The sequence below is a fragment of the Chiloscyllium plagiosum genome, unplaced genomic scaffold (assembly GCF_037043375.1).
Source record: "Chiloscyllium plagiosum isolate Xiang-an unplaced genomic scaffold, Cpla_swu_hap1 HiC_scaffold_10, whole genome shotgun sequence".
NCBI lineage: Eukaryota > Metazoa > Chordata > Chondrichthyes > Orectolobiformes > Hemiscylliidae > Chiloscyllium > Chiloscyllium plagiosum.
In genome coordinates this window covers 93696119-93840297 of record NW_028270148.1, presented here as the reverse complement: position 1 = coordinate 93840297, position 144179 = coordinate 93696119, and the positions used below count along the sequence as shown (strand labels likewise).

At 43.0% G+C, this 144179-nt stretch overlaps 1 protein-coding gene and 1 pseudogene across 3 annotated transcripts; both read left to right on the top strand.

Annotated features, from left to right (window-relative positions):
• Positions 1 to 33412: 33412 nt before the first annotated feature.
• On the top strand, positions 33413 to 100594 carry LOC122553023 (synapse differentiation-inducing gene protein 1-like). 3 transcript variants are annotated; one of them, XM_043696446.2, is made up of 4 exons: positions 33413 to 33826; positions 56515 to 57094; positions 72611 to 72748; positions 94314 to 100594. In XM_043696446.2, the coding sequence occupies exons 2-4, from the start codon at positions 56612 to 56614 to the stop codon at positions 94470 to 94472; spliced, it is 780 nt and encodes a 259-aa protein (XP_043552381.1). In that variant the 5' UTR covers positions 33413 to 33826; positions 56515 to 56611; the 3' UTR covers positions 94473 to 100594. The 3 variants fall into 3 exon arrangements, with proteins under 3 accessions (XP_043552381.1, XP_087847692.1, XP_087847691.1); XM_087991566.1 differs by lacking the exon at positions 33413 to 33826 and adding an exon at positions 36384 to 36483; XM_087991565.1 differs by lacking the exon at positions 33413 to 33826 and adding an exon at positions 36543 to 36723.
• An 8436-nt stretch (positions 100595 to 109030) lies between these two features.
• On the top strand, positions 109031 to 142039 carry LOC148149016 (uncharacterized; annotated as a pseudogene).
• Positions 142040 to 144179: the final 2140 nt, after the last annotated feature.

Genomic DNA, 144179 nt, shown 5'->3' with positions numbered 1-144179 from the left:
AGTACATTCTTGGATGCATAACGCTGAATGGCACAGAGGTGCAGCAACACAGAGCTGGTGCATTTGTCAGCAGGACAGCATGACAATGGGAAAGGAAATGCATGGTTAGTGAAGTGAGAATGGCCTCCAGTCAGCCAGGGGGTACTGCACTGTCATTTGAAGGGCTTAAATCCAGGGACTGAGCCACTGTCAATCCTAGTGTCTTCAGTTAGTCAGTCCAGGTATGAACTGCATTGGTTGGAGTGAGGTTCACACATAATCCAGGGAGGTTTTAGCATCAGTCAAGACAGCAGGCAAATATAGTACAATAATACAATACAACACAGCACAGGAACAGGTCCTTCAGCCCAACAAGCCTGCACTGATTCCTAGTCCTTATTTAAACCTGCTACTTATTGCCTGTACTATCCCTCCTTTCGCCTCCCACCTTGACCTGATTGTATTAAGAAGTTGAAGGAGTGGTCAATAGTTTCAGGAAGCAACAATAGATGTTAGGGGGTAATCTTGGGGATGTGAGGTCTTGAAGGGCTGTTATGCAAGTCATGCTCATTCTGTCCTTGATATGGGGAGGGTGAAGGACCAGCAAAGACACTGTCACCTTGATAATCAGGGGCTCCAAGCTTAAAAAGGGGACATTAATAGTTTCATCAAGGGCTGCATCAAATGAGTTTTTCAGGAACATCAGGGTCTCTATATATTAGTATGTTTGAGTAGTGGGGATGTATTTGCAGGACCTGCAAAGTAAAATGTAAACCTCAGCATATGGATCCAAAAATTATTTCATGGGATAAGAGCATTACTAGCTGCACCAGCATTTATTGCCCATTTCTAGTTGTCCTCAAGAAGGTGGTGGTGAGCTGCCTTCTGGAACTGCTGCAGTCCTTGTGCTGTGAGTAGACCCACAATGCCCTTTGGGAAAGAAGTCCAGGATTTTGACCTAGTAACAGTGAAGTAACGATAATACACTACATCCAGAGTCAGGCGGGTGAGTGCCTTGGAGGGGCACTTGCAGGTGGTGGTGTTCCTATGTTCCTTCCACCATTCCTGATGGAAGTGGTTGTGGACTTGGAAGGTACTTTCCAAAGCCCCTCAGTGAATTTACGCAGTTCATCGTGCAGATGGTACACACTGCTATGAATGAGCATCGGAAGTGCAAAGAGTGGACTTTTGTGGATGTCGTGCCAATCAAGCAGGCTTCTTTGTCCTGAATGGCTCTAAACTTCAGAAGTGTTGTTGGTGCTGCGGTCATCCAGGTGGCTGTGCCTTTAAATGATGGACAGGTTTTGTGGAGTCAGGAGATATGTTACTTGCTGCAGGATTCCTAGACACTGACAAGCTCTGTAGCCATGGTAAGTTTGTGACGAGTCTAGTACAGTTTCTAGTCAATGGTACCCCCCAGGTTGTTGATAGTGGGAGATTTCTGTGATGGTCATCAAGTATCAAGTGGCTACAGTTAGATTCTTTTTGTTTAAGTTGGCCATTGCTTGACATTTTTGTGGCGTGAATGTTACTTTAGATTGGGCGGCCTAAATTTGAATATTGTCCAGGACTTGCTGTACTTGGACATGGACCGACTGTTTCTCTTGTTTAGTATTTCTGACATCCTGGATGATTTGAACCCTAAGTGCTCTGTGGTTGCTCTTCCTTCAGGGTGCAACCACTTCATTTCTGTACTTGCTTTGGATCATTCATGAATATCATGCGACTTTTATTCATTTTCTGGATGTGGGTGCTGTCAACAAGACCAGTGTTTATTGCCCGTTCTATTGACCCTTGGGAAGCTGGTGGTGAGCAATGGCTTGGATCTACCTTGTTTCTCATGGCTCCTTTAAGCAGTCATGTATCTCTTACAATCCTGGACCAGACAACAGATTTATGTCATATCCAGCTCAAGACTAGTTCACTTCTATTTCACTTCTCAAGGGCATTGTTTCTCAGATGTTTTTATCACTTCAGCCCCACACTCCTGATCTTTGGTCATCCAGGTTGGTTGCAGGAAGATGGCCAGATCAGAGGAGATCCTCATGAGGCTGCCCCTGGGCTAGGCCAAGGTGGCCCATAAAGAGGTCCAGGCAGCCATAGACGTTTACAGCATGGATACAGGCCCTTCAGCCCAACTAGTCCCAGTTTTCACAATTAATCTAATCCCATTTGCTTGCATTTAGACCATATCCCTCCACCACTTACCCCATCCACGTACCTGTCCAAATGTTTCTTAATTTCAAAGTTTGTGAGAAGATTTGTAGCTCGGGTGCTCGTTGCTGTGGTTCTGTTCGCCGAGCTGGAAGTTTTTGTTGCAAACGTTTCGTCCCCTGTTTAGGTGACATCCTCAGTGCTTGGGAGCCTCCTGTGAAGCGCTTCTGTGGTGTTTCCTCCGGCATTTATAGTGGCCTGTCCCTGCCGCTTCCGGTTGTCAGTTTCAGCTGTCCGCTGTAATGGCCGGTATATTGGGTCCAGGTCGATGTGTTTGTTGATGGAGTTTGTGGATGAGTGCCATGCTTCTAGGAATTCCCTGGCTGTTCTTTGTTTCACTTGCCCTATAATGGTAGTGTTGTCCCAGTCAAATTCATGTTGCTTGTCGTCTGCATGTGTGGCTACTAAGGATAGCTGGTCATGTCGTTTCGTGGCTAGTTGATGTTCGTGGATGCGGATTGTTAGCTGTCTTCCTGTTTGTCCTATATAGTGTTTTGTGCAGTCCTTGCATGGGATTTTGTACACTATATTAGTTTTGCTCATGCTGGGTATTGGGTCCTTCGTTTTGGTGAGTTGTTGTCTGAGAGTGGCTGTTGGTTTGTGTGCTGTTATAAGTCCTAGTGGTCGCAGTAGTCTGGCTGTCATTTCAGAGATGTTCTTGATGTATGGTAGTGTGGCTAGACCTTTGGGTTGCAGCATGTCCTCGTTCTGTTGTCTTTCCCTTAGGCATCTGTTGATGAAATTGCGCGGATATCCGTTTTTTGCGAATACCTTGTATAGGTGTTCCTCTTCCTCTTTTTGCAGTTCTGGTGTGCTGCAGTGTGTTGTGGCCCTTTTGAATAGTGTCTTGATGCAACTTCGTTTGTGTGTATTGGGGTGGTTGCTTTCATAGTTCAGGACTTGGTCTGTGTGTGTGGCTTTCCTGTGTACCTTAGTGGTGAATTCTCCATTTGGTGTTCTCTGTACCATCACGTCTAGGAATGGGAGTTGGTTGTCCTTTTCTTCCTCTCTCATGAATCGTATTCCTGTGAGTGTGGAGTTGATGATCCGGTGTGTATTCTCTATTTCCGTGTTTTTAATGATTACAAAGGTGTCATCCACGTATCTGACCCAGAGTTTGGGTTGAATTTGTGGTAAGACTGTTTGTTCTAACCTTTGCATTACTGCTTCTGCTATGAGTCCCGAGATCGGTGATCCCATGGGTGTTCCGTTGATTTGTTCGTATATCTGGTTGTTGAATGTGAAGTGTGTTGTGAGGCACAAGTCCAGTAGTTTAAGTATGCCGTCTTTGTTGATGGGTTCAACGTCCTGTTGTCTGTTATGTCTGTTCAGCAGGTTGGCTATTGTTTCTCTGGCTAGGGCTTTGTCAATAGATGTGAACAGTGCCGTTACGTCGAATGAGACCATGGTTTCTTCCTTGTCTATGTGTATATTTCTGATGATGTCCAAGAATTCCTGTGTTGATTGTATAGAGTGTCTGGATCCGCTGATCAAGTGTTTCAGTTTCTGCTGTAGTTCTTTCACCAGTTTGTGTGATGGTGTCCCTGGTAGTGATACTATGGGTCTGAGTGGGATGTCTGGTTTGTGCCGCTATAAATGCCGGAGGAAACACCACAGAAGCGCTTCACAGGAGGCTCCCAAGCACTGAGGATGTCACCTAGACAGGGGACGAAACGTTTGCAACAAAACTTCCAGCTCGGCGAACAGAACCACAGCAACAGCATGTTTCTTAAATGACAAAATTGTACTCGCTTCCACCACTACCTCCTTCCAGCCACTCACCCACTAAAAATTGGACCCTTTTGTATCTCTCGCCTCTCACCTTAAACCTAAGCCCTCTAGTTTTACACTCCCCCACCATAAGAAGAAGCTGTTACCTTATCTAAGCCTCGCATGATTTTATAGACCTCCATAAGATCATCCCTCAGTCTCCTACAAACTCCTAGGAGAAAAAAGGAGGGGAAAAAAGTCCCAGCCTATTCAGCCTCTCCTTATAACCCAATTCAGTCCAGGCAGCATCCTTGTAAATCTTTTCTGCACTCTTTTTAGTTTAATAATATCCTTTCTATAGTAGGCCAACCAGAACTACACACCATCCTCCAAATGTGGCCTCACCAACATCTTGTACAGCGGCAACAAGACATCCCAATTCCTAATATCAATGAATGGACCATTCAGCCTGACTGACTACCTGCCCCTCTTCCTCAGCTATGTCTCTGCTCGGATGTCCTTGGAGAAGGAGTGGGAGCTGTTTGTTGTTTTGCACAAGGCTTTCCATGGTGAGTGGACACTGCAGGGGCTGGAATACATCATTAATTTCCAAAATTATATTTTAAATTGAATTTTCATCTAAATTTTTAAATAAGTGATTGCTGTTACTATGCTTGTCCCATTAAGGAGTTGGCACTCCATCATACAATGTGGAGAAGCCAGTGTTGGACTCGAGTGGACAAAGTGAAAAATCACACAACACCAGCTAATCGTCCAACACATTTATTCGGAAGCACTAGCTTTCAGAGTTGTTCCTTCATCAGGCTTTCATTGGGTTACTTGATTTTAATTTGTGGCTTAGTGGTTAGTACTCTTGCCATTCAAGTAATAGGTTGTCAGCTTCCCCCCAACTCCATTTTGATTTAATCCCTTCCCTTTCTCCCTACACTCCCCCCTTCACTTTTGACATTGGAGCTTCCATGACGGGCCTTGCTTGCAAGTGTTCAGGCCATACAGGTGATATCCTGGTGATGGAGAAAAAATAAATAAACACTCCTCACAAAGTTCTCTTCATTTTCTGTATCATTGTAAAAACAAACAGAATTGACCACGGGTGCTTTTGGGAAAATAAAACAAAAAAAAAGCAAACCCACAGGCCCTGTTGTGGCACAGTGGTAGTGTCCCTACAAAAAAAAAGTACGTTACAGGTGTTGCAAGTAAATATCTAAGTGTGATGAATGATTTACTGGTGGCGGTTAATAGTTACGATTTGGTGATGTGGAGAAAAACCATTTGTGTGTGATAGCACTTCCAGATATATAAAGACATTTTTTTTCAAAAATTGACTTTCAGTTCAAGGCTTGCTTTGGAAATGGTTGTTCAGAATTTGGGCCTCTTGTGGCACAGTGGTAATGTCCCTACCTCTGAGCCGGAAGGTCTAAGCTCAAGTCCCACCTGCCTTAAAGGTGTATGCCAACATATCCAAATAAGTTGACTAAAAAAATGGCTTCCTTACGCTTTCTAATTCTAACCAGAAGGCCTGGTTGAGGGGACATTGAGCCCTGATTGATGTCTCGCCAACTGAGGTCAAAAAGAGTCAATAGGACAAGAAACATTCATTCAATAGCTTATCTTCTCCATTGGAAAGGCACACAGTCTCTCAGATTGAAAGCCATAAGACATAGGAGCAAAGGCAGGCCATTCAGTCCATCAGGTCTGCTCTGTCATTCAATGAGATCATGGCTGATCTGATGATTCTCAACTCCACTTTCCTGCCTCATCCTCAATGTTTTATTTTTCCTCAATGATTAGAAAGTTTTCTGTCTCAGCCTGAAGACAGGATAAGATGCTGCCTGCTCTTGAGTGCACATCATAAATTGGACACTGATACCCATAGGCTGTAGGACTTTGGGAGATGCCTGTACAGTGGCTGAGTTAGACTGAGTGATGCCCCAGTGAGTGTGAGATAGCAGAAAGAAGGTGGTGCCATCGATACTTGCAGAGTGCAGGAAGTCTTTGATTTGTTCCCTGCACTGTCTTCCAGTACTTTGGAAGACACTGGTTTGTTTGTGATCTCAGCCCAGGCAGAACAGGCTTGACAAGATGCCCCCTGGTGGATTCAGCCAGACAGAGGAGGTCCCTTCAGTCAATGACCCCATCCAGTAGCATCTGGAGGGCAGCATGGAGGAAACTGGCAGCCATCTTGGATTGCTCAGGAAACATCATGGTGGCTCGAGAAGTGGCCACCATGAATCATGGGAAGTTTCAAGGCTTTACAGTGAGCAAAATGAAGTACAAAGACCTCTAAATATGGCAGAGGACCCCTCAACCCCAAAACATCCAGCCTGTAGCAAGAACCTCCAACTCACTCACAAAGCCATTTGCCAATTAACTCACGCAACATCTGGTTTGTATAAATACTGAACTGGGAAGCCCGTGACCACATGAAATAACATCTTCCCTGCACATTAACAAAGATATCCATCCAACCCATTCAACGCCTCACTTCAATCTCATACAAAACACCTGACTGAAGGACCAGCCGTGATTCTCATCAATTTGTTTTGGGACATAAATTATCCACTGTGTACATGATCGATGTAGATGGTGAAATAAAATATGAACATTGGGAAATGACATGAAGATATCTGGCTTGTAAGCAATTGTACATTCTTGAGCAGCTGCAGTTCACATTGGCTTGTCTAACTCATTGAAGGAGAAAAGAACTTGCATTGACCACTTCACCACATCGCCATCGCCTTTACCACTTCAGGATGCCTCAAAACCTGTTGGAGCCAATGAAAGAGTAGATAATGTTGCAATGTGGAAATCTGAACAGACCATTTACATGGATTGAGGTCCAAACAAAATAGCAAGGGTCCAATTGAACTACAGAAATTGCTGGAAAAGCTCAGCAAGTCTGGCAGCACCTTTGGAGAGAAATCAGTGTTAATGCTTCGGGTCCAGTTCTGAGGAAGAGCCATTGGACCTGAAATGTTAACTCTGATGCCTCTCTACAGATGCTGACAGACCTGTTGAGCTTTTCCAGCCATTTCCATTTCTGTTTCTGATTTTTAACATCTGCAATTCTTTCGGTTTTATTTTGTTCAGTTGATTGAATTGAGTCATGATGTTTAAGGGATACATATTAGCCAGGATACTGGAAAACTCCTGCTCCTAGTCCAAACAGTTCCATTGATATCATATCTTACAGCAGAACAAGATCTTGTAAATTCTAAAATGAGAGACAGAACAAAGGCCAAGAAAAATTTGAGCTGCAATTATACAACTTAGGAGAAAACTGGTATAGAGGACAGAGTGTGGAATGTACGCCAAGCAAACTTATTGTACAATGATTTCTGAAGCAAAATGTCCTCAAGAGAATTAGAAAGTAAACAGCTTCAATCATCCAGTCATCCCACATTGGAAGGAGCTTCATTATTTGATTTACAACACTTCAGTTTCTAAGGGGAATGAATGGTTCTCCATCTGTCAGGATAGGAAGATTAGTTCTGTATTCGTAATTCACTTCAAAAGACTATGTCAAGGAAAAATCTTTCCTCTTCAATTGTGACTGTAATTTATACTCAGTAAGAAAACAGTGTCAACCTGGACTATCCCTACTTTGGACTTTAAGACTGAGCATATAAAAGTTCTCAGGCATGCTCTTTGTGTTACCTGGGACCTAATGTTTGATCTATCACACTGGAACAGGTCTGGAACAGGTCCAAGGAATTTATCATAAGGCCCAATTCTGGGACTCTTTCATTTGATCAATCATAGGAAAATAAGAACAGGAGAGGTCTATTCTTCACCCTCTCAACCCCATTGCTCATTCCAACATCAAAATGGATTGTGGCATGATAAAGTGCAAGGAAGGGCAAATAATTGTAGGGTCATTATCAGAAGATAGTCATCACCTTCCCACCACCATCTGGGCAAGAGTAGCCTTCTCTACCCATCGCCAATTATGGTCTTTAACTGGTCAATTACATCACATGGGATTCGGGGTGAACTTGTCAATTGGATACAAAATTGGCTTTATTTTAGGAGATAGACCATGGACATGGAGGGATGTTTTTTTCGACTGGAGGCCTGTGACTAGTGGTGTTGCACAGGGATCGGTATTGGGTCTACTTCTGTTTGTCGTCCATATGAATGGTTTGGATGAGAATATAGAAAGTATGGTTAGTAAGTTTGCAGATGGCACCAAAATTGGTGGCATAGCAGACAGTGAGGAAGGTTATCTAAGATTATAAAGAAATCTTCATCAGTTGGGTCAATAGGCTAAGAAGCGGCAGATGGAATTTAATTTAGACAAATGTGAGGAAGGACATGACTCATATAGTTAACAGCAGAGCCCTGGGTAATGTTATAGAAGAGAGACACCTAAGGGTTCATGTACATATTTATTTGAAATTTGCAACACAGGTAGACAGGACGGTTAAGAAAGTACTTAACATGCCAACCTTCATTGCTCAGACCATTGAGCATAGGAGTTGGGACGTCATGCTGATGTTGTACAGGATTTTTGTGATCCCTCGTCTGGAATACTGTGTGCAGTTCTGGTCGCCCTGTAATAAGAAGGATAATATTAAACTGGGGAGGGTTCAGAAAATATTTACCAGGATGTTGCCAGAATGGATTGCTCAGAATGGAGGGTTTGGAACATAAAAATGGACTGAATAGGCTGGTACGTTTTTTCACTGGAGTGTAGAAGGTTGAGGGATGAGGTTTATAAAATTATGAGGGGCATATATAAGGTTAGCAGTTGTCCTTTCCCTAGCGTGAGGGAATTCAAAATTCAGGGGGCATATTTTTCAGGTGAGAGGAGAAAGATTTGAAAAGGACATGACGGGTAACTTTTTTACAGAGTGGTTGATGTGCGCAATGAACTGCCAGAAAACGTGATGGATGCAGGTACAGTTACAATGTTTACAAGACATTTGGATAATTACATGAATAGGAAACATTTAGAGCCAAACGCAGGCAGTTTAGTTTGGGAACATGGTTGGTGTGGACTGGTTGGACCGAAAGTTTTATGCTGTTTGACTCCAAGACCAAAAATATAATAATGAAGAGTCTGCATGGATTTCAAAAGGAAAAGTATTGCACAACCAGCAACATTAAATGCTTTGAAGAAATAACAGAGTGCATTGACAAAAATAATGCTATTAGTGTAATTTATCTAAATTTACAGAAGTGGTATATAATAAGGTCAGAGTGCATGGATTCAGAAGTTAAGTGGTGGAAATGATAGCTCACAAACGACAGGACAGAAAACAAAGAGTCGGGGTAAGAGCTTTTCCAAGAGGCAGCAGGCGGATAAGTCCCTCAAATGTCTACCTCCTATTGTTCAGTATTTTGAGTAGCAACTTTAGACTTTGCAAGAGCACAATTTGTAACTTTGCAGAGGACATCAAAATAAGAAGAAAGTTTGTATGAAGAGGTCAGCAACAAAATACAATGAGCTGACATATCTGGTATATATTAACCGATAAAATTTCAACACGGATTAATGAGAGTTATTATACTTTGGTGACAAAAGTAAGGAGGTCACAAATTAGTTGAAAGGTAATAACCCTAATGAGGTAGAGGAGCAAAATGATCTGGGAGTACAAACAAACAAATCACCAAAATTTAATAAGGGCAACATGAAGGCCAAAGAGATAATATTGGAAAACACAGATAAATTTGTATAAAGCCTTTATTGGACTGCACAGAGAGTACTGTGTTCCTTCTTATTACCAAATTATAGAAAGGATATAGACTGACTGGAGGGGGTTCACAAATATGGCTGACACCAACAATGTGTGGAAACACAAACTAGGAACGAGTTGAACAGGCTGTATAAATATCGCTAGCAGCTTCTGGGAAGCTGAGACAGATGAGGACTGAATATAAGGCTCTTACATTTTCTTAACTACAGGTAGTTCTTCTTTAACATGACGGTTGCATGCTTGTGTAACCCCACATTATAGAAGAATTGTGCTTTAGAAACAGTATTTAAAGTGTTGACGAGGTAATCATGTTACAGCCAACACAAGTTTTAAAAGTGAATGCTTTAGAAACAATATCCCCAATTCATCAATCATGTTGCAGCGCATTTGCATTAACGAAACGCACATTATAGCAGGAAGACCTGTACAAACAGCAGCTTGGTAGAGTAAGACCTGCCTCGTGTTGCCTAAACATATAGCCATTAATCAAGAGGTTGCTCAAACAGGGTCTCCCTTCTGCTGTAAAGGTTGGTAGTGACCACATCAAACAGTGAGATATTTTTCTAGAATAAATCCAGAGGGAGTGGAGAGGAAAACTAAAGGCCCCCGATATAAGACAACAATTAAGAAACTCATTAGGGAATTCTGAACAAACATTATGATTCAGAGAACAATGAGAATGCCAAACTCAACTACTGGAAGAAGTGAGCAATATTGATGTATTTTACTTGGAGTGGGGTTTTTTTAAATGTTATCAAGCGCTCAACTGATACTTTTTAACATCGTTGTGATACTTCTGGTCACTCCTGATTATTTCAGGAATCATCAAACTGCTTAGAAGCCATCTTATACTATAAAGCACATCAGTCAATTAGCCACAACAATACACATGCTTCCATAACTAGTGCTTCCTTGAACAGGTCTCTGGCCTGTTAGCAGAATTTGACGGGTTTGATTTGATTTGATTTGATTTGATTTATTGGAGTCACATGTACCGAAGAACAGTGTTTTGGAAACAGTACAGCAAACAAGGACATGCAAAGCATACAAGGCACAGGAGGTGCACAAAGCAAGATCAACATTCACAAGGTCAATATTATTTGAAATTAGGGAGGTCTATTAAGCAGTCTAATAGTAGCAGGGAAGAAGCTGTTCTCGAACCTGTTAGTGTGTGTGTGTTCAAGCTTCTCTATCTTCTGCCTGACGGAAGAGATTGGAAGAGAGCATTACCGGCGTGGGAGGGGTTTGTGATGATGTTGGCAGCCTTTCCATAGCAGTGAGAAGCGTAAATGGAGTCCATGGATGGAAGGTTGGTTTCCATGATAGTCTAGGCCGTGCACACAACATTCTGTAGTTTTATACGATCCTGGACAGAGAAGTAACAGACAGTTATGCACCCAGATAAAATGTTTCCTATCATGCCTCTGTAGAGGTTGGTGAGGGTTTTTTTGGACATGCTGAATTTCCTAAGCCACCTAAGGAAGAAGAGGCACTGCTGTCCCTTCTTGACCATTGTGTCTCATGGGAGGTCCAGGTCAGACTGTTGGTTATCGTCACTCCTAGGAACTTGATGCTCTCAACCCTCTCCACCTCAGCTCTGCTGATGTAGATAGAGGTGTATCCTCCTCCTTTCTTTCTGAAGTCAATGATCAGTTCCTTTGTTTCATTGACAAAGAAAGAGATTCTTATCATCGCACCATGACACCAAGTCCTCTATCTCCTTCCTGGATTCTGACGTAACTTTATTAGATATCTGGCCTACCACAGTAGTGTCATCAGCAAAGTTGTATTCATATGGAATTTGCCCATCCAGTAGTGGGTGTACAGGGAGTACAGTAGGGGGCTGAGAATACATCCTTGCGGGGCGCCAGTGTTGAGGATTATCATGGAGGACATGCTGATGTCTGTCTTCACTGACTGAATTGAATTTTCCAAGGGTTTTCAGGGTAGGGTCACCCACTGCCCCCTCTGTATGTTAATGCTATACCAAACAACTTGTAACAAAAACCGAAAAGCAAGGAACATATATTTATAAATTAAGTCTATTTGTTTCCAGTGTATTTTTCTCTGAGTACTATAATTATAAGCTGCATGTCATTAGGAAAATGACTTTACACACTTGAAAGTGGTTGTATTAGATGGCTCAGTACCCACCCTACCTGAACTTTGAAAAGCAAATACCGAATGATGTGTTATGTCTCACAGTGTGTCAGTATACCTTTCCATATATCTGCTGCCCTTGTCCTTCCAGATGGTGATAGTCATGGGTTGGAAGGTTCTGTCTAAGGAACCTTGATTAATTTCTGCAGTGCATCTTGGATTTAGATGTGAGAATAGGAGGAATGGTTCATAAGTTTGCAGATGATGCTGAAATTGCTGTGTAGTGGACAATGAAGAAGGTTACCTCAGAGTACAATGGGACCTTGATCAGATGGGCCAAGGAGTGGCAGATGGAGTTTAATTTAGGTAAATGCTACATTTTGGAAAGGTAAATCAGGGCAGGACTTATAGACTTAATAGTAAGGTCCTGGGGAGTGTTGCTGAACAAAGTGACCTTCGGGTACAGGTTCATAGTTCCTTGAAGGTGAAGTCTCAGGCAGACAAGACATTTAGTATGCTTGCCTTTATTGAACAGTGTATTCAGTATAGGAGTTGAGGTATTATATTGCGGCTCTACAGGACATTGGTGAGGTCATTTTTGGAATACTGCATTCAGTTCTGGTCTCCTCACTACAGGAAAGATGTTGTTAAACTTGAAAGGGTGTAGAAAAGATTTACAAGGATTTTGCCAGTTTTGGAGGGTTTGAGCTGTGGCGGGAGCTGAGCTGAACAGGCTGGGGCTATTTTCCCAGAAGTGTCAGAGGCTGATGGGTAACCTTATGGAGGTTTATAAAATCATGAGTGGCATGGATAGCCAAGGTCTTTTTTCCCAGGGTAGGGGAGTCCAAAACCAGGGGGCATAGGTTTAGGGTGAGAGCTTAACATTTAAAAGGAACCTAAGGGGCAACTTTTTCATGCAGAGGGTGCTGAGTGTATTGAATGAAATGCCAAAGGAAGTGGTGGAGGCTGGTATAATTACAACATTTAAAAGGCATCTGGATGGGTATATGAATAGGAAGGGTTTTGAAGGATATGGCCAAATGAAGGTAAATGGGACTAGATTAAGTTAGGAGATGTGGTCAGGATGAACAAGTTGGACCAAAGGGTCTGTTTCCATGCAGTACATCTCTATAACCCTATGATTTTGTAGATAGTACACAGTGTTGCTACTGAGCGTCAGTGGTGGCGGGAGTGGATGCTTGTGAATGTGGTACCAATCAGGCTGCTTTATCCTGGATAGTGTCAAGCTTATGTTGTTGGAGTTGCATCCATCCAGGCAAATGGGGAGTATTCTATCACACTCCTGACTTGTGCTTTGTAGATGGTGGACAGGCTTTGGAGAGTCAGGAAATAAGTTGCTCACCACAGTATTCCAAGCTTCTGACCTGCTGTTGTAGCCATTGTGTTCTCATGGCTAGCCTAGTTCAGCTTCTAGACAACAGCGACCTAAGGATGTTGATAGTGGAGTATTCAGTGATGGTAATGCCATCAAATATCAAGGAATTCTGTTTAGATTCTCTCTTGTTGGAGAAGGTTATCATGTTACTTGCCATTTGTCAGCCCAAGTCTGGATACCATCCAGATTTTGCTGCATTTGGTCATGAACTGTTTCAGTATCTGAGGAGTCACAAATAGTGCAATCATCAGCGAACATCTCCCACCTTAGGAGGAAGCGAAGGTCATTGATGAAGCAGCTGAAGATGGTTGGGCCTAGGACACCACCCTGAGGAATTTGTGCAGAGATGTCCTGGAAACTGTGATGACTGACTTCCAACAACCACAACTATCTTCCTATGTGTCAGGTATGACTCCAACCACTGGAGAGTTTGTCCCCGATACCCATTGATTCCAGTTTTGATCGGGTTCCTTGATGCCACACTTGGTCAAATGCAGCCTTGATGTCAAGGTCTTTCATTCTCACCTCACCTCTGGAATTCAGCTCTTTTGTCCATGTTTGAACCAAGCCTGTATGAGGTCAGGAGCTGAGTGGCCCTGACAGAATCCAAACTGGGCATCACTGAGCAGGTTAATGCTGAGCAAGTGCTGCTTGATAGCACCTTTCTTCACTTTACTGATGATCAAGTGTAGACTAATGGGGTGATAATTGACAGGGTTGGATTTGTCTTGCTTTTTTGTGTACAGGACATACTTGGTCAATTTTCCACATGTTCAGCTGGATGCCGATATTATAGCTGTACTGGAATAGGTTGGATAGGAGCATGGCATGTTCTGGAATACAAGTCTTCAGCACTATTGTAGGAATGTTGTCAGGGTCCTTAGTCTCACAGTAAGTAGAATGGGTGTCGTCTTTGTACCCGTAATAATGCCTATAAAGCTTATGCTTAGATCTATGTTACACTCATGGAATTAAGAGGATCCTGAAAAGGAGAGATGTAAAACAACTTTGCCAGAGGTCAAGGTATCTTTTCATATCAGATGTGCAGGGGTCTAATTAGCATGGATGAGATAAGAGAAAGCTTCCAACATTGGAAAGGGGAGGAATTGTTTAAAATCACAGCTGCAGGAGAAAACGGGGTCATTTTTGCATTGAGCACTTTTGAACACAGATGATCACAAGTGAGTGAATATGACATTGGCTCATTTCCTAGGAGGTCTGAGATGAGGTCTGCAGATGCTGGAGATCAGGGTCGAGAGTGCGTGTTGCTGGAAAAGTACAGCAGGTCTGGCAGCATCCAAAGAGCAGGAAAATTGATGTTTCAAAGGGCTCCAGCCCAAAATGTCGATTTTCCTGCTCCTCGGATGCTGCCTGACCTACTGTGCTTTTCCAGCAACACACTCTCAACATTGGTTCATTTCCACTGAGTGCAAAATGATATCAAAATTTACTGTCAGAGAAAATTGGGAATGTGCTTGTTAAGACAAATGGGCTGTTTCTAGGCTGTATATCATTTGTAATTCTACAGAATACCAGTAGTGCTTTGACAGAAATGGATGGCTCAAGAGCCTGTTTTGAAAGACAAACATGGACTATACTCATGTTTAGTCCAGACTGAAGAGAAATGAACCGATTAGATCTTTGCAAGATTCCAACAGATCCTTAATAATTTTAACTGAGTCTAGGATTTTTTGACTTTTTTTTATACATGATCAAAACTTTCAAGTTGTCATGGTCCAATTTTTGTGTACTTTCTTTGGAATAACAGCCCAACAGCAGAGTAACTACACCACCATAAGCTTAACACATTTCTCTTTGCAACATCCTGCATTCAATGTCTACATACTGTAATCATGTTTCTTCCATTTCACCAACTCTGTAACATTCTAAGTATTGAGTACAAGCTACAGAAAATGATGGTTGAGCCTTTTCTGTGGTACAATGCGTTGCTACATTAGCTCTATTGACTTTCTGTAACACTGTCCTCTAGAAATGTCAATTGTTCAAAGTGCTGATTAATATTCCCCTTGTAACCTACAGTTTGTTACTTTCAGTCCAGATGCCCCAAGTATTTAGAAGCAGAAATTTACATTGACGTTTAACTTCTCATGGAGAAACATGTCCTAAGGTGCATCATGGGAGCTTGACTGAAAAAACAGTTAGAGGTGTCAAGAATTTAGACAAATACGTAAGCTTTAAAGAGTGTCTCAAAAGAGAGAGCTGTGAAGCAATAAAGGGGTTTTTAGGGCATAATTCCAGTTTTTGGGATGTAGGCCGCTGAAGGCACAGCTAACAGGAGCAAAAAAAAACAAGAGGGAAGCACATTAGGCCAGCAGAAATGATGCATCACAGGAAGTTCCAATGGTTGTTACCTGGAAGATGAGGATGGACAAGGCCATGGAGGGAAATGAACACACAGAATAGAATTTATTTTAGAAAGGGGTCTTCCCTTGACTGGGACTCAATGTCAGTCAGTGTGCAATGGATATAAATGTCTTTTCAAATAGTTTCGAGTGCAAAATCAATGAATCAACATTTTATTGGGGGCCCATGCACATATTCAGGTGAACAGATCCCATACAGAGTCCCTGGTCCCTAGCTGTTGCTAACCATGTCTCCGAGTTTACACGTTTCAAGCAGGATTAATTTGCTATCATTTTGCCAATGCTTAAGAAGATACACTTCCATCTCAAAGTGACAGCAGAGTTGAATCAATTGCCAGATAGCTGTTGGCATAGATCCTTGTGGAGACACTGAGCTGGTTAAGATTCCGGTCGAGTTCCAAATGGGTCTTGCTAGCACCCTGTCTTTGGCTGACATAGCATTCTCCATCACTGTGTCCAAGGCTTCAGCACTGTTCCTCTGTGCTGACATTTCTTTAATCAGCCCAACAGCATGCTTATCCCTTCTGTCCAACGCTTCCAGCCCTTTCAATTCTCATATTAAATGATCTGCTGTCCACCTCACAAGCTTAAAAAAACTGAAGCTTATCCTAACCTCTGCTATCCACGTCCTAACTCACACCGAAGTTCATTAATCATCCCCTGCGTTCACCAACTTAAATTGATTCCAGGTCTGGCAATACCTCAAATTTAAAATTTTCAATCTTGTGTTAAAATCCCTCTATGGGCTTAACATCTCCTATTTCCATAACCTCATCCAGCCCTGTCATCCTCTGGTAGCTTTGCTGTCCCACATGTCAGGCCTCTTGCACATCATTGTATTTCTTCACTCTGACTGAGCTTTTCGCCACCCATCCCAAAAATTTTTATGAGGTTCAGAGTCAGAGATATCTTGAAAATGCTCCTCTGAAATGTCCTGGGCCATCTAGTTATGCTGAGGGCATAACATAAATAAAAGCCTGGGTTCGAGTACCCTCACCTCTTACTGTGACACTAGCAGGAATTTCTGGGCTGGAGCCTTGAGAGGTGATACATTCTTGTTCTTCTGAGCTGTTTTCTCCTTTAAAAAGAAATTGATTGATTTATTGTCACGTGTACTGAGATACAGTGAAAAGTTTTGTTTACGAGCAGTACAAGAATATCATAGTAAGCAAGGATATACAAGTCAAAATGACTTAAACAGAGGCATACAAGTTACATTGCACAGGGTGTGCACTAGGCGAGATCAACGTTAGCAAGATCAGCATTATTTAAGGTGACAGAGTCCATTCGTCAGTCTTATAACAGCCGGGAAGAAGCTGTTCCTAAACCTGCTGGTGCGTGTGTTCAGGCTTCTGTATCTTTTGCCTCTTGGAAGAGGTTGTAGGAGAGCATTATTGGGGTACAATCGGTCTTTGATCAGAAATCCGGCATTGAATACACACTTGGTCTGACAGTCACAGTTTTGTAATAGGGTTGAGAATAGCTGCTGTCAAAGAGATAGTCATCTCATAATTCATTCACTGTTTTCCTACATATTCAGCTTTGAGTAAAGGAAGACATATTGGAGTTGGAAGATGATATCAAGGTTAATGTAGAACATTCTGCTTGGGTTGGTAAGATAGTACAGATGGTATTCAATGTAGGAACAGCAAGGTAGATGCTGAAAGTGGGAAAAATGCCAGTGATTACTATGGAGGATTTGGGAGCAGCATACTGTCAAAAGAACACAATATCAATTACAGTACTGGCCAAAATGAGCTGAGGGTCAAAGTTCCCGCAATTATTCTCTAGAATACTTATATACAAGCACTTAATGCATTCATCTGAGACACCTCTCTCCACTGGTGTGAAATACCTGGATTAACACCTCAAGTAAATAAACCAAGACAACATTTGCAAAAGAATGTGTTATTATTTCATTGTAATGCAAGACTTTCTCAATGTTTTTTTTGTTCAGCTGAGGTCTCTCACGTGGGCACATAAAAACCCACAGCATTGTACAGAAGAGCAGGGAGGTTCTGGTCAATACGTACACCCCACCCCCACCCCCACCCCCATAATATCATTCAGGTCAATTCAATGCTGAGTAACAAGTTGCTACTTGTGGGGATTTGCTGAATGTGATCTGGTTGCTGTGTTTGTTGCATTAGGACGACAACTGTACGGTTCAGAGTGTTCGATTAATTGCAAAGTGCAGATTTGGAGACAACTCCATTCATGCTAGATAAAAGCCAAAAGAACTGCAGACACTTGAAATCAGAAACAAAAACAGAAATTGCTGGAAAAGCTCAGCAGGTCTGGCAGCATCTGTGGAGAGAAATCAGAATTCACTTTTCGAGTCCAGTTCTGAGAAAGGCTCACTGGAACCGAAACATTAACTCAGATTTCTCTCCACAGATGCCGGACCTGCTGAGCTTTTCCAGCAATTTCTGTTTTTGTTTTCATTCATACTAGACCCGTCACTCCAATCCAACTGGACCCCAGATTAGAAGGTAGCTTCACAAAATGAAGCCTGTAATGTATTCAGGAATCGCCTCTGACTCAGTCAGAGCAAAAGCAAGACTGAATGCCTCAGTGCACTTTACAACGGACTGAGCACAAACGGAAGGATGAACGAAGGGAAGTAGGTGAACAACTTTGGAGGTCTGTCGTGGAAAGAGATAAACTTCCAGAGAAAGGGATCGATGACTGAAAGCCAAGCCTACAAAAGTCGAGCAGAGGGAGCAGGAAAGCAGTGATGGCAATGTAGCTGAAGCAGGTTACTTGGACTGGGATAGAACTAGCCCAAGGCAGTGCTGAAAGCAAAAGTAACATCATGAATTTAACTTGTCGGGCACAGTGAGACACATGACAGGAAAACAAATATGATGGAGGAGGCAGAGGTAGCTGATGAATTTCTACAACAAATGTTGAGTTCCAGCAACCTTTATGTAAAGAGCTCATTTGTCCCAAGGGGCTTCACTGAAGCATTACAAAATATGACAGCAAGTCACATTCTGTGCTGGCTGACCAGAAGCATGGTCAAAGATTTAGGTTTTAAACAATCTCTTAAAGGAGGAAAGTGAAGTAAAGAGGCAGGGATGTGCACAGAGGCTATTTGACAGTTTGGGGGTAAGGCAATTTAAGGCACAGCCCACAATAGTGGAGGGATTAAAACTGATGATATGCAAGAGATCAGAATTAGATCAGTATAGATATCCAGGAGGATTGTGGATCTGGAGCAGATTTCAGAGACAGGAGGGATTGGAAAGCAAGGATAAGAATTAGACCAAGTCAAATCATGTTGCAAAGTGAAGTAGGAATGTGTGTCATGAGGAAGATGTTAAAGGAAGACGTGGACAGGCTTAGTGAATGGGCAAGAGCATGGCAGATGGAATATATTGTGCAAAAATGTAGATTATCCCGGGAGGAGAACCAGATACGCAGAGCATTTCCTGAACGGGAAGAGGTTAGAGATTGCAAATGTATTAAAGGACTTAGGTATCCTTGCCAATAAGTCACTGAAGGCTAACATATAGATGTGGCGAGCTATTGGGAAGATTAATGCAATGTTGGCCTTTATTGTAAAAGGATGTGAGTACAGCGATAGTGAAGGTTTGTTTCAATTCTCTCAAAGCTTGATTAGACTACACTGGAGCGCTGTGTGCAATTTTGATTTCTTTACCTCAGGAAGGGTGTTATTGTCACAGAGGAAGTGCAGCAAGGATTCACCAGGTTTGTTCCCAGGTTGTCAGGGATGTCCTATGAGGAGAAACTGGGGAAAACTGAGCCAGTATACTATCGAGTTTCTAAGAATGAGAGGTGATGGCATTGAAACCTACAAAATACTGAAAGGGTTAGACAAGTTTGATGTAGGTAAAACGTTTCCTTTGATTGACAAGTGTCGAACTAGGGAATACAATTTAAAATTAAGGGCAATTTTGTGTCAGAATTTCCTCAACAACCTCTATCTGAGATGAGGACAGTTTTCTTTTGGAGTCATTGAATCCCTACAGTGTGGAAGTAGGCCATTCGGTCCATTGAGTCCACACTGACCTTCCAAAGAGCATCCCATCCAGACCTAACCATCCACCGACACCCTCAATTCCAACCCTCCCCCCCACCCCCCCACCTCCCCCCAATCTTATCCCTGTAATCCCGCATTTTCCCATGGCTAACCCATCTAGCCTGCATATCCCTGGACACTATGGGCTATTTAGCATGGCCAATCCACCTAATCTGTACATCTTTGAACTGTGGGAGGAAACTGGAGCACCTGGAGAAAACCCACGCAGACACGGGGTGAACATGCAGACTGCACACAGATGTTGCCTGAGGCTGGAATCAAGCCTGGGTCCCTGGCACTGTGAGGCAGCAGTGCTAACCACTGAGCCACCGTGCCACCCTTTTACTCAGCTCTGGCAGACAGGGCTGTGAAAGCTCAGTCCTTCAGTATGTTTCTGGTAGAGATTGCTAGATTTCTGATTACAGGGTGTCATACAGGGTTACGGGGATACGGTATTCCAAAGGCTTTGAAGTGCTCAATCAGCCATTATCATATTGAACGGTGCAACAGGATCGACAGGCTAAATGGTCTACTCCTGTTCTCATCTTCCGAAGACATTACTTGACTGGGAGCCAGAGGTAAATGGGACTCACTTTGAATTAAGACACGGGCAGCACAGTTTTGGATTACTTCAAGATTCTGGAAGGTGAAATGTATGAAAACAACCAGACGTATGTTAGAATTGTTGAGACCAGAGGTAACGGAGTAAGGAATGATGGCCTCGGAGGATGAATTGAGGCAGGGTTAAGGTTATAGTTACGGTTGAGCATTTGTCAAGCATTGTTACAGACCTGCAAATAGGCAGTCTGAGGTTTTAGATTTTAGATTAGATTTTAGATTACATTACAGTGTGGAAACAGGCCCTTCGGCCCAACAAGTCCACACCGACCCGCTGAAGCGAAACCCACCCATACCCCTACATTTACCCCTTACCTAACACTACGGGCAATTTAGTATGGCCAATTCACCTGGCCCTGCACATCTTTGGACTGTGGGAGGAAACCGGAGCACCCGGAGGAAACCCACGCAGACACAGGGAGAACGTGCAAACTCCACACAGTCAGTCGCCTGAGGCGGGAATTGAACCCGGGTCTCTGGCGCTGTGAGGCAGCAGTGCTAACCACTGTGCCACCGTGCCGCCCACAGGTGTGAATACGAAGGTGGAAACTCACCTGGGGATCAACTTTAACACACTGGCTTACTCTCAGATTGATACAGGGAGCAGGATGGAGTTGGTATCTAGAACAGTTGGAGTGGGGACTAAAAGCAATGCGCAAATCTTCTAATCTTTACTGGGATCCCTAATTCCAAACCAGATCAGAACAAGAGGTACCTTTCTTACCTTCATACGTCTTTCTGATACCAGCCTCCAAAGCAGATGCACATCAGGCAGACAGTGTCAGAGTGTACCTTCACTGAAGCCACAGAACAATAGCTGCTGTTTTGGAAACATAGAAAATAGGAGCAGGAATAGGCCATTCAGCCCTTCGATTCTGCTGTGCCACTCGATTCGATAATGGCTGATCACCCCCTGTTCCCACTTTCTCCCATTTCTTTTGATCCCTTTGGCCCTAAGAATTCTAGTTATCTCCTCTTGAAAGTGTTCAATGTTTTGACCTGAACACTCTCTGGGACAGAGATCCTCACAGGCTCGCCATTTTCATTTGTGGCAAAATTTCTCCTTATCTCAGTGCTAAATGGCCTACTCTGTATCCTTACACTGTGACCCTTGATACTGGACTCCCCACTCGTTGGGATTATCCTTCCTGCATTTACCCTGCCTAGTCCTGTTAGCATTTTAGAGGTTTCTATAAGACGGCCCCTCATTCTTCAAGTAAGCCTCTCTCACAAGCTAGTGAGGTTAGGTAAAGGTGTTAAGTGTGAAGATTAGCGTGTAAGGTTAATGTGAAGGTAATTGGCTGAAGGGATATGGTCAAGATTAGAGTGGTGATGGAAAAGCACAGCAGGTCAGGCAGCATCTGAGGAGCTGGAAAATCGACGTTTCAGGCAAAAGCCCTTCATCAGAAATGGTTTGACTCTTCCTGACTCGAATCTCCAGCATCTGCAGTACCTACTTCTGCCTGGGGGATATGGTGCCAGCTGGGTAATGGAGCAGGACATCATCAGGATGCATGTAAAAATGAACACTGTTTTCTCAAAGACTAGCAAGTGGATGGGAAATAAGAGGGAGCTAAGGATCAATCTTTGAAGGGCACCCGAGGTAAGTTTGCATAAGCAGCGTGAGAAACCATTGCAAGTGATTCTCTGGCTGTGATTGGATGAGAACGGGAGCATGTGAGAGCAGTAAAATCCAACTCGACAACAGGGGAGAGGCAAGGTTGAAGGATGGTATAGCCAACATTGTCAAAGCCCGCAAATAGGTCAGGAAGAACCAGGAGGGAAAGTTTCCTCTTGTCATAATAATTACTAAGGGTTGAATTTACCTCACAAGGTTTGTGGCAGTAGGTTTGTGATAGGGAAGGGAAGTATATGGTTTACCCTTGATCTCCAGGATGATCCATAAGTATAATAGGAACAGAGGAATTGTTTGATGTTAAAAGACCAAGTTATATCTAGTTATTCTGGTAGTCCCATGGTGGAATAACAGCAGGAGTTGCTGAATAGCCAGGGCAATCAGTCTCTATTAATTAGAACCCACCAGACATGGAAATGATGTGAAGGAACCTAGTGATGAAGAGTTTCTGAAGCCATAGGTCACAAGTAAGCTGTCCCTCTCAAGAATTACTTTGCACATGCCATAGCTCAGATTAAGCATGAATTTGATTGCAGAGAGGGAGCAGTGGGTCTCAGAGTCATACAGATGTACAGCGCAGAAACAGGTTCTTTGGTCCAACTTGTCCACCCTAACCAATCTTCCCAAACTAAAAGATTCCCACTTGCCTGTGTCTGACCCAATCCCCCTAAACCTTTCCTATTCATGTACCTGTCCAAAAGTATTTTAAACTTTGTAACTGTACCTGTGTTAACCACTGCCTCTGGCAATACATTGTACATACAAACCACCCTTTGTGTGAAAACGTTGCCCCTCAGGTCCCTTTTAAATCTTTCGCCTCTCAGCTTAAAATTATACCTTCTAGTTTTTAACTCCCCAACTCCAGGGAAAAGATCTTACCCATACCCCTTCAGATTTTATAAACCTCCATTTTATACCCCTCAACCTCCTGCATTCCAGTGAAAAAAAGTCCCAGCTTATCCAGCCTCTCCTTATATTTCAAACCCTCCGCTCCCAGTAACAGTCTTGTAAATCTCTTCTCAATCCTCTCCAGATGATATTATCCTCCCTAAAGCAGGGCAACCAGAACATAGAACATAGAACATTACAGTGCAGAACAGACCCTTCGGCCCTCGATGTTGCACCGACCTGTGGAACTAATCTGACGCCCATTAACCTATACTATTCCATTTTCATCCATATATCTATCCAATGACCATTTAAATGCCCTTAAAGTTGGTGAGTCTATTACTGTTGCAGGCAGTGTATTGCATGCCCCTACTACTGTGAGTAAAGAAACTACCTCTGACATCTGTCCTATATCTATCATCCCTCAATTTAAAGCTATGTCCCCTCATGCTCGCCATCACCATCCGAGTAAAAAGGCTCTCACTATCCACCATATCTAACCCTCTGATTATCTTACATGTTTCAATTAAGTCACCTCTCAACCTTCTTCGCTCTAATGAAAACAACCTCAAGTCCCTCAGCCTTTCCTCATTAGACCTTCCCTCCATACCAGGCAACATCCTGCGTAAATCTCTTCTGAACTCATTCCAAAGCTTCCACATCCTTCCTACGATGCTGTGACCAGAACTGTACACAATACTCCAAGTGCGGCCGCACCGGAGTTTTGTACAGCTGCAGCATGACCTCATGGCTCTGAAACCCAATCCCTCTATAAATAAAAGCTAACACACCATATACCTTTTTAACAACCTTATCAACCTAGGTGACAACTTTCAGGGATCTATGTACATGAACATTGAGATCTCTCTATTCATCTACACTGCCAAGAATCTTACCATTAGCCCAGTAGTCTTTATTCCTGTTGCTCCTTCCAAAACGAATGATCTCACACATTAAACTCCATTTGCCACCTCTCAGCCCAGCTCTGCAACTTATCTATGTCCCTCTGTAACCTCAACATCCTTTGGCACTGTTCACAACTCCACCGACCTTAGTGTCATCTGCAAATTTACTAATCCATCCTTCTACGTCCTCATCCAAGTTGTTTATAAAAATGACAAACAGCAGTGGGCCCTAAACAGATCATTGAGGTACACCGCTGAACTCCAGGATGAACATTTCCCATCAACCACCACCCTCTGTCTTCTTTCAGCGAGCCAATTTCTGATCTAAGCCATTAAATCACCCTCAATCCCATGCCTTGGTATTTTGTGCAATAGCCTACCATGGGGAGCCTTATCAAATACCTTACTGAAATCTGAGCTGAAAATGTGTTACTGGAAAAGCGCAGCAGGTCAGGCAGCATCCAAGGAACAGGAGAATTGACGTTTCAGGCATAAGCCCTTCTTCAGGAAATTTCCACCTTACTGAAATCCACATACACATCAATCGCTTTACCTTCATCCACCCGTTTGATCGCCTTCGCAAAGAACTCAATAAGGTTTGTGAGGCATGACTTACCCTCCACAAACCGTGTTGACTATCCCTAATCAACGTATTCCTCTCTGGATGATTATAAATCCTATCTCTTACAACCTTTTCCAACACTTTACCCACAACAAAAGTAAGGCTCACTGGTCTATAATTACCAGGACTGTCCCTACTCCCCTTCTTGAACAAGGGGACAACATTTGCTATCCTCCAGTCATATGACACTATTTCTGTAGACAATGATAACATAAATATCAAAGCTAAAGGCTCTGTAATCTCCTCCCTGGCTTCCCAGAGAATCCTAGGACAAATTCCATCCGGCCCAGGGGACTTACCTATTTTCATACTTTCCAGAATTGCTAACACCTCTCCCTTGTGAACCTCAATCTCGCCTAGTCTAGTAGCCTGTATCTCAGTATTCTCCTCAACAATATTGTCTTTTCTCCAGTGTGAATACTGACAAAAAATATTCATTTTGCGCTTCTCCTATCTCCTCGGAGTCCATGCTTAACTTCCCACTACTGTCCTTGATTGGCCCAAATCTTACTCTAGTCAATCTTTTATTCCTGATAAACCTATGGAAAGCCTTAGGGTTTTGCTTGATTATATCTGCCAACAACTTCTCATGTCCCCTCCTGGCTCTTCTTAGTTCTCTCTTTAGGTCTTTTCTGACTAGCTTGTAACTCTCAAGCACCCTAAATCAGCCTTCATGTCCCATCCTAACATAAGCTTCCTTCTTCCTCTTGAGAAGAAATTCAATTTTATTAGTAAACCACGGCTCTCTCACTCGACCACTTCCTCCCTGCCTGACAGGTACATACTTATCAAGGACATGCAGTAGCTATTCCTTGAATAAGCTCCACATTTCAATTGTGCCCACTCCCTGCAGTTTCCTTCTCCATTCTATGCATCCTAAATCTTGCCTAATCGCATCATAATTGCCTTTCCCCAGCAATAACTCTTGCCCTGCGAAATATACCTATCCCTTTCCATTGTTAAAGTAAACATAACCATATTGTGGTCACTATCACCAAAGTGCTCACCTACCTCCAAATCTAACACTAATTAGAGTCATAGAGTCATAGAGATGTACAGCATGGAAACAGACCCTTCGGACCAACCCGTCCATGCCAACCAGATATCCCAACCCAATCTAGTCCCACCTGCCAGCACCCAGCCCATATCCCTCCAAACCCTTCCTATTCATATACCCATCCAAATGCCTCTTAAATGTTGCAATTTTACCAGCCTCCACCACATCCTCTAGCAGCTCATTCCATACATGTACTATCCTCTGCGTGAAAAAGTTGCCCCTTAGGTCTCTTTTATATCTTTCCCCTCTCACCCTTAACCTATGCCCTCTGGTTCTGGACTCCCTGACCCTAGGGAAAAGACTTTGTCTATTTATCCTATCCATACCCCTCATAATTTTGTAAACCTCTATAAGGTCACCCCTCAGCCTCCAACACTCCAGGGAAAACAGCCCCAGCCTGTTCAGCCTCTCTCTATAGCTCAGATCCTCCAACCCTGGCAACATCCTTGTAAATCTTTTCTGAACCCTTTCAAGTTTCACAACATCTTTCTGATAGGAAGGAGACCAGAATTGCATGCAATATTCCAAAAGTGGCCTAACCAATGTCCTGCACAGCCTGCAACATGACCTCCCAACTCCTGTACTCAATACTCTGACCAATAAAGGAAAGCATACCAAACGCCTTCTTCACTATACTGCAACTCCACTTTCAAGGAGCTGTGAACCTGCACTCCAAGGTCTCTTTGTTCAGCAACACTCCCTAGGACCTTACCATTAAGTGTATAAGTCCTGCTATGATTTGCTTTCCCAAAATGCAGCACCTCACATTTATCTGAATTAAACTCCATCTGCCACTTCTCAGCCCATTGGCCCATCAGGTCCAGATCCTGTTGTAATCTGAGGTAACCCTCTTCACTGTCCACGACACCTCCAATTTTGGTGTCAACTGCAAACTTACTAACTGTACCTCTTATGCTCGAATCCAAATCATTTATGTAAATGACAAAAAGTAGAGGGCCCAGCACCGATCCTTGTGGCGCTCCACTGCTCACAGGCCTCCAGTCTGTAAAACAACCCTCCACCACCACCCTCTGTCTTCTACCTTTGAGCCAGTTCTGTATCCAAATGGCTAGTTCTCCCTGTATTCCATGAGATCTAACCTTGCTAATCGGTGTCCCATGGGGAACCTTGTTGAACACCTTACTGAAGTCCACATAGATCACATCTACTGTTCTGCCCTCATCAATCTTCTTTGTTACTTCTTCAAAAAACTCAATCAAGTTTGTGAGACATGATTTCCCACGCACAAAGCCATGTTGACTATCCCAAATCAGTCCTTGCCTTTCCAAATACATGTACATCCTGTCCCTCAGGATTCCCTCCAACAACTTGCCCACCACCGAGGTCAGGCTCACCGGTCTATACTTCTCTGGCTTGTCTTTACCACCCTTCTTAAACAGTGGCACCACGTTTGCCAACCTCCAGTCTTCTGGCACCTCACCTGTGACTATCGATGATACAAATATCTCAGCAAGAGGCCCAGCAATCACTTCTCTAGCTTCCCACAGAGTTCTCGGGTACACCTGATCAGTTCCCAGTACCAAATACAATGTGGCTTTGCCTCTTGTTGGCCTGTCTACATACTGTGTCAGGAAACCCTACTGCACACATTGGACAAAAACTGACCCGTCTCAAGTACTTGAACTGTAGTATTCCCAGTCAATATTTGGTAAGTTAAGGCCCCCATAATAACCGCCCAGTTACTCTCGCTCCTATCCAGAATCACCTTTGCAATCCTTTCCTCTACACGGCTGGACACTGTATATAGTACTCCAAATGAGGCCTCATCAATATCCTGTACAACTGCAACATGACATCCCAACTCCTATACTCAATACTCAATACTCTGGTCAATGAAGGCAAACATGCTAAACAGCTTCTTCACCAACCTGTCAACCTGTGATACAATTTTTAAAAAACAATGCACCTCTGTTCAACAACATTACCCAAAGCCCTACTACTGACTGTATAAGTCTCGTCCTGGTTTGTCTTAGACTGAGACTACGAGCACTGAAAGGCCAGAGGTGACATCAATGACAAGTTAAAGGAGTATTTCCTCCAAAACAGAGAAGGTAAATGATTGGGGGGGGGGCAGAAAGACTATTGTACAGAGGAAAAGGAGATGTAAATGATTAGGGATGGTCTTGTTGCAGAGGAAGACTTTTTTCAGTCCCATTGTTTTGATCAAAAGCAAAATCATCAAGGCCAAAGACTTTGGGCGAGACCAGACTGAGGCAGAATGGGTTCAGAAGGATGAGCCATCACGGTCAGCAAACTTTCTCAGGCTCAGAAAACACTAGCATTCCTCAGCAGATTGGACAGTAACTGTCAAAAGGAAACCAGAACGAAGGTTTCTAGTCAATTATTCTATTTTCTTCTCAACAGTCAGGAAGTGTCAGTTTGGCTGTTAATTAGATGCATTGTGGGATCTTGCTGTGCACACAAATGCTGCCACATACACGCGCTCTCTCTCTCTCTCACACACACACACACAATGAAAGGCTTAACATTTGAGGAACATTTGAGGACTCTGGGACTGTATTTGATGGTGTTTAGAAGGATGAGGGGGGATCTGATTGAAACTTACAGAATACTGAACAGCGTGGACAGAGTGGACATCGGGAAGACTTTTCCATTGGCAGGAGAGATGAGGACCTGAGGACACAGCCTTAGTGTAAAGGGAAGACTTTTTAGAATGGAGATGTGAAGAAACCTCTTCAGCCAGAGAGTGGTGAATCTGTGGAATTCATTGCCACAGAAGGCTGTGGAGCCAGGTCATTGAGCAGATTTAAAACAGAGAGAGATAGGTTCTTGATTGCCAAAGGTTATGAGGAGAAAGCAGAAAAATTGGTTTGAAAAACCTATCAGTCATGATTGAATGATGGAGCAGACTCGATGGGCTGAACGGCCTAATTTCTGCTCTTATATCTTATGGTCTTAAAGCAGAGTTAACATTTTGGGTCCAGTGACCATTCTTTAGAACACATATTCATATGCCAAGTGCTCTTGTCTATTCACATGTCAACAATTAAATATACACTGGGCAAGAATATATAGTCATGTAACTTGTCCTCAACATTGAAACGTATTTGTTCTTTTAGATACCAAGTATTCTTTGGGTCATCCCTAAATGTTTTTTCCACCAAATTAAATCAATTGTGTCATGAGTTAGTCACATTGGCAACGCATTTCTCCCATTTGTTATCTTTCCACATCAAGATGTTGCTGGACTATTAGCTCACTTTGCAAACAGTTGTCCACATCTGCTGATTATATATGAAAGTATGGAACATGTTTGTTTTGCCTCTAGGTGTGCTCATTGTTGAAAAAAAAAATTGTTTTAAATTGGGTGGTTTATTAGTTTGATTCACAGTTCCCTGCCTCTCATCCAATAACACCCACAGAAAGGTCTGCTGCTTTTACCAATCCAAATTACAGAGTCAAAGGGATACACAAGACTTCCCATCACATCATGTTGCAATCCCTTCATGAATGATATGTAATGTGGGATTAGAGTCAAGTGTAGGCCAAACCAACCACATCCACCGACTTCAGCCCTGAAGGCATAATAAAATCTGGAAAGAAAACAAAGTGCTGGAGAAACTCAGCAAGTGTTGCAGCATCTATGCAGAGAAATAATTACTATTTTGAATCCAATATGACTTATCCAGAACTGAAAGTAGTGGGAAAATAGTAGGTTTTATTCTGTAAGGAGGAGCTAGTGCCTAAATAACTTCAGAACATCACCTCTGTTTTACTTACACTTCCCCTTTCCCACAGCCAGGTCTTGTTTGACGTTTCTCTCTGCACAGCAGCCTAATATTCTCCTTTTCGTGTCTCTCATTTACACTCATTTTATAGCTGTATCTCTGATTCATTACCATTAGCAATTCCTATGTCTTTTGCTCTGGACATTCTCACAATCTGTTCCACTCTCTTCTCTTCCCCTCCATCTACAGAAGTCAAAAACACCACTTTCCAACCTTTCCAGTTCTGAAGAAGTCATTTCAGACTCAAAACGTTAACTCTGTTTCACTTTCTACACAGATGCTGCCAGACCTGCTGAGTTTCTCTCAGCATTTTCTGTTTGTAGGCAGATGTCCAGTAGTTACAGTACTATATTCCTGATTCATTAATTGAATCTCAAAGTTTGGGAGAAGATTTGTAGCTCGGGTACTCATTGCTGTGGTTCTGTTCACCGAGCTGGGAATTTGTGTTGCAGACGTTTCGTCCCCTGTCTAGGTGACATCCTCAGTGCTTGGGAGCCTCCTGTGTAGCGCTTCTGTGATGTTTCCTCCGGCATTTGTAGTGGTTTATACCTGCCACTTCTGGTCGTCAGTTCCAGCTGTCTACTGCAGTGGCCGGTATATTGGGTCCAGGTCGATGTGCTTATTGATTCAATCTGTGGATGAGTGCCACGCCTCTAGGAATTCCCTGGCTGTTCTCTGTTTGGCTTGTCCTATAATAGTAGTGTTGTCCCAGTCGAACTCATGTTGCTTGTCATCTGCGTGTGTGGCTACTAAGGATAGCTGGTCATGTCATTTCGTGGCTAGTTGATGTTCATGGATGCGGATCGTTAGCTGTCTTCCTGTTTGTCCTATGTAGTGTTTTGTGCAGTCCTTGCATGGGATTTTGTACACTACATTGGTTTTGCTCATGCTGGGTATCAGGCCCTTTGTCCTGGTGAGTTGTTGTCTGAGAGTGGCTGTTGGTTTGTGTGCTGTTATAAGTCCTCGTGGTTGCAGCAGTCTGGCTGTCAGTTCAGAAATGTTTTTGATGTATGGTAGTGTGGCTAGTCCTTTGGGTTGTGGCATATCCTCATTCCATTGTCTTTCCCTTAGGCAGCTGTTGATGAAATTGCGGGGGTATCCATTTTTGGCGAATACCTTGTATAGGTGTTCTTCTTCCTCTTTTTGCAGTTCTGGTGTACTGCAGTGTGTTGTGGCCCTTTTGAACAGTGTCTTGATGCAATTTCTTTTGTGTGTTGGGGTGGTTGCTTTCATAGTTTAGGACTTGGTCTGTGTGTGTGGTTTTCCTGTATACCTTTGTGGTGAAATCTCCGTTTGGTGTTCTCCGTTGGAGATTTCACCACAAAGGTATACAGGAAAGCCACACACACAGACTAAGTCCTAAACTACGAAAGCAACCACCCCAACACACACAAAAGAATTTGCATCAAGACACTGTTCAAAAGGGCCACAACACACTGCAGTATACCAGAACTGCAAAAAGAGGAAGAAGAACACCTATACAATATATTTGCCAAAAATGGATACTCCCGCAATTTCATCAACAGATGCCTAAGGGAAAGACAACGGAATGAGGATATGCCACAACCCAAAAGACTAGCCACACTACCATACATCAAAAACATTTCTGAACTGACAGCCAGACTACTGCAACCACGAGGACTTATAACAGCACACAGACCAACAGCCACCCTCAGACAACAACTCACCAGGACGAAGGACCCGATACCCAGCATGAGCAAAACCAATGTAGTGTACAAAATCCCATGCAAGGACTGCACAAAACACTACATAGGACAAACAGGAAGACAGCTAATGGTCCGCATCCATGAACAACAACTAGCCACGAAACGACATGACCAGCTAGCCACACACGCAGGTGACAAGCAACATGAGTTCAACTGGGACAACACTACTATTATAGGACAAGACAAACAGAGAACAGCCAGGGAATTCCTAGAGGCGTGGCACTCATCTACAGATTCAATCAATAAGCACATCGACCTGGACCCAATATACCGGCCACTGCAACGGACAGCTGGAACTGACAACCGGAAGCGGCAGGTACAAATCACTATAAATGCCGGAGGAAACATCACAGAAGAGCTACACAGGAGGCTCCCAAGCACTGAGGATGTCAACTAGACCGGGGACGAAACGTCTGTAATACAAATTCCCAGCTCGGCGAACAGAACCACAACATTAATTGAATCTAAATTCCACCAACTACCATGCAGGACTTGAACCTCTGTGTTGAAAGTTAAAACATTAGCCTGGGACCCTAATTACTGGTGTGGTGAAAGTATCCACTTCCTCCACCTCCATCGCTCAGTAGCCGCAGTATGTACAGCAGAAATTTGCCCAATATCCTTAGACAGTACAATCCAAACCATGACTGCTTCAATCCAGATGGACAAGGGCAGGAGACACATGGGAATACCATAACCTGCAAGTTCCCTTCCATGACAATCATCATTCTTACTTGGAAATGTGTCACTGTTCCGTTAGTGTCCTTGGGTGAAAATCATGGGACTTCCCCCCTCAGGGCATTCTGGGTCTGCCATACAGCACATGGACTGCAATGGTTCAAGAGGGCAGCTCATCACCACCTTCTCAAGGGCAATGAGAGATGGGCAATAAATGCTGGCCAGCCAGTGATGCTTGTGAGTGTTTTTCTTTAAAACTACCACTGCACCTACATCTCCAGGGAATCAAAATCAAAACTAATTATTCCAACCTTTCCAATTGATATGCTTCCATTCCTCAGGCCCAAACTATCTGACACAGAAGGAGTGAAGAAGAATCATAGAATGCATATAATGTGGAAGCTGGCCATTGAGTCCACATCTACCCAACAAAGAACATCCCACCCAGACCTTGCATTTCCCACAGTTAATCCACCGAACCTATATATCTTTGGATTCTAGGAGAAAGCCAGAAGACACCCATGCAGACACGCAAAACCCACACAAACAGTCACCCAAAAGTGGAATTGAACCCAGGCCCCTGCACGGTGAAGCAGCAGTGCTGATCACTTGTTGCCCCAGGAAATGCTGAGTTATGTCAGCATGGTGAACTATAGGAGGAAAGGAGAAAAGGCAAGAAGCCAGAACAGGACAAAAACCTAAAATGAATGAAGGGCAGTCAAATCTGAAGTGAACTCAAGCATTGGAGCCTGTCTGGATACCACTGTAAAGTAAATGTACAACCTTTAAAGTTATTTGGTAAACTCGTCCTCTGTCACTCTAAAATAAATTGAACTCTATTTGAGGAGTTTAGGAATTCTCAAGGCAATGGCGCGTAGCATCATTTCGTCTACGAACACATTCTACTGATGAATGCAATTAAACAAATTGATGAAAAGGAATGCAAAGTCAGTGTTTTGTAGATCATTCAGGGCTGTTCTAATTATTCCAACCCATCCAAAAAAAACGCATAAACAAGAAATTTTAATCAGCTGATTAAAAAGGATGGTTATTACTTATAAAAGGCAAGAGTGAGGAAGTCGTGAAGAATTCTGTTTCTAAAGAGCCAAATCTTACATTTATTAAAGGTCAGATTTCATGCAAGCAAAATTAATCAAAGAGAGGATTTGCAACAAGAATTTAAATTGTGCATTTCATATCCCAAAGAGCTTCACAGCCAATGATGTAGTACTTCCTTCTGAATCGTGGTTACTGTTTTAATTTAGAGATGCAATGGGCAATTTGTGCATAGCAAACTCCCAGAAACAACAACGATATAATGATCCTTTTCAGCAAAGCTGATTGAGAAATGAATATTAGTCAGAGCGAGCTCATTTGCTTTTCTTTGAGCATTGTCATGTGAGTATTTCATGCAATTCAATGAGGCATCTGAAAGTGGTTGCCTGTAGTAATGCGGCTCTCCTGTGTCTGCACGGTATCACACTAGCTCATTTGCTCAAGTCTCTGGGGTGACCAACATTCTGAGTCAGAATGTAATCTTAAAACTTCCCTTCAAGGAGCCTTCATTCTCTATTACATAAAGTGTGGTGGAAAATCCCTCGACTTGCGTGTGCATACGATCAGTTGGAGGTTTCAAGGCTGAGTTAGATAGATTTTGATCTTAGGTTAAGTGCTCCGAGTCATAAACTTAGAGGCAGGTTTGGTGGAGATTTAATTGAACAGCAGATGGGCGGTCTAAACCAAAGTCCTAACACCAAATGAAAGAGAGCAATATATTAAAAAAAAAACACAAAATCTGCCCGTGTCACCTTTTGTATCTGACTTTGGCCAACATCTCTGCTGACTTGTACTGCAGTAGTTTGGAAAGTCAGCTGAGTATCTGCAGATGCGTGAGCTTTCGTTGCAATGGGAGAACGTGTTTTCTTCCTCTGTCGCTGCCTGACGCAAACCCCTCATAGTAATTCTGTTAACCTTGACCAGAGCCCAAATTAATTTAAATGGGAAATTTCACAGCTACATAAGGAGTCGGTGTTCAGACCCATGGGCCACTGCTATCTGTACTGTGTGGGGGTGGGAGTAATTATTCTTGCTTACAGTACAATCTAACCCAAGTCATGCGGGACTCTTTTTTTGTGTGTGCGCACGGTGGCTTCGTGGAGATAGTTTTACCGGAGGGAAACGCTGCAGTAGCCAATGTGTTTTGAGAGCTGTGCTCTTTGCCCGGCTCGCCTGTGTTGCAGAGTGGTGAATGGAAAACGCCTTCACTGAGAAAGTAAGATTGCACGGAGGGTCCGGTTCGCACGGGGATTTACGCCGATGTTTCGCCAAGGGAATCACTCGCACCGTTGCAACTCGGATTGTGATTCCCCAAACCGAGGTAAGGTCTGTAATTCGCCTCTCTCTCAGGAGTGCTTTCCCTGTTTTAGCATTGAGATGGGCCAGAACGCGAGGAGAATTGGATTAGGTTAAACTTGTAGGTTTCTGTTTGGCGTTTTATGTGGTATCTCTGGACGAGCAGCTCGGCGAAGATTGTCCACTTGAGAATGACAAGTTTTCTGAATCCATTGAAAGGTGATATTTTCACTGCACCGCTTTTCAGGCTGCTTTCCTTATATTGAAAGCAGTCACTCGTTGCACTAATACCCGAGTTATACTGTGCCAGGCAGTTGTTACGCTGCTTATAGCATGTACACACAAGCGACATAAACCTAATGTTAGCGTTAACCTAATGGGGAAAATAATTGACTCCCACAGACACACACAGGCAGGCTTATACTCCCCTAGTACACGCAAGTACACTGTGTTCTGTCACATGCACACAATCACACACCACTCTCGCCCATATACTCTTATGTTCACTCGCAGTCTTCCACACACACGTTTTTTCCTACATTCCCTCACGTACGCTCTGTTATACGTTCTCCCACGAGTATTCATAAACTAACGACACACACACTCAAGCACTCTCTCATATGCAAACAATCTCTCACTCGTACGCAAGCCATCTGATACAACTGTCCCACAAATATTGTCTCTCCCACACACCTACTCTATACACATTCTCTTGCTCTCTGTCTCTCTCTCCACTTCTTTCCCCCCCCCCCCCCCCCCTACACACACACATTCCCATTCACAAATCATTTACATTCTCATAGGTTTACATTAACACACTGTCATGCGTGCTGTCTCGCAAACATACACTTTTTTACACACACACAATCACTCTCGAAATTGCTGCCTTAGGCAGACCCTGAGCCGTGAGGATGAGACATTTCTACTCCAGCTTAATGGGTTCTCCAGTGAATGGGCAGTCCAGCTGTAATTGGCGTCCTGTGTTATGTGCAGAGAGATGGTGTTGAGAAGGCTGGGTAGGTGAGCTATTTGCCAGCTTGTGCAGTTCCTCTGGTTCTTCGGCTTAGCTTCTGTGTGACCCTAATGTGTCTCAACGTGTTGAGTGCCTTCCTGAATAAACCTTATCCAGTTTGATCCATCACGGCCAGGGTCTCCAATAAATTGCCAAATGTTTCACTTCAGGGATTCTTTGAAACTATCCCTATAAGAGTATCTGCTATTCCCCTGAGAGAGTCTTGCCGTTAAACATGGGCTGTTAGCTCAGTTGGCTGGATAGCTAGTTTATGTAGCCAAATGCTAACAGCGGGAGTTCAATTCCCACACTGTTTGAGGTTACCATGAAGGAATCTCCTTCTCAGCCTGTCCCCTTGCCTGTGGTATGGTGACCTGTAAATCGTCTGTTTGTCCCTCTCATGTAGTCAATCCTGTGGTCTTCTGGAGCTATGGTGAATTTGCTATTACCTGCCCTGGTCCATAAAGCCTCAGGAGACTTATCAGGGATCCAGTCAAGTGGAGCTGGGGGGTTTTTTGTGATTAGTGCCTCTATGCTGGATTGAGAGCACTGTGCCATTGGACTGGGCTCCTTGCTACTGGATTTGGACAAACCTGTGAAACTCATGTACCTTCAATGCTTTGAGGTACTTTCTGTGGGTTGACCACACATGCACATTGTAACACACACTTTTACACACATGCAGATATTGATAGTTACCCACATGCACTACACATTCTTCAACACATACATCATACACACCTACACAATCATATTGTTCAAAAACACTCAGCTGAGAGTATAAATCTATTGATATGTAGACATATGTATCTGGACAAAAATGAAAAAAGCACACATATATGCATTGTAGGTATCTTGCCTTGTAGGTACTTAGTTCCTTGAAAGTGGAGTCACACGTAGACAGGGTGGTGAAGGTGGTGTTTAGTCCTCTTGCCTTCACTGGTCAGAACATTATGTAGTTGGGAGGTCATGTTGCGGTTGTACAGGACATTGGTTAGGCCACTTTTGGGAAAACTGCATACAGTTCTGGTCACCCTGCTATAGGAAGGATGTTGTTAAACTTGAGATGGTGTAGGAAAGATTTACAAGGATATTGCAAGGATTGAAGGGTTTGAGTTATGGGGGGAGACTGAATAGGCTGGGGCTTTTTTCTTTGGAGCATCAGAGGCTGAGGGATGACCTTATAGATGTCTGTAAAATCATGAGCATGGATAGGGTAAATAGCCCAAGGTCTTTTTTCCTAGGGTGGGGGAATCCAAAACTAGAGCACACAGGTTTTAAGGTGAGAGGGGAAAGATTTAAAAAATGACCTGAGGGGTAACGTTTTTTCACTGAGGGTGGTGTCAGAACTAGCTGCCAGAGGAAGTGGTGGAGGCTGGTACAGTTACAACATTTAAAAGGCATCTGGATGGGTTTATGAATAGAAGGGGTTTAGAGAGACATGGGCCAAATGCTGGTAAATGGGATGATGTCGGGTCGGCATGGAGGAGTTGGACTGAAGGGTCGTTTTCTGTGCAGCTTGATTCTATGACGGTGTGTATGGATATGCACACAGATATATGCACTCTCTCGCACATCCTCAGTTATTGGCACGGTGCTGATGGATAGGCTGTATCACTGGGAGATTTCTGCAGAATGGAGCAGCAGTGGATGTGAGGTACACAGGGCAGGTTGGTGTGGAAGGTGCTCGTTTTTTTTCCGGGCTGGGAGATTCGAGTTCTCTGAACAGGGCAGTCTGATGCAAAGATGTTCCTGATGGAAGGCAGAATGCTGCAGTCTGATTCTGCGGTCCCCACCTGCAGGGACCGCTCGGTGCCGGGAATTGCTCAGAGACTAGCCCCTCCAAGTGCTAATGGATGGCTTGAAGGGGTTTGGGCACGGGGCAGGCAATATAGAGGAAAGCTGATAAGGTAGGCGTTACAAAGTGCTGTCTTGCTGGGGGGGGGGGGGGGGGGGAAGTGATTATGTTGTAACCGACGATGTGAAACTGACCCATCTACACACACATCAAACATTCACATCACATTCAGACCTGTACATCATATGCGTACCCACGGTTATACACGCAGCACACACTGACAAACCTGCCCCAAACATTTCTGTCCATTTTTGCAAATTCCCCTACACATTTAAAGGGGACACGCGTCTTAGAGTGCACCGAGTTGAGCTTCGCCTCATGAATAAGATGTTCCGGTGAATTGTAACTAATCATTGCGGGAGATTTAAGAGGCACTAACTCCATTAGGACAATGATTTCTGCGGCTGAGTGGAGTATGGTGTGTCTCGGGTGGGTAGCACTCCGAATAAAGGTAGGGGGGAGGGCAAAAACTCAAAGTACTTCCAGATTAGAGTGGTGCTGGAAAATGTTACAGACATCCACCCCACAAAAAGCACAGCAGTTCAGGCAGCATCCTGAACTGTGCTTTTCCAGCACCACTAATCTAGACTCTGGTTTCCAGCATCTGCAGTCATTGTTTTTACCAATTTTCTTCTAGAGCCTTCTGAGCAAACTAAATATTAAACTACAGGTTTTTGTGGTTGTTAACTGCAGTCTCTGATCAACTCCGGGCGACAAGCCACTGATTCTGTGGTAATTCCATGTCTCCTCATGATTTTCTCCAATCTCTGGTTTTTAAATTTCCCCGATATATTGTGATACCGCTGGGAGGTTGACTATCGCTCTCTAACTGTATGTGATTAGTTTTGGTTTGAAAACAGTAAGGCTTTACTCGAAACGAGTTCAGAGTACCCTTGGGAATTGTTACTGATCGAGCTTTATTCTGGGGCTGGGGCGGGGTCCTCCAGTCCCACTCAATGGGCCAAAAGGGTGTTGCAAAATCTTTCTGATTTCCATTAATACGAGTTGGAGTGAATTTCTGCATCGCGCCAGCTCCGAGTGTCAGGTTGCAGAGGTAATCTTCAGGCAGGGAGAGTGCCTTTATCTATTTGCAAAGCCTTTTCTGATGTAATGCTCCGATGGGGAGATAACATCAGGAAATGAGGACCCCTGACACTAAACAACAGAGTGCCTGAGGTGTATGTTTTGACACATACAGTCACTAGACAGCTGTTTCATGACAGCCTGTTTGGACTTGGTTTTTTTTTAAAAGAATGTTTGGAACCCAAGTTGCAAAAATAGGCACAGCTCCCAATCAACTCATGACTTTTTGTAGGATGGGGGTGCTCAGAAAGCATGGAGCATTCCCCCCCATCTTTCTCCTCCTCCTTTGGCCCCCCATTCCCTCTTTTCAGACAATGGTAGGAATTTACAGCACAGACTAGCAGAACAAATGCAATTTGCAAATATGTGCTACATTGTATCTGTCAGCCAAAGTACTGACCGAGCCAGTGGGTTACTGCAGATGCAAGTCTCTCTATTTTGTGCAGGGTGCTGAGGGTTTAGTTCAACCATTAGGTTCTTTATCCACGTCATCATCTCTGGGCAAAAAAACATTCTCTTCCCTCTTTTGCGTACGGCTCTATAGAGACGGTGGAAAATGAGCAAGCAAGGTACTACTGCAGAAGACACTTTCTCTCTCTCCTCCTGATAGATTTAGAAGCTTTTGGGAGTAACAGAAGCTGAACAGGGCATCCACCTCAGAGGCTGAGGGGCTTTAAATCCACGTGAATGCAGACTCAACCTTGGCTCAACGCATCATTTGAAAGACAGCATCTCTGGCAGTGCAGCACTCCTTCAGTACTGCAATGGGAGTGTTGGCCCAGATCATATACTCCAGTGGGGCTTGAACACAGTACACAGAAGGAGATGGGGTGCACAGTCCCAGGCTGACACTAATGATAAACTCATCGTCTGATGCTGACTTGGAGGGAGACTGAGGATTTAATGAAAATTATCTCAGCTACATTTTCAGGATCTCTCCAGATTTGTCAATTGCACTAAATTCCACTCAGATGCAGCAGATGAGTGCAATCACATTTCACCAAGATGCACCAGGATATAGGAGCTTTACGAAATGGTGGCATTTAATAAAATGCAACTCTGAGTACTGAGTAAAGCACTGCACAGTTTAAAACGAGACTGCCCTCAAAGAAGAATGCTTGCCTTGGAAACCCACTTAGCTACTCCATGGTCAACATTCTGATGTCCAGAAAATACTTTCAGTTTGATATAAACTTGCAGCCTTGACTGCTGGTGATGTTGAACAAAAGGGCCATGATTCAAAATGCTACAAATAGCACAGAGTAACTGTGGATCTCAACCTCCATATAAAAGATGCAAGATAAATTGCAGAACAAAAAGTAAGCGTTGCTAACCTGAAATACGTGCTCGATATTTCAGTGAGCCTGTCTGAACTGAGTAATTGCCAGACTTTCATCCGATCCTGGCCCAGTTCCTGTGAACAACTGCTTCAGTATCAAAGGCAGGCGCACTAGCAAACTGCTCTCCATTGGGAGAAAGAAATCAGGAGGCCAGTCCCATGCTGGCGAAAGAGTGAAGAGAGAAACAAATTAAGAAAAATGCATCATCCACGACCATTCCTGCAACGAGGGAAAGGAGTCCAGTTCCAATCTCCTAATGCATTCAGAGTCAGTCACATTGTTTCCTAGTAAATTGTACAATCGAAGAATGTAATTTTTGAAAGAATGATGATACCATGTAAGGATTCTAAGGCATTCTGTCTTGTTTTCACCTGCCTAGCTATATTCTTATTAGTTTTCTAAAATCTTCTGAATGTGAATGTTCCTCCCCTAATGAGTGGCTAACTGGACTAAGTCAGGCTAAGAGTCAACCGTGTCAGTGTGTGACTGAAGTTGCAGACTAGGTAAGGATGGCCGGTTTCCTTCACTAAAGGGCATTCGTGGACCAGTTTGTTTTATGATCTGGCAACTTTGTAACCATTTTGACTGGTGGCTTTTTATTTCCAGATTTGGTTTTAGACTAATTGATTGTCAAAACTAAGCTAATGTGAGGACTGCAGATGCTGGAGATCAGGGTCAAGATTAGAGTGGTGCTGGAAAAGCACAGCAGGTCAGGCAGCTTCTGAGGACGTTTCAGGCAAAAGTCCTTCATCTGATTGTCAAACCTACCCTTGTGATATTTTGATGCAGATTCTGTGGCTTATTAATTCAGGCCTCTGGATACCTACTCTAGTAACATAAACACTATACTGCCTTACTCCTATCTTGTATATGCTTTTTCTAGACCATGTTTAGAGGGTGAGATGACCACAACAATGTCCACAAGGTGAAAACAACTCGAACTGTAAACTTTCATGTGTTTGTGTCCCATCCTCCTGTCACCATTCTGGAGGAATCTCCGAGAACTGCCCAAGAGACTAAAAATGATGTCTCTCAATGGCTTCTGAGCTTGGTGTGTGGTCAGTTGTTATCCACAGGCATTGTCTCCAGTTTTTCAACTGTTCAACTCCTGGATCGGAATCCCAATTATGTCTTCCTTTTTCGATCCCTTTACAAAGTCTCTTACAATGGTTGAAAAGGGAGGAGATCTGTAGCAATGTAAGACCCACACTCTATTGTGAGTGAACAGCAACAAATTTTGAACAAAGGATGGTAAGAGAGGGCATCTTGGAACTCTAAAGACCAGGCTTCAGCTCCATCAGAACCTCTGACGCTGAGTTCCTTTACACAAGCTCAGTATCATCCTTGATGTGCTTGTATATTTCCCTTTTTAATCTGCAGGGATTTGCCCATGTCTGTACCAGTTGTTTTGTATAAACAAGAACCGTGGTTTCTGGAGATCTGAAACAAAAACAGAAATTGCTGGAGAAACTCTGTTCTGGCAGCATCTGTAGAGAGAAAACAAGTTGGATAGTGAAGAAGGTATTTGGTCTGCTTTCCTTTATTTGTCAGAGTATTGAGTACAGGAGTTGGGAGGTCATGTTGTGGCTGTACAGGACATTGGTTAGGCCACTGTTGGAATATTGTGTGTAATTCTGGTCTCTTTCTATCGGAAAGATGTTGTGAAACTTGAAAGGGTTCAGAAATGATTTACAAGGAGGTTGCCAGGGTTGGAGAAATTGAGCTATAGGAAGAGGCTGAACAGGTTGGGGCTGATTTCCCTGGACTGTTGGAGGCTGAGGGGTGACCTTATAAAGGTTTACAACATAATGAGGGGCATGGATAGGTTAAATAGACAATCTTTTCCCTGGAGTTGGGGACCCAAGAACTAGAGGGCGTAAGTTTAGGGTGAGAGGGGAAAGATATAAAAGAGACCTAAGGGGCAACTTTTTCATGCAGAGGGTGGTACGTGTATGGAATGAGCTGTCGGAGGAAGTGGTGTGGAGGCTGGTACAATTACAACATTTAAAAGGCATCTGGATGGGTATGTGAACAGGAAGGGTTTGGAGGGATATGGGGTGAGTGCTGGCAGGTGGGACTAGATTGGGTTGGGGTATTTGGTTGGCATGGACGGGTTGGACCAAAGGGTCTGTTTCCATGCTGTATATCTCTAGGACTCTATATGCCTTTTTGAGTCCAGTGACCCTTCTTGTTTTGTGTCCTGGAGGGACTGTGAATCTCACAGCAGCCAGTGATCTTTGTCCTCTCTTTTTAAGTCCATAAGACATAGGAGTGGAAGTAAGGCCATTCGGCCCATCGAGTCCACTCCGCCATTCAATCATGGTTGATGGGCATTTCTACTCCACTTACCTGCATTCTCCCCGTAGCCCTTAATTTCCTTGTAACATCAAGAATTTATCAATCTCTGCCTTGAAGACATTTAGCATCCCAGCCTCCACTGCACTCCGCGGCAATGAATTCCACAGGCTCACCACTCTGGCTGAAGAAATGTCTCTGCATTTTTGTTCTGAATTTACCCCCTCTAATTCTAAGGCTGTGTCCACGGGTTCTAGTCTCCTCGCCTAACGGAAACAATTTCCTAGCATCCACCCTTTCCAAGCCATGTATTATCTTGTAAGTTTCTATTAGATCTCCCCTTAACCTTCTAAACTCCAATGAATACAATCCCAAGATCCTCAGCTGTTCCTCGTATGTTAGACCTACCATTCCAGGGATCATCCATGTGAATCTCTGCTGGACACGCTCCAGTGCCAGTATGTCCTTCCTGAGGTGTGGGGACCAAAACTGGACACAGTACTCCAAATGGGGCCTAACCAGAACTTTATAAAGTCTCAGTAGCACAACGGTGCTTTTATATTCCAACCCTCTTGAGATAAATGACAACATTTGCATTCGCTTTCTTAATCACAGACTCAACCTGCATGTTTACCTTTACAGAATCCTCGACTAGCACTCCCAGATCCCTTTGTACTTTGGCTTTATGAATTTTCTCACCGTTTAGAAAGTAGTCCATGCTTGTATTCTTTTTTCCAAAGTGCAAGACCTCACATTTGCTCAAATTGAATTCCATCAGCCATTTCCTGGACCACTCTCCCAAACTGTCTAGATCCTTCTGCAGCCTCCCCACTTCCTCAGTACTACCTGCCTGTCCACCTAACTTTGTATCATCGGCAAACTTCACTAGAATGCCCCCAGTCCCTTCATCCCGATCATTAATATATAACATGAACAGCTGTGGCCCCAACACTGAACCCTGCGGGATACTGCTTGTACCGGCTGCCATTCCAAAAAAGAACCTTTTATCCCAACTTTCTGCCTTCTGTCAGACAGCCAATCCTTAATCCATACCACTAGCTCACCTCGAACACCATGGGCCCTCACCTTGCTCAGCAGCCTCCCGTGTGGCACCTTATCAAAGGCCTTTTGATAGTCTAGTTAGACCACATCCACTGGGTTTCCCCGGTCTAACCTACTTGTCACCTCTTCATAGAATTCCAACAGGTTTGTCAGGCACGACCTCCCCTTACTAAATCCATGTCGACTTGTTCTAATCCGATTCTGTTCTTCCAAGAATTTAGAAACCTCATCCTTAATGATGGATTCTAGAATTTTACCAACAACCGAGGTTAGGCTAATTGGCCTATAATTTTCCATCTTTTGTCTTGATCCTTTCTTGAACAAGGGAGTTGCAACAGCAATCTTCCAATCATCCGGGACTTTCCCTGACTCCAGTGACTTTTGAAAGATGTCAACCAATACCTCTGCTATTTCCTCAGTCACCTCCCTCAGAACTCTAGGATGTGTCCCACCGGGGTCAGGAGATTTGTCAATTTTAAGACCTTTTTAGCTTTTCTAGCACTATCTCTTTTGTAATGGCAACCATACTCAACTCAGCCCCCTGACTGCCTTTAATTGTTGGGATATTACTAATGTCTTCCACTGTGAAGACTGATGCACAGTACTTATTAAGTTCTCCTGCTATTTCCTTATCTCCCATCACTATGCTTCCAGCATCAGTTTGAAGTGGCCCATTGTTTTACTTTTGCCTGTCGTTTGTTTCTTATGTATTGAAAGAAACTTTTACTATCATTTCTAATATTACTGGCTAGCCTACCTTCATATTTGATCCTCTCCTTCCTTATTTCTCTCTTTGTTATCCTCTGTTTGCTTTTGTAGCCTTTCTAATCTTCTGATTTCCCAGTGCTCTTGGCCACTTTATAGGATCTCTCTTTTTCTTTGATAGATTTCCTGACTTCCTTTGTCAGCCATGGATGTCTAATCCCTCCCCGCATAATCTTTCTTTTCTTGGGGATGAGCCTCTGTACAGTGTCCTCCATTATAACCCACAAACTCCTACCATTTTTGCTCTACTGTCTTCCCTGCCAGGCTCTGCCTCCAGTCTATTTTCGTCAGTTCCTCTCTCATGCCCTCATAATTACCTTTATTTAACTGTAACACCATTACATCCGATTTTGCCTTCTCTCTTTCAAACTGCAGACTGAACTATATTATGATCGCTGCTTCCTAAATGTTCCCTTACTTTAAGATTTTTTATAAAGTCTGGTTCATTGCTTAGCACTAGGTCCAGAATATCCTGCTCCCTTGTGGGCTCCATGACAAGCTGTTCCAAAAAGCCATCCTGTAAGCATTCCAAGAATTCCCTTTCTTTGGATCCACTGGCAGCATTATTTACCCAGTCCACCTGCATATTGAAGTCTCCCATGATCACCATGACCTTGCCTTTCTGACATGCCTTCTCTATTTCCCGGTACATGTTGCGCCTCTGGTCCTGACCACTGTTAGGAGGTCTGTACGTAACCCCCGTTATGGTTTTTTTTTGCCTTTTGTGGTTCCTCAATTCCACCCACACAGACTCCACATCATCCGACGCTATGTCATTCAGTGCCATAGATTTAATTTTGTTCTTAACTAACAAGGCAACCCCACCCCCTCTGCCCACCTCCCTGTCTTTTCAATAAGTTGTAAATCCTTGGATGTTTAACTGCCAATCCTGACCCCCCTGTAACCACGTCTCTGTGATGCCTACCACATCATAATCATTCATGATCTGTGCCATTAGTTCATCTGCTTTGTTACGAATGCTACGAGCATTCAGGTAAAGTGCCTTAATGCTAACTTTCTTATCATTAGAGATATTGGAAGCCATAAGATGTCCTAAGTTATCCATCCTTTTTGCTGCATTACCAGTCTGCCTCGAGTTTAAATCTGCCTGCACATATACTATCCTGTTGCTTATCTTTCCATTTAACTCCATACTCCCTGTCGCTTTCCCTTCCTCCCCCCCTCCCCCCTCCTCCCAACTCAGAAGTTTAAAGTCCTACTGACCACCCTATTTATCCTCTTCGCTAGAACATTGGTACCTGATCGGTTCAGGTGGAGACCGTCCCAACAGTACAGGCCATTTGGCCTAACCAGTCCACACCAACCCTCCGAAGGGTAACCCACCCAGACCCTTTTCCCTCTGACTAATGCACCTAACACCAGGGGCAATTTAGCCTGGCCAATTCACCTGACCTGCACATCTTTGGACTGTGGGAGGAAACCGGAGCACCCGAAGGAAACTCTCTCAGACACTTGGAGAATGTGCAAACTCCATACAGACAGTCGCCCAAGGCTGGAATTGAACCTGGGTTCCTGGCACTGTGAAGCAGCAGTGCTAGCCACTGTGCCACCCTTATGGAATTTGTACAATAGTGGAGCAGTCAGATAAATGGTACAGGAAGTTCAATGCAGAGAAGTGTGAGGTACATCTTGGTACAAAGATCCTGAGACAGGGTAAAACAAATGGCACTATTCTAAAGGGTGTGCAGGAGCAGAGAGACCTGGAGATGTATTTACCTCAAGTCATTAAAGATAGCAGGGCAGGTAGAGAGAGCTGTTAACAAGCATTGTATTCTTGGCTTCAAAAATAGGGGTATAGAGTACAAGAGCAAGAAGGTCATAATGACTTATATAGGACACTGGCTAAAACTCAGCAGGAGTATTATGCACAGCTCTGGCACTATACAATAGAAAGAATATGAATACATTGGTGAGAATGCAAAAGGGTTGTACAAGAATGGTACCAAGGATGAAGCACTTCAGTTATGATGAAAGATTTAAGAGAGTTTTTCACAAGAATACTGAGAGATTTGATAGAAATCACGTGGGCTCTGGACAGAGTAGCTAGAGAGAAACTTGCCTGCTCCAAAAATGATCAAGAGCCAGAGGGCACGGTTTAAACAAAAACAGAAGTTGCTGGAAAGGCTAAGCAGGTCTGGCAGCATCTGTGAAGAAAAATCAAAGTTAACATTTCAGGTCCGGTGACCCTTCCTCCATTTTATTTTTGCTTCTGATTTATAGCATCAGTAGTTCTTTTGGTTTTCATTTGCCACAGTTTTAAGATGTTTTGCCAAAGAAGCAAATATGTAGTGAGAAACATTGTTTTTAATGCAATGAATAGTCAGGCCTGGAATGCACTGCCTGACAGTGCGAAGGCGGCAGGTTTAACTGAGGCACTTAAGAGGCCATTAGACTGTTTTTATTTAAACAATCTACCAGGTTATTGGGAAAAGTCAGGAGATGGCACTAAGTTAAAATGCTGAGAGCCAGCTTAGCCACAGTTGGCTAAATGGCCTTTCTTTTTAACTGTAACAATTCCATGATTCTGAAATGATGGATCAAAGCATTGAGTTTCAATCCTGTTTTGCTGATGGAGATCAAGGTGTGCTACATGAACTGAATGCAGGCCAGGTCTGTGCAAATCTTGAACTTCTGGTGATCAGGTGGATGTCTTTGTCCTTAGTGTAATATTGTCCCTCTCCAGTTGGCAATATGTAAGGGCCCCTTTCTGTTTCTAGTGTTGCCAATGAGTCGTTCATCTGAATAGAGACCCAGCGCTGACATGCACGTGGAGATGTGACAGGGTGGAGGTGATGGAGGGACATGGAGAGGTGGGGGGGAGGCAAGAAATAATGAAGGAAGGTAAGGGTGAGAGGGGAGGACAAGGAGTAGTTGAGATAAAGGGAGAGGAAAAATACTGAAGGAGGCTGTGGCAAATGTAAGGAAGTCAATTGGGTTTAAATTGCAGCCTCGTGTTCCTGAACAGCCGCACCTTGACTCAAAAACCTTCAATAGATGGGGAATAATGAGAGGAATCCTTCAGATCTCTTTGAAGTTACCTGGAAGATAAAGAGGAGAAAGTGAGGTCTGCAGATGCTGGAGATCAGAGCTGAAAATGTGTTGCTGGAAAAGCGCAGCAGGTCAGGCAGCATCCAGGGAACAGGAGAATCGACGTTTCGGGCTTAAGCCCCGAAGATAAAGAACCATGCATCACTTCTAGAAGCTCAGGTAGTGCTGTAAAAAGTTGTGCAATTTGACAATCAAGTTGTGAAGAGGACTTGAGGAATTTGCTTACTGATAAAGATTATATAAGTGAAGTGGCAAAAAAAATCAGATTGGTATAATTTGGGGTTATCTTTTACATTACATGCAGATTGAAATTAATTCAACACAGGTATCATCTTACAAATATCATAATTGTGATTTTTGTTTTGCATTATTTAGTGATATTTAAATGAGAATGGGGAGAAGTACTAGCCACTGCTGGGATTACCCAGGATCCCTGGCACTGGCACCATATTCAAAAGGTCATTGTGCAGCCGATCAAGGCCACTGGAGGCCAAGACCACAAACTATGCCAGCTTGGTCTGAGGTTCCCACTGTGCAGTCTCCACAGTCAATGACTTGCTCTGCTCCACCAGAGTAAGTGCTGCCATCTTTTCTCTGCTACCTCAGTCACTCTGTCTTTACTAGTACATCCACCTCCCATCAAGGCTAATGTTCTACCTCTCGCTATAACAGACAGCAACTACTCCAATCATGACCACTCAACATCCCACCTTACTCACCCTGCATGCCCTCTGCACAGTCTGATCACTCACTTCCTACACCCTTCCTGAAGAAGGGCTCATGCCTGAAACGTCGATGCTCCTGCTCCTTGGATGCTGCCTGAACTGCTGCGCTTTTCCAGCAACACATTTTCAGCTCTGATCTCCAGCATCTGCAGTGCTCACGTTTTTTCCTACACCAGCACCAAGAGCTGTCAACCACATTTATCTCACTCGACCTCTCTCTTTTATCACGTTCCAGGCCCACAATACGACTGAGAGAACCAGCTCTGATACCCACCATTCAGCTCCTTACCCCTAGGCTGGGAGGAACCGAACACTGATGCAGGACTGATTTTGCATCCAAGCCCCTGGTTTAATATCCGAGTAACTGTACTGAGACTCACTGCCTGAAGGGTGTCTACCTGGACTTTACTGAGCACTACTCCCCTTAGATCTTCCAGCATGACTTTCTGCTTGAAGCATGTGAGCTGTTGGCATGTGGGGCAGACGTAACACTGACCTAGCACAATGCTGCACTGCAACATTTCTACCCCTTGACTGGTTTCCAGCATCTGCAATCCTTGTTTTTACCTCAAGACTGCAAAATGCTGTAGCACAGAAGCAACTGGATGTCCGCACACAAGGTTAGAGTGCAGGTACAACAAGTAACTCCGGAGAAACATTTGTCTTTATTACATGGGGGAGCAGGATTTAACAAGTGGCAAAGATTTGCTGGCATGGTTTCGAATGTTGGTGAGACCACAGCTAAAATATTGTATACAATTTTAAACTCCTGATTTAAGGCGTAATATACTTGCATGGGAGGCTGTTCAGAGAAGGTTGTGTGGGCTGATTCCTAGATTAGTTCTTAGTGCATTAGTCAAAGATTGAGCAAACTGGCCCTATGTTCTATTTTCAAATAATGGGAGGTGATTTTATTAAAGGATGCTGAGGGATCTTCCCAGGATAGGTGGCAAAAAAATATTTCTCCTTTTGTGTGGGAATCTGGCGACTTAGTTTGAGAGTGAAGAAGCCTCCCTTTTAAGATGGAGATGAGTTTCTTTTCTTAGAGGATCCAATTTTGCATTTGCAATTCTCTACCTGGATTTTCAACTATGTTCAAAGGTGAGTGAGACTGATTTCAGATCCTCTCTGTAGATAGTCCTAGAGATGTACAGCACGGAAACAGACCCTTCAGTCCAACTCATCCATGCTGACTAGATATCCCAACCCAATCTAGTCCTACCTGCCAGCACCCAGCCCATGTTCTTTTAAATGTTGCAATTGTACCAGCCTCCACCACTTCCTCTGGCAGCCCAATTCACACATATGTCACTCTGCGTGGAAAAAGTTGCCCCGTTTAGGTCTCTTTTATATCTTTCCCCTCTCACCCTAAACCTATGCCCTCTAGTTCTGAACTCCCCCCACCCCAGGGAAAAGACTTTGTTTATTTATCCTACCCATGCCCCTCATGATTTTATAAACCTATATAAGGTCCTCACTCCTCAGCCTCCGCTCTCGGGAAAACAGCCGCAGCTTATTTAACATCTCCCTATTGCTCAAATCCTCCAACCCTGGCAACATGCAACCATTTCTATTTTAAGCAAAAAAAAAAATCATCCTTCCCCTGACTAAAGAGGCACAAGGAACGATTTGAGCATTTGCCAATGGCTATGAATCACATGTGTAAATGTTCCTGACAGCTTTCCAGTCAGTGGCAGGATTTAAGGTGGCCTAGCAAATATTCAACAGTCATGGATCCTTTCTCCTGAGTAAAATGAGGCCAACTTGCTTCATTATCTCCACTTCCCTGCACTAGTTTTTTTTTTACAAAGGACCCAACTGCATTTGAACCAACTGGCAAGGTGAGCTGGAATCAAAATGGTTTTGAAGTCCTGTGGGCCCCACAAAGGAAGCTATGGCCCATACAGCCATTGATCCCAGTTCAAGAGCAGAGCTATTGTTTGACTAACTTGCTCCTGGTACACTGATTGGGACCTGGCCAATCCCAGCTTGCTCCCATACTAGCCTGGTCATAAATAGGTCTCAGCTAATATAATTGTAAAACACTTCAGATTCTGGAATCAGAAATGTAGAGAGAAGGTGCTGACAATATTTATGTCAGGCAGCATCTATGGACAGCAAAACTTGGACTCTCTCTTTCTGACTTTGCCCAACCATCTTCAGCTGCTTCATCAATCACCTTCTCTCTATCATAAGGTCAGAAGTAGGGATTCTTGCACGATGTTCGGCACCATTCATGGTTTCTCCGATACTGAAGCAGCAAGACCAGGGCAATATTCAGGCTTGGGCTGACAAGTGGCAAGCTATATGCATGCCACTCCCAACTGTTGTCCCTTAGCATTCAATAAACTGACCATCACTAAATCCTGTCCTATTAACATCCCGAGGGTTATGGTTGACAAGAAACTGAACTGTGTTGAAACTTTATTGCTGGAACAGCACAGCAGGTCAGGCAGCATCCAGGGAACAGGAGATTCGACGTTTCGGGCACAGGCCCTTCCTCAGGAATGGAGAAGCCTCTCCTGAGGAAGGGCCTGTGCCCGAAACGTCGAATCTCCTGTTCCCTGGATGCTGCCTGACCTGCTGTGCTGTTCCCGCAATAAAGTTTCAACTTTGATCTCCAGCATCTGCAAACCTCACTTTCTCCAAGAAACTGAACTGTACCAGTTCAGTTTAATACTGACTACTGCTGCTCCTAACTCCTCCAATCCTAGTCACTATCCACAAGGCACTGGTCAGGAGTGTGATGAAATACACCCCACTTGCCTGGATGGGTGCAGTTCCAACAACATTGACACTTGACACCATTCAGGACAAAGCTGCCTGCTTGATTTCCAACCCATGGACCATGTTGAACATTCGTTCCCTGCATCACTGGTGCAGAGTGTGTACCATCTATAAGATGCACTGTGACAATTCACCGAGGTTTTTTAAACCGTATCTTCCAAATATGCAACATCGTCCACTTAGGACAAGAACAGCAGATACGTGTAAATGTCACCACCTGCAAGTTCCTCTCCAGGCTACACACAATCGACTCGGTTTTTGATTTGATTTATTATTGTCACATGTACCTAGATACAGTGAAAAGTTTTGTTTTGCGTACAGTACAGGCAGATCCCACCATATAAAGTTCCAGAGTAATACAATAGAGCAAAGAATACAATGTTACAGCTGCACAGAAGGTGTACAAATAATGAAATCAACATCAAATTTAAACTTTTGAGAAGTCCATTCAGGAGCCTTATAACAGTGGGGAAGAAGCTGTTCTTGAATCTATTTATACGAGTATAAAACCTTTTGTCTTCTGCCCGATGGAAGAGAATATAACTGAGATGGGAGAGGTCTTTGATTATGTTGATTGCTTTCCCACAGTGGGAAGCATAGATGGAGTTAATGGATGGAAGGCTGCTGTGTTCACAACTCTGTGTAGTTTCTTGTGGTCTTGGGAAGAACGATTGCCAAACCACGATGTCATGCAAACCTGTAAACAAGGAAATATATTGCTGTTCGTCACTGGGTCAAAATCCTAGAACTCCTTTCCTAATGACAGTGGGTGTTTCTTCACCACATGGACAAGGGAAGTACAAGATGGCAGCCCATCACCAATACCTCCAGGGCAGTTAAGGATCAGCAATAAATAAATCGATTAACTGTTTTTACTACAGTTTAGGCATTTAAAGAGAACTGGAGATTTAAGGGAAGGCTTGAAGTTGTAATTAGCTTTTCAAACATTGTTTACCATTTGAGGCATTATTAGTTGGGGTTTCTACCTATGTCACCAATGAAACGGAAACATTGGAAATGCTGGTCGCCTGACAAGAGAAAGCAATTTAACTGATAAAGTATTTTTGTAATTACATCAGTGGGAGAACATTGCAGAAACTCACTGGATGAATAATCAAGCTAATGTCAGTTCAAACCGTACCACTGAGGCTTGAAATTTTGAATTACATTTGTTTTTCAAAGTTTTTGTTTAAAACACTGGTTAAAATGATCATGAAGCTCTAGGATTGTTGTAAACACCCAGCTGGTCCACTGTCCTGCAGGGAAGGAAATCTTTTGACCTTAACAGTCTGGCTGATAGGTGATTTCAGTCCCACACTAGTGCAACTGCCCATGGAGTGCCCACACAAACCACTGTGTCCAAATGCTGCAGCAGTGGCTGAACAAAAAAGTCCTCCCCATCGCTTTTCCAAAATGTCAAGGGCTGGCCAAGAAGTAGCGACCCTGCCAGTAACACTCTTCACATCTTAAGAATGAATTCATTTAAAATTCTAACAATAGCATTTCGTAGAACGTCAATTGTCCTGTTTGTATAAAAACAGTCAGTGTTTGTATACAGAGCATATGTACTGAGTGATATCATTCATTTTGCCCAAGAACAGCTAATTTGCCAGTTGAGTTACAAGGTTTTTCTGACTGGTAGCGTAAACCATTCTCGATTTATGGCTTTTTCACATTGCCTCTATTTATAATCGAGTCAGACACAATTGACGACGGCAATGGCTGTGATTAAGATGTGGTAAAAATAGAAAATACTGGAAGTGTGCAGTAGGTAAATCAGTATCTGTCGTTGGAAGGTAGGTCACTGTTTCAGATAGAGACCTTCAATATTATTTCTAGTTCAATTGCTGCAAAGCCCCTTCCCTTAATTTCTGCTCCCTTCCTCTCCTCTCCTCTGCCCTAGCCTATACTCCATTCCCTTCCCTAGTGCCCTTTTCATTCTGCCAGGCATCATACCTTCACATACCCTCCACCCTGACTATTTTATCCTCTCCTTCCCATTATTGTCCAAGGTCAATATTTGTTTTTCTTTTTTTGTATTCTCCTCCTGTCTCAGCCTCCCCTTTTTTTTTTTCCTCAGTCCCTTCCCTTGCCATTCTCTGTCTACCATTCCTATAAGCATTCTCTTCATCCTTTTATATTGCCTCCCCTCCTTTTACTTGTGTATTTCCTGTTGCCCATTCCTAATGTCCCAGGCAAGTCTCACACTCAGTTTAAAGCCTGGAATCACTGGTATCACAGCATAGAATAGCACAGGAGGAGGCCATTCAGCCCATCAATTCTGCACCAGCTATTTCAAAGGGCAATTCAGGGCATTCCATTCCCTGATCTCTCCTCCACACACTTTTTCCTCTTTCACAATATCCTTTTCCCTTTTGAAGACTGCCATTGAAATCTATTTCCACCATTCTCTGTTAGTATACTTCTCATGTTGACTGGTTGTTGCATAAAAGATCTGTTTGCTGTCATTGTTTTTTTACTTTTGCTAGTCACCTTTTCGATGAGTGTCCTCGAGTGTAGGTTGTTAATCCTACAGCCATTGGAGATGGATTTTTTTCATTTGCTCTGTCTAAGCCCATGATGGTTTCAAACACCATCAATTAATTCATCCCAATTTTTTTGCCTTTAGAGTAACTATTGCAGCTTTAGTCAATGTATATAAATGTAATTTCCTCAGCAATGGAGCATTCTAATAAATTTCTGCAAAAGCTTTGCATATTTCCTGAGGTCTGGCGCCCAGAATTGGTTACAGTTCTCAGCTGCAGCCATGGCATGGCATAGATGGCTGTGGTTAACACTGCTGCCTCACAGCGCCAGGGACAGAGGTTCAGTTCCAGCCTTGGGTGACTGTCTGTGTGGAGTTTGCACATTCTCCTCATGTCTGCATGGGTTTCCTCAGGGTGCATTGTTTTCCTTCCACAGTCCAAACATGTGCAGGCCAGGTGAATTGGCCATTCTAAATTGCCCACAGTGTTCGGTGCATTAGTCAGAAGGCAATCGGTGTGGGTGGGTTTGTCTTCGGAGGGTCGGTGTGGACTTGTTGGGCTGAAGGGCCTGTTTCCATACTGTAGGGAATCAAATCTAAATTATTGCTTTATAGGAGTTTAACATGGCCTCAACTGTGTGAATGACCAGACTTGGGGAGGCACAAAATGTTCTCCACATGCAATTCTGGCCTGAAGTAGGAGCAGGGTCTATAGCAAGCTGTTTGATTAGGTACGCTGGGAAATTGTTGATGACTGAAAAGGAGTTGAAAGGTTCCAGGTAGGGAGGTGAGGATGTAATTCAGGGAGCAAGGCTGACTGTGTTCAAAATGTTGCTGTGTAGCTGCTCTGTTGGGAAGGGAGCTGAACTATACAGATCCTGTGTAGGGGTCGTGAGAAGGAGTCCAGTGCAGTTGGATGGCTTTAAGCTGTCAGAGTTCCAGAGCAAATTCAAACGACGGGATAAATGCTGGGGTCAAGAGTCAGAGCCAATTATTTTACCACTTTGAATGAATGAATGAATGAATCTGTTTTGGGGGAGTAAGGAGGGACTTGTAAGAAGCCTACAAGCATTAAGACTTCAGTGTAGATTAGAGTGTGTGAATTGAAAACTCTCAGGCTGTACTTGCTAGATACCACAGAGCAAGAATGAATCTCGAGGTGGAATAAGCTGGAGGCAGTTTTAGTTGCGTGGAGTTATGGTTATGAATGAGTGCTGAGATGCAGTTTGAGTCCAGGGGAGTGGAGGCCCAGGAAGGGGCAGTGATCAACTAGACCGAGTGCAGTAATGATGGAAGGCTCTTGAGAGAGATTTTCAGAGTGTTCAAAAAAAAAGTAGAGGATTTTCATCCCCTGTCAGGCTTAATGAGATTTGATCATCCATTGTGTCATAAACATTTCCGTCTTGATCAGATTTGTTATTTGTTCTGGACTGTGAGGAGTTCAATGACAGTCCATTACTCATTTGCCTTGTTAATCTGAAGGGGTTGGAAAATACAATATACTGTAGGTTGATAGCACTGTTCAAATGTTGTGTAGTAAAGTTTACTGTTCAAATCCATGGAATCATGTGGCTTTATTCTCTTAGTAAGTTCCTGGTTCTTGCACATTTTTAAAAGTAAACATTACTCATCCCTGGTACTCATCCTATTATGTGACAGTGTTGGTCCAGCATTGTAACACAGGGCAAGGAAATTTTTAGTGACTCCTACAGGGTTTGAAAGCAAGCACATGGCTTAGAGGGGAGATGTGCTGAAATCACCAAGGGTTCCATTCCTTTTAACATAGTTAGTGGGTGACCTTGCATTAACATCAAATTGGTTGCTGCAGAAAGCCAGATCAAGTAATGTCGCTTTTTTGTCAGGTTTCTGCTCTTGCTTTTCATTGCCAGGCTGTACTGGTTGGTCATGCGGTGGTTCTTGAGGTCTTTGAAAGGTCTTTCAACTCCCCCTCCACATGCAGGTCCTGGGCCGCCTCCATCGCCAAACCCTAACCACTCAACGCCTGGAGGAAGAATGCCTCATTTTCCACCTTGGGACCCTCCAACCCCATGGATTTCACCAGTTTCCTCATTTCTGCCTCCCCCCCCCCCCCCCCCCCCGGCCCCCGGCCCCCGGCCCCACCTTATCCCAGTCCAAAGCTTCCAACGCAGTACCACCCTGTTGACCTATCCATCTTTCTTCCCAACTATCCACTACATCCTCCCATCACTTTCACCCTCACCTTCATAAACCTATTGCATTCTCAGCTACCCCCTGGCCCACAAGTCTCATTACTGATCCACTGAACTGATATCTACAGTCATCCTTTGGCTGTCAAAGTTCTCCTTCACAAAGCATATGTAGGTATTATAAGTTCAATATGTCCAAAAGTACATGATGCAGAACACCAGTTGACTTGGCCAATTCAAAACCAATTTCAAATTTCCGTAATAAGTGAGCTCCTGTGTGTAATATCTAGACTACTAGTGAGGAACAGTCATTTTTGTATCAGGTAATCATTCTGAAAGAGCTGATGTTGAGCTGTTTTAAGCTCCACTCCAGTCTGATGCCCTGTCACAGTCTCTAGGTGAAAAGTAAGCAGCCTTGCACAAAATCCTGAGGAAACAAACATGTCATCCTGCCTTCTCCTCGCTGTAATTCTTCCGAACTAGTTAATGTTAATTATACCCAATCGTATCATGCAATTAATTATGCTTTGTTATATAAGACAATTGCCTCTAGTTGAGACATTATGATTATCTACCATTGATAATTAGACAATAGACTGACTCCTAGATATGGTAATATTCCCTACTTCCTAATCAGAAGATTCTGGGTTCAAATTCTTGCTGCCCCAGAGGTGTCATAATCTATCTGAACAAGTTAGTTAAAAATAAAGGGATAATTGTGTTGTCCCTTTCTCTGAGCCAGGAGGCCAGAGTTCAAATCCTGTTCTCTCTCGCCATGTGTCCTAATGCATTTGAATCGGTTGGTTTAAAATATCTATACACTAGATGTTACCTACTGGTGCATTCAATGGTGCAAAGGTAAGCACTGTATACTCTGAATCCATTGATCTGAGTTAATTTCTGTAGAACTTTATTTCAAAGGGCTCTCGTCCCAACCTCCGAACCAGAAGGCCTGGGTTCTCATCCCCTCTACCCGAGAGGTGTCATAACTCATCAATGCAGGTTGATTTTCTTTTTAAATCCACAAGTCAGGATTGGTGATGTGAACTAGCCCAGTTTCAACCAGTGGTTGTGACATGATGGTAAAGCAGCTCCCTGGCAATACAATAGTGACCTTCATATTAACTGTAAAATAAAATATAAAGAAAAATGAAATAGGAAATTGATCACTCAGTGTATGTATTTTTGCAAAGTGACTGAAACTTTCAATATGGCAGCCAGGAAGTGCACGGTAAAAGTCCACCATCTATCGTATTGCTAAATTGCAAAAACTCTGTCTATTAATTGAGACCCTTTTACCACATGCAAATAACAGGCCTAATACCTGTTTGAGGCCTCCACTGCGATACTGATTTGCTCTTCTGCAAACCAGAACTACCCACAATGGTGGGGGGGTGGAAGGTTAAAAAAACAAAGGCCTGGCCTAATTCATCTCCAAAGTTATCACCCGATCAGTGCATAATCAACAGGGCAAAATTCAACGAGCCTAAGTTCCCATGATTTAGAAGACTAAAATTGAAGATATTCAAAATACTGTTGCCTGTGTCCCAATTGCACCAGATTCCAATTCCCCAATACCCTTACATGGTTTCCAGCACTAACATTGCTTTAAAGTCTTCCTATTGTTTCAAGCCTCACTACAGTCTCCAGTGACCACATGATCATGCAGCCTTTTATGCAAACCCCTCACTTCCACCTCCTCTACCATTGGCAGATTTTGAATACCCTTTCTGCTTGCCATCTGCCTCTTTTTCTCTTTAAAATGTTCCCTCAAACCTAATTATTTAGCCGAGCTTTTGGTCACCTGTCCTAATACCTGGTTCTGTGTCTCAGCCTCAAACTATGCTCAATAATGCTCCTTTTGAAGCATCTTCATGCCTTTTTTTTTGCATTAAAGGCCCTTTTTTTTATATATATAAAAGTGAGTTGTTGATTTGAGACCTGAAAATTGAGAAACTTTGGGGAGGGAGGGAATTGAGGGCCTAGTAACTCTGAGGAATTTATGGAGAGTCTTAACTTGGTTTTGAAGTAATGAGCAAAAACAAAATTCTGTTCTTTCATCAGGAGGAAGATCTAGAGGAGGAATGCAGGTGCCACTTAAATAACTCTTCCTCTTGGACAGCATTGGGAAGTCAAAACAATCAAGAGGTGACACTAAAAAATGGAGAATCCTGTGGAGCAAAGCAAGAGTTTGAGTCATAAAGCAGCCAATGAGACTGGGAAGAGGAATGGTCTAATCAACACCAAAGACTTGGCGATAGATGGCAAGGATGGATTGGGATCCGTTTACTCAGCTCCTCAATACCAGGAACACACATTGGGGAGTTTCCCATCTCACAACTACATTGAGAGGAGCAGGAATGACTCTGGCCAGCAACAAGTCCTCAACCCCAGCACCTTGCAGCACACCGTTGAGGCCCAGTACCGACCCAATATCATTTTGTACTCTGAGAGCATGCTGAGACCCTGGAGTGAGAGCAATAGTTCAGATTGCTGTGAAACAACTTTCATTGAAAGCAGATCCCCCACAAAGGATGGGCTGGATTTTGGAGACAGCCAATTCATCGACCTATCAGCTGATGACAATAAAGTCCAAACCCTGTCTTACGATGTGGATGACGAGGATGACTTCCAAGAGCTGGAGGTAGGAAATATTTTTCAAATTGTTACCTCAAGCTCGATGTCCTGGGTTTGAGCTGCTAAATGCTTTAATAGACAAACAGTGAAGTGAAGGGAGTCAGAGATGGGCTGGATAAGCAGAGGATAGAGATCTCTCACCACTACAGAGCCAGAAGCTGGGAAGACCCTTGACAGTGTTGTAAAAATTGTCAACAATCCAATATGTAGTGAAGGTTGTGTTCACTGAGCAGATTTCAGTGTACATTTTCCCACTTTCACTGAGGAATAATGAAAGGGGTTTTAGGAACTTTTTTTTTTTAAAAAACAACTTGCATTTATACCCTCTAAATCAACGTTGATGTGCATGTGTGTGAATTCATAGAGTATAGTTTAGCATTACTAGGATTGGGGAGTTTATAGATGCAGATCACCATGTGGGAGTCTGATGTTTTGGTGATAACAGGGACTGGATCAAGTAGAGGCAGGACTATTTTTGGGGTACAAGTTGTTCAAACCAATTGGATGCGAGATTAGTTTTAATGAGTGATTTTCAATTACCCAACCAAGGATACTGGTGAAGAGCGGTAAAGGGAAAATGTTCCTTAATTAGGTACAAGAGTTTCCTAGAGCAGTATGTGTCTAGTCCAACAGGAAAGGCTGCACTGTTGGATCGAAGTGTATATGTGCACAGATCATTGAAGGTGGCCGGACAGGTGGAGAGAGCAGTTAATAAGCATAATTAACATGGGCTTTATTAACATGGACAGAAGTTACAAATGCAAGGAAGTTAGGCCAAAACTGTTTAAGACATTGGCTAGACTTCAGATGGAGTATTGTGCACAGTTTTGGGTGCCATACTATAAGAAGAATGTGAGAGAGTGCAGACAATATTTATAAGAATGGTTCCAGCGATGAAAATATTCAGTTATGAATGTAGATCGAAGAATTTGGGGTTGTTCTCCTGGGTGAAAAGAAGGCTTAGCAATGTGGTAGAAATTTTCTAAATTTTGTGAGGTGGCTGGAGAGAGAGGGAGGATAGGGAGAAACTGAGAGAATTCTAGATTCTGTATAATGTAGGTTGAGGCCATTCAACCCATCAAGTCTGCACTGACCCTCTGAAGTGATTCTCAGCCAGACCCAGCCCATGGCCATTCCACCTAATCTGCACATCTTTGGACTGTGGGAGAAAATTGGAGTACCTGAAGGAAGGCCACACAGATACAGGGAGAATGTGCAAACTCAATACAGACTGTCATCTGAGGGTGGAATTAAACCCATGTCCCTGGTGCTATGAGGCAGCAATGCTAACCACCGAGCAACTCTACTGCCTGGTTCTTGATTAAAAAGATCAAGAATGAAAAGGCACATATTTAGTGACTTGGAAAAGAAGCAAAGGTGATGTGATGAGGCAATTTATCCATTTAACCTCCAGAAAATATCCTTAACCTTGTAAGCAGATAACATTTAAGGTCATTAAACAAATAACTATGAATTGTTCAGGTCTGGAATGCACTGCCTGAAAGTGCGGTGACACCAATCTAATTGTGCCATTCAAGAGGGCATTCTATTTATTTACACAAGAAACAATGTGGAAAGGTACAGGGAAAAGGCAGGAGAATGGCACTAATTCCTGCTTCTCATTGGGAGAGCCAGTGCAGGGATGATGGTCCTAATAGCCTCTTTCTGCACCATAACATTTCAGTGATATCACACTTTTGACCACCTCCAGGACATTCCCGCAGAGTTTTACAGCCCATTAAGTGCTTTTGAAGCGGTATCATTTTCACAATACAGGGGAACATGGCAGTCATGAACAGTTCTCACGAACAGCTGTAGGATAAGAACCAGATCATGTGTGTTAGGTCAAGGAATAAGCATTGCCCAGAAACCTGAAGAGAACTTCACTGGACTTCAATGGATCTATTCTGTCCATGTAAAAGTGCAGAGAGGACTCCGTTTAATGTTCCATCCACAAGACAACACCCACTGACCAGTACCACAAATTTACTGCTGCACTGGGGTGTTAGTTTAGATCATCTGCTCAAGTTTCTGCCGTGGGAATTGAACCTGCAACCTTTTTAGCTCGAGTAAGAATTCGGCTCACTGAGCCAGAGCCACATTTACAAGTCATGTCAGGGCTCCCTCCAGCCTCTCCCTATTAAACTAAACTCAGTCAAAAATGGTGTCATTATCATCAAGACCAGATTGATGAACTGTTCTATTATTGAAGTCATAGAATTACCTTTTGGTTCTCACATTAAATTTTTTTTTGATGAAAGCGAAAGCAAACACAGTTCTGTGATGTGAATCAGATTGCCAGTAATTACTGTGTGGGAGTTGATTGTAGGAAGAAGTCATGTTAACAATGTCATTCCCTGAAAAACTTTGTAGTTTTCTGAATTTAAATGAGGCGATTTAACCATTTAACCTCAAAAATATCTTCAACCATCTAACCAGAGAACACAGATTTAAGGTTGTTGAACAAATAATTAGAGACAAGGTGAGACTATTTTTCGCAGATTGAAAAATTAAGAACTGGAACAAACTCTTTGGAAAAACTGGTGAAAATAGATTCCACAATAAATTTTAAAAATGAATTGGATGTTTACTTAAGAATGGAATGTGCTTGGGCTGTGAGGAAAGAGCAGGAGAGTGGAACTAATTGGGTAGCTCCTTTCAAAGGACATGTATGTCTCTGTATGCATGCAGATATGAGTATAATGTGTGCATATACACATCTATATAAAATTATCCACCTTTCCCACCTCCAGTATCTGTTTAAATAATGAGAATTTTCCATAAATAATGGTCTGTCTTAAATGTATGTTTTTTACTAACCTGAACCCATGTATTGCTTTAAATTAATGCTGGGAATAATTTACACTTTCCACCCCCATGACTCTAATCTATTCTTCTCAGACACCACCTCTACAGGCAAATAAGCCAATGATTTCCGGTCTGCCTCATAACTTAGTGTCTGAGCTATCTGCCCCATAGCTCTTCAATGTGCTGCCTTCACCATTTAAATGTCTCCCTTGTTTCTGTGATCAGAACTGGATCCAATTCTCAACGTGCAGTCTACCTAGAGTTCTGTTTGATGATTGGCTTCCCCTATCTCCAGTCTACTGTGGCAATAATAGCCCAGATATTGGAATCGGGTTGCTACTCTGCTCTTTAGTAATGAGCTTCCTCTTCCAATCTAGGAGTTGTGATCCTGGCTCCTTTAGGAATGCAGAGTGTAGCTGGACATGGTTATCCTGCACTACAGGGGAAACTATGGAATGTCGAGCCAGATCCCTTTTGATTTTACAACAGACTGTGTGCCAAATTCTGAGATTTCAATATCCAGCAGACTGCTGTAAAAGGGTAAATGTTTAAGGCATGTGTGGGGTTAGGGTGCTAGGTAAGTGATGGTATGCTGTGGGTATGCCAAGTGAGAGTGGTTATGTCAGGGTCAGAGGTGGTAGAGGATTGGGGTGATGTTGAGGCCAGTGGGAGTTAAGGCTTGAGGGAAAATGTGGTGTTAATGCTGGGGTTTCAGACCAGTGGCAGGAGGGGTTTCTGTCAAGAGGATGGAATTGCGTTGGGTTGGGTTGAGGGTTCTAGTCAGGACAGGGTTGTTGTCAGAAATCTGCAGGATGCAAGGGTTCAGGGAAGCTATAGCTGGGTGAGTGGGTGGTGCTATAAATTGGTTTTAATATTTCACCAGAAGTCTTTATTGGTCCCAGGTAACTCAATGGAAACCAGACTCTCCCTGTTCTCTGCCTTATGATGAATTATTTCAGGGGCATATGAGTGCAGGAGAATTGCCCAGCAGAATTTCCAGTTTCTGGGAACTTCCAACAACAGTCTGCAGTGTCTGGGATTCTGAAGTGTCCCATGACAACATTAGTCTCCTCTGCTGCATTGACTATCCAACCATGCTATTGGCTTCACTGTCTGTGTTGAGCATTAAGTTAATAGCAAGAGTTTTCAATCCGTTACAATTTCTTTTGACTGCATCAATCCCATTTTCCTTTTAGGTCTGCCTTTGATCTATTGCAATCTATTCCCATTGCTATCCCTGACACACTAAAGTGTCTGGTGTTATTATTATCCAATTAGTTTTTGACATTTGAGTTCAGCTACACTAAAGTTATTACTCATCAAGAATTTGACATGTTAACCAACCAGCATCTTCCCATGCTAACTACTGTTTACCAGGTTGTTGTTATTGTCTTGTTCATTCAGATAGTCAGTGCATTTTATGGGATTTAAGGTAGAACTAGTAGATCTATAACTGCCTGTGTCTGCTTCCCATTTCCCATCTCCTTCAGCTGCTTGTGTCTGTGCAGTGTCCATTAATTCACTGATAATGAGTATTGCTGAAAAAGTGGCGGCATAGCAAATCTTTTCATCCTGTAACAATTTCTACTTCTCAGAAAAGAATGCCAATTGGTTTATAGAAATCACCAGCGACCTGGTCTCCCCAGGCACTTGTTGAATTCAAAACAGGTGCAATCCCTGTACCTATTCCTTAACTTGCAGAGTCTTCCACATGAATATATACTGATTTTAACAAGAGTATGTGAGCTACTTTGCAAGTCAGCCAGGTAGTTTTAAATTAATTATAAGTTTAGCTAGCAGTGCATTAAGAATTGTTCACCAAGTGCTGTCCAACCACAAAATCACATTCAACAAAATACATTATATTCCGAGTTTTGAAACACTAGGCTGGTTGATTGTAGTTAGCACTCTGCCTATTGGAAACAGCCAAAGGGATGTGTTGTTTAATATGGTCTGCAGTTTGTTGGCTTTCATGGCCTACAGGCCTGACATTGCAGCAGCATTGCAGTTCATACAGTCATTTGGTGTGGTTGGCAGAATCCTGTTAGTAGAAATTAACATAAGTGTTGCTGCCTTATAGCAGCATGAAATAGAATCCCTACATAGTGTAAGTAGGCCATTTGGCCCATCAAGTCAACACCAACCTTCTGAAGGGCATCCTACCCAGACCCACCTCCCCACTCCTGATAATACCAAATTTCCCGTGGCTAACCCAACCATCCTACACATCAATGGACTCTACATGGGCAATTTCCCATGGCCCCACCACCTAACCTGCACATCTTTGGACAGTGGCAGGAAACGGGAACACCTGAAGGAAACTCCTGCAGAGACAAGAAGAATATGCAAACTCCACACAGACAGTCGCCCAAGGGTGGAATCGAATGCGGATCCCTGGTGCTGTAAAGCAGCAGTGCTAACCACTGAGCCCCCATGTCACCCAAATGGCTGGTACTACCTATTGCTCAAAGTAGCTGTCTGATAATTGTTCATCCCTCATAAATCCACTCTGTATAGTGTCTCTTAACTCTCAGGAATAAGTGCCATGTATTCTTGGAGATATGTTCCTCTGAGTCTATTAAGCCCAATTGGTAGCTCCATAGTGAAGGTCATTATTTTATTTTCGTTCCCAGAAGGCGTGTGTTTCATGCCTTCTCTTGCAACTACTCAGAGGAAGTTACCATTCAGAATATTTGCAATGTTATGCAGAGTCTCTGTTTTAAACACTTGGAACTTTTCATTTCTTACCACCTTTCGTAGCCATTCCTCCTACAGCTTTATCAGCTTTCATCTCCGTGCAGTTGGTCTTGGCTGAGTCAGCAGGTCATGCTTCAACCTGCACTTCAAAGACTGGAGCCCACAATCCAGGCTGAAACCCTGTGCCAGTACAGAGACAGTGGTGTGTGCGTAAAGCTGTCAGTGTTTGCTCTGATTAATAATCTGATACCACGTCCATCCTCCCAGATGGGCATAAGAGATACATAAAAGATTAACAATTTCAAAGATAAAGCAGGGGAAGAATCCCTGATATTCTAATCAACAATTATCCATCAAACAATGTCACTGAGAGGAGTTACCTACTCCTGGTGGTCAACAGTACACAAAAAGGTCCTTTGGTCCATTGAGTTTGTGCCAGTCAAGAGCAACAGCAGTAAACAAACAGCTTTAAGTCTTGGCATTGCAAGTGTGCATCTAAATATGACCTACATGTTATGGGTGTTTCAGCCTCTACTACCCTTACGGGCAGTGAGTTCCAAATTTTCACCTTTTTTTTTCCTTTCATCCCCTCTAAACATCCTGTCCTTTTCTTTAAATCAATGCCCTTGATCATCAAGGCTCTTTTTTACTTCTCTATTCTATCTATGACCCTCGTCATTTCATACACCTCAATCATGTTGTCCCTGGGTCCCCTCTGCTCCAAGGAAAATAATCCCAGTTTGTCCAATCTCTCTTCAGATCGAAAGCTCTTCAGGCTGGGCAACGTCCTCTGAGCTTATGGATCTTAGACAAATTTCAGTCTTGCATGATCAGCATTATTCCGTCAAAATTCCTCAATTATCCTCCCTTCATTTCTCTCTGAAAGAGATTTCTCCAATTCTTTTGCTCTGCACATGTCATTGTGTGAGAGTTATAGATGTAGTCTTTAGTACCGGCTACCCCAAGTTATTTCAAATCACCCAGTTCTCTGCACCACACCTCAGAAAATATGTAGCCCTTCCCAGGCAGATTCACCAGCTAAAAAGGCTTCAGGTTGCATAGACCACATTTGTATTCTCTTGAGTAATTGTCATGGATTAAAAGGTGACCTCATTGAGGTGATTAAGAACATAAAAACTAGGAGCGGGGGTAAGTTTTCTGGCACATTGAGCCTGCTCCGCCATTCAATAAGATCATGTCTGATCTTTATGTGGACTCAGCTCCACTTCCCTGCCTACTCACTATAACCCTTAAATCCTTTACTGTTCAAAAATCTATCTCTGCCTTAAAAATATGCAGTGAGGTAGCCGCACTGCATAAGGAATTCCACAGATTCACAACCCTTTGTGGGAAGATGTTCCTCCTCAACTCAGTCCTAAATCTGCTCTCTTATTTTGAGGCTATTCCCTCCCAGTTCTAGTTTCACCTGCCAGTAGAAACAACCTCCCTGATCCTATCTGATCTATTCCCTTATAAAATTGTGTTTCCGTAAGACTCCCCCTTCATTCTTCTACAGTACAGATTAAAGAGAGAAATTACTTCCTCCTGGTGACATTTAAGAACAAAGAGCATAACTTTAAAATTACAGCTGGTCTGTTCATGATAGCAAGGATTTCCTCAAAGGCAAGTGGAATTCTGAAACTTTCCCAACCCACCAGCATCATATTAGGTCAGTTCAAAATGGCGAAATTCAGAAGGGATATATTTTTGTCATTGAGAGATATGGGACTAAAGTGGAGAAATGGAAGTAAAATTTGGATCACCCATGGTCTGGTTGGCAAAATAGGGATAAGGTGCTTATTAAATTTTACTTATTCACAGGATTTGCTCTTCACTGGCTAGTGCAGCATTTATTGTCTATCCATCATTGCGTAGAGGGCAGTTAAGAGTCAACCACATTGTTGTGGGTCTGGAGTCACATGTAGGCCAGACCAGGTAGGGACATCAATTTTCTTCCCTAAAAGACACTAGCGAACCATATGTTTTTTTTTCCTAACAATTGACAACTATTTCATGATTATCATTAAATTCTTAATCCGAGATTCTTTTTAAAAATTGAATTCAGATTCTAGCATCTGCAGGATTTGAACCCTGGTGCCCAGATAATTAACAAAGTCTTTGGATTAATTATCCAGCAATAATAACATTAGCCAGTCACCTTCTACATGATGTCTTCCTGTATCTCCATTATGTTAAAACCAAATAATTCAGTCATCATTGCTGTCCAGAGATGCGATGGTTTTAGTTTCCTGTACGGTGACTGGGTCATTAATGCTTCAGCCAATAGGATTTGGAGGTTGAGGGGCATTTCATTGGGTAAGATGGTGCCGGGTTTTTGGGGGGGGGGGGCGGGGGCAGGGGCATAAGTGCTCATAGGTAGACAGCTTTCCCATACTACCACCACCCACTGGAGTCCTTAAGGAGGCAGTTAATGCCCATTGATCCTTCTGCTAGTTGTTTTGACTCATGAGCTCCCAACAAGGTCTTCATTTTCAGTCATACCTTGCATCAGGAAGGGGGAGTGACTCTCAGGCATCCCCTCCCCCTTTCCTCACCTGCATCTTGCCTTCATTCATTTGTGGCCTGGGTTCCTTGCCAATTCTGAGCCCTAAGATGGGTGCATTGCAGTGGCTGCCACTACTCCCCCAGTAGTTTTGCCTATAATTAAGAGCTGTTGGCCTGTGATTGGCCAGCATCACTTGAGCAGTGGGATTTTTTATTTATTCACAGGACAAGTGAGTCACTAGCTAGGCCAACATTTATTGCCCATCCCTAATTGCCCAGAGGATGGTTAATAGTCAACCATGTTGCTGTGGGTCTGGAGTCACATGTAGGCCAGACCAGGTAAGGATAGCAGTTTTGTGAACCAGATGAGTTTTTCCAACAATCAGCCATAGATTCACAGTCCTCATTAGGTTCTTAATTCCAGATTTCCTTATTGAATTCAAATTCCACCATCTGCTGTGGTAGGGTTCAAATCCAAGTCCCCAGAGTAGAATTGGGTCTCTGGGTTAACAGTTCAGTGACAATACCATTAACCCATTGCCTCTCCTCTGATCTCTCGGCTCTATGATCTCTGAAAACCACAAGTCACTTAAGCTGACATTTAAAATGCATTTCTTCCCCAAAGGATGGAAAATAGACCTCTCATTAAATGTCTAGCCAGAAATAAAATTGGCCCCATTAGTGGGGCTTGAAGTTTCACCAAACTTTCATAATGAGATTTCATGGCATAGGCTGGTCGGCAAAGAGCCTAGGGTCTGAATATATTAAAGCCTTTCATGCAGTGAAACAGATCCCAGGGGTTTCACATTTCAAATGCTGAAAAGATGACTGAGTTGTCAGTTGTAAAACTCAGCCATCTGTTCCACTGAGCAAAGGCTGATCAGATGGCTGGCCTGCCAATGAAAGGCAAAAAAGCACTTGGTTCAACTAATACATGACAGTCGTAATCATATTGTTCAATGCAAAAGAATATTGATCCACTGGATAAAGTACCCTAAAGCGTCTGAATGCCTTCACTTTGCTGGTCAGTTTTATGGCCACTTACATTTGTACGAACAAATGCCTATGATCAATCACAGTAATGAAATCACACTTTAATTAAATGTTGAAGAATTTTTTTCAAGTGTCAAGTTGTCAACGCATTTTTAAATTTACCTGCAAAATAGGACCCAAAATTTAGATAGGCTTCTGACATATTTCACAACGCATCTGACCTGAAATGAACCATATCATCTTGAGAAGATTTCCAAAGTCAGCAGCAACCCCTTGGAGATTGCAAGAGCTCAGAAAGCACCACACCTGCAATGAAACCAGTAGTGTTGGGGATTTCTGAATGAACGCTAACAACATTTCACCAATGTCCCGCGTCCTTGAAAATGGAAGAAGGTGGAAATGGGAGCAGACATCGCAGAATTGGGTCTCCTTTTCTTTATCTATCCCAGCCTGATGCAGCAGCAAAATCAGGGTCCCACTAACCTATAGTGGTCAGCCATTCCGCCCCTTTTCCTCCATTGTAATAGGTCCTGGCCAATCTGCACCTTAACTCCATTGACCTGCCATTGCTCTATATCTACCAATACCTTTATCCCACAAAATTTGTGGAAAACTTTCAAGTCCTGAACATACAATTTGGCCCAGAATCCATCATATTTTGAGGGCATTGATTCCAGATTTCTAATATGTTTTGCATCACAAAGTACCTTCTGAAATTACTTATTAAATGGCCTAGTTTTACATTTAAAATGAAGTACACTTCCTGCTCCTCTGCCCTTGAACCCCGCCCCTCCAATTGCCACCAGGACAGAACCCCACTGGTCCTCACCTACCACCCCACCAACCTCCAGATACATCGTATCATCCTTCGTCATTTCCGCCACCTCCAAACAGACCCCACCACCAAAGATATATTTCCCTCCCCTCCCCCATCAGCGTTCCGGAAAGACCACTCCCTCCACAACTCCCTCGTCAGGTCCACACCCCCCCACCAATCCAACCTCCACTCCCGGCACCTTCCCCTGCAACCGCAAGAAATGCAAAACTTGCACCCACACCTCCCCCATCACTTCCCTCCAAGGCCCCAAGGGATCCTTCCATATCCATCACAAATTCACTTGCACCTCTACACACATCATTTACTGCACCCGATGTGGCCGCCTCTATACTGGGGAGACAGGCCACCTACTTGCGGAACGTTTCAGAAAATACCTCTGGGACACCCGCACCAACCAACCCAACCACCCCGTGGCTGAACACTTTAACCCCCCCCCTGCTAAGGACATGCAGGTCCTTGGCCGCCTCCATCGCCAGACAATGGCAACATGATGCCTGGAGGAAGAGCGCCTCATCTTCCGCCTAGGAACCGTCCAACCACAAGGGATGAATGCAGACTTCTCCAGCTTCCTCATTTCCCCTCTTTCCCCCCCCCCCCCACCTTATCTCAGTCCCAACCCTCAGACTCAGCACCGCCTTCTTGATCTGCAATCTTCTTCCCGACCTCTCTGCCCCCACCCCCTCTCCGGCCGATCACCCTCACCTTAACCTCTTTCCGGAGGAGAAAGTGAGGTCTGCAGATGCTGGAGATCAAAGTTGAAACTTTATTGCTGGAACAGCACAGCAGGTCAGGCAGCATCCAGGGAACAGGAGATTCGACGTTTCGGGCACAGGCCCTTCTTCAGGAAACCTACCTGAAACCACCTACCGCATTGCCAACGCCCCTCCCCCAAGTCCCTCCTCCCTACCTTTTATCTTAGCCTGCTTGGCACACCTTCCTCATTCCTGAAGAAGGGCTCATGCCTAAAACTTTGATTCTCCTGTTCCTCGGTTGCTGCCTGACCTGTGCTTTTCCAGCAACACCTTTTTCAATTAATTCCATACACAAACCAACCTGTGTGTGAGAATTCTGTCCCACAGGTTCCTTTTAAATCCTTCCCCTTTTACCTTTAGTCTGTGCCCTCTAGTTTTGAATTTACCCCACCCTCAGGAAAAGATCTTGGCTTTTCACCCCACCCTCATGATTTTATAAACCCCTATAGGCTCACCCCTCAACCTCCTATGCTCCAGGGAAAAAAGTCCCAGCCTATCTGGTCTCTCTCAACTAAAATCTTCCAATCCCAGCAACATCTTTGTAAATCTTTTCTGCACCCTTTCTAATTTAATGATATCCTTCCTAAAGCCGAGCGACCAGAGCTGTATGTGGTATTCCAAAAGTGGCCTCACCTACATCCTGTGCACTTGCAAAATGACGTCCCAACTCCTATATTCAATACTCTGACCAATGCAGGAAAGCATCTCAAATGCTGCCTTCACCACCCTGTCACACAACTTTAAAGGAATGAGGAGAAAGTGAGGACAGCACTTGCTGGAGATCAGAGTCTAGAGTGGTGCTGGAAAAGCACAGCAGGTCAGGCAGCATCCGAGGAGCAGGAGAGTCGATGTTTTGGACATAAGCCCTACATCAGGAAGGGAATCATTTAAAGGAACTACATACCCACGTCTCTTTTTTTCGACATCACACCCCAGGGCCTTACCATTAACTGTGTTAGTCCTGTCCTGGTTTGGCCTTCCAAGATGCAACAAATGACATTTATCTAAATTAAACTGCATCTGCCACTGCTTGGCCCTTTGACCCAGCTGATTTAGTTGCGGGTATAGAATGTGCACTGCATTTCTTCCCCAAATAATGGGATGATGCACATTTACCCCATTATAGTGAGATCATTTTTACACCACCAACACCCACCCATTATTTATAATATCACTTCATAAACTTTGGAATGAACAGAAACCAAAACAGAGATTGTTTCTGATTTCCAGCATGAGGTGGTTCTCTTCTCCTTTTTCAGAAATGAACATCTTAATCAGATTTTACTCCGTTTTAGTTTCAAAGTCATGTTAGTTGATTGAATAAGATTTCTGAAGTAGTCCACAATTGAATGTTTTTTATGCCCTTTTGTGAGAATAACAATTTATTTTTTTTAATTTTGTTTCCAATAGAGCCTAAACTATAATGCAGAAATAATTGGTTGGAAGGATGGTCTCAGCTGTTTGACATTGGGATGGGTAACCTTCACTGTTTGGATGCCATGGTTGTTATTTGAGGATCAGAAAGGCAGCTAATGGGGTACACATATACCTTTTGGGTGAGCTTTGCTGGACACTGCGTTGAGACAAAGTCAAAGTGAAAGGCTGAGTAAATGCACAGGGTAGGCAGATCTTGGCATTAATCAATAGGAAACACTGATCTGACTCCTGCAGTGAATCTCTCACACTCAAGCTTAAACTCTCACAGTTTGACATGTATAAGGAAGGTAACCTCCACCCCTCTTCCACAACACACATTAGTCACTAGGTTTGACTTCAATTCTACAAATGTTTTGAGCTTTCTGAAGTTTAAAGCTGCAAAAGATTACAAGTGACCAGATTTGGCTCTTGTTGAAGGAATTTGTGCTGACTTTATGGTTTCTACATAAACCATTTGTTCCCAGGCATGAGTTCAGTTGTTACCGTTCTCCTTTGGAAAAGACAGTGATCGGGAGAATGAACAGAGGTCACACAGAGTAGGGTAGGCTGCTTTAAGAGTAAAGAGGAGGAGGTGGAGAAAGAGCCCTCTGCAGATGAACATCTTTGTCTCGGGGTTTCCATCCTACTTTAGGAGGTTCTTACTGAAATCTGCTACCTGCAAACGCCACAATAGAATTATAGGAGATGGGTGAGAGCAGCAGTGCCAGTGAGAATGACTGTGCCTGTGTCTTTCTTTCTATAAGTTGGGACTGGAGATGTTTACAGCATCTCAGTCTTCCATCCACTGTTACGTAAGAGAGGTCACTGGCATTCTGCATTTCATTCTCTTTGCTAAAGAGACCCCTGTACAGTGATCTATGTCTCCACCAGGATTAAAGGGTGCCATACACCACCTGCACAGCATTTTCTGGGTATCACATGTCAACTCTGCCCACTAACGGAATTGAAAGGGTTTCCATGCCCAGGTGATATGTGACCGTTGACAGCAAGTCAGCTAGATCAATGTCCAGTATCATTACAGCACCAATCGTTCCTTCGTTTTGTGACCATTGGCTGGAGCATCTACATTTGTTCACAAACATTCTTGCACAAAGTCACATGGCAACTTCAAATCTGTTTGGCAACTCCTTCAAGCAACAGGTAATGGTAAAATAGAGAGGATTTCAAACAACCAGAAGAGAAGTATAAAACAATAAAATTCTACGAGAGAGAGAGAGTATGTCTTATGTACCTAGTAAGAAGAGAAGACAGGAAGACCACTACTGTCTTTTGAGATCTTGGATAGTGATAAAGGTTGACAAAGCCCTCTTTCTCTAGCCCTTATTTTTTAAAAAAACACACATTAATTCTCGGTAGGGCATGTAGCACTTTGGCTGGTTAAGGTGTTTAAGATGAATGCTTTATTCTGTTACAATATGAGGTAAACGCTCCTTCATTTAAACCAGCAACACACAGATTTATCCCATGCTGTAATCTATGAAAGTCCGAGAGGCCAAGAACTATTTCAAGTAAAAATTAACAAGTTTATTTCTTAAAATATAACCGAGAATAATTAACTAACAATTATTTACAACAACTTCCTCTAACCTATCTCTTACTTTCCCTTCTATAATACTAGTCTGGTAACACCCCTGATTAAGATTTACTGAACAATTCAAATATCAAAACCAGCCAGTGGTCAAATCTTCTATTTATGTCTTCCTCTATAGATTTGCTCTGCAGGTTAGTGTTGATGTCTTTCTCTGTGCAAACTCCTTCTCTACACCGGTTCCCCTCAGACAGTTCTGACTAGCAGCCTATGTCTGTTGGACTTTTGGCAGTTATCTCCCAACTGTTCAATTTTCCCTGGTCTCATACCCCCCAAAGCATTGGATTATGTAATTGGCTTTTAATATTGTCAATATACTCAATTCAAACTTGATTGGAGCTTGGTATTTTTTTTTTTTGGGAGGTTTCACTTAAACTGATTGACCTAATTCAAATTTGTTTTTGTCTCCAGACAACCAGCTTCACTAACTGCTGGACCAAAAGGTTACTTGGTCAGGTAGTTCTGCAAGCTTTTACCTTTCTTAAAGGTACAGACACCCACATCGTCATAACAATCCTATGTTCAATTATTTATAAGTGAAATGAATCACCAAACATATTATGTCTTGTTATCCTAGAACGTATATATTGGTTGAAATACTTCACATTAAAGTTCATTTCAAATCGAACTAGGTTACCTCATGAGTAAAGGCGGGGGAAGAAAATAATTTGAAAACTGACCTTCAATGGCCAATTCTTACTACTTGATTAAATTGGTTGTTCAAATACGTGTGATTTAAGCAGGTTCTCTGCTCCACTACTTTTATTCCGGAGATAAAATTGGGATCAATCCAATTGTTCTGTTTTTCCCTTCAATAGGAAATGTCAGACTTGGTTATGAAAACCTGTGAACAAAAGATGGGAAGAAAATTAAACTGAACAATAAAAGTCAAATGTTATTGGCACCAATTCATTTTTTGTTAAAAGCATAGGAGTGGAGTAATTTCAAAGGAATTTGTAGCTAAATCAAAACAAAGTAATGCAGAAGCTGGAAATCAGAAACAAACACAATGTTGGAGCAACTCAGCAGGTCTGGCAGTATTTGGGGAGAGAAAAAGCTAATGCTTCAAATCTGAAACGACTCTTTTTCATAACAATTCACAATAGTTCCTATTCTCCTCATTTGAGTCTATTTTCTAGTTTTTGTATTTCTCAAGTTGGCACAATCTATTTCTACCTGTTTTCTGAATGCATCAGTGGTGCACCTTTCTCAATTGGCAAAGAATTGTAGGATCTTAAGTCAAATTTTGCCTCCCTGGAAAAGCAAAATTGAAGATTGACAAACATAGTTCTTTAAGAATTGCTTTAACCTCAGTTGAGACAGTAGTTAGAACTGCCTCACAGCATCAGGGGCACAGGTTCGATTCCACTCTTGGTCAACTGTCTGTGTGAATGGGTTTCCTCTGGGTGCTCCGGTTTCCTCCCACAGTCCAAAGATGTGCAGATTAGGTAGATTGGCCGTGCTAAACTGTTCTGTAGTGTCGAGATTAGGTAAATTGGTCACGGGAAATGCAGTTACAAGGATAGTGTAAGGGGGATGGACCTGGGTGGGGATGCTCTTCAGAGGGTCACTGCAGACACAATGGGCTAAAAGGTGTGCTCCCACACTGTAGAGATCCTATGAGACTGGTCGAGGGTCTGGACTTGCAATTGTCAAGTGACATCACCACTGAATTCTGTTTATTTAGATTGGCATTTAGCAGATGTGATTAACAGAGACTTACTGATGTTGGGAATTCCTTCATACGTCCTGATGTTAAAGTGCAAGCTTTCAGCCTTTGTGAGATTCCATCACAGTTCATTGACTCTTTACCTGATTCCTGGATGTCCTTATGAACTGACCATTCTGTTTTGAAATGAAGAAACAATACAGAGGTGTGCAATTAACTTTTTTGATTTTGTGCAGAGTGATTACTCAAGTGAGACGGAAAGTGAGGACAATTTTCTGATGATACCACCCAGGGACCATCTGGGCCTTAGCGTTTTCTCCATGCTCTGCTGCTTCTGGCCTTTGGGAATCGCTGCCTTCTACCTTTCACACGAAGTAAGTAGAGACGAAAGGTCCCAAGGACAGTTCAATGAAGGGAAACGTCACTGTACATCATCAAACATTTGGCTGGCATCAGTGTGGTTACTGATTACCAAAGCCTTGTTCCGCTCCAGCAGCAGCAATGCTATCAGGCCAATCGATCACAGTTCATGGAGCTTCTCCTGATTCCCTTTGATCCACCGGTTTATTCAGTCCTGAAGTGAGTGTTACCCATTCGGTTGCAGAGTACATAGTATCTCGAGGCTTCTGGAGAGGAATTTGGAAAGGACAGGGAAAATCCAATTGTGGCGGTCTCTGATAAAACCAGATGGGGTGTACAAAGTTAAAAATCACACAACACCCTGTTATAGTCCAACAGGTTTATTTGGAAGCACTAGCTTTCAGAGCGCTGCTTCATCCGGTAACTAGTGGGGCAGGATTATAAGTCATGGAATTTATAATAAACATTCACAGTGTCATGCAATTAAAATGATATAGTGAGCAATAATTAACTTAAAAAAAAATAAACAGGAGCAAAAGTAAGTCCTTAAACCTGCTCTCTATTTGATCAGAACATGGTTGATCTATTTGGATTGCAAACTCCATTCTCTTGCCTATTCCCTATACCCTTTGACTGCCTCACTGAGTTAGATACATTCTTACTATTATCAGAATTATTCAATGACCCTGCCTCCACTGCTGTCTGTGGAAGAGAGTTCCACAGATTCACGATCCACTGAGAGGAAAGAATTCTCCCTATCACACTCTTAAATGTGAAGCCTGTTATTTGGAAACAATGTTCTCTACTTCTAGTCTCCCCGAAAAGGCTGTGCCTAAAAGCTGCAGTAGGAAAGGGGTGTTTCTATCCATTGATACTGTTCCTCCTTGACCCAGTATGCCAATGGGACAGATTTCCCCTGGAATGGAATGGGACCAGTATTTTTAAGCTTGTATCAGTTTAAACCAATTTGTTTACAAGTCTATTCACCGTCTGATCAACTTCAGTTGATTCCTTGCTGAGCTCAAGTGGGTTGTACTGCTCATTTTTGTTCAGAATGTTTGTTTCTTTCGGGCAACTTTGGTTACTCTTACCATCTCAGGATTATGTAGGAACAGGAGTCGGCCTTTCAGCCCCTCAAGCCTGTTCTACAACATTCAATGAGATCATATCTGATCTGTGGCCTAACACCATATACCTGCCTTTGGTTCATAGCCCTTCAAACCTGTCAAACTATCTATCAAACCTGGATCTGTTAAATAACTAATTTCCCTTTGGAATGCCTCTGATATTTTTTCCAGTGCTGGAGGTGCTATCACATTAATATCCCTGCCCCAAGCCTTGTATCTGAAATATGAAAATGACCTATAGTTTCAGATATAGCATTTTGTTTGCCATAGCTGGGCACTGTTTATGTTTGTGAGGGCTTGTTTTGTTCCATTGGCATTAACTCTTCATATCTGCTGTTGTGCATAGACTTGCATTGGCTGGTCAAATGTGTAAGTAGGCTATTTGCACCTTGTCGAGTAGATAGGTTCTTTTTCTCTCAAGAGTATGTTACCCCCTCACCTCTTCAGTTTCTTCTTCCACACAACTTGACTAGCTTTGTCCAAAATGAACCTTAGGCTGCAATAAATCTGATAAAGACTCAACAATAATTCCAGCAACAGTTGTGTATCTTATGAATCCTGATTTCAAAGATCAGTAGTCAAAGTTTACCAATACGCTGTAGTGGTTATTGATGAAATAATTTACCAATTTGTCTGGATGCTGAACTGTTCAGTTACTTGTCTTTGGTCAGGGGGCACAGTCTCCGAATGAGAGGGAGCTCATTCAGGGCTCAGATGGGGAGGAACCTAATCACCCAGAGGATGGCAATGTTTTGAATTCTCTACCTTGAAGCCTATGGAGATCAGTCAGTGAGCAAATTGAAACAAGATATGAAAGATATAGACTGGACCATCGAAGGCTGAGGGGTGACCTCATAGGCATGTATAGGGTAAATAGAGAAAACCTTTTCCCTGGGGTGGGGGAGCCCAGAACTAGAGGGCAGAGGTTTAGGGTGACAGGGGAAAGGTATAAAAGGCTCCTAAGGGGCAACATTTTGACATAGAGGGTGGTGCGTGTATGGAATGAGCTGCCAGAGGAAGTAGTGGAGGCTGGTATAGTTGCAGTATTTAAAAGGCATCTGAATGAGTACATGAATAGGAAGGGTTTAGAGGAATATGGGTCAAGTCCTGGTAAATGGGACTAGATTAGGTTAGGATATCTGGTCTGCATGGACGAGTTGGACCGAAGGGTCTATTTCCATGCTGTACATCTCTATGACTCAATGAAGGGAATGGGAATAGTGCAGGAAATGGAAATTGAGGTGGAAGATCAACTATGATCTAATTGAAAGTCAGAGCAGTGATTGAGAGACTGAATTGCCGATGCTATTTCTGTTTCCATTGATGCCTGTAAGAGAATTAAATCTCTAATGTGTTTTCAGACACCTTTCTAAACCCAAAACTCTCAGCAAAGGAACATTTGCTATTGAATATTTTAAGGGAGAATTAACCAAAGTAGATGAGTAAAATTAAAGCAGGGAACAACTAGACAATAATGGGCTTAATGCAATATGCTTCAAGGTAATAATTGAGAAAGACCGGTCCAAGGTAATAAATTGGTGAAAAGTTTATTTTAAGGAACTCAAAATAGAACTCCAAATAAAATGAAAAAAAATTAGCAAACAATGATGGGGAACAATGATCAGTAACATTTTAGACTGTTCAGTTTCCATTGAAAAAATAAGTTCTGATGTTTAAAAATAAGAAAAAAGAAATACTAATTATAATCAAGGGCTGAATGTACAAACAGGGAAAAGCGATGGCAAGGACATGGACAAAAGGGGTGAGAATGGACAAGGGAGCAATGAAAATTAGAGACATTTAAAACAGTTAATAGGAAGGCAGGAAGCATAAAGCAAACAAATAATATATTTTGTATTAATAATGTACAAAATGAAAATTGGAATAGGGCTGCAAGAGGATGTGTTGGATAAAATTCCATGTAATGATTGTGAAACAAGAGAAGTATTAAATAATTGGTTTGATTCCTTATTGCCAGAGAGAGATCAGGTAGACATGGCATTGGAAGATATTAGTCAGTCATGATATGACTATATTTAAGCAATAATAATGGAGTCTCCATGCCAATGAGTTCTGCTTAAAATTAGATTTTCCAGAGTGAGCTATTTAATACTGCTTAAACTTCACAATAGATAAACATATACCTCTTAATCTGTTACAGGTTTAAACAAGTTACTGGGGCCTGACCTATTGCTTAGAGTGAGTTGTGATCCAAGAAGTTTGCAGATGACATCAAAATTGGAGGTGTGGTAGGCACAGAGAAAGGTTACCCCAGAGTGCAACAGGATCTTGATCAGATGAGCCAATGGGCTGAGGAGTGGTAGATGGAGTTTAATTTAGATAAATGTGTGGTGCTGCATTTTGGAAAGGCAAATCAGGGCAGGACATTTACACTGAATGGTAAGGTCCTGGGAAGTGTTGCTGAACAAAGAGACCTTGCAGTGCAGGTTCATAGCTCCTTGAACTGCAGGTAGATAGGATAGTGAAGAAGGCATTTAGTATGCTTTCCTTTATTGGTCAGTGCATTGAATATAGGAGTTGGGAGGTCATGATGCAGTTGGACAGGACATTGGTTAGGCCCCTGTTGAAATACTGTGTGCAATTCTGATTTCCCTGCTATAGGAAGGATGTTGTAAAACTTGAAAAGGTTCAGAAAAGATTTACAAGGATGTTGCCAGGATTGGAGGATTTGAGCTACAGGGAGAGGCTGAATAGGCTGAGGCTGTTTTCCCTGGAGCTTCAGAGGCTGAGGGGAGACCTTATAGAGGCTTATAAGATCATGAGGGGCACGGATAGAGTAAATAGACGGCTGGGGGAGTCCAAAACTAGAGGGCATAGGTTTAGGGTGAGAGCCGAAAGATTTAAAAGGGACCTAAGGGGCAACTTTTTCATGCAGAGGGTGGTGCATGTATGGAATGAGTTACTAGAGGAACTAAGAGGCTGATCCAATTTAAAAGGCACCGGGATGGTTTTATGAATAGGAAAGGTTTAGGTGAATGTGGGCCAAATGTTGGCAAATGAGACTAGATTTATTTAGGATATCTGGTTGGAATGGATGAGTTGGACCAAAGAGTCTGTTTCTGTGCTGTACATCTCCATGACTCTATGGGTCTAAATAAGGAATGATAGGCAGGTATGTACAGAGCTCCTGAACTGCTAATGCATGGTGAACTGGAACTTGCTAGTCATTTCCCTTCCATACCTGTTCTTCTACAATGTTTGAAAGGTTGAGGCTAATAGTCAAATCTTCAGAAAGACATGCTGCCAACATGATACGTTGTTCTCTTTGACATCAAATCCAATCACAGGACAGATGAAACTAGGTGTGTTCTTCACTCGGAAATGAGAGTATATACTTGGGACTAAGTAGATTACAACTGCTATCTGTATAAATCATGGGATTAATGCATCACATGTTGTCAAGGTGGTAGTGATCGGCAACAGTTGAAGATACACCCCTTACAAGACGTGGATGCTTTTGTTGTGATTATGCCGTATACATTTATCCCCTCATGGACAAGAGGAGTTGAGAGCAGTGGATAATGACTATTAGCATTAACTGCAACTTAGGTTAAATGTAATAACAGGCTGACCATTAAGATCCTTTGAAAATTAGCCCCCCAGTTTTTGATTGGGTGGTCCCTGTGACTATTGAAACAGGAACAGTAAGCTGCAGCTTTGTTTTTTCACATAAACAATGAAAAGTCATTTCTCCTCTTGGTCTATTTATGATTAGAAAATTCTAACCATTGCTTTATCCGTCTCCTTGTTAACAGGCCGTATTCACCCCACAGCCTGGTTTGCAGAGTAGGAACAGAGATCTTCACTGAAATGACTGAAAGAGAGTCGTTTAAATGTTACATTGTCAACCCAACCTCCTGCATCTTTCCACTACATTTTTTTTTGTCATCATCCCAGGATTTTTGGCATCAGTCACATTTCATTTCAGTGAACCCTTTGTGTATAAAACAGGGAATAACTCTGACAACCATTCTACTGCATGCAAGCAAGCGATTACTTTAGGTGAATTTGCCTGGTATTTCTGAGGGGGAGGTACAGTGTTGTCAGTAATATTTAGATGGTCAGCAGTAACTCTCATTAAAGATAATTGTAAAGTCTCTTCTAAAGCTATCGGATGCAGTTTGATTTTTGTGTTGTATTGTGGGTGTGCAGCCTGGCACTTTGTGCGTTATAGGACTGGTCCCTAGGATTGCATTACAATTAAGGTAGATAACACTATAAAATTCAGGACTATATTAAATTGCAGTCTAAGAACCTCAAAGGAAATAACTTTCTGCAAGCACTGTGCACTGAGGCATCACAGCAATAGGTTTGTGAATTTTCTGCATGCAACCCTAATTGGAAATATTTCAAGCCTCTAGTATTAGTTACCCACAGCTTGACAGAGACCCTGTTTGTCCCTGAAATGAAAGTAAGTAACATCGTAGCTTCTTCACATGGAGCGTAGTGATGTTGTGCAATCTGCTTCCATTCTGGTCAATTGAAACCGATTCAAAACTCGACATTGAGAGGGCAACAGCAGTTTGAGAAGGCACGAGAGGGCACAGTTTGATTATCAGCTCTACCTGTCGACCATATTGTAACTCCCAACGCCAACCAGGCCAGAGTCACAAACCGCGATTAGATTAGATTACTTAGTGTGGAAACAGGCCCTTCGGCCCAACAAGTCCACACCGCCCCGCCGAAGCGCAACCCACCCATACCCCCTACATTTACCCTTTAACTAACACTATGGGCAATTTAGCATGGCCAATTCACCTGACCTGCACATCTTTGGACTGTGGGAGGAAACCGGAGCACCCGGAGGAAACCCAGGCAGACACGGGGAGAACGTGCAAACTCCACACAGTCAGTCGCCTGAGGCGGGAATTGAACCCGGGTCTCTGGAGCTGTGAGGCAGCAGTGCTAACCACTGTGCTACCGTGCTGCCCTATATGTGCTTATTGTAGCTGGCACCCAGAGCATTCGCCAGAAACTGCACAGTTTATGCCACCTCTGCCATGCACCCATCAACGAATCAAGGGTATGGTGCTGGAAAAGCACAGCAAGTCCGGCAACATCACAGGAGCAGGAAGATCGATATTTTGGGCAAAAGCCCTTCATCAGGAGTTTGCCCGAAATGTCGATTCTCCTGCTCCTCAGATGCTGCCTGACCTGCTGTGCTTTTCCAGCACCACACTCTCGACTCTAATCTTCAACATCTGCAGTCCTCACTTTCACCCTACAACTCTGTCTGTGTTGGTTTGCCTTAAGCCCTCACCACCTCTCTCTCCATCACCCACCCGATGCACCTTTACTACCATTCACTTGCCTCCCCTTTACTGAGCTCTCGTTACCCACTCTCCCTCTCTTATAGAACCAGTCAGGTTCAGAGGAAATCACCCTGTACATTGTCTGATCTCAGGAATGACGGGAGTTAAATTAAAGGCAGCATTTGATCCTTTTTTTAAACAAAATGGCAAGTGATTTTTTTTTAAAAGGAAAGGCTGGTTTTTGACAGCAGATTAATAATTGGCTGACTCAATCCTTTGTAACTGTGAAAGCCCTGCTTGAATTTTTAACTCATTGAAAATCTTTTTAAAAACCTTTCCAAATCTCTCTTGTATCAATAATGGGTACACTTCAATAGAACATCTTTATTTGTAAAGCGGTTTGGGATGTCTAGAGGTGCTGTATGAATAAAGCTCTTTTCTATTCACTAATTTAAGGAAAAAATCCTTAAATGCTTAAAAGCAGCAACATAAATATGGACATCCACCACTCACGAGGAAAATGTTCAATGTACTGTTAATCTGATAGCTTGATAAGTGTCACTAACAATTTGGGTCCCATTCTCCTGAGTTCCATTCTCCCAAGAGGATAATAGATCTTCCTTTGCCAACAATATTGGAACATACTACCATCCCATGCTCCCAGGTTGCTTTTTACACTATTGGACCTCCGGATCTCTCTCCTCAGACTTACTGCCCTATTACACCACTAGATCCTAAAGCCCTCTGTCTCAGTGGTTGCAACCTCCTAGACACAGTATCACTGTTCCCAACCCATAATCATCCACAGATTTGGGGAGAGAGAGCGACTGAGGGGTTCAAACACACAATTCTTTGAAATTTGTGGCCCAGGTAGGTAGGCAGGGTGATTAAGAAGGTGTTTAGCACGCTTGCCTACATTGCTCAGACATTTGAGTATAGGAGTTGGGACATCATATTGAGGTTGAAGAGGACTGTTGGTGAGACCTCTTAGAGTCATAGAGCTGTACTGCATGGAAACAGACCTTTCGATCCAACTCGCCCATGCCGACCCAATATCAGAAAGAAATCTAGTTCCATTTGCCATCATTTGGCCCATATCCCTGTGAATTGCTTCTATTCGTATACCTATCCAGAACCTTTTAAATGTTGTAATTGTACCAGTCTGTACCACTTCCTCTGGCAGCTCATTCCATAAATGTACCACACTCTGCGTGAAAAAGTTGTCCCTTAGGTCCCTTTTAAATCTTTTCCCCCTTCACCTAAACCTATGCCTTCTAGTTTTAGACTCCCCAACCCCAGAGAAAAGACCTTGTCTATTTACCCTATCCATGCCCCTCATGATTTTATAAACCTCCGCTCAATCTCTGAAGCTCCAGGGAAAACTGCCCCAGCCTATTCAGCCTCTCCCTATAGCTCAAACCCTGCAAACCTGTCAACATCCTTGTAAATCTTTTCTAAACCCTCACAACATCCTTCTTTGTAGCAGGAAGACCAGAATTGCACGCAATATTCCAAAAATGGCCTAACCAATGTCCTGTACAGCTGCAACATGACCTCCCAACTCCTGTACTCAGTACTCTGACCAAGAAAGGTAAGCATACCAAACACCGCCTTCACTAGTCTGTCTACCTGAGACTCCAATTTCAAGGAGCAATGAATGTACACTCGTGTTGTTGTTCAGCACCATTCCCCAGGACCTTACTTTATACATTTATCATTACTTTTCAAATTGGAGGGAAGTAACTAGTGGGGTGCCACAGGGCTTGGTGCTGGGACCCCAGGTACTCACAATATATATTAATGATTTGGATGAGGGAACTAAATGTAACAACTCAAAGTTTGCAGATGATACCAAGTTGGGTGGGAGAGTGAACTGTGACAAGGATGCAGAGATGCTTCAGCATGATCTAGACAGTTTGGGTGAGTGGGCAAATCAATGGCAGATGCAGAATAATTTTGGATAAATGCGAGGTATTCACTTTGGAAGCAAAAACAAGAAGGCAGCTTACTCCCCTCTCTCATTCAGGTAGTATGCAGAGGGACCTGGGTGTCCTTGTGTACCAGTTGGTGAAGGTGAGCATGTAGCTGCAGCAGACAGGAAAGAAGGCAAATGGTATATTGGCCTTCATTGCATGAGGTTTCGAGTACAGAAGCAGGGATGTATCATTGCAGTTCTATAGGGTCTTGGTGAGGCCATATGTAGAATATTGAGTGCAGATTTAGTCTGCTTTTCTGAGAAAGGATGCTCTTGCATTCCAAGGAGTCCAGCAAAGGTTTCCCAGGCTGATTCCAGGGATGGCGGGACTGATTTATGAGGAGAGATTGACTAGGCTGGGATTGTTTTCGCTGGAATTCAAATAAGTAAGGAGGAGGGAATCTCAGAGACTTATAAAATTCTAACAGGGCTGAGGGGTGACCTTTATAGAGGTTTATAAAATCATGAGGTGCATGGATAGCATAAAGAGACAAGGTCTCTTCCCTGGGTTTGGGGTGTCCAGAACTAGAGGGCATAGGTTTAGGGTGAGAGGGGAAAGATATAAAAGACCTAAGGGACAACTTTTTCATGCAGAGGGTGGTACGTGTATGATTACTTAGTGTGGAAACAGGCCCTTCGGCCCAACAAGTCCACACTGACGCTCCGAAGAGCAACCCACCCAGACCCATTCCCCTACATTTACCCCTTCACCTTACACTACAGGCAATTTAGCATGGCCAATTGACCTAACCTGCACATCTTTGGACTGTGGGAAGAAACGGGAGCACCGGAGGAACCCCACGCAGACACATGGAGAATGTGCAGACTCCACACAGACTGTTGCCTGAGGTGGGAATTGAACCCTGGGTCCCTGGCGCTGTGAGGGAGCAGTGCTAACCACTGGGCCACTGTGAGCTGCCAGAGGAAGTGGTGGAGGTTGGTACAATTGCAACATTTAAAAGGCATCTGGATGGATATATGAATAGGAAGGGATGGAGGGATATGGGCTGGGTGCTCGCAGCTGGGACTAGATTGGGTTGGGCTATCTGGTCGGCATGGACAAGTTGGACCAAAGAGTCTGTTTCCATGTTGTATATCTCTATGACTATGATTCTTTGACTAGACTGGATGGATGTAGGAAGGATGTTCCCAATGGTGGGTATGTCCAGAACCAGGGGATTTGGGGTGGACTATTTAAGATGGAGGTGAGACATTTCTTCACCCAAAGAGTGGTGAGAACCTGTGAAATTCATTGCCACAGGTAGTAGTTGATGCCAAAACATTGAATGTATTCAAGGGTGGCTAGATTCACTTCAGGCAAATGGGATCAAAGGTAATAGGGAGAAAGCAGGATTGGGCTATTGAGTTAGGCTATTGAGTTGGACAATCAGCCATGATGATGAATGGCAAAGCAGGCTCTCAGGGCTGAATGGCCACCTCCTGCTCCCATCTTCTATGTTTGTGTTTCTAAGTCCTGCCCTGATTTCTGGAGTGCTGTGTACAGTTCTGGCCACCCTGCTTTAGGAAAGATATTATCAAACTGATAGTTCAGAAAAGATGCACTGGGATGTTGGAGGGTTTGAGATCTAAAAATAGACTGGAAAGGCTGGGAGTGTTTTCACTGGAGCATAGGAAGTTGAAGGGCAACCTTATTGAAGTCTATGAAATCATGAGGGATGATAGGCAAAGGTGAATGACAAGGATCTTCTCCTGAGGGTGGGGGCATTTAAAACTAGGAGGCATATTTTTAAGGTGAGAGGAGAAAGTTCTAAAAAGGACATGAGGGCAATGTTTTTAGAGAGTGGTTCATATGTGGAATGAACTGCCAGAGAAAGTGATAGATGCAGACAGTTACAATGTTTAAAAGGCATCTGGATAAGTTCATGAATAGGAAAGGTTTGGAGGCATATGGGCCAAGTGCAGACAGTTGGGACTAGTTTACTTTGGCAACATGGTCAACATGGACTAGTTGGAGTCCAAGCTTTGAGACTGCATGACTCTATCTTTGGAACCTGCCCAAATCTCAAGGTCAAAGTTCCTTCCCTTGTCTAGCTAGCCTTTTTGTCACACCGTGAAAGGTCTCCATGAATTCATCTTCCCTTGAGATTTAACACGACCTATCCATCACATGAAAAGTGTTGAATAATTTTCTTGACCCATTTATACCTGAAGGCAGTTTGTTTAGGTAACATTGTGGAGTTTTTGATCCATTGGCATTACCAGGTATCACAAAACCTTGTGCAGAGATGGAAAAACAGTGGCAAAAAAAATTCCTGTCCATCTGTTAACTCAGTCTGCCTTTAGGGCATCAGTCCAATAGATTGCCATCTGTTTTGTATTCACACCAAAAATCTATTTCCCTTCATGTGCTCATGGCATAGAGTGCTAAACTGAACATTATCCATTCTCCTCCCAGTTGGCTGACTAACACCGGGGAGGTTGGGTGGGGGGGAAGGTGAGTGAAATTCTCATTTCTCAGCTTCCCTTTTCCAAGCCATCAGTATTACCTGTGCCTCAGTGCTGGTACTCTGGATTCTGAGTCAGTTTCCCATCCAGTCCAGCTCTGTCCTGGGAGAATATTGAATAATTACAGGTGGATCAAATCAGATGTTAAACCAAGCCCCTAGTCTCCACCAATGAATGTGAAAATGTATGGCTTTATTTCATAGAAGGGGGAAGTCCTGGCCCAAATCAGTAAAATACATTGTACAATCATCTTCTCATTTGTTGACTGAGACCATGCTGTGCCTTGCAGTGCTGTGTGATACAACAGTGACTCCACTTCAAGAAATGTTTTATTGGCTGTAATGTACTTCTGGATGTCATGAGATAATGAAGGATGCTATATAAATGCAAGTTCATTCTTTTCACACATAAGAAGACAAAAGCACAGGAAAGTGGAAATAGCTAGACCTTTTCAAATCAGGGTAACAGACCTGTGTAAGGATGGAGGAAGGAAATAAAAATGGATTCAAATGATATTTAGAAAGGTCTTTAGCAGAGGATAGATTGAGGGTAAAAAGATTATGGGTTACGGCCTGTGACAGGTTTAATAATGCGGTGGCTTGGAATAAACCAAATCCAACCATGATATGCAAGTTATTTTTATGTTATTCTTAAATCTGACCATGAAAGGCTGGTCTCAGTAAAAGTGACCATGGCATTAGATTATTGAAAAGAGAATCTGATTGGTTACTAAAGTTCAGTAGGAAAGGAAGTTGAGTCTGCTGCTTTGTGAATATTGTCCAGCCCAAAAATGTTAGGCTCCTCTCCGTTCTCTCTCAGGAAGTCGGGGTAGCAAATTCCTTTGCGGTGGATGATGAGCACTGGTGCACCCCAAGAATGAGGAAAAAAGATTCAAATAGATTTTCCTTCACCCCACAAAGTACATTTGAAATAGAGTCAACATTTTAATGTTGGAAACAAGTCAAGAAAATTGAGCATTAACATGATCCAAAAAGCAGCAAATGAAGTCAGTACCAGATCATTTGTTTTAACTTAAAGGATAAATTTTAGCCAAGACACCAGGAAGTCTGCTCTTGCTATTGATTGGTGCAAATGGACTTTGTACATCCTTCTGCGAGGATAGGCCTTGGTTTAACATTTTATCTGGAAGGTGATATGTCTGACCAGGCAGCGTTTTCAGTTCTGCATTGGGGCATCAGCTAAGATTTTGTGCTTAATGGCTGGGTTTTCATGGAGGTACCAGGGATCTTCCAAACTAGAAGGGATGTCCAGATCCATTTACAGACAGATCCCGTTTTTGCTGAGGACATATGACGTGACTCTTACATATCCAACTCCTGAACCTAACAGGGCCATATTAACTCAGCGCTAAGTTCAGACAGACTCAATTTTCGCTAGAGCCAGAGTCTTAACCTGCAACATGGGAGTTACAAATCTTTACAGAAATTATAAATGAAGGACAGGTGAGCTTTGTAAAACTGTCAAGTTAGTTAAAGGGCCAGTCTTTTAAAAAACTTGAAAAGAAAGCTGTCCTGACTGCTTATTAACAAAATCATAAGTGTGATCATTACAACATTATGAATGCTTGTTTGCTTTCCACGACCTATCATTATCACAATGGGTGAGTTACAAGTTCAGAGTTTAATTAACAATTCAGAGGTTATTTAAGGATGTGGGTTTCTGCCTGCTTTGGTAAGGGACTGAGTACTGTAGGGATTGGTTTGGAATGGGGTATTTAAATAGGTTTTCTCAAATGGATTTTAAAATTTATTTTTTCATGGGATTGCTCACCAGGTTAGTATTTATTGCATTTGAAGTGAATGGCTTACTAAGTCCTCTTGGAGACAGTTACAAATCAGTCACATTAATCTAGGTCTGGAATCTCATGTAGGCTAGACTAAGTAAAGATGACCCAGTTGCCTCCCTAAAAAGCATTAATTCACAGTGAACGAGATGGAATTTAACAAGCAGTGAGCTTTACGGTTACCACCATCTTTATTAGCTTTCTCTTACTGTTTCTTTAAATATTTGATTCAATATAAATTTCTTTTACTGTCATGTTGAAATTTGAATCTGTGCTCCTACAGTTTTAGCTCTGGATTGCTGAATTACTAGTCTAGTAATATCACATTTAAACCACCAGCTTCCCCTGATTAGAAAATAGTAAACTCTGCAACAGATATTTAGAATTTTGTTTAATCGCAGATCTGCCCAAGGTAGACCCTGAGTTGGTTGATGTGGAGGATGTAAAGACAAAGAGTGCTAGGTGCATTTGTGAATTGGCATTAAGTACCAGTAGAATCTAAAACGGAACAGCTGGGAGTGACATGAGTTGGCAATAAGGTGGCACAGAGGCGATAGGAGCCATGGGGATAAGTTGGAGCATTGGGTCAGAATGGAATATATGACAGCCATTAGAAGTAGTTAGCGTATTTGGCATGAATTGGCACTAAGCTGCCGTGGGAGCTAAGGAGATAGCTAGGGCTCTTGGGTTAGCACGTATGACATAGAGTGAAGACATATGAATAGTAAGACCTAAAAAGCCTTGCTTCAAGAAAACAAGCAAGACAAACTCATAGAGATTGCCAATCTGCAGCTCCTTTGATCCATATGCATGGGTGGTGGGTGTGTCTCCATCCCACATACACCCCTGGAACAAAGATTCAGAGCATAGCTTCCAAATGTGAGTGCAGATGAACCAGGAAATTGCCCAACACTGCACTACCTGATGCAGGAGCGAGAATGCCGACCCAGTTCTCTAGACTGGGACTGGAATCCACCACTTTTACCTCAGAAGCAAGATGCTATCACTGAACCGTAGCTGATACCACTTGATATGGAGACATTCAGCATTCGCAGGATAAACACCCAGCTCCATTTATCTCACTGACTGTAAGAAATTGAATTTGATCCAAATTTGAAAATGTTCAATAAATTAATACAAGGTTGGTCTCAGTTTCCCATTGGGAAAACAAATTGAATGTCTTGAGAAAAGCTCACAAACATTTTAATATGTACTTCTTCATTATCTGTTCAATTGTTTTACATGACTGTTGCTTAGAAACCTACTTGGTTGCTAAGAAACCCCTCATGTTTTAATGTACCATCAGCAATACACTGAACAATTTCATGGCCATTTGTTGAAAAATTGTAGAATTGAGCACTAGACCTCCATCAGATATTAATAACTTGCATGTAGTCAGGAATATTACAAGAATAAATCATGAGTCAAATTCTTCTCATTTATACAGTCGGAGAGTCGTAAAGTTATACAGCACAGCAACGGACCCTTCCATCCAACTCATCCAGGCCGACCGGATATCCCAAATAAATCTAGTCCCATTTGCTAGCATTTGGCTCATATCCCTCTAAACCCATCCTATTCATATAACTAACCAGATGCCTTTTAAATATTGTAATTGTACCAGCCTCCACCACTACCTCTGGCAGCTTGTTCCATACATGCACCACCTGCTGAGTGAAAACATTGCCCCAAAGGTCCCTTTTCCATCTTTTCCCTCTCTCCTTAAATCCATGCCCTCTAGTTATGGACTCCTCCACTTGGGGAAAAAACACCTTGACTATTCACCTTATCCATGCCCTTCATGATTTTATAAACCTCTATATGGTCACCCATCAGCCTCCAGTGCTCCAGTGAGAAAAGCCCCAGCCTATCCAACCTCTCCTTCTAGCTCAAACCCTCTAACCCAGACAATATCCTTGTAATTTATTTTCTGAATCCTTTCAAGTTTACCTACATCTTTCCTATAGCAGGGAGAGAAGAATTCAAGGCACTATTCCAAATACTCAATGCACTGACCAATAAAGGCAAGCTTGCCAAACACCACCTTCACCACCCTCTCTACCTGCCACTCCACTTTCAAGGAGCTATGCACCTGTACTCCAAGGTCCCTTTGTTTGGCAACACTTCCAGGGCCACACCATTAACTGTCTATATCCTGCACTTGATTTGCCTTACCCAAATGCAACACCTTGCAATTGTCTAAATGAAATTTCATTTGCCTCTCCTCCACCCTTTGTAATCTAAGGTAACCTTTTTCACAGTCCACTACATCACCAACTTTGGTGTCATCTGCAAACTTCCTCACTTCATTACCTACGTTTATATCCAAATCATTTAAATAAATGTGAATAGCAGTGGATCCAGTACTGATCCTTGTGACACATCACTGATCAGAGGCCTCTAGTCCAAAAAATAATCTACCACTGCCCTCTGTCTCCTACCTTCAAGCCAATTTTGTATCCAATTATCTAGTTTCCTCTGGATTCCATGTGATATAACCTTGCTAACCAATCTATCATGTGGAACCTTGTCAAACACCTTGCTGAAGTCCATATAGACAACATATACCACTCTGCCTTCATCAATCTTCTTTGTCAATTCTTCAAAAAATTCAATCAAGTTAGTGAGATACAATTTCTTATGCACAAAGCTATGTTGACTCTCCCTGATCAGTCCTTGTCTTTCCAAATACATGTAAATCCTATCCTTCAGAACCCCACCCTCCTCCAACAACTGCTGTCAGCCTCACTAGTCTATAGTTCCCTGGCTTTCCCTCACCACCTTTCTTGATTGACTAACATTGTGCTGTCAATCTCCAGTCTTCAGGCACCTCACTTGTGGCTATTGATAAAAATATCTCAGCAAGGGGCTCAGCAATCATTCCCCTAGATTCCCACAAAGTTCTGGGATAAACCCAATCAGGTCCCAGGGATTTATTCACCTTTATGCATTTTAAGATGTCTCCTCTTCTGCAATAAGGACAGTTTTCAAGATATCACTATTTATTTCCCCGAGTTTTCTAGATTTAATATTCTTCTCCACAATAAATACTGATGCAAAATACTCATTTTGTATCTCACTCATCTGCTGTTTCACATATTAGATGGCCTTGTTGGTCTTTAAGGGGACCTGTTCTCTCCTTTAAAATGTTCATAAAATCCCTTTGGATGTCTTTGTAAGTGAAGAATTTTCTAAGACTAGTAATTAAAAGCCTTTCAAAATCTGGGACCATGGAGACTGTACTTACTTGCGTTACTAACTGAGCAAATACAAAAGGAAAAATGTCACGATGATGTCTCATAAGTAGTTGGGACCTGAGTGTGTAGGGTTCCAGAGATTTCCCCTCTCACATTCTGCTGTATACATAATGCAACCTGCACTTAATAAAGGTTGTTCCTGTTCAATGACCTGACTGTGGACTACCTTGTACCAAGAACCCAGCGATGGCCTCACTACATGCACTCAGCCATAGATCAGTGGGTAACGCTATCACCTTTACTGAACTCCTGTTTCAAAACATTGAAATATTCCAAAGTGCAGTGACTGCAGGAAATGTGCCAGAAATGTCAAGATCCCAGAAAAGCGAGGCGATAATGATGACATTTTTATTTTCAAAATGATGTTGGAATCAGTGATGAATATTGGTCAGTACAGTGGTTAGAAATCTTTGAAGTTGTGATTGGTTATTCTTCTTCCACAGAATGTGAGAATTGCTGGAAAGGCCTGAATTTGTGGATCATACCTGATTATCTTTAGGAAGGAGGTGGTGAGCTGCCATTTTGAATCAATGAAGTCCATCTATGGTAACAGTGCAGGATTTTGGCTCAACAACTGTGAACGATCTGTTGTAAAGTTCTTAGTCAGGATGGTGATTAGTTTGTGGAATAGGCCACTCAGCCCATCAAGCCTGCCCTGCCATTCACTTGGATCACAGTACCTGCTAATTCCAGTTGGGTGTTTACTCTTCTGGGTCCTCACCTTGGATACCGAGTCTCTCAGGACAGGCTCTGGGACACGTTCCCCTCACCGTCCATCCATGGTCAGTAGCATTGGCTCTTGCCAGCCTCTCACCAACAATCCCCTGATCAGCCTCCAGACCACTGCTGTCTTCAATACCCTCTGGGGCCCAGCAGTAATTTGCACTGTGATGCTGCTGCTGCAAGGGCACTTTGTGCTCAGAGACAGGCACATGCCTTGCTTTTCCACACTTGCTGACTTCGCCAGAGCTACTAGGCTCCCATCACTTGTGTCTTGCTGTGTTGTTTGGCGTTAACACAAAGCAAGGGAGCTTGTGGTGGTGGTTAGTCTTCAGGGAGACTGTCTGTCTGTATTCAGGGGATCCCAATGCAGTAAGTCAATGGCAGCCTCCAATCCTGGCCCCTGGGCTTGGGCGCAGTCACTCACTCACTGACTCAGGGCAGTCAGGATCAGGATCCTTGTGTTGTAAAGTGCTAGGAACTCAAAGTCTGGCAGTCCACCCCCTACCCCAATCCTGGCCCTTTCTGCCCTATAGTGGTCTGATTTCACTTGTAACGACAGAAAGGGAAGAGCTGAGTGAGATAGAGTTGGGGGGCACAGCTGTTTTGCGTTGATACAGACCAATGGAAGTTGGTGAGTTGTGCCAGGGGAGAGAGTTGGCAGCACAGGGGTGTGCAGGATTGATGGTGTCAGGATTGGAGTAGGTCAGCTAGAGTTGTGGGTGCCAGTGAGAGAGGGAGAGTATGAGCCTTGATGGGAGATGGGAACAGTAACAGAGACAGGGTGAGGTAGCAGAGAGAATATGATGGCAGAGTGGAGAAGGTCATTGAGCTTCTTTTGCCACTGTCGGGTAGCGGCTGAGATCACCTGGTGTCCTAACTACACTGCTGGATCTAGGGTAAAGAGGACCTTTCCTCTTCAGCACCACCCTGTGTAGAAGGACCTGCCAGTGCCCACCCACCAAGTGAGATGCTGATTGCCCCCTTCTCTACCTTGTCCAGGACTGATGCCACTGCCGAGAAGCTATAGAATGCCAGTGCTTGTCCAGGTGCATAAAGATGGCGTGGGTGCCAGGGATGTTGGCAGTTAGTTCTTCTGGGCAAGATGAGTGGCAGAATATCATTGAGAACATCGCCATGGAGGCAAGGTGGGAAGGTGCTGGTTTGTAGAGAATTAGTGAGACATGTTTGGGGTAATATGACCAATAATCTCTCTGGATGGCAGGGAGAAAAACTCTCAGTGGAATCCAACACCTTTGACACTTCGCCAAACCATGGCAAGGCTTAGCTGACTGTGTGAACACAAAATGGCTTTTTGCCTGCAAAGGAAACAATGATGATTAAAGTTTTGATTCTGGCCAACAGGAGCAGGAAGTGAATTGAACACACACCTGACAGAGATAAATGTGAGGCAATAAAGGAACGAGCCCTTCACACTATCTCACCAACCTTGGATTATGCTGAGTCGCTGCTTGAGTTCAATCTTCTTCAGCTATTTGTGTGCCCACCCCCCCCCCCCCCCCCCCCCAAACAATTGCGTGTGAAATATTTCTGGCATATGCAATGACCTCCTGTCAATTAAATAAAGCAGCTGGTGCAATGGCCTGTTGTATAAGTGATGATGGAGTGGGTTATTCCACTGTCTCGTAAAAAATGCTGTAGTGATTTTATTCAACACAAAAAAACTTGGTATGTGTTATGCATCATTTTGTGTGTATATTTTATCTATCCATTCCCTGCTGTAGCACTGTTATGCTTTTTATTTATGGTGCTTTACTATAGAAGTGTACAGATAAAAATCAGGCATCATTGTGCCCTTTGAAGAGGTATAAAACAGACCCAATGCTGCTGATTTCAGGGTTCAATTAGCTGTGCTTCAGGGATTCTTGGGAAATATTAGGCTATTTTTCAGGCACTTCAAATCAGCCTTGGATCTCTCATGCACAGAAATGCAAGGCCTAGTCCCTGCAGCAAGTCCATCCTCTGAATTAGTCTGCAGAGGCCTCACTGGTTTCCTCAACAACTACTTCCAATGAAATCCTTATTTTAAAATATCATTCTAGAAGGGTCAAGAGCAAAAGTGATTCAACCCAGCTTTGTAACGTTCCTGAGAGAGAGCGATCGGGTGGCTTCCCAGCTTTGATTTCCCCCTTCCTTTTTCCAGGGATTTTCTTGAGGGTCTGCGCAGTGACTTTCCCTTTCTCCCAAGTGTGATAGGCAGCAGGTAGACTGAAAACGTGGAATGGCATCCAGCCAGGAAAGGGTCAAACACTGCAGCTTCACGTTGCTGCTGTGCAGCTATTTCTGTAATGCTCTTTATGCCGTAAATATGACTTATTTACATCCAAGGCAGCTGCAGAGTGTGCACATGAATAATTAAAATCTGTCGCTCCAGAATTTTACCCGGTGAAAAATGAAGTGAGAGGGGCTCCAGCAAGAGAGCGCCTTTCACAACTTTGATACATCTCAGTTCACAGCCAATTAAGTGCTTTTGAAGTGCATGCAGTGTTTCTAATTTGAGGAATGTGTACACAGCAAGATCCCAAATACAGCAATACAATAACAGCCACATTTGTTCTGGTGGTGTTTGTGGTGATTGTAATAAGTCAGCCAGGTGGACTTCATAGAACATGAGTCCCCTAATTGGGCCTGTTAATCCTTGCAGACAGATATCAACGTGAGTGTCAGAGGTTCTGTTCACTCTGAGAGCTGGATCTGAGGGAGCTAGATCAGTGTCAAGGACTCTCCATGCATAAAGAAGGGGTGACTTGGTGACAGGATACTAGCATCTGTTGAGTTATTTCAGTGCTGAGTTCAAGGGCAAATAGCAATCGGGGCCCTGAAGAGGTCCCACCCCTACTCTTGGGAAGATACCACAAAATATCTTTGTGCAAACACCCAGGAGGATAGACTTTGGTGAAGCCTCTCAATGGAAAGCTGGAAGTGCAACATGCCCTCAGTGGAAGTAACAACGTCCTAACTCACAACCGAGACAGCAATGCACCCATACGGTCCAACACATAAATCACACAGGAGGAGATTGATGCTGTTTACAATGTACTTTTGCTCGAGTCCTGTAAAGAGAAGGAAGGTTGAATGCAGCGGCTTTGTTTTCTCTTGGCTCTTTGAGATCCATCCAGAGATTTGTGAAGTTGAGAGGGCTGAATTGTTTTCAAGAATTGTTGTCTTACCTTCCAACCTTCCTGAAAACTCTGGTTAACCTTTTCAAGTAGCCTCTACATTCTTTCAAAGAACCCCATCTTTGTGCACCAAAGATAAAGTATAGATAGCAGATAATGTACTAAACAAACTACCATACCTCATAAGGATTTCAGAAGAAAGACTTTCACCCTGGGGAGCGGTGTAAATGCGAAACTTGCTGCTACATGGATTGCTTGGGGGGATCTAGATATCCACATGAGGGAGAATGGGATAGAGGCTGTTAATATTATGCACTGAAGATGCTAGGATGGAACAATACCTGTATAGATCTGTGGGGCCCAGTGGCTGCTTTCTTTACTGTGGAGTCCTACAGATATTGACTGTTAATTTTGTTCCCTGGATGGCAGAAATTTATTTTCAAGGTGGAAAAAATTGCAAAACAAAGTTAAATTTTAGCTTCTTTACTGATCAGTGCATCTCCAGATTGTCGCACATCTGAATCTGTCACGGATAATCAATCAATGCTTGCACATCACTAATGAAACATGATTGTAAGCCCTGTATTCCATATATTCAAGGAATATTTATATCTAAATATGTGAAATGCTTATGTGTGTGAATGAATTCCAAAGACCAATCACATTCTAATGGAAGAAATTGCACCTTATTTTCATCTTAAATGGAAGAGCCATTATCTTTAAGCTGTTCCCCTCATTCTAGATTCCCACATAAGAGAGAACAATTTTTCAGTCTCTTGATTTTCAAACAATCTCAGTATCTTAGAGTTAGTTTAGTCAATTTGTTCGTACACAAATTGGAATCAGATGGGTCTTGAACTCTGACCTCCTGGCCCATGACACTAACATCGCACCACCAAAGCCCCATCAGAATTTTACATGTTGCTAGAAGATCTCTTATTCTTCTGAATTCCAACAATTATAAGCCCAAGGAGGACAGGTTATTTGGCCCATCTTACGCCATCCATCTGGAATGGTCCGACTGTTTTAAATGATTCAAGGGGTTTCACCTCCACTTCTTTACTTAGGAAATGATAAAATAATTTCTAATGGCATTTTGAAACTGACACTGCGATTTAATTCAAATTCACCCTTTCCACACAATTTGCAATCTTAAATCCCTCTGTGCAACTAAATCTCAGAAACTGTCTTCCAAGGTTGAAAATCCTCAAGCTTCCTCACGGCTTAGTTCAAAATAGTGTCCTGGGGATTTTTTTTAAGTCCGTCTGAGAGGACATTGGTTCACTGTTTTATACAAGCGCCTCTCAACAAATCCGCACTCCCTCATTCCTGATTAAGGGCTTATGCCCAAAACGTCGATTTTCCTGCTCCTCGGATGCTGCCTGACCTGCTGTGCTTTTCCAGCACCACTCTAATCTAGACTCTAGTCCCCAGCATCTGAAGTACCCACCTCCGCCTAGCACTCCCTCAGTACTGGGCCGGCATCTCTCCAGTGGAGTTGAACCTAAAGCTATCTTATTGAAAAACTAACACTGAGTAATGTGATTGTTTTATTTGAACCTGCTGTCAGAGCTTATGCTAACACTAGGTACTGAAATCTTCCATACCTGACTGTTAGTACATTACATTGTGAAGGGTTTGATTTCCTTGATATAAATACTTTGTAAACAGCAGCATATCTAAAGGTGTTATGATACAATACCGTTTTGATTGAAAATGTTTAAAATCTCTTTGGTTAAAGATGTGTTTGATCGTGAATGAAAAATGTGCCATTCCTCACTGACTAAAACCATTTATTTCTATTCACTCCTCCTTAGACCAACAAGGGTGTGGCAAAGGGAGACTACCACCATGCCAGCTCAAGTTCCAGACGTGCGCTGTTCTTGGCTGTGCTCTCAATCACCATCGGAACTGGCATTTACGTGGGTGTTGCCGTGGCACTGATAGCCTACCTGTCCAAGAACAACCATTTGTAGGACTCTGCCCAATGTGGACACATAAAACCCTCTGACCTATGACCTATTGAACCGTGGAAGAGCAGCCTCGAAATCAGAAGTCGAACTGATCAACTCCAACATGGCCGACGGAGCATTTGATTCAAACAACAAAACTCATCAGCGTTCATTGTGCCGATCAATTGCATCAGTGTTCAGTATTGGGAGGACAGACAATCAAATTCCTTAAAATGGCCTTTATCCAAACTGGTAATTTAATCACCTCAAGAGAGGGGAAGCTTTGTCCCACATACAAGGGAGCCTTTCAGGGCAGTGTCGCTAGTATTCAGACTGTCCAGAAAGCAAAGCTTATGGTAACTTTATAAACATTTTGTGAAGACGAGGCTCTGCAATAGGTATCAATTTCATTCTCTCTTGTCAGCTTCTGTTGATCTCCTCATAGGTAAATAACGTATTCCTCTGGTTAATGGCACTCCCCAATTGACCATCAGACCAACCAGGGTGTGACTGTACTGCCCAATGAATCTTTGACAAGAATCTGCCTTCCCAGGAGTACTTGTAGTTTCCTTGCCACGGGGCATCCATGATGGACACCATTTAAACCAAAGCATGTCCCTCCCTGGTCTGCCCTGAGTCTGATGTCACTGGGAAGGAGTCTACAGAATCCACCGAGGGAGGCATCTCAGTCTTGCTGCCAGTCAGCTGGATACATAGGGACTATGTCGCCAGCTGTTGGTAGTGCCAAAGATGGATCTAGTTTGTGATATAATGTGCATACTCCAGCCCAGAGAAAGAATGCAGTGCGGGTCTGTGATGAGACTTTGATGCCTTTCATGGTGGAATAGCTTGCCAATAATCCAGGTCGATGCACCATCATGCATAATGGCACCAGACTTCATTATAATCTTGCTCCAGACATTGGCGAAAAGCTGATTTACAGAGGTGCAGTGAAGGTTACTGCCCTTGACCTTGAGGTAATGCTTGAGTATGGCATCAGGAAGCCCCAGCAAAATTACTGCGGGAATCAGGGAAAAGCTCTCCACTGGTTATCATCATGCCTATCTCAAAGGACCATAGAGTTAATGATCTCAGCACCAGGTCCCCATAGCAGGAGTTGTTCAGGGTGGTGTCCTTGAACTAACCATCCTTACCTCTTTCATCTATGATCTTCTATTTATCACCAACTCAGAGATGGGATAGTTGCTGATGAATGCACATCATTCATTCCCAATCACCACTCCCCAGATGATAAGGTAGTTCACGCCTGCAAGTAGCAAGACCTGAATTATTGGGGCTGGTCATTTGCAAGTGATATTTGTAGAAGAAAAGTGTAAGACACTGAGCATTTGCACAAGACAGAATATGTCCATCTTCCCTTAACATTCACCATTATTGCCACCACTGAATCTCCACTTTCCACATCCTGGGGATTAATAATCTGTCATTTTATCATCTCCTTAGCAAAAAGGAATAATTGTTTGAAGCTAACTATTACAGTATGAATCAATTTTACTTCAGAGCAAAAAGGAGAACAATGGTAAAATCTAAGAACAAAGCCATTGGAAGAATCTTTCACGTAATATGCAGTAAATTTCATTGAATCCTTACAGTGCAGAAAGAGACCATGCAATCAATCAAGTCTGCATTGATCTCCATACAGCATCCCAACCAGACCCACCACCCTATTCCTAAACTCCCACATTTCCCATGGCTAATGCATCAAGCTTTCACATCCTTGGACATTATGGGAAATGGCCAAGCCACCTAACCTGCATATCTTTGGACCGTGGGAGGAAACTGGAACATCCAGTGGAAACAAAGACAGACAGAGGGAGAACATGCAAACTCCACACAGACAGTCATCCAAGGCCGGAATTGAACCCAGGTCCTTGACACTATGAGCCACCATGTTAAGAATACTCCCAGAAAACCTCTTGATGGTTCGATTTGAGCTTTCATAACCAAGATTGGTATATTTTTGTAGTATAAGTGTTTTGAGAGTTGCAGACAATTAGTTGTGTGAACAGAGTTGAGATACAGATTAGTCACAAATGGTGGAGCAGGTTTAAGGAACTGAATGACCTCTTCCTGTTCCTACACAATCCTTGTTTGTATTGATCCAAATACACAGTTGAAACAGAAATGAGATAACCTTCAATAAAACAAAGAACTGCAGATGCTGGAAATCTGAATCAAAAACAGAAATTGCCAGAGAAACTCGGCAGGTCTGGCACCATCTGTGGAGGGAAAGCAAAGTTTTGAGTCTGGTGACTCTCCTTCAGAATTTCAGAACTCTACTTTCTCTCCACAGATACTGCCAGACCCACAGAGTTTCTCCAGCAATTTCTGTTTTAGTATGGGGCAACGTTCGTTTCATCCCAACATTGTAACCTTTTCCACAGGGTTAAAAATGTTATCTTCCAAATCAAACAGCTTCCAATTTCTTTATAGAAGCAGAGCCAAATACAATCTGATATCACGAAATCAAATTCTGCTATATAAGACATTCTAACATTCTGGAAGTTGAAACTGGATAGGGTGTCTTAATCCCTGATATGTAACTAATTAAAGAGTTAACAAAATTGGGAACTTAAAGGACTGCTCTCGTTTCAAAGTGGCTGTGCACCTATTAGCTGATATGGCCCTGTTTTCTCCTTGTGTCTGCTATCCAGTAAAGGTATTCACAAAGGGGAGACTACAACCCATTGTCTTTGGAAATAATATTACTGTACCAAGACCTTTGATCAGAATTGTCTGCAACTATGTAATCAGTGATGACACCATGCCAACAATCACATCTTCCAGAGAAATTACTGAAGTTGGAAAAGCAAAATTATGAATTGCAAAATCTCGGTCTTCATTTCATGCTGAACAGATCTACATCAACAATAACTGATATACAACAAAGTCCTGTTGGCTATTACTAGAGTTCCTGAAAGTGCCAATAACACATATAACCGTATTCCACCAAGGCGAGTCAGTAACAAATCCTTTCCCAATGCTAACTGCGGCCTCTAGAGATTGAAATGTTTTTCTTTGCTGGATACTCATTTGGCCGATCAGATAATGTGAAACCTGCTTAAACCAGGAGTTGAACAATTTAACTGGAGCATGTAGAACTGTCCGCTAAAGCAAAACTTAAAAAGAAATTGATTTGGTCACTGAATACATTCATGAAAGTCAAGCATGCAGAAGATTAAATAAAGGTAATTGTATGTTATTTCAAATTCTATAAATCATGAATGCCCTATTGTTAAGACAATGGTTTAAGAGCTACTTGCATGTAAAATTGGATGTGTATTAATCAGAATACATGCAGGAGATCACAGGAGTCCTTATGCATTACCCATTTATATATATATATGTGTGTGTATATAAAACAGAACAATTGGCACATGTATATATTTTTCTGAGACTTTTGGATGAGCTTTAGCTTCAGTGCTCAAAGTACAACTTCTTATATACTTTGTTTGCATTGGAATGAAATCTCAACAGTGAGAGAGACTGCAGCTAATATCCACCTATTAGCCTGTGAGAGATTATGACCAATGATCATCAAACCATTGATTAAAATGATTCCGGCGATGACCCTGCATAATGCACATTGAAACAGGTAGTTCCTGAGAATTGGTGGCCAATGTCTATCAAAACATGTCGGACTGGATAGATTCTGGAAAATTGTGATTAACGTCCACAAAATATGGCATCTGGAAAACTGTGGGTACGTCCATCTACAGTTGGATTGAGTGAAGAATTTTTGACTAAGGTTGATGAAAACAAACTATGAGTACCATTGGGACTAATGCCCAGTGCTGTTCATAAGGACTGACAGTCAGGCACTTTAATTTACAGATTATGAGAGGGTGTCACTTTTCAAAATTAAATACATTTCCATAAATGTAATTGCTATATTTCATCACTCTAGCTAATTGTGAATCTCAATTCTAAAGTTGTTCTGATCCTGACATTTTACGAAGTTATGTTGGTCATGTCTCTAATGATTTGGTTTTTCATAAGCACCTACAATTTGTATGTAAACATGCTATAAACTGAAGTCAAGGGAAGAGTATAAAACAGACTGCCAATTCACTGTTGCCCACTCTACACTATGAGCTAAGACAAAATTGCACCCACTTCATATGGGTCAGACTAATTTTAGAGTTTTGCATTCAGTTCATTGGCATTGTACCTCAAGAGGGACAAATTGGCCTTGGAAGGAATGCAGCACAGATTTATCAAAATGATTCCAGTGCTTAAAAGCAAAATTCTAAGGACAGGTCATGTAAACATCGCGTGAGTTGCCTTGAGTTAAAAGGGTAGTATGATCACCAAGTGGAGGCCGTTCAAAATGGATCAAGTGATTTAATAAGGTAGATTACAATTTCCTCAGACCAGTAAATCCAGATAAGGCATACAATCTTAAAATTTGAGTTCTAACATTAGGATTGTATTGAAGAACTTTGCAGAATGGCTACTGAAAACCTGACACCCACTCCCCAAAATATGGGTGGATCCTGAGGATCTATTGGAGCTACTAAATCCAAGACTAACAGATCTTCTAATAGGTAAGGGACATAGGAAAGAAAATCCCAGCAAAGTGAAGTTAAGGTACAGACTAGCCATGATCTAATGGATTGTTGGAACAGGCTCAAGAAGCTGATGGGTCCCTTCCTGATCTGTGTTCCAACTGTGTTCCTGCATTTCTTGTGATGCATTGAAAAAAATAAAACCTCCTGTCTTCTTGCTCTACCCTAAAGAAGCAACAAAAGTGCAGAGAATGCTGGAGAAACTCAGCAGGTCTGGCAGCAAGTGTGGAGAAAGAAACAGAGTTAACGTCTCAAGTCAGATATGACTCACATTCAGATCTTGAGAGACCTCCTCATTGTCCCAGAAAACACAGTTGTTTTTATGGTATCTGTGGGGCATAATGTTGCAACTGCTGAAACAGGTTTACAGTGACAGCATAAAACAGGTAATAATGAATTGGCAGCCCATTTCAATACTTCATCATTTCCTTCTGAAATGAAATCAATGGGCAGCCCATTTGCTATTACCCAAGACAGATTTCAAACTAAGGCAGAATCCCTACAGTGTGGAAGCAAGCCATTCAGCCCATTAAGTCCACAATGACACTCCACCCAAACCCATCCCTTTACCCTATTTCTGTAGCCCTGCATTTCCCATGGGTAATCCTGGGAACTCTACAGTCACCTGTGGGTTGAATCGAACCTGGGTCCTGATGTTGTAAGGGAAGTGCAAACCACTGAGCCACTGCACTTGCCCTAATATTTCAAGCAAAATCTTCACTGTTCCCACCCCCCCCCCAAACCTACCCAACAGAGATGATTTTGATGAACACCAAATTTGCTGATTGAATTTCTCACTGTGCACGTAGGGACACAAGAGGCAGGACAAGCGTAATAATCACGTTCCCTGTCCAGCCAGCTCTGCGCAGAGATAGAAGTTGTGGTTGAGACGAATGTTGCTCTGTCCTATTTGTAGGATGCTAGAGTGGAGACTGTGATTGTAGTAAAAGCGCTGACCAATAAAGAGTTTGGCAAATAAATTTATGATCGCACCACAAAGAGTAACTGGCACACAATTCTTCCTTTGGGATCAACAGACGTTCGGAAGACAAAAAAAAAATAATTGAATTGTTACCTTCCAATGTAACTAATTATGTCATAATACAATCTGGAAAATGCATAAATGTCACTTTCAAAGCCTCTTCCCATTGTAGGCAATGAGTGACTACCAAAAATAAGACCTTCTGTGTACTTCACTGTTTCAGAGGTAGCAGTTTTCCACAGATTTTACAGCAAAGCTAACAGCAGACTATCTCACAGGTAAATACTTTTTGTACCCCTCCAATTACTGAAACCCTCTTAATTATGACTTGCTTCCATGAGCTCAATTTAAGATGCAATCATTACAGAAGAGATGTTTAACCAATAGCAGAATGTAATAGATCTTTCCTCACCTTTTGACTCACATCCTTCCACTTGTTTGTGTCATTTCTCACTCAAGGATGCACCTTTTCCAAAGGGCCAATACTGTTTATCAAGCATTGGTTTGGATTGTAGATTTATGGAACTTAATGTCAAATAAAATGACACTGTGAAATAAAAAATGTTCTGGCAGCTTGAAAGATGAAAAAAATGTGTGGCCATCTTTGAAGGAGCTCTATTAGGGAAACCAGTGTCTCAGAACCTTCTGATCATAAATCATTATCTGTGTTTTTCCATGTGGACTTAGAAGCAAGGATTAGATAGATCTTCACCAATATGCTTTGAACGAACAATCACCATTGATAATGATGGCCTGCAAATATTTATGCATTCATTTGAGATTTCACTGTTGGCCATCTGCCAGATGGCTTAAGCAATTTATTTTCACACATCAGAGAATAACGCAAAATATGAAGGAATATTGTCTATTCTTCAGCTTTGCATGTCCATCCACCAAAATCATCTCTTTGTCTGGAATTCAAGTCAAATCCACCCAACTAAAGATCAACCCAGTTCATAGACAAATCATAGAGGGAAAGGGGGATACAGGAAAGGGGCTGTCACAGAGAGAAGAATGTGTGTCTGTGGGGGTGGGGAGGGGTAGGTTGTCACACAGCCACATAGATTTCTCTTTCACTCATGCCACATAGTGGCAGCACTGGTGGGAGGAGGCCCTAATGTTATCATTGACTATCTACTTAAAGCCTTCGATTGGCAGAGGGTCAGGAAGTCCAAGCACAGGCCCCTTACCTGATGCAGATGAGAAGATGTGCCACCATCTCAACTAATTAAATACCCTTCCCTCTCTCCAAATACACCACAAGCGAGGCCACAGAGAAATTCCATTGAACATTTCAGCTGAGTGACCGTCTTCAGAATACCCACAGTTCCATTGGACTCTTTTTCCTCAATAGTCCTTACCCATTCCCCCCCCCCCGATTTAACTCCTTGCAAGGATTTTTTTTTACCTTCCTCCCTCCCGAGAAAGTTGTCTCACTGCCCACCACCTCCAAAGTACACTATGTTTCTGTATAGATTCAGCCCATTCTCAGAGCTCCATCACTTGGCGCTCATCAGGCCTACCTTTCTCAAAGCACCGATGCATTCGGAGCTTGTTGGCTTCCTAGTTCTGCCTTTGTGAAAGCCCAGCTATTGTCCAGCGACAGAACCGTGAGCCTAGGATCCAGCTGACCCTCCCGATGCCACAGTGGCCATTTTCAGATGAGTTTTAAAATGAGGCTTCATCAGCTTCTGCAAGAAAAAGGGAAAGATTCCAGGGTGTTATCTTGAAGTGCACTGCTGCGGCTGACATTTAGGAGAGTCTTAGAGTCATACAGCACTAAAACAGACCCTTCAGTCCAATTTGTCCATGCTGATCAGATTTCCCAAAGTGAAGTTGTCCCATTTGTCTGCATTTGGCCCAAATTTCTTTCAACCTTCCCTATCCATGTACCTGCTCAAATGCTTTTTAAATGCTGTAATTGTACTGGCCTCCACCACTTCCACTGGCAGCCCGTTTCATACCCGCACCACCCTCAGGCCCCTTTTAAATCTTTCCCCTCTTAAAGATAAGCCCAATCGTATTGGACTCCCCTACATTTGGGGGCAAGACTTTGGCTATTCACCCTATTCATGACCCTCATGATTTTATAAACCCCTCAAGTCACCCTTCAGCTTTCTACGCTCCAGGAAGAGAAGTCTCAACCTTTCCAGCCTCTCCTTACAAGTCCAACTGTCCAGTCCTGGCAACATCTATGTAAATTTCTTCTGCACCCTTTCTGGGTTAACAACATCCTTTCTATAGCAGGGTGATTAGAATTGTACACAGCTCTCCACATGTGGTCTCACCTGTGTCTTGTACAGCCGCAACATGACATCCTAACTCCAATATTCAATGCTCTGATCAATGAAGGCAAGCATGCCAAATGCCTTCTTCACCACCTTGTCTACCTGCAACTCCACTTTCGAAGAACCATGAACCTACACACCTATGTCCCACTGTTGAACAACGCTCCCCAGAATCCTACCATTAACTGTGTAAATCCAGTCCTGTTTTGCCTTACTAAATTATAACACCTTGCATTTATCTAAATTAGACTCTATCTGCCGCTTCTCAGCCCATTGGCCATTTGTTCAAGATCTTGTACTCTTAGATAACCTTCTTCACAGTCCACTCTACCACCAATTTTGGTATCATCCGCAAACTTACTAACCATACTTTCAATTTTCTCATCCAAATTTTTGATGCAAATGATAAGCAACAGTGGATCCAGAACCAATCTTTATGGGACACCGCTGGTCACAGGCCTGCAGTCTGAATAACAACCCTGTACCACCATCCTCTGTCTTCTACCATCAAACCAATTTTATATCCAATTGGCTATTTCTCCCTGGATTGCATGTGATCTAACCTTATCAACCAATCTATCATGCAGGACCTTGTTGAAGGACTTGCTTAAGTCCCTGTAAACGACAACATGTAGGTTTTGCCTTCATCTGTTTCCTTGGTTACTTCTTCAAAAACCTTAATCAAATTTGTGAGCCATGATTTCCCAAGCACAAAGCCATGCTGACTATCCCTAATCAGTCCTTGCCTTTCCAAATGCACATAAATCCTCTCTTAGAATCACCTTCAACAACTTAACCACCACTCTGGAAACCAGGGCATCCAGTTATATGTCACATCAGGACTTGTGGGAGCTTGCACAAATTAACTCAGTTGCTTCCTCCACATCAGCTGTGACCACACACCCACAATGCTTAATTGGCCATAGAAGGTTGTCTGTGGCCTGGAAATATGCTATATAAATGTTAGTTATTGTCTTTAATGTTGTACATTGTTCTCTTACTAACTCTATCCTGGAACCATGATGTGAAGTGAGAGTTATCCCTTTATTTGGTAAAGCATCATGGTTGCTTGCAATTTTTGCTATTTTAAAAAAAAAATCCTACTTTTTAAATGGATTACTTGCTGAATTGGCATTCTAGTCATAAGAGAACATTTTCTTTCATCAACAGTTTGGCTTCTGACTGGATTATTTTTAACAGGATCCACATCATTCTTGCTTTAGCACTGCCGCAGTCATCATATATAAACGCAGTTATTAACAATTTGACATTGCCAACCAATCTCATGTGCCAGGGCTTAAACGCACCTTATCTTTCAAGGACAAGATAATGATGAGTTACATTTCACGCTGAGGCGTCTTCGCAATTCTGTTTTATTCCCACAGACAATGATTCTTCTCATTAATCATTGAAGAGGAATGAGTTCCCATTATCTAGAAGTTAAAGAAATTTCTTATTTCATGTGTTAAAGGAAACAAGGTCATAGAGTGCCTCTCAGACTAGTGACTAACATCCATTCAAGTAAAGACCACCAAAAGAAACTGAACAGTATCTTCTGTACTGTAACAGTTCTGCAATGTTGTGATATAAATAAGTCATAAATAATACAATTAGTTTTATAGATAGAGAGGACAAGAAAGTCATTTAAGGGTAAGAAAGAAAATCATGTAGAGCCAAAGGACATTACTGTAGTACTGGATGGACTGTTTTCAGAAAATAGAGCAGAGGAGATTAATATCACAGTACAGGAAGCAGGTTGGTGACATTGAATAGACAAGTTGTGACAATTTGGCGTCATCCAAAGTTACCAAGCCACCTGGTCCAGATGGGATTGCTGAGGGAAGGTAAGATGGAGATAACTGACATTCTGGCCACAGTATTTCACTCCTCCTTCCAATCGGAGTCACAGCAGAAGATTACAAACATTATACTCTTGTTGAAAAAAAAGAATTAAGTCTGATAATGACAGGCCAGTCCAACTAACTTATTCTGAAAAGCTACCAGGCACCCGTTTGTCAAGGACTAAATTAATTCTCGCAGAAACAGAAATCAATAAAGGATAGGATGAATTTGTAAATGAAACATTATGTCCAACGAACCTGACTGAGTTCTCTTATGAAGTAACACAGATGGTTCATGGAGGTAGGCAACAGATGTTACACACATGGACTTTCAAAGTTTCATTGGAAAAATAGAAAAACACGTTATTAAAGAGACCGGTAATTACCGGCGCACATAGTTGTAAGGTAATGATGAACAAATGTTTTTCAGAGTAGACAGAAGCTCATAATGAGCTCCACAGGTGTCAGTATTGCCACTATAGTTTTCCTAGGCCTGGAACATCATTTCAAAGTTTGGGGAGGATTCAAAACTTAGCAGCAGGGCAAATATTGAACATGATGGCAACAGTTCAGCAGGTCATAGTCAGCAGCAGTTACAGGATGAAGTCACAGCTGAAGATCTCCAGGTGCAGAGGAGGCCCAGAGTCAATCATCCTCGATGTCATTTCCTCCAGGTGCCCGAGGGTGCAAGTCCATCACAGGCTGTGAATGTTCCAGGGCACCATCACAGAACTGCTGGAGTGGGGCCTGATGGAGTGGTTGGTCAAGTGGTCAAGGTGAGACCTATGCTAGACTTTATACAACTGGCTGCTTCTGGGGTTCCATTGGGGACCTGTGAGGGGTCTCACAATCCTCAATCCAGAAATGGATCAAGGATGGAATTTGTGCCAGATCACATGTTTCCTGAGTTTCCCCGTGACGCGGTCAGTGTTGCAGCCCGGGCAGTTAACTTTACAAACAAAGCTGCCCTCCCCCAGGGCCAGGATGCCAGAGAGTGTACACACATCACATTGAGAGCACTGTATCATCAGGCAATTGATTTCATCCACAGAAAAGATTTCTATTCAATTAATAAACAAGTCACCAGGGTCTCTCTTCCTTCCATTACAGACATTGACACCAGTTGCTGCATCCGAAAGGCTAAGAGCATTGTGGAAGACCCACACACCCCTCACTCAAAGTCTTCTCCCTCCTGCCATCTGGCAGCAGATACTGGAGAATTTGGTCTCTCACGGCCAGACTGCAACAATTTCATCCCCCGAGCCATCAGGCTCCTTAACACAGCATGATCGGACTCTATTCCATCTCAAATTCTTTGCAAGACTTTGAATTGCTGCTAGAACAATGTTTTATTCATTATCATTCTTTTATAACACTGTAATTTGTACACCACTCTGCCTACTGTCTTGAGAGTCAGGTATTACTGTGCTGCCTTGCATGTTTTGCACTTCTTATGCTCCTTATGCCTCCCTGCATATGATCATGGAGCTTGAGCTGTCCATGTAGAGCCCTGGTCCTATAGGAACGCTGCCTTGTTTTTACTGTATATAAGGTAGAAATTACAAATAAAGCTACTCTTGACTTTTGACTGATACAGGTATGCAGCAGGTAACCTGAGAGCTGCCTTTACCCCAATATCCTTGAGGACTCTCATGCTCTTGCTTCAAAGTGCAGATGCTTTACAAGCTGGTTAACAGGAGATGGGGAGACAAAAGCTCTCCTTGGCAACTGGTGACTCCAACATGCAACACCCTGACTGAGGCTGAGTGTAGATACGTTGCAACCTATTCTTCAACCAGGGTTCTCATAGAGCAGATAAAAGGCCTCCTGAAAATGAGGTTTTGATGCCTGGTTAAGTCTGGGGAGCAGGAGGGGTTTGGGGTCCTTACAGTACGATCTGAAGACTGTGTCGCATAATCATAGGATGCTGGGCACTGCGCATCTGGAGGCAAGGAGTGAATGAGATGGACTGCGAAGAGCTGGGAAAGCAGCAGCAGCAACACCATGCAGGAGAGACATCGCCTTTTGCATGATAGAGTGCTGCAGTCTCAGACATAAGTCGGACAGGATTTTATTGACATCTAGTTCCAACAGATGTGAGTTGGGTGCAGAGATCACACTGACTCTAAATCTGTTAATGCTCAACAAGCAAGTGGTCCCTGTGCTTGTACCAGAATCCACTACAGCATGTGTTTGTTTCATTCTTTGTGCTGACGTTCTATAGAAGTTATCATTTTCGACCATTTCTGGTAATAAAAATGATACCAGTGTCAGGAATTCCAGGATGTCCGGGCAGTAGCGAATATTTTTGTCATCGCTGAGTGGAAGATAGTGTGTGTGGGGTAGCATGGAGGTGTGGTACGTAGTTAATGAGGCAGAGAACAGCACAAGAAAACTCACTAAAACTCATGGAGAGAGATCACCTTTCCACCCCATGAAACTCCCCACGATTGACACTTGGCTGATTATTGATAAAAGTTCTGCTCGTGGTGTCTATGCTGCTTTTCGTAATCAAAGCAGTGCAGAGAGATTGTTTGTTTTGAGAGCAAAAGTATTCCATGAATCTTAAAAGGCTGCAAAGAAACAGTTCATGAGGGACATTTAAAGTAAAAGATAGGATAAGGACAGATGAGAACTGGATAAAGCTGAGGAATGCTGTCCCAGTTTTTTTCCATGGGCCAGGCAGTCATTATTCCAGAGTTGTAGGAATTGCAGATTGGGAATCTCCATTATAGCAGACTCCAAAGGAATTGTGCAGGAAATTGAATTTCCCACTGGGAAATTCCTCAATATCTGGAACTCTCCAAAAGTGTCCACTTATGTAGAAGACTTTGGAGGTTTACAGTAAAATTAAGTAAGATGGTGACTCAGGAAGTGTTAAACTGTTACATATGTAGTCTAACTTCAGAGTAATTACTTAACAGACACCACTCATACCTCATAGCCCCCAAAAACCAACCATACATTCTCCAAACCACTTACACCCCTGAGTCTCTGGCACAACATAGAACCCAACCCCCCACACTTCTGCCCCTGAAACTGACCCAACACACCCCTCCCCAATTCCACAGTGGGACCCAACCTGCACCTCCTGTCATACACAATCCAATGCCAACCCAATTCCCCGCACTGGGACCAGCCCACCATTCCCACACTCCCCTTCCCATTGCTGTACACATCCTGACCCCCTCTGCCATTAGACCTGAGCCAATTCTACAACCACTCTTACTCAAACTGACTCAAAACCCCAAAACCTGCCAACCCCAAAACACTCAGATCCGAACACCCACCTTCCACTGCAAACCCAATTTTGCCCGATAGCCCTAACTACCCGAAATCACTTACCTTGCCACCTTACAGTTTTGTTCCCTACTGCATGGCATGCTACCCCCTCACCTTTGGCATTCTATCCACCTAACACCTTATCCTCCTCCTACACAGCTTGACACCCTACACAGTTATTATCCTGGTCCCTACTTTCCTGGCATCCAACTTACCTGGCACCCATCCCCTTCCTGTCTGGATCCTTACTTTCCTAGCACCTTACTTCCTACTCATCTGGAATGTTCACATGCCACCCCACCACTCGACAACTGACTGATTTCCCAGCTGGCATCCTACTGACCTTTAGCCCTATCCATTGGCATCTTAACATCACACTGCCCTTCTGTACATACGGTTTGACAGTAACTGGCAAAGTGGCCATCAGAACCTTTACACTTCAGGATACGGCAGCTGACTGCTGTGGAGAGGGGACATGATTTACCTACATCTGACAGTTCAACATGTGGTGGAAGAATGCTTCTGTATTTCTGTGGGATCCTCAAGTGAAATCTCTTCTCGGAAATGCAGAGCTCCCTTGTTTTTGTAAGAAGAGGACCACAGTGACAATCTACTTGAGATTGAGATCGTCACTCCTCAAAAAATCCCATTCACTGTTTAGTTTCAATTAATCTGTGTGTTTGCTGGGAGATCAGTTCATTGCAAGTTTTGGAGCTGGGAAATTGCTAAAGCATGCAAAGTCCAAACGTGTGGTGCTGGAAAAGCACAGTAGGTCAGGCAGCATCTGAGGAGCAGGTGAGTCGACATTTTGAGCATAAGCTCTTCATCATGAATGTGGGGAGGCCCAAGGGGGCTGAGAGATAAATGGGAGGGGGGATGGGGTTGGGCGAAAGGCGGCTGGAAATACAATAGGTCGATGAAGGTGGGGGTGATGGTGATACGTCAGAATGGAGAGTGGAGCAGATAGGTGGGAAGGAAGATGGACAGGTAGGACAATTCAAGAGGGCGGTGCCAAGTTTGAGAGTTGGATCTGTGATAAGGTGGGGGAAGGGAGATGAGGAAACTAGTGAAATCAACGTTGATCCCATGTGTCCCAAGGCGGAATCTGAGGCTCTCTTCCTCCAGGCATCGGGTGGCTAGAATTTGGTTGTGGAGGAGGCCCAGGACTTGCATGTCCTTGGCGGAGTAGGAGAGGGTGTTGAAGTGTTCGGCCACAAGGCGGTGGGGATGTTTAGTGCATGTATCCCAGAGATGTTCTCTGAAACATTCCACAAGTTGGCATCCTGTCTCCCTAATGTAGAAGAGACCACCTCAAGAGTCATGGACACAGTAGATGAGGTGTTTGGAGGTGCAGGAAAATCTCTGCTGGATATGGAAGGATCCTTTGGATCCTTTGGGGCCTTAGATGGAGGTGAGGTGGGAGGTGTGGACGCAGGCTTTACACCTCTTGCAGTGGCAGGGGAAGGTGCCAGGAGTGGTGGGTGGGTTGGTGGTGGGCTTGGACAAGGGAGTCATAGAGGGAATGGTCTCTGTGGAATGCAGAGAGGAATGGGGAGGGAAATATATTTCTGGTGGTAGAATCTGTTTGTAGGTGGCAGAAATGGTGGAGGATGATACGTTGGATCTGGAGGATGGTGGGGTGGAAGGTGAGGACCAGGAAGGTTCAGTTTTTGTTGCAATTGAAGGGGTGGAGCTCAAAGGTCGAGGTGTGGGAAGTGAGGATGCAAAGTGCCTACTAAGCATAAGAGTTTTAGCGACTATGCAATTAAAGCTCAAGAGAAGTCAAAGGGAATTGTGCCACCTTGCCATATAGAAAGATCGGGCTAAAACAAATCCCTGGAAGCCATTGAAAGTTCAGTACAATTGAGAGGGCAATGAAGGAAGCCCACAAGCTGTATTTGCTTGGTGTAGATAGAGAAAGATTAGAGTTTAAAGAAACTTAGAGACACCTGATAAAGCAGATGTTGAATAAAAGCTGACATTTTGTTGGTATTTAGACTTTTGGGAGTAGACTCAGGAGTCTTGGAGAACTGAGGCTTGAAATAAGAGATCAAACCATCAAAACATTCCAAGGATGGATCTTCCAACTGAAGACTTGGAATCCCTTGCAAATGAGACAGAACTTTATTGGTGATTTGTGACCAATATGTTTGGGTAGGATCTGCCTTGAAATATTAGCCATTTAAAGTGCAGTCTGAGGAGTGTTCAGCCACAGTTTGTCTATTAACCCATATTTGCCTCATGTATATCCAGAATATTAGAGTCTAAATTGTATATATAGTGTATTGGTTTAGAATCAGTTCCAAAACCTGTTCAATATATACATTAGTCGTTATTGCTTATGTTCAGGTTTGTGTAAGTTGCATTTGATTTTACAATAGAACCCTGACAATTATTCTTCCACACATTCCGTTTTTTGAAAGTCTATCAAGCCAGTTCATAACGAAGATCCAGCTAATCCAGATATATATGCAATTCCTTTTTGGAGGTCACACATCAGAGCAAATGTAATAAATCTGCCACTTAATGTTGAAGCAAATTGATTTTTGAACGTGGATCTGCAGATCTTTTAGAATTCTAACTTTCATTATTAAGGATTCAAAGGCCAAGTTCAATTCTTGAATGCAGGAAGATGAAGTTAAAAGGAGGCTAAGCTGGTATGGATTGAGAATTGGCTGTCTGACAGAAGGCAGAGAGTTGGGATAAAAAGTTCTTTTTTGGAATGGCAGCCGGTGACAAGTGGTGTCCTGCAGGGTTCAGTGTTGGGGCCACAGCTGTTCACGTTATATATTAATGATCTGGATGAAGGGACTGGGGGCATTCTAGTGAAGATTGCCGAAGATACGAAGTTAGGTGGACAGGCAGGTAGTACTGAGGAAGTGGGGAGGTTGCAGAAGGATCTAGACAATTTGGGAGAGTGGTCCAGGAAATGGCTGATGGAATTCAATGTGAGCAAATGCGAGGTCTTGCACTTTAGAAAAAAGAATAGGAGCATGGACTACTTTCTAAACGGTGAGAAAATTCATAAAGCCAAAGTCCAAAGGGATCTGGGAGTGCTAGTCGAGAATTCTCTAAAGGTAAACATGCAGGTTGAATCCGTGATTAAGATAGCAAATGTAATGTTGTCAATTATCTCAAGAAGGTTGGAATATAAAAACACCGTTGTGCTACTGAGACTTTGTAAAGCTCTGGTTAGGCCCCATTTGGAGTACTGTGTCCAGTTTTGGTCCCCACACCTCAGGAAGGACATACTGGCACTGGAGCGTGTCCAGCGGAGATTCACACGGATGATCCCTGGAATGGTTGGTCTAACATACGAGGAACAGCTGAGGATCCTGGGATTGTATTCATTGGAGTTTAGAAGGGGAGATCTAATAGAAACTTACAAGATAATACATGGCTTGGAAAGGGTGGACGCTAGGAAATTGTTTCCGTTAGGCGAGGAGACTAGGACCCATGAACACAGCCTTAGAATTAGAGGGGGCCAATTCAGGACAGAAATGCGGAGACATTTCTTCAGTCAGAGAGTGGTGGGCCTGTGGAATTCATTGCCACAGAGTGCAGTGGAGGCCGGGACGCTAAATGTCTTCAAGGCAGAGATTGATAAATTCTTGATGTCACAAGGAATTAAGGGCTACGGGAAGAATGCGGGTAAGTGGAGTTGAAATGCTCATCAGCCATGATTGAATGGCGGAGTGGACGCGATGGGCCAAATGGCCTTACCTCCACTCCTATGTCTTATGGTCTTATTATACAAGGGGGAAAGACGTATAAGGATTCACTAATAGGGAGACATGAGGAAGAATGTGGGGAGGCAGAGGCAAAGCATAAACAGAGCAAAGGCCTGTTTGCTTGAATTGCCTGTTCCTGTCCTGTAACCACATAATTAATTAAAACATTTTATGTTATTTTGTGTAAAGCCCATTAGGTATGTGAAGGATGACTCTATGACACCAATATTAGCAAGTAAGGATCGATAATAAATGCCACATCTCAAAAAGGATTTGAAAAACACTCCTGAGCAAAGGTCACTGAACCCAAAGCATTAACTTTCATTTCTCTACACAGCTGCTGCCAGACCTGCTGAGGCGTTTCCAGCAACTTCTGTTTTTGTTTTTTTAAAAAAATGACTAGTTACCAATGTTTGCAGTGGTGTTGTGTGGCCCAGAATTTACAGATAAACTATAAAACATCTTCTCAGAGAAAAACTTCAGTCATGGATGCAAATCAAATTGTTCTGTTTTCAAATATCCTTTCCATTTCATCGTGCAGCCAAAGTAAATTAACTCTCCACTATTGCATGGTTCCATATCTGTTTTTTTGGAGAAAGCATTTATAATCCTATATGAGCCACTTCAATAATACTCTAACACGTTACATCAGTGATCAATCTGAAATCTCTCGAGGTTCACTTGAACCAATCAGGTGAAATATTTTAGATTGATACACATGGCTTATTAACTTTTGCCAAACTTAGATGGGTTTTCAATTGCCTTCTCAATTCCAGCCCTGGGTGTGCTGTGCAAACTAAGCTTCTGTTGACTTTATACCTTCATAAACTGATTAATAATATCACAGGATGGCAGCTTGATTATTTTTTGTGTCTCCAAAGTGTTCTTTTGGAAAAGCAGAGTGAAATTTGAAATGTTTATGGTCCGATTAACAGTCTGATAAGTCACAACATGAACTCCCTTCCATGCCTATTCAACCCATTTATCCCAAATGGTGGACCTCTGTGTTGGGTAGGTTTTCTGTGCTCTCACAACCTGTATGATGGAAGTTTAGGAGGAATCATCCACAGCCACTACTGTTGGTTGATGATCTAGAATTGGGATCCATACATCCTGTTTCCATTCATGTGACTCTCAATGACAGTGTTTAAAAGTGGGCAGCATGGTGGTACAGTGGTTAGCACTGCTGCCTCACAGTGCCAGAGACCTGGGTTCAATTCCCACCTCAGGCAACTGTCTGTGTGGAGTTTGCACGTTCTCCCCGTGTCTGCGTGGGTTTCCTCTGGGTGCTCCGGTTTCCTCCCACAGTCCAAAGATGTGCAGGTTAGGTGAATTGGCCAGGCTAAATTGCCTGTAGTGTTCGGTGTAGGGGAATGGGTCTGGGTGGGTTGCCCTTCGGAGGGTCAGTGTGGACTTGTTGGGCCGAAGGGAATCTAATCAACTGGATACTCGCCAGGACTCCTCACTGTACTCTAAGTAATCTAATCTAAAAAAACCTGCATCTTCTGACTCAAGGTATCACTGAATGAAAGAATCTTTAACTGTTGGCATGGACTTTATTCAAAACTGATCCATCTTTTCCTCATATGTCAGATAAAGCACATGGATCCTTCAACTGTGCAGCATCAATTATTGCAGTATATGTGTTTGAAATAAGTTACTGAATTGGCCAGCAATTCCATTCCAAGAGAGAGCCTGGCTGTGGAGAGCTGTGTCAGTTCTGCAACCGGCCTCCTCCCCTCATTGTACCTTTCACAAAGACATATCAATTGCATGGACACAAACTTATTTAATCAGATGGGCCTCTGCAATATACATTGTAATGAAGAACTAACAGGAATTCTAGTTTAAGCACAATATGAATTAAATTGACAATAAAAGAGTAAATCAATATTACACAGAATACTGAGATTTCTCAGTTTCAAGGAGATTAATGTTATTATTATGCATAGAGAGTAGCAACCCAGCATTGCACCATGCATTAAAATAGATTGCTAAAACTGACTGAAAAACTGTGCAAAAAATAACATTTCATTCCAATACAGAAGACTGCACTTGGATCAAGATTTTTAAAGAAGCAGATTTATTTCTTTGTTAAAGACAAATTGTACAAAACTAACTTGGATGAGATTTTTCAAGCAGTAACAAGGAGAATTGATGCGGATAATGCACTTGATGAGATATATAGAGACTTCCAGAAGGGATTTGACAAAATTGTCTCATAATAAAACTGTCAGCAAAATTGAAGCCACAGAATAAATAATGAATGAATATGTAATTGGCAAGGCCACAGGAAACAGACGATATTCACAGAGGTGAACAGTGGTGAACAGTGGTGAACAGTTCTTTGTTGGACTGAAGACTAATATATAATAAGTTTGTTCTGGGTCAGGACTGGCACCAATATTTCCCTTGATATATATTAATGATGTAAACTTGTGGTCCAATTTCAAAATTTGCAGATAACACAAACTTGCAAGTATTAGAGTCATAGAGTGATAGAGATGTGCAACATGAAAACAGACCCTTCAGTCCAAGTTGTCCATGCTGACCAGATATCCTAAACTGATATAGTCCTATTTGCCAGCATTTGGCCAATTTCCCTCTAAACCCTTCTTATTCATGTACCCATCCAGATGCCTTTTAAATCTTAATATTGTACCAGCTGCCACCACATCCTCTGGAAGTTCATTCCAGACATGCACCATCCTCTGTGTGAAAAAGTTGCCCCTTAGATCCCTTTTAAATCTTTCCCCTTTCTCCTTAAGCCTATGCCCTCTAGTTCTTGACTCCCCCATCCCGGAGAAAAGATCTTGTCTATTTACTCCTATCCGTACCTTTCATAATTTTGTAAACCTCTATAAGGTCACCCCTCAGCCTCCGATGCTCCAGGGAAAACAGCCCCAGCCAGTTAAGCCTCTCCTTATAGCTCAAACCCTCCAACCCTGGCAACATCCTTGTAAATCTTTACTGAAACCTTTGAGGTGTTCCTGGTGGTTTCTGCATCGATGAAGTGGGCCAGAGCAGACTCTTGGTGGTTGCAGCAGAGGCAAGTTACTGCCCAGGGTGAGACCCTGGGGCATCAGTAGTAGCTGCATTGGACACGTCCAGCAAGAACTCATGGAGGGGGAGATCCAAGCCTATGGCTGAGCGTTTAGCAAGAAGGGCTGTGGAGATGAACTTTGTTTCTCTATTTCTTTATTTTTATGTCTTCATGTTCTGTGTTTTGGTTCATTTTTCTGTGTTTTAAGGCGGCACCAGAGAGTGACAATGCTGCACAACCAGTTTTCACTGTATTTTGCAACAAAATGTTTGTGACAATAAATAAATCAAATCAAATCAAAATCTAATATTAAAACGATTATCTATTGCCTCAATTGAACTCGCCTCCAGCACTCTCCCAAGCAGTGCATTTTAGACCCTAACTATTATTCTCATCTTGCACTTGCCCCTTTTGCAAAATGTTTTATAACTATACCCTATAGTTCTCGATCTACTTACGACTGGGAACTGTTTCCCCTTATCTACTTTGTCCAGACCCCTTATGATTTTTTAAAATGCATTTACAGGATGAGGATGTTGCTGGCTAGGTCAGCACCTACTGCCCATCCTTAATTGCCTAGAGGGCAGCTAAGAGTCAACCATCTTGCTGTGGATCTGGATTCACATATAGGCCAGACCAGTAAGGAAGGCAAACTCCTTCCCTGGAGGGTGTTAGATGTTATGATTTTGAATCTTTGTGATATTGAAACTTCTATCAAATCCCCTCCTAGCCTTCTTCTCTCCAAGGAGAACAGTTACAACCACTCCGATCTTTCTTCAGAGCTGAAGCGTCACATCTCTGGAACCATTCTTGTAAACCCACTGTTGCACTCTCTCCTCCTAAAGTGTGGTGCCCAGAATTGTACACAATACTCCTGCTGAGGCCTAACTAGTGCCTTATATAATTCATCAGAACCTCCCTGTAATCTATGCCCCCACGTATGGGGCCTAGAACACTTTATGCTTTCATAAGTTCCCTCTATTTGTCTTTCCGCCTTTAGTGACTTATCTACATTAACATTTTGCCAGAGCGGCGAGGAGAAAAGGAGAGGTGAAGCGAGGGCTGCCGGGAAGGGTGAGTTTTCCCACATTAAAAGGGACTTACCTCGGGAGTCGGGCCTCCATTTACCGAGAGGTGCGAGGGAGGAGCAAAGGACTTCTGGGAAGTCATATGTTTGTGTGGTGGCATTACCTGAAACACTACTCGGGTAGTATCTCCCACCCATCCTCCTCCTCTAACCAAAAAAATGACCTGTGCGCCAGATTGGTAAGGTAACGAGATTTTCTTTTATTCCTTATTTTTTCATCAATCTTTTTGGGAATTTAGAAGAGTGGGAATGGAGGTGAGGGCAGTTGAATGTTCCTCCTGCAGAATTTGGGAGGTAAGGGTCACCACTAGTGACCCTGCTGACTACATCTGTGGGAAGTGCACCCAACTCCAGCTCCTCGGAAACCACGTTAGGGAACTGGAGCTGGAGCTGGATGAACTTCGGATCATTCAGGAGGCAGAGGGGGTTATTGAGAGGAGTTACAGGGAGGTAGTCACTCCTAAGGTACAAGAAAAAGGCAAATGGCTTACAGTCAGGGGACGGAAAGGGAACCGGCAGGCAGTGCAGGGATCCCCTGTGGTCATTCCCCTCAACAATAAGTATACTGTTTTGGATACTGTTGAGGGGGTCGACTTACCAGGGGAAAGCAATGGGTACAGGGCTCTGGCACAGAGTCTGTCCCTGCTGCTCAGAAGGGAAAGGGGAAGAGGAGCAGAGCAGTAGTCATTGGGGACTCCATAGTTAGGGGGACAGATAGGAGGTTCTGTGGGGACGAGAGACACTCACGGTTGGTGTGTTGCTTCCCAGGTGCCAGGGTTCGTGATGGGTCTGATCGTGTTTTTGGGATCCTTAAGGGGGAGGGGGAGCAGCCCCAAGGCTACAGGGATGGTGCAGGAGGGAGGGTTTTGGATTCTTGGATAATTGGGGCTTTTTCTGGGGTAGGTGAGACCTCTACAAGCAGGATGGTCTTCATCTGAACCAGAGGGATACCAATATTCTGGGGGGGAAATTCGCTAAAGCTATTGGGGTGGGGTTAAACTAATCCAGCAGGGGGTGGGAACCAAAATTGTAGTTCAAGTATAGAAAAGGTTGAGAATAGGGAGGTCCAAAATCAAGTTTCAGGGACGCAAGATGGCACCGGCAAGCAAGAAGTTGGTTTGAAGTGTGACTACTTCAACGCCAGGAGCATCCGGAATAAGGTGGGTGAACTTGCAGCATGGGTTGGTACCTGGGACTTCGATGTTGTGGCCATTTTGGATACTTGGTTAGAGCAGGGACAGGAATGGTTGTTGCAGGTTCCAGGATTTAGATGTTTCAGTAAGAACAGAGCAGATGGTAAAAGAGGGGGAGGTGTAGCATTGTTGGTCAAGGACAGTATCACAGTTGCAGAAAGGATGTTTGGGGACTCGTAAACTGAGGTAGTATGGGCTGAAGTTAGAATCAGGAAAGGAGAGGTCACCCTATTAGGAGTTTTCTATAGACCGCCAAATAGTTCCAGAGATGTAGAGGAAAGGATAGCAAAGGTGATTCTCGATAGGAGTGAGACAGGGTAGTTGTCATGGGGGACTTCAACTTTCCAAATATTGACTGGGAACACTATAGTATGAGTACTATAGATGGGTCAGTTTTTGTCCAGTGTGTGCAGGAGAGATTCCTGACACAGGAATGTAGACAGGCCAACAAGGAGCGAAGCCACATTAGATTTGGCCAACAAGGAGCGAAGCCACATTAGATTTGGTATTGGGTAATGAGCCCGGCCAATTGTTAGACTTGGAAATAGGTGAGCACTTTGGTGATAGCGATCACAATTCTGTTATGTTTACTTTAGTGATAGAAAGGGATAGGTGTATACCACTGGGCAAGAGTTACAGCTGGGGGAAAGGAAATTACGAAGCGATTAGGCAAGATTTAAGAAGCATAGGATGGAGAAGGAAACTGCAGGGGATGGGCACATTAGAAATGTGGAGCTTATTCAAGGAAAAACTGCTGTGTGTCCTAGATAGGTATGTACCTGTCAGGCAGGGAGGAAGCTGTAGAGCGCGGGAGCCGTGGTTTATGAAGGAAGTGGAATTTCTGGTCACAAGGAAAAAGAAGGCTTATGTTAGGATGAGATGTGAAGGCTCAGTTAGGGCGCTTGAGGGTGACAAGTTAGCCAGGAAAGACCTAAAATAGAGCTCAGAAGAGCCAGGAGGAGACATGAGAAGTTGTTGGCGGATAGGATCAGGGTAAACACTAAGGCTTTCTATAGGTATTTAAGGAATAAACGAATGATTAGAGTAAGATTAGGGCCAATCAAGGATAGTAGTGGGAAGTTGTGTGTGGAGTCAGAGGAGATAGGGGAAACACTAAATGAATATTTTTCAACAGTATTCAATCAAGAAAACGACAATGTTGTCGAGGAGATTACTGAGATACAGGCTACTAGACGAGGTGTGATTGAGGTTCACAAGGAGGAGGTATTAGAAATCCTGCAGAGTGTGAAAATAGATAGGTCCCCTGGGCCGGATGGGATTTATCCTAGGATCCTCTGGGAAGCCAGGGAGGAGATTGCCGAGCCTTTGGCATTGATCTTTAAATCGTCATTGTCTACAGGTCTACAGCAGTAGTGCCAGAAGACTGGAGGATAGCAAATATGGTTCCCCTGTTCAAGAAGGGGAGTAGAGACAATCCTGGTAATTATAGACCAGTGAGCCTTACTTCAGTTGTTGGTAAAGTGTTGGAAAAGGTTATAAGAGATAGAATTTATAATCATCTAGAAAAGAATAATTTGATTAGGGATAGTCAGCATGGTTTTGTGAAGGGTAGGTTGTGCCTCACAAACCTTATTGAGTTCTTTGAGAAGGTGACCAAACAGGTAGATGAGAGTAAACTGGTTGATGTGGTGTATATGGATTTCAGCAAGGCATTCGATAAGGTTCCCCATAGTAGGCTATTGTACAAAATGCAGAGGAATGGGATTGTGGGAGATATAGCAGTTTGGATCAGTAATTGGCTTGCTGAAAGAAGACAGAGGGTGGTGGTTGATGGGAAATGTACATCCTGGAGTTCAGTTACCAGTGGTGTACCGCAAGGATTAGTTTTGGGCCCACTGCTGCTCGTCATTTTTATCAACGACCTGGATGAGGATGTAGAAGGGTGGGTTAGTAAATTTGCAGACGACACTAAGGTCGGTGGAGTTGTGGATAGTGACAAAAGGATGTTGTAAGTTACAGAGAGACATAGATAAGCTACAGAGCTGGGCTGAGAGGTGGAAAATGGAGTTTAATGCGGACAAGTGTGAGGTGATTCACTTTGGTCGGAGTAACCGGAATGCAAAGTACTGGGCTAATGGTAAGATTCTTGGTAGTGTAGATGAGCAGAGAGATCTCGGTGTCCAGGTACACAGATCCTTGAAAGTTGCCACCCAGGTTGACAGGGTCGTTAAGAAGGCTTACAGTGCTTTAGCTTTTATTAATAGAGGGATCGAGTACCGGAACCATGAGGTTATGCTACAGCTGTACAAAACTCTAGTCGGCCGCACTTGGAGTATTGTGTACAGTTCTGGTCACCGCATTATAAGAAGGACGTGGAAGCTTTGGAAAGGGTGCAGAGGAGATTTACCAGGATGTTGCCTGGTATGGAGGGAAGGTCTTACGAGGAAAGGCTGAGGGATTTGAGGCTGTTTCCATTAGAGAGAAGCAGGGTGAGAGGTGACTTAATAGAGACATATAAGATAATCAGAGGATTAGATAGGGTGGACAGGGAGAGCCTTTTTCCAAGTATAGAGACGACGAGCACAAGGGGGCATAGTTTTAAATTGAGGGGTGATAGGTATTGTGGGCGGCAAGGTGGCACAGTGGTTAGCACTGCTGCCTCACAGCGCCAGAGACCCGGGTTCAATTCTCGACTGTGTGGAGTTTGCACATTCTCCCCGTGTCTGCGTGGGTTTCCTCCGGGTGCTCCGGTTTCCTCCCACAGTCCAAAGATGTGCAGGTCAGGTGAATTGGCCGTGCTAAATTGCCCGTAGTGTTAGGTAAAGAGGGGAATAGGTGGGTTGCGCTTCGGTGGGTAGGTGTGGACTTGTTGGGCCGAAGGGCCTGTTTCCACATTGTAAGTAATCTAATCTAAAAATAAATGTGAAAAAAAAGGTATAGGACAGATGTCAGAGGTAGTTTCTTTACTCAGACAGTAGTAAGGGTATGGAATGCTTTGCCTGCAACGGTAGTAGATTCGCCAACTTTAAGTACATTTAAGTTGTCATTGGACAAGCATATGGACATACATGGAATAGTGTAGGTTAGATGGGCTTCAGATTGGTATGACAGGTCGGCGCAACATCGAGAGCCGACGGGCCTGTACTGCACTGTAATGTTCTATGTTCTAACACTTTGGTCTTTCTGCTCGTGCACATATCATGTTTAAACATGAGACCTAGAATCAGGAGTAGGCAATTCAGCCCCTCAAGCCTGCTCCATCATTTAATACAATCATAGAATCCCTACAGTGGGGAAGCAGGCCATTTGGCCCATCAACTTACACTGACACTCCAAAGAGCATTTCACCCAGACTCACCACCACACCCTGTCCCAGTAACTCTGGATTTCCTAAGGCCAATCCAACTAACCTGCACATCTTTGGACTTAATTGTAGAACTGGAAGAAACCCACGCAGACACAAGGAAAACGGGCAAGCTTTACACAGTCAGTCACCCAAGGCTGGAATTGAACCTGGGTCCCTGGCAGTGTGAGGCAACAGTGCGAACCACTGAGCCACCATGCTGCCCATGGCTGATATCATCTCGGTCTCAATTACATGCTCCTCTTAACCCTTTAACCTGTTACTGATTAAAAATCTATCTATCTCCTCCTTAAAATTATTCAGTGTTCTCATCTATCACACTCTGAGGTAGTGAATTCCATAGGGTTACATGAGGGAAGTAATCCCTCCTCATCTCTGTTTTTAATCTGCCCTCGCCCCATTTAGTGTGAAACTATGACCTCTCATCTGGATTGTCCTACAAGGGAAACATCTGCTCCATGTCTACTTTGTCTCCAATTTTGCCAGAGGGTGATGAGCAAAGGAGGCTGGGAGCGGCGGGAGGTTGGGACTGCCGAAATGGCAGGAGTGACTAATCGAACTAATTTTGGATGAATGAAGGAAATTAACTGGGATTTTCCTGGAAGTTGAGGGGTCCATTTTGCCCTACAGATATCAAAGCCCCATTCCCTGGAGTGGCAAGTATGATGCAAAGTCATTTCCTTTAGACCACCCTTGAAGGACTTGCTCTTGTACTCACCTTCAAAGCATCCTGCCGCTGTTCTCAGGAGCATCTAATTGCCCTTCTAGCTTCAAAAGCTCCTCAGCCATCCTTAGATTCCTTATATACTTTACAGATCCCTGCTCATCTAATTCTGACCACTTCAGCATCCCTGATTGCCATCAACGGTGGCTGTGCCTTTAATAGCCGAGCCCTAGGGCTCTGAAATTTCTTCTCTGTACCTCTCCGTTTCTCTACCCTCTTTACCTCCTCTTAGAATCGTCTTAAAAACCCTGCCTTTAAGCAGATTTTTGTTCCTGTTAATTAATATATAAACATACCAAATAGAAATGGAAATAGTCCATTCTGCTCCGACCCCACCAAGGGCCAATCTGTTAGTATTTCAAATTCCACATCCAGATCTCGGGTCCCACCCAAACCCCATCCCAACTCCTCTTCCTGACAAAAATCTATCCTGATGAAGGGCTTTTGACTGAGATGTCGATTTTCCTGCTCCTCGGATGCTGCCTGACCTGCTGTGTTTTTCCAGCACCATTCTAATCTTGACTCTGATCTCCAACATTTGTAGCCTTCACTTTCGCCTGAAAACCTATCTGCCTCTGCCTTAAAAATATTTAATGACCTCACTGCCACTGCTTTCTGAGGCAGAGTTCCAAAGTCCAAGTGTGAGAAGATATAATATTCCTTATTTCTGTCCTAAAAGGGTGACGCCTAATTTCAAAACAGTGATCCCCCTAGTTCTGGGCAGATCCACATCTTTTCACATGTACCTTGGCAAGGCTGTTCAGGATCTTCTGCATTTAAATGAAGTGACCCCTCACTCTGCTAAACTCCTGTGAAAACAAGCACAGTTTGTCCAATCTATCGTCATAAAACAGCACTCTCATTCCAGATGCCATTCTAGTAAACCTCCTCTGATCCACCTCCAATGCATCTATATGCTTCCTTACATATAGAGACCACAGTCCTTGAGTTGCAGTCTTACCAAGGTCCCTTACAACTGGAGTATGACATGCTCACTTTGCTGTTCAATGCCTCTTATGATAAACGATAGCATTCCATTAGCCTTCTGGATTTCATGCTGTATTCCCTATTAATCTTCTGTCACTCATGCATTAGGATACCTCGATCACCTTATGTGCCTCAGTAACATGTTTTAGTTTGTTTTAACACATTAAGGGTGAAAATAAATTGTCGATGTCAGTCATTGAATTCCTACAGTGCAGAAAGAGACCATTCAGCCTCATGAAGTCTGCACCAGCCCTCTGAAAAGCATCACATCCTAGACTTACAACCCACCTGGGGTATTTAACCATGATTAACTCCCCTGACCTGTACTTCTTTGTACTGTGAGAAGGAAAGGAGAATGTGCAAACTCCACACAGTCACCCAAGGCCGGAATTGAGTCTGGGCCCCCAGCACCATGAGGTTGCAGCGCTAACCACTGTGCCACTGCACCACCTAGAATGGTGGAATGTTTTGAATACAATATTCACCAACCTGTGATCTGTTCTTGAAGCTACAGTATCGGTCTGGCTGGCCTAGTTAAATAAAACTCTACGAAGCCAGACCAGGACTTGGAAAAGTTGGGGAAGGCATCGGGACACCAAGCAGATCACGAGCTGAAAGTTTGGCATCACAGGTTTCAAGACAAGAATTGCTCTCCTGAAGCTCTGCCCCATTTCCCAACTCTCAGTCCTGCATAATTTCTCATCCCCATCTCATTCCCAGCTCTGTCCATTTTTACTGATGTTCACAACAATTTTCAAGTCTCTAAATGGTGTTACAGTGGGATAAGACCATAGACATAGGAGCAGAAATCAGACCATTCAGCCCATCGAGTCTGCTCCACCATTCAATCATGGTTGATAGGTTTTTCAACCCCATTTTTCCACTCTCTCCCTGTAACCTTATATTCCCCTTGGCAATCAAGAACTTATCTATCTCTGTTTTAAATATACTCAGTGGTTTAGGAAGCACAGATGTATACTGAGCTGTAAGAGAAGAAAGCTAAGGATAAATGTATGGTGTCAATGGATTCACATTGGAAAGTGTCTGTGCTAAATCATATGTCATGCGTGCTTATCATTCCACCATCTTGTTTAGACATTTGCTGGGAGATTACTCACTGTTCTTCTGTGCTCCTTGTAATAACTGTCATTTTATATTCTGTATCAGTCTCAAAACCAGGAACGGAATATGTTCAAACTGACCAGAGACACAGGACAATGTTTTGACCTCACCTTACAGATAGCAACCTGGTAGATCCAACTTCATGGAGCCAGTCAAGTAACCACCCAAAAGGCAACGATGTAAATTGACCTCCAAAAATCGAACAGCATTGCATCTTCTGAGAACGAAGGCCCAAACTTATGAATGTACCCTTCAAAACTTGATCTTTAATTATAGAACGTTCCCAGAAGCATCTACTTAACTGAATTTATTCAGTTTAGTAAATCTCGGGGAAAGAAAATTGTTACCACTGAGACCACAAAGCTGCCAGATATTCCATTACAGTCGATGGGAGCCAGCTGTGAGAAAATTGCTTACTTTAGATTTCCTTCATCATGATGGCGGACTAGCAAGACAAGCTTTCGACTCCTCATCCCGGCTGGACGACGAGAGGAAATGCTTCGTGAAGGTCCTCAAAGCCTCCCTGAACAAAACGTGATAGCTCACTGAATCATGGCAGCCTCTTGGCCAAGCCAACCCAAACTGGAAGTGAAGCATCTGTGAAGGTGCCAATCATGTTGAGCTTCTCTACCAGCTCAAGGAGGGTAACTAAGTGTAACAGCTGAAGGAGGATTTGAAAACCCAAGTATCCCACCACTCTGACCACCTTCTCTGCCCTGCCCTTGTGTGCATCCAGCCTTGGACAATTGAGTCGCCTCAAAATCCACAACTCAGGAGACCATTCTTGATCCCAAAGGACTGCCTAACGAGTTCTGCATATAATTCAAAACACACTCAGCTGTCTATAAAGTGTCATGAGGTTGTGAAAGGTGCTGCTGAATTTTAAGTTTCTTGCTTTAAAATGCATGTGCCAAAACAACCAAATGATTAAATAAAATCTTTATTCCCATTTGCCATCACAGTTTGTTTGTCCTTGTGTCAGGGTCAGGACTTGACCAAGCTCCTACAGGAGCCATCGATCAGACTTTGGCAGCAGTCAAATAGACTCAGAGAGACAAAGCTCCATCTCAGCCAACACTGCAGCTTTGAGCTGCACTTAGATCATCAGCTCTGTAGATCCTAAATAAAACTTTACATTCATCAATTAGAATCCCACTTCATATCCACCTATTTAATTTCTCCTTTTAATTGCTCATCTTTCAACTGTGCACTCCCCCTAAATCTGTTCAGTGCTTTAAATTGCATGTTTTAGCAAATAATGGGCGTATGGTGGTGTGGTGGCTATGCTATTGGACTAATGATCCAGAGAATGTGAACATAAATCCCAATGTAGTAGCTGAGAATTTGAATACAATTTAATCAAACTTGGAAATAATAAGCTGGTCGGACAGAAAATGACTGTGTTGAATTGTCATATAGTGTGTTTTTAAAGAAGAAAAGCCTTCTCTTCACCTAGTCTAACCTATATATAAATGCAATCCCGAATCAATATGGTGACTGGCAATTAATGCCTAGACTCTCAAGTCTCTGCAATGCTTCAGGCAAAGTCACCTTCTTGGGTAACTAGAATGGAAATTAAATGACACCCTTGTAAGGATTATGGCATGGGGACAACACAGAAGGAGGCCATTTGGACCGTCATATCCATGACAAATTCCACTCATCCCACTCTTCTGTCCCTTCTCTATAACCTTGCAATTATTTTCCTCTTCAGTCACTTTTACTTGAGCATCCAATTGGTTTTCCCACCTGCATTCTCAGGTTTATATTCCAGAACTAATCACTCACCTACATTAAAAAGAGTTTCAATACTTCCATCAAATCTCTTGTCAATTTTGTTCAGAATTATCATCTCTATAAGTTTTCTGATCATCGGAGTTAAAGTGACTAATGTGCAGTTTCTAGATTTATCCTAATATTTTATTTTGGATGGTAGTGTAACATTTACAGTTCTCCATGCCTCTGACACAACTCTGACACTGAAGGGGAATTGAAGGATTATGGCAAATACCTCTGGCATTTCTAACTAATAATTTTAGTGCCCTTGGATGCATCTCATCCAGTACTAGCAACTTCTTAACTTGAAATACTTTTTCTAGAATGTCTTCATTATTATTTTGAAGGAGAAAATGAGGACTGCAGATGCTGGAGATCAGAGCTGAAAAATGTGTTTCTGGAAAAACGCAGCATCCAAGGAGCAGGAGAATCGATGTTTCGGGCATGAGCCTTATACCCGAAACATCGATTCTCCTGCTTCTTGGATGCTGCCTGGCCTGCTGCGCTTTTCCAGCAACACATTTTTCAGCGTTATTATTTTTAAGCCCATATAGTAAATCAACAATTTCTCTTTCACTGTGGCTTAGGTAACATCTCCTTCCTTGGAAAAGGTAGCTACAAAATACATATTTAGTATTTCAGCCGTGCCTTTGGTCTTCATATGAGGATTCCTTTTTGGGCCCTATTAATTGCCCCACTACTCTTACAATCCTTTCAATATTTATATGTTCATAATTATATTTGGATTCTCTCTAAAGCTAGCTGCTAGTCACTTCTCACTCTCTCTTTGCCTCTCCTTCATTGACTTAACGAATTCTCTTTATTCAACCAGTATCCCACTTAACTTATCAACTGGAAAGTTACTGGGTGCTACCTTTTTGCAACACGTACAACAGCAACATGTCAAAGTTCCCTAGAGAGTCCATTCCAAACCCATGAAATCAATCATCTAGAAGGAAAGCAGCAACAGATGCATGGGAGCAGGAACAGTTGTAAATTCCCCTCTGGCTGAAAAAGTATCCCGACTGGGAACAATATCATCGGCCATTCACGGTCCGTTGTTCAAAATCCAAGGACCCCTTCCCCAACAGCTGTGTGGGTGTGCAAGAAAAATACACAGGTGGCACAGTACCTTAGAGGAGCAGAGTGGTGGCTTAGTGGTTAGCACTATTGTCTCACAGCACCAGGGTTACCGATTCAATTCCAGCCTTGGACATGGAGTTTGTACATTCTCCCTGTGTCTGCGTGGGTTTCTTCTGGGTGCTCCAGCTTCCTCCCACAGTCCAAAGATGTGCAGATTAGGTGAATTATCCATAGTGTTCAGGGGTGTGTAAGTTAAGTGCATTAGTCAGTGTAACTATAGAGGGATGGGTTACTTTTTGGAGGGACTTGTTCGGCCAAAGGACCTATTTCCACTCTGTAGGGATTTTATGACTGTGACTCACAACCACCCTCTGAAGTAGGGATGGGCAATAAGTGCTACCCTTGCCAGCAAGGCCAAAAGCCAATGAATGTTTAAGACATATCCAGTCATCCCCTTTTTTGAACAGTTGTCCTTTTTTGGCACAATATCATGTTCCCATGTGTCTATCTGCACCTGCAGCTAACTAACTTCATTTACTACACTTCATGCAGTTACCCAATGCACTATAAACTTAAGGTAGATCTCTCCAGAATGAACTTTTAAAAAGAGACGTTTAAAGTGTCACCTTCAATCCTTTCAAGGATAGAAGACACGACTCTTCCCAAAACACATGTTGGGCTCAATTTTAACCAGTCAGTCAGATGGAGGTTAAAGTCTGTGCAATCTGTTTTCTGACTTCATCCATTCTCCATCCCCATCCATTCACTACCAGCTTTCGCTGAAATAAACTGGTAGGAAGTTAAAGATTGTCATTAAGCTTTCTAATTCAATTCATGTTTGGAAGGATTCCCTAAGGGTCAAAAAATGCACTGACTTGTTTGATTCAGGATTTCCATAGATTGAGGAAGTGAGTACATTTTCATCTCCCTCCCATCTTCCAAATCCTCAACCACTTTCATCTAGAAGGACAAGGTCATCGGATATATGGGAACCCCACCACCTTCAAGTTCCTCTCCAAGCCATTCACCATCCTGACTCAGAAATATATTGCCTTTCTTTCACTATCACTGAATCAAAACCCCGGAATTCCTTCCCTAATGGAATTGTGGATCAACCCACAGCTGGTGGACTGCAGCAGTTCAAGAAGGCAACTCACTGCCACTTTCTCAAGGGCAACTAGGGACGGGCAATAAATGCTGGCCAGCCAGCGATGCCCATGTCCCTCAAAAAATGAATACAATTATTCAGGTACCTGCCAGAGAAAACCTCCGCCTTCATCACAAGACCTCAAATCCCGAAATGAGGCTCCCACGATCCCCATAGGGTTCAACACATGTCTTTGCCCAGGGATCAACCCTCTTACTGCAATCTCTGATAGATACCCCTCTTTTCCCTTAGGGTTGACCTTCATTTCATTGACTCATCTCTCTCAGTATCTCCAAATAATATGCATCCTCCATTCTTATTCTGCCACCTCCCACCTGGTCTTCAGTGGCCAGCTGCACATCCATAAAGTCATAGAGAAATACAGCATGGAAACAGACCCTTCAGTCCAACTCGTCTATGCTAACCAGATACCCCAATCTAATCTAGACCCAGTTGCCAGCACTTGACCCATATCCCTCAAACCCTTCCTATTCATATACCCATCCAGATGAGTTTTAAATGCTGAAATTGTACCAGCCTCCACCACTTGCTCTGGCAGGTCATTCCATACATACACCATCCTCTGTATGAAAAAGTTGCCCCTTAGGTCCCTTTCATATCTTTCCCCCCTCATGCTAAACCTATGGCTTCTAGTTCTGGACTCGCCCACCCCAGAGAAAAAACTTTATCTATTTACCCTATCTATGCCCATCATGATTTTATAGACCTCTGTATGGTCACCCCTCAGCCTCCGATGCTCTAGGGAAAACAGCCCCAGCCTATTCAACCTCTCCCTATAGCTCAAATCATCTAAGAAGGGCTTATGCCTGAAATGTCGATTCTCCTGTTCCTTGGATGCTGCCTGACCTGCTGTGCTTTTCCAGCAACACATTTTCAGCTCTGATCTCCAGCATCTGCAGACCTCACTTTCTCCTCAAAGATTTCAACCTACTGCGAATCCTCTTACAAGGATGCCTTCCTTGAAGAAGCTCTCTTTCTCCCTCTACAAAGTTCCTGAAGAAGGGCTTATGCCCGAAACGTCGATTCTCCTGTCCCCTGGATGCTGCCTGACCTGCTGTGCTTTTCCAGCAACACATTTTCAGCTCAAATCATCTAAACCTGGCAACATTCTTGTAAATCTTTTCTGAATTCTTTCAAGTTTCAAAATATCCTTCTAATGGAGACCAGAAGGAGACCAGAATTTCACACAAAATTCTAAAATGGACTAGCCAACATCCTGTACAGCAACAACATAACCTTCCAACTCCTGTGCTCAATACTCTAACCAATAAAGGAAAGTAGACCAAATGCCTTCTTCACTATCCTATCTACCTGTGACTCTACTTTCAAGGAGCTATAAACCTGCACTCCAGTGTCTCTTTGTTCAGCAACACTCCCAAGGACCTTATCATTAAGTGTATAGGTCCTGCTCTGATTTGCTTTTCCAAAATGCAGAACCTCACATTTATATACATTTCTGGAAGTTTGACTGACAATCAGTCAGGCCAGAATCCCGGCAGGAAAATAACTGCTGGAATTATGTATTAATACCCTATAGAGTGCACTCCACAGTAAGTCAAGTTTAGTCCAGTACATCCACTAGCTGAAATTTATAATTGTTTATTGTAAAAGTCTTTGACTCAGACCAAGCAAGAGGATGCAAAGTAAAGGTTGAAGGATGGGGGAGGGTGAGATGAAATTGGTTCCCACCTATAGTTGGTTTACTGTAAAAGAACATTGTACAGATGGTAAAAAGGGCTGACAATTTATCATGAGCCCATTTCATGATCGTGGTGCTGACTGATTTCTGCCTCCACCACATTATGACCTCTCTGTCATTATAACCTCATTCAGCCCTAAAACACCCTGAGAACCCAGCATTTTTTCCAATTCTAGCCATTTCTCCATCCCCAGTTTTGTTGATCCAGCAATGATGGCTTTGCTCACTCTTAAGATCTGGAATTTTCTCTTGAAACCTCTCTCATTGTTAATTAAACCTGTTTGAATAAGTTTTCGGTCACCGTGCCTAATACCTCAGTATGTGGCTTAGTATTATACTTTATTTAGTAAGACCCTGTTCTATTTTTTAATGTGAAAGGCACTGCATAAATGAGTACTCCTGCCCTGTAGTGTCTATTTTGGGTATAATTTGCCCATTGTTAACTAATGCGAGATGACCTCATGATAATACAAGTTGTTTGCAGCAATTATACCTCTCTTGTAGTGCTTTCACTAATGTAAACCAGAATCTTCTGAAGGACCTGCCACATGAATAGTCAGTCATTTTCCCCCAAAATGCATTTGGGAACAGAAACTGAAGGAGATCATTCCGCCCCTTGGAGAACAAGGAAGTTCTCCCCAATTGCCTGGTCAATATATCTCCCACAGTCAACAACCACTGTTATTGTCACATTGTTCTTTGTGGAACCATGCTATGCTCGATGTTCAGAATTTGAGCAGAAAGGAAATTACATCAAACATAGAACAGTACAGGTACTGGCCCTTCAGCCCACGATGTTATGCTGAACATGACGCCAAGTTAAACTAATCCTTTCTGCCCGGCCTTGGGTCATATCCCCATTTTTTGCTCATTCATGTGCTTATCTAAAAGCCCCTTAAATGCCCTTATCGTTTCTGCCTCCACCATCACCCCAGCAGCACATTCCAGACTCCCACCACTCTCTACGTAAAAAACCTGCCCCTCGTATCTCTTTCTCCCTCTCGCTTTAAAGGCATGCCCTTTAGTATTAGATGCATGCCCTCCAGTATTTGAATTAGTTAATGGAGGATTAATGGGTGAGGTGGTTCTGGTATGGGGAGGGAATGAGTCAAGGCGGTGTGTATTTTGAAGATTGTTTAAGGAACAGAAATGCTGAGTTGCTTTTAGAATTGAGCAGGAAGATCTTGTAAAAGCTGAGCAGTAATTCAGGGTCAAAGAAATATGGAGTTCAAACTGAGAACTGCAATGGTACACATAAATATGTCTTGCATATCTAACCTGATGTATTGACATGCCAGTTTTCTCAGAATGTGAGACAGTGGCAAGATGGCAGCGCCCGTTGTTGGTGACGAGTGAGGGTTTCCGTTGATTGTACAGAAACAGCAGGGAGTGCAGGCCAGGAGCTCTGATTCTGCAATTCCAATAACATCTGCAAATTGTGGAGCAAATCCCTGAGGACTTTGATTGAAATTCCTGCTGACTTCTGATGCAGCTCACTATTAATCAGCATGCAACTGATGAAGGGAAGTGAAATCCCTTAGAGGGTAATGTTACAAACTGCTTTTTTGCCACAGCAGTTCTTCTGTACACTTGACAGTTATAGAAATTTAATTATAATCTGTACCCCTGTGAATTTCACCTGGCAAATCTATCATATATACTTAATGGGGACTTGCCAGTGCAACAAATTGACTAGAGATTGTACCTTCCTTTGAGCATAGCTCCTTTTCTTCATTAACGGAAAGTGAAATGAATCATGCAGATGGTTGAACCTATGAGATCTGTACCTCAATATTATTGATCTGCAATGGTATATGCCCCTTGATACTCTTGCCCAACAAAAATCCATCAAACTCAGGCTTGAAAATGTTGATTGATCTCTTGGAACAGCAGAATTTTAAGGGGACAATGTTTTAGCTTTCTACTACTGAGTAAAGGAGGAAAAAGGACAATAGTTGCACGATGTATTTCCCATGGTAATGCTTCAGACAATTAGTGTTGAACTGCTTGCTTTTTTTAAATTAAAACACATTGAGGGATTACTATTTCCACGTATGTTCTCCATAACAATGATACAACTAATCAAAGTCTATATGCCAATCGATCCTTATGCAGTGTCAATTGTTGTCCTTTCAAAATTTGGCATTCTTGCATCAATCCTGATGAGTGCAAAAATGAAAAGCTTTACAGTTTTTTTTTGGTTATTAATTCAGGGGATGTGGTGTCATTGGCTAGGCCTGTATTCATTGCCCGTCCCTAACAAAAGACAGTTGAGAGTCGACAACATTGCTGTGGGTCTGGAGTCACATTTATCTATGCTTGAATTCTACACTCCCAAGCAATTATTCCTCTACTTTTTGTGCTTCTACATTTCTTTCCCCAACAATTACTGAGGCAATGTTACACTTTCGAAAGTATTATCTTTTGGAGGAACCAAAAACCTGAGCTTCCTCTCTGTCGGACATAAAAGATTCCATGGCACTATTTTGGAGAAATAGCAGGGGAATTCTGTCCTTTTCCTGATTTATACTTATCCTTGAGTCGACATCACTGAGATGAATTATATGATCATTATCACATTGATGCTGGTAGGATCTTAGTTAAAAATCACCTGTTTTGTCTAACAGGTTTGTCTAACAGGCTCCTGATGAAGGAGCATCGCTCTGAAAGCTAGTGCTTCCAAATAAACCTGTTGGAGTATAATCTGGTGTTATGTAATGTGTTATGTTATGTAATTTAATTATGTCCACCCCAGTCCAACACCGGTTCCTCCGCATCAAGAATAGGATCTTACTGTGTGCAAATTGATTGTTGCAATGCAACCATGACTACATTTTTAAAATTATTTAACAGGCTGTGAAGCCCCTTGGGAATTCCTAAAATTGTAAGTATTGCTATCGACATGTAAGTCTTTATTTTTCAGAACATCAAACATTCTATTATATCGAGTCATAGAGTTGTCTAGCACGGAAACAGACCCTTTGGTCCAACTTGTCCATGCTGACCAGATATCCTAAATTAATCTAGTCCTATTTGCCAGCATTTGACCCATTTTCCCTCCAAACCCTTTCTATTCATATACCCATCCAGATGCCTTTTAAATGTTGCAATTGTACCAGCCTCCACCACTTCCTCTGGCAGCTCATTCCATACATGCATCACCCTCCACGTGAAAAAGTTGCCCGTTAAGTCCCTTTTAAATGTTTCCTCTCTTACCCTAAACTTATGCCCTCTAGTTTTGAACTCCCCTACCCTGGGGAAAAGAACTTTGCTATTCACCCTATCTGAGCACCTCTTTATAATCCTCTGTAACCCCCCTCAGGCTTCGACACTCTGGGAAAATTGATCCAGCCTATTCAGCCTCTCCCTACAGCTCAAACCCTCCAACCCTGACAAAACTCTTGTAAATATTTTCTGAACCCTTTCAAGTTTCACAACACCTTTTCTATAGCAGGGAGACCAGAATTGAATGCAGTGGGTCAATCAGTGGCTACCAAAGGACCTCAATTTGTCTCCTTCCCAATCACTCATCTCTCCAGTGAGGGTGAAAAACTAGGGTGACTTGCCTGCCAGATTGATGAATCAGTGGAGGGAGCGGTCAAAGATGAAGATGGGGCCACCAAAATACATATTGTCTCTGACCTCTCTTTTTCCAATGACCTCACCCCACAGGAAGGGTATAACGATTCACTTTCTCGTAACTGGATCCCCTGAGGTGTAGGCCTCGACAACTGGACTCTTGGCCCTTGATTGGCTGTCAGAGCGTGGCAGCCTGGGATCCAGTGTTGAGGCCTGTGATTTGCAGAAGGTCACAATGAGTTGTTTAGCAGGTGACGCAGTTAGTCACACTCTAAGACCTTCTCCCCATCTCCTGCACGTTAAATAAATGGGTAGGTTCTAGCCAGAGGAGCAAAGCTTCCTATTTGTGTCACAACGTCAGGCAGCTCTCCAGCACATCAGCCCAGATCCATGCGGATGGCCAGGAATGAAACACAACCCCACTGGAGGAGATGGACCAACCATGAAGCTGCCTCTAGGAGCACTGTCCAGCTGGAGGAAGCCTGGGGATGCAGGAGGGTGAAGGGTGGTGGGCAAAGCCACAGTGAATACCATGTGCACCTCAATGAAGAAGGGGCGGGTGGCATAAGATGGAAGTGCTGGACTATTGGTGCAAGCAATCAATTCCTTGGAGCCAATGGGATCTGTCTGCAAATAACAAACAAATAATTGCAAGTAGCTGTTTGTGGACATCTTGAAGATTACCAATTTTGCACTTTAAAATGACTACAACATATGAATCTCACAGTTTCTCTCATCTCTCATCTCTCACTCTGCCCTCACCTCCCGTGTGTAAAAAGTAAACTACATATACATTGGGAGTCCTAAGTCAAGGAGCTTTTCCAGCATGGAGGGAGGCCCTTTGGCCCAATGTGTCTGTGCCAGTCACCAATCGTTTCTAATTACATTCTTGGCCTGTAGCCTTGTATGGCATTTCAAGGGCTCATTAAATACTTCTTAAATGTCTTGAGGGTTCCCTTTCTGATTGTGAGTTCCAAATTAGCACCACCCTCTAAGTGAAAAACATTTACCTCAAATCCCCTCTAAACATCTTGCCTCTTACCTTAAAACTGTGACCCATGGTTACTGGCCCCTTTAGTAAGAGCAACTGTTTTTCCCTCTGTCTTTCTCTTGTCTATGCTCCTCAGGGGTTTGTACACCTCAATCTGATCCCCTTTCAGCCTTCGCTGCTCTAAGGAAATCAACCCTCAGCCTGTCAAGTCCCTCTTCATAGCAGCATTACTTCACCTTCAGTGACATCCTGGTGAATTTCCTCTGTACCTTGCCTCATGCAATCACATCGTTTCTACAGTATGGCAACCAGAACTGTATATGCTCTTCCAGCTGTGCTGTAAGTAATGTTACATACAGCTCCATCACAACCTCCTTGCTCTTGTGTTCAATGCCTTGAGTGTTGAAGCCGAGTGACCCACGTGCTTTCTTAACCAGCTTACCTCCTTGACCTGCTACCTTCAAGGATCAAGGGACATGTGCATCAAACTCCCTCTGACCCTCTGTACTTCCTATGGTCCTACCATTAATGTTTACTCCCTTGCACTGACAGTCCTCACAAAATGCGTCACCTCACTTTTCAGGATTGGCATTGTTCAATGCATCTGCCCAGCCCACCTATATCGTCCTACAATTTAAGACTTTCCACTTTGCTATTCATCAAAGCATCAAATTTGATGTTACCTGTGAACTTATTGATCATACCACCTAGATTCATTTCTAGATCATTAATGCAAGGGTCCCAGCACTGAGCCCTGTGGTATGCTACTGGACTTGGCTTCCAGTCACAAAACCATCTTGCAGCCATCACCATCTGCTTCCTGTCACTAAACCAAATTTGGATGCAATTTGCCAAATTGCCTGGATCCCACGAGCTTGTACCTTCTTAACCAGCTCACCGTGCAAGACCTTGCCAAAAGCTTTGCTGAAATCCATGTAGACTCTGCCAACTGTACTACCCTCATCTACACGCCTAGTCACCTCCTCAAAATAAAGTCGATCAAATTTGTTTGACCACCTTACAAAGCCTTGCTGACTATCCCCGATTAATCCTTGCCTCTTCAAGTGGAGATTAATTCTGTACTTCCAATATTTTCCAATAGTTTCATTGCCACTGTTGTTAATCCAACTGGCAAAGTTTTGTAGGCTTCCATAAATACCCACTAATTGCCACCTTAATCATTTTAATTGACTTCCTCCTGCTGAGGCTGTCACCATACGTAACGTCTTCTGGCTGAAGTTGTGAAGCCACCCTGATGCAGTTTTACCCCCCATTCAGCCTGCCCTGCCATCATTCCCACCTCCAACTTACTGAGAGAACTCCCCCTGGCAATCCTAAAGCATGGTAGGAGGCCATTCAGCCCATTTCGATTGGAGTGGCTGTCTTAAAGAGTCCTTCATGTCTCCAACCAACCTCCCTGATGTCTCCATCACCAATCCTTCCTTTGCTTACAGCTGCAAACAGAATCCATCAGATCTCAATTCATCCCTGCCATCTCTTATCCACTAACAATTAAATGTGCTCAGTGGAAAAGGATAAAGAATGCTATGAGAGGAAGAGGAAATTAATGGAAGTACACTCTGAGGAGACCTTTGGGAATGTGTAACACATTAACGGCATCAGGAAAACATGGATTGACATGAATAGCGCTCTTTTCCTGATGAAGGGCTCTTGCCCAAAACATCGATTTTCCTGCTCCACAGATGTTGCCTGACCTGCTGTGCTTTTCCAGCACCACTCTAATCTTGTCTCTGATCTCCAGCAACTGCAGTCCTCATTATTGCCCTCTTAAAAGAGCAGGCAGTTCTTTTAAAATGCTCAACAAACATCTCCTTTCAGTTTACTTAACTTTCCAGTGCTGTAATTCAGAGTAAAATCATGTCATCAAATTGTTTGTATGAGAGAACTCAGGAATGAAAAGGTCATGGTGTTCTTTCAAGTCTGTATCTCTTCTTCCTGCCAACAAACTGAATCAGCCTGTCTACAACAATACTGTGCTATTGATCCATGCTCTGGGAGATAAGCTTATCCCTTCCATTTTCCAATGAGAGCTTTCCTAGCAAAAGAGAACGTTTTCACTCAAGGATTAATAAAAATCAACAAAACAGTTGATAGGGCTACATTGTTGAGGAATGTAAAACTTCAGGTTGTACAGATTTGGGGAGCAAATGTGAGGTGAAATGCCCAGTATTTGGGTACAAATGGTGCTGTTTGAGATACAAAAAGGCACCAAAGACACAAACACCAAAAGTGCCCTGCTCTGAGCACCACTTTGGTGAGAGTGTTAGTACTCATGAAGTGAATATTTGTTTAACTGTGATCGCCATCTCTCAAGGTCAACTGCCAGAGATATTTAAAGAAATCTCCGGCAAGTTACTTGCTGGTAAACCTCTTCTGGCTGTTGCTTCAATTCTACATGGGTTTAGTGCTTCTTCTAGTCATTCTAAGTTGCAGAATTCTATAGGAAATGGCATGGCAGATGTTGATTTCTTTTTGTGATTTCAGGCTCCTGTACAGACCAATTGCTCCCAGACATGGGTGCATTAGTCTCGGCATTCCCCCTTAGGACACAGCATGACAGAGGTTGCACAGAGTGTGACAAGGGGCTGGAAGAGGGAGGAGGTGGAGATGAGGGAGTTCCATCAATTGGAGGTGATTCACCCAAGGTGCTCAGTGAGGAATAGAGTGTGAAATATCTACCTGCCACAAGGACTTCACATTATCAGACCAGAATCGTCACTGCTGTACGTGGCCTTCCTTATTCGCATGCAAATCTTTGACTTATAGACTATCCTCCTCAAGGTTTGATATGGAGAAGCCGGTGCTGGACTGGGATGGACAAAGTTAGAAATCACACAACACCTGGTTATAGTACAAAAGGTTGATTTGGAAGCACTAACTTTCAGAGCACAGCTCCTTCATCAGATAGTTGTGGAGTATAAGATCACAAGACCCAAATTTAGAGCAAAAGATTACAATGTCATGCAGTGATTGATATTTACATGTACAAGGGATTCCCAACTTCTGTCGTGATACTATAGATTTCTTACAGAAACTCAGCACCTACAGACTGGTTGAGCCGAAAACGTCACTTATCATAATAGACGTTTCAGCACTCTACACCAGCATTCCCCACAATGATGGCATCGTGGCAACAGCCACAGTACTCAATACCATCAATTGCCAATCTCCAAGCATTGTCATACAACTTATCCACTTCATCCTCAACCACAACATTTTCACCTTTGACAACCAGTTCTTCATCCAGACACACGGAACAGCAATGGGGAACAAATTTGCCCCCCAATATGCCAACACTTTCATGCACAGGCTCAAACAAGACTTCGTATCTACGCAGGACCTCCAACCAACACTATACACCAGGTACATTGACGACATTTTCTTCCTCTGGACCTATGACGAGGAGTGACTGATTAAACTACACAGTGATATCAACGAGTTTCATCCCACCATCAAACTCACCATGGACTAATCTTTAGTATCTGTCTCATTCTTGGACACATGTATCTCCATCAAGGATGGGCACCGCAGCACCTCACTCTACCACAAATCCATGGATAACCTCACAATGCTACACTTCTCTAGCTTCTACCCTAGACATATTAAAACAGCCATCCCTACAGACAAGTCTTATGCATACACAGGATCTGATCAGATGAAGAGGAACGTGATGGACACCTGAAGGTGTTCAAGGATGCTCTCACAAGATCGGGGTACGATGTTCAACTCACCAACCACCCATTCCGACGTGCCACAGCAAGAAACCATAATGACCTCCTCAGGAGACAGATACGGGTTGTAACCGATATGGTACCCTTTGTTGTCCAGTACTTCCCGGGAGCCAAAAATTACACCATGTTCTTCACAGCCTGCAACACATGATTGATGAGGATGAACATCTCGCCAAGACCTTCCCTACATCTCTACTTCTTGCCTTTAAACAATCTCCAAACCTTAAACAGACGATTTTTCGCAGTAAACTATCCAGCCTTCAGGACAACATCAACCACAACACCGTACAACCCTGTCATGGCAGCCACTGCAAGACGTGTCAGAGTGTTGACATGGATACCCCCATTATCCATGGGGGCACCACCCACTGTGTAAGCAGCAACTATACATGTGACTCAGCCAACGTTGTCTATCTCGTACGCTGCATGCAAGGATGCCCTGAGGCTTTGTATATTGGCGGGACCAAGCAGAAGCTACGACAACAGGTGAATGGACACCACGCAACAATCAACAGGCAGGAGTGTTCTCTCCCATTCGGGCAGCACTTCAGCAGTCAGGGATATTCAGCCTCGGGTCTTTGGGTGACCATCCTCCAAGGTGGAGATAGGCAACAACACAAAGTGGCCGAGCAGAGACTGATAGCCAAGTTCAGTACCAATGGGGATGGCCTCAACTGGGACCTTGGGCTCACACTACAGGTGACCCGACTGCACTGTACACACACATAGACACTCTTGCATGCGCGTGTATACACACACGCGCACACTCTCTCATGTACACTCACACGCGCACACTCACATGCACGCACTCACTGTCTCTCTCTCTCTCTCTCTCTCTCACTTGCACACAAACACACATATAAGTCAATGGGTGAATTTGTATTTGCAGAATTATATTTACAGACACATTCTATTTTGCTCCAAAGATGCACAATCTGCAGGTAGTCAATGCAGTCAGTCAATCCATGTAATATTTTATAAATTCCACTTTGGAAATAGAACCAGTAAGATTGGGATACAGTCAGAATCTGACCTCACACCTTTAATGCAGTCTCTGAGCTGAGATATCATGTTTTGTTATAAAACCTTAAATTATCTTGAGAAGGTGACTTAAAAGAAGTTCTAGGATTTACATACTAATAAATTCATTCTAAAAGATGAAAGACTTAACAATCCAGGTTTGTACAATATATCACTGTATGACACTGTAATCTTTTGCTATAAATTCCGTGTCTTACAATCCTATACTCCACAACCACCTGATGAAGGAGCAGTGCTCCAAAAGTCAATGCTTCCAAATAGACCTGTTGGACTATAATCTGATGTTGTGTGATTTCTAACCTCCTGAAGTTTGGTTGCCCTCAGATATTATTTCCATCCTCTGTCAAGTCCACAATGACTTGCAAGTCCTGATCACTGGCTCCATTTCAGTGACTGGGGCTCTATCAGTACACCAACCCGTTCAACCATCTCCCTTGCTGCAATACTGTACAGCACCTCAGACAAATTACTGATAGAATCTGAGAAAATTTGGACTATCTCAGAACCCATCAAACTTGAGTGGAGACCCAGTCATCTTCGATCCTGAGGACCTGCCTGAGGAGGAGATTGAAGTGTGTCAGCTTTTATTGCCCCCCCCCCCCCCCCCAAAACAAATTCAAGCCAGGACAAACACTGTACGGCCAAGAGCTGGGAAAATGATTGTGGCAATGGATTTGAATGAGTCCTTCCCTTTTCACTTTGGAGCATATTTGCAGCGTCTCATACTTTGAGATTGACTGTGGGGCAAGGTAGATCATCAACTCTCTCTTGAGAGCTAACTCCATTTCATACTCATGAGCAGATTAAATGAATGCAAAATGAAGCTCAATTGAAGAATCCAGAGGGTGCAAGGGTGTGCACTGTGCCTTTATTCTGTGACAGTCCACTGATCCATCATGGCAAACTGGACAAGGAATACCTGCTGAACACACACACACACACACACACACACACTCAACGGAAGCAGGGAGGATTAAAGTGGGGGTGGGGGGGTGGGCATGGAGGAAGGTGCAGCCACACAAGGGAGGATGGTACAGACCACACACAATTTCAAATAATTCTTTTACTGCCTGAAATAAGCTTGCAGGACTCAGCAGAGCAAGTGTGCCATATTCCACACGCATCCACCATCCTGATGGAACAAATCTGTACCATTGACAAGTGAGCAATCCTTGTGACACACCACTGGTCACAGGCTTCCAGTCTGAAAAGCAACTCCCCACCATCACCTTCTGCCTTCTATCTTGAAGCCAGTTCTGTGTCAAAATGCCTTGTTCTCCCTGTGTTCCATGTGATCTAACCTTACCAACTGGTTAACCAGGCAGAACCTTGCCGAATGCCTCACTGAAGTCCATTTTGATCATGTCCACCACTCTGTCTTCATCAGTCGTCTTCGTTACTTCTTCAAAAAACTCATCCAAATCAATGAGGTACGATATCCCCCACACAAAGCCATGTTGACTAATCAGTTCCCGCCTTTCGAAAGACATCTAACTCCTGTTCTGCAGGATCTCCTCCAACAATTTGCTCGCCACTGAATAGCAGGCTCACCAGTCAGAGATCTGTTGTAACATACACCTGCAAATCCATCTGTTTCTCCATGTTGGACTCCTTTTCTGATCTCTGATACTTCAAATACAGGCAATCATAAAATCTGATTGATGTCTTTGACACACTCATGGCACACAATCCCACATGAGTGTACAGTTAAAACGTACAATACAATTCCATATGATTGCTCAAATTTTACAATCGAGTTGTATATTCTTTATCAGAGCTCAGTTACTATGCTTAACAATTGCATCCTCGTGACAGCAAAAACTCCTAACACTTCTCTCAACTTTTGTACTCTAACACTAGAGATGCATATTAACACTGAACCAAAGAAACAATGCCAACTTCAGATAACATAAAGCTCAGAAGAAACACTGAATCTGACTTCAATCTCTCCCAATGATTCTTTCCGATGGTTACATGGTACAATGTAACTCTTTAAACATTTTATAACCATAAGAAATGACCAAACAACAAATCCCAGAACCTCACGACATGAATGAATGACCTCCCCAATCCTTCAGGGAACAACTGTGCTCATCAGAACTGAAAGCCACTTATAACCCATTGTGTACTGGTTCAACTTACAACGAGGTACATGGAGTTAAATGAGTAGCCTGAACTCATATTCACACTCTTTATATTTTTCTGTATACTATTATTTATTGGATACTTTCTTACCTTTGTTGCTGTCTCTGAATCAAAGAATCCCTATGTGTGGAAGCTGGCCATTCAGCCCATTGAGTCCTCGTTGACCCTCCAAAGAGAATCCCACCAGACCTACCTCTCCTGACCCTGTAACACTGCATTGCCCATGTCTAAGTCACCTGACCTACACATTCCTGTACACTATGGACAATTTAGTATGGTCAATCCACCCAACCTGCATATCTTTGGACTGTGGGAGGAAACCAGAGCCACCTGGAGGAAACGCATGCAGACATGGGGAGAACATGCAAACTGCACATAGCCAATCACCTTAAGCTGTAATCAAATCTGGGTCCCTGATGCCATGAGGCAGCAATGCTGGCCACTGAGCCAGCATGCCACTCCATTATAAATATAATACTTCAGACTGCTCCAGATTGAATTCCATTTGCTATCTTTCTGCTTACTTGGCCAACTTATTGATACTGCCCTGCAGTCTACATCCTGTTTGGCCATTATCTCCTAGATGGTTAAGTTTTTGCATCATCTATAAACTACTTACCTATGCTCCCTACATTTAAGTTTAAACTTTTTGTATGGTCTTGTTCTACAAAAAGCAAGGGATCTATGGAACCCCATTAGAAACAGCCTTCTAGTCTAGCCTTCTAGTTGACTGCCATTGGACCCACATTGGATTCAACTAGCTATATTCCTTGGATCCCATTGGCTTTTATTTTGCTGACCAATCTGCCATTTATGACATTGTCAGCAGCCTTCATAAAATCCATGTCGGCTACATCAACAGCACCATCTTTGGTTAACTTTTTAGCCAAGCAATTACTGTCAACATGGTACAGAGCAAATAATTCAGAAGGCTATTAACACACATGTTTTCTTCACAAATTAATTCAAACCTATCTCCATTTTGTTTACCACTGAATTTGTGTTCACCTTATTGCTGCTTGAGGGCCCTTGTTATGTGTAAATTAATTGTCACTATTGGCATCTAAGTCAGCAAGTGATTACATCTAAAATGTAATTTATTGGCTGTAGATCACCCTGAGGACATGAGAGGAACAGTATACAGCAATTGGTTCATGTGCCTTCCACAGCCTGAACACAAGACGGTGAAGTCTCAGAGCTCCAATTATCTCATATGTTCTGTTGAAGGCTATAAATATAATTTATAATAAAAATGGTAGCTAATTACAGATTAAAACACGATGACAAAACAAGGAAATTAATGGAAAATGTAAGAAATTAATGGAATGGTAAGAGACTAGCAGGTCACCCTTCAATAAGGGAGAGAAAAACTGAGACATGACCATGGAGATTGCAACAGGGACTAAAGATAATGGGCTAGATTTTGTGTGACCCCAATAGGTAGATCTTTGTTTGGAAGAGGAGGGACAGAGCCTAACCCCCTGTCCAAAACCCAAGAGACCCCAGTCCCCAGCCTGCCCCCCTGCTGAAATATATCCTGCCAGCACTATAATATGACTGGCATGGCCAGTCAACTGGGAGTGGACAGCCCAGTTTTTATAAAAGGGTTTTAAAAGGGCATCAGGAATGGTGGTTGACACATTGGCTCAGTAGTTAGCACAGCTATCTCACAGTGCGAGGGACCCAGGGTCAATTCCAGCCTCAGGCAACTGTCTGAGTGGAGTTTGCACATTCTCCCTGTGTCCGCGTGAGTTTCCTCTTGGTGCTCTAGTTTCCTCTCACAGTCTAAAGATTTGCAGGTTAGGTGGATTAGCCTAAATGGAGTGTAGAGGGTTAAGGAAGGGTGCTGCATCTTGGTGGGATGCTATTTGGAGGGTCAGTGTAGTCTCGATGGGCCAAATGGATTGCCTCCATGCTGTGGGGATTCTATGATCTTTGAGGTGTGTGTTTTGCACTTCAGAGGGATTCTTTAAAAAGTCACTCTTTGATCCTCACCGCACGGACTTTAAAGCTCACTCCTTTATCTGTTCCAGAAAGTAATCCTTTCTGCCCAATGTCCCAGCTTACTTGGATCTGGGGCACCATTGGCATGTCTTCCTGAGAGTTGTTGAAGTCTTGCCGGTGCCCACCATCAAAGTCTGGAAGTGCCAGGACAGCATTTGACTTTTTCTGAGTGAGTTCACTAACCGCTGACTTTCCTTCAGATGGTGAAGTTTCAATAGTTAGTTGCTGGAGACTGGGTTTGGGTTTTTAGGATTGTTTTATTTATGTGACACAAGGAGAGGTCTGTCTGAGTTATCAGAGTGAAGCTAAACTCTGCAGCATACAGAAAAATTGGTTGTATCAGTTTATACCATTGACATCTTTATATCCACGTTTAAATCTTCTTTCATATGTAACAAATGAAGTGAATGTTTCTCTGTGTCACAGGTGAATGTGTTAAGGTCTCCAACCAGACAGGGAATAAACAATCTATTTCATTCTGGATGTCAGTTCTATTGCTTTTCAGTGTCTAGCTTATACTGTCTCCTTCCAAGGCCTTCTTAGAATGTACTCATTAATATTGGCTCCTGTTTACCCAGAAACCTAGCCTCAATGTTGCTTGCAAAGTTAGGGTGTCATTTATCTCTTACAGATAAAATCTAAATTCCCCCTTACAGAGGGCAAGCACTCCACTTGAGCTGACGGATTTTACTCTTCTTCCCATAGCTCCTCGTTGGAGTGATTTTAAATGAGTGCCTTTATCGAAAGACTGCCATTTTATAGTCTTAAAGGTTTACCTCATGGAAACAGGCCCCATAGCCCAACTTGCCATGCCACTCAGTGTTCACAATTAATCTAGTCTCACTTGCCTGCATTTGGTCTGTATCCCTCTGTACCTATCCCATCTATACCTATCTCATCCACGTACCTGTACAAATGTTTCTTAAATGACAAAATTGCACCTGCCTCCACAACTAGCTCTGCCAGCGCATTCTAGACACTCACCATCCTCTAAGTGAAAAAAATTGCCCCTCTGGACGCTTTTGTATCTCCCAAAACTGTACCTATGCTCTCTAGTTTTAGAATCCCTCACCATGGGGAAATGTTGTTGCCCTCTATCTTATCTATGCCTCTCATGATTTTATAGACCTCTATTTCTTGGTGGTATCCCTCATTCTGACGTTGATCTACAATTCTGATGTCAGCAGTTTCCTTTATCCTCCATGATTCTTTGTAGCCTTCCTGAGTTTGCCTACACTGTTTAAGAAAGGTTCTAAGGATATGCCAGGGAACTAAAGACCAGTGAGCCTGATGTCGATGGTGGGCAAGTTGTTAGAGGCAATCCTGAGGGACAGGATGTATTTGGAAAGGCAAGGCCTGATTAGGGATAGCCAACATGATTTTGTGCTTGGGAAATCATGTCTCACAAAATTGATTGAGTTTTTTGAAGAAGTAACAAAGAGGATTGATAAGGGCAGAGCGACAGACATGATCTATATGGACTTCAGTAAGAAGTTCGACAAGGTTCCCCATGGGAAACTGGTTAGCAAGGTTAGATCACATGGATACAGGGAGAACTAGCCATTTGGGTACAGACTGGCTCAAAGATAGAAGACAAAGGGTGGTGGTGGAGGGTTGTTTTTCAGACTGGAGACCTGTGACCAGTGGAGCGCCACAAGGAACAGTGCTAGATCCACTACTTTTCATAATTTATATAAATGATTTGAATGTGAACATAGGAGGTTTAGTTAATAAGTTTGCAGATGACACCAAAATTGGAGGTGTAGTGGATAATGAAGAAGATTACCTGAGATAACAACAGGATCCTAATTGGATGGGCCAATGGGCTGCGAAGTGGCAGATGGAGTTTAAATTAGATAAATGTGAGGTGCTGCATTTTGGGAAAGCAAATCTTAGCAGGACTTATTAACTTAATGTTAAGGTTCTAGGGAGTTTTGCTGAAAAGAGACCTTGGAGTCCACATTCATAGGTCCTTGAAAGTGGAGTCGCAGATAGATAGGATAATGAAGAAGGCATTTGATATGCTTTCCTTTATTGGTCAGAGTATTGAGTACAGGAGTTGGGAGGTCATGTTGCAGCTGTACAGGACATTGATTAGGCCACTTTTGGAATACTGCATGCAATTCTGGTCTCCTTCCTATCAGAAAGATGTTGTGATACTTGAAAGGGTTCAGAAAAGATTTACAAGGATGTTGCCAGGGTTGGAGGATTTGAGCTATAGGGAGAGGCTGAATAGGCTGGGGCTGTTTCCCCTGGAGCATCGGAGGTTGAGGGGTGGCCTTATAGAGGTTTAGAAAAT

Excerpts from the sequence above, each read along its gene's own strand:
- LOC122553023 (XM_043696446.2), top strand. The coding sequence starts at position 56,612 with ATGGAGAATCCTGTGGAGCAAAGCAAGAGTTTGAGTCATAAAGCAGCC. Across the intron at positions 57,095-72,610 it reads ATGACTTCCAAGAGCTGGAG|AGTGATTACTCAAGTGAGAC; the intron begins GTAGGAAATATT and ends GATTTTGTGCAG. Across the intron at positions 72,749-94,313 it reads CCTTCTACCTTTCACACGAA|ACCAACAAGGGTGTGGCAAA; the intron begins GTAAGTAGAGAC and ends ACTCCTCCTTAG.